The sequence below is a fragment of the Onychomys torridus genome, chromosome X, assembly GCF_903995425.1.
Source record: "Onychomys torridus chromosome X, mOncTor1.1, whole genome shotgun sequence".
Taxonomy (NCBI): Eukaryota; Metazoa; Chordata; class Mammalia; order Rodentia; family Cricetidae; genus Onychomys; species Onychomys torridus.
Window position 1 is genome coordinate 1145858 of NC_050466.1, and position 144179 is coordinate 1290036.

General features: G+C 39.3%; 1 protein-coding gene and 1 pseudogene across 2 annotated transcripts; one reads left to right on the forward strand and one right to left on the reverse strand.

Annotated features, from left to right (window-relative positions):
* Positions 1-11241: 11241 nt before the first annotated feature.
* On the forward strand, positions 11242-109441 carry Shroom4 (shroom family member 4). 2 transcript variants are annotated; one of them, XM_036175442.1, is made up of 8 exons: positions 11242-11390; positions 60608-60742; positions 62723-65201; positions 70214-70275; positions 95315-96079; positions 100707-100887; positions 105741-106010; positions 106963-109441. In XM_036175442.1, the coding sequence occupies exons 1-8, from the start codon at positions 11275-11277 to the stop codon at positions 107230-107232; spliced, it is 4278 nt and encodes a 1425-aa protein (XP_036031335.1). In that variant the 5' UTR covers positions 11242-11274; the 3' UTR covers positions 107233-109441. The 2 variants fall into 2 exon arrangements, with proteins under 2 accessions (XP_036031335.1, XP_036031334.1); XM_036175441.1 differs by lacking the exon at positions 11242-11390 and adding an exon at positions 55393-55666.
* Positions 88342-88991, reverse strand: LOC118573702 (annotated as a pseudogene).
* Positions 109442-144179: the final 34738 nt, after the last annotated feature.

Below are 144179 nucleotides of genomic sequence, written 5' to 3' on the forward strand. Positions count from 1 at the left end.
GACTAGGGTTGGGGGTGGACAGGGAGGGGTGAGAACAATCAGGGCAGGAAATGATGCACCTCACAATTGGAAATTGTGTTTTTTGCGAGTTTATCGGGGTTTTTTTTTGTTGTTGTTGTTTTGTTTTTGTGTACTTGACCTTTTCCTACTGTTCTAATCCAGTCAAAGTGATGACAATAGTCTGTGGCAGCCCTTCAAAGGCCAGTGGGGTTTCAAAAACAGAGGGAAGGCCATTCATTACACACTGGCATTCTTCGTTTGGGCGGCTTACCTGCCCATGGTGAGATGTGTTCCTAGGTTGTAGTGAGGTTCTAGAGGTCTGCTCTGTAGGTAGTCCTGCAGTGTGGAGCCAGGGCTCTTGGCCATCAGAATAATGTTGATCTAGATGATGGCACTACCGGAGAAAGGGCAAGAGCCAACTGCTATTTCTTCTCATCTCTTCTCTGCTGGCTCCTCTGTTTTAATCAAATCTTTAAAACTCTCCTCATTATAACTGCTAGCCAAGCAATTTGTCTCTGCAAAACTGCAGAGGCCATTAATATGTCATGGCATACAAATGGAGGAGGAGCAGGAGGAGGAAGGGGAGAAGAGAGCCAGGGAACTGTTTGGCTTCATCCAGGCACATCCAGACAGGAACAGAAAATATCTTGGTGTGGGGGTAGGGAGAACAGTTTGATTGAAGCATTAGCTACCTTGGCTTTGAGCCAAGGCAAATTGCCAGAGAACCATTAAACTCTGTGTAATTCCATATAATTCACAGCAGCCACAGGTAATTTGGATCAGACCTGACAAAACTTCACTATCACTTATTGTCCATTAGTGCCAAAGGCACACTGCAGATATTAGATAACCTAAGTTATATCACGGTGTCCATATTTTCTAAACCCAAACCAGGAAATATGGCTTGATAAAGGAGCATTTTCTGACCTGTGAATTTGCTTATATGAAAACCTCATAAAGGCATAAACATGAAAATCACTAAGGTATAAAATTCTAAATCTACTGAGCAAATGGCCTTTAAATAAGAACTATTGGCACACAAAGTCAGATTAGGACAAACTCTCCTTCAAACATTGGAGAACTCCCCCCGACCCAACACAACTTTTAGGAGTCTAAAGGAACTGGTTAAGAACTTACTCAACTTAAAACCTGGTTTATACTCATAGTCTGTATTTGCTATTAAAAATTTCAAGGAATACTAGATTGAAGCAGTCAGTTGTAATGGCGGTCTACTGGCAGGTAGAATACATGTTACTTTGAATTTCCAAATGCTGGGAGGGGTTAAATCTCCCAGTATCCATGGTTACTTTGTAAAGGCTTATATATTTGTTTCATTGATATCCTAAAGCTTGGAATGTTAAAAACTAAGGAGAATCTTATTTTGACACACAGTATTATTGCAGTGTACCTAAGTTTCCTTAAAGGCTTCATTTCTCACATTAAATTAGAAACCTAACATTTAATCTTTGGGCAATTCATGACAAACAAGGAATGTTTACCTCAAGGGTAATTATCCTGGAATATTCTGAGCTGATAATATCTCTCTCTCTCTCTTTCTCTCTTCCTCTCTCTCTCTCTCTCTCTCTCTCTCTCTCTCTCTCTCTCTCTGTGTGTGTGTGTGTGGTATGTGTGTGTGTGTGTGGTGTGTGTGTGTGTGTGTGTGTGTGTATGTGTGGGACTGTATAGAAGGAGCTCTATAAAATGTGCAGTCAGATCATGTTAAGCTTCTGATATGCTATTCACATTATAAGAATCATGTTTAGTCTGTCTGGCTTATTTAGTGAACATAAATAGCAGATATTAATGATAAGGTGAAGCTTACCCACAGGAGCCCCAGGAAGAAGGACACTAGAGAGGACAAGGCATACTAGGCCATCAAAGATGTCTAGGGGTGTGTGAGAAAAGTGGAAGGGTGGTTTGAATGAGTTTTCTTCAGGTGAGGGATATAAAAACACCAGAGTAATCTTCCCTGTGAAGAAGACTTCCTGACAAGGGCTGTGGAGTCTGCTGTTGGAGGGGCTCCACCATTATTGGGTAAGGGACACAGCTCTACATGTGAGCTTAAGAAATGCAAATAAGCAGGGACAGGAGCTAAAAAATATGCTTCTCTTTTTGTCTGAATTTAACCCCTAAAGCAGAAAGAATTGCTGGTTCCCCAGATCTGGACATAAAATGCCCATCAGTTTCTCCTTTTTTTCTCTTTTTCCTCAAAGCTAATCCTGGCCTTAGAAAAGAAAATGATGTCTGCTGTAAGAATAATCCATGCCTTACACATCTCACTGAGCAGGAAAGAGATGATGTGTCATTTCACAGTCACTATGTGAACAGGAAGCTCCGAACTGACAGTGTGATGGCTCACTTGCTCCTAGATTTGCAGCTCTCTGTGAAAGCAGCCACAGCAAGTGTGGCAGCTTAATTTAAAGATAGATCTGTCCTGAGGCAAATAAAGAATATTACTGTTATTGCCTTCACACTATACACAGATGCCTGGCTCTGCTGTCTTTCTGTGAGAGCCATTTGCTTTGGTAGCCCAGCAGAGGATGTGAGGAGGTTAAATGATTCTTTTAGTCATCATTGTCCATTGACCAGAAGGATACATGTCGACCAGAGATTCAGATCACTCCTGGGGAAGGAAGCCCAGATAGGAGCAAACAATGCTCTGGGTGTGGAATACAGTCATCTAGCTCTGGAAAGCGGAAAGCAAGCTCCATTTTACTTCTTCCACATCTGGGGGAGCAACTCAGGTAGCTAGTAAAATGATCAAGTGGTTTCTACTTAGCCAAGCAGGCCAGTGGGTTCCACAGACAGCCTGTAATCTCTCCCCTGAAGATTACTTAATGTATTAGTCTTTTTTCAGTTAGAAATGACTAATGCCGTGTTTGTACACTCTTTAGAAACTGTATTTGACTTTTTTTGCATAATAGGTTATGAATAATGGCTTCAGAGAATTAGCATTGAGTTCTTCAGTGAGCTTGGCTTGTGGATAGTTCAGATTCCAAATAGTTAATCATATCCACTTAGATCAGAAGGTCATTTCTATTACATTATATCCAGCAAGCTATTTTAAAATACGTTTTGATCAAATCGGTTAAAAGTTTTCATACTAGCAATAGGTTGGTAGTGTAGAAATAAAGATTATATTAATCTAAGTAGTATTATTGCCATCTCTCTAAATAGTCTGTTAGACTTTAACACATATTCTTGTTTTAATTTAAACAATTCATAAATGCCGATGAATTGATATGCCAGTATAGTTTCTTTTTTTTTTCTTTCTATGATACTGGGGCTGATACTCAGAGCCATGCATATATTACACAATTGCTCTCCCATTGAGCTACATACCTAGTACCCAGTATTTTTATGCTGGATTCTATATAAAATAATGCTGGTCCTTACAGTCTCATAGGCATATCCTCATAGTGCTATCTTCATGTTGGAGGATATTTAGGGTTTCTGGTTTATCCCAGATAGTTTTAGCCTTATATAGAGGCTCTGATCCTGCACATATAGAGTGAATGCTAATGACTTCTTCTAGAAGACAGGAGGCCAAATTTTATTGTCCAGGTATATCTTTTCTTTGGTTTCTTCTACCCCAGTCCTCTCTACCCATTCACTACCACATCGACTTTGTAAATTTCTTTGATCATTTATACTACTTTAGTTACAATCATACCAATAGCCAAGAATTATGGGCAATCCAGTGAGAGGCCAGTAATGATGTCTGAGCAGACTTAGTTACCTGTATGGCTTGGCCTGCTAAGGTTAAGCTTCTAGGGATAGGTGTTAGTAATGCTGATGTATTTGGGATAGACAAGAAGAGCAGCAGACAATGACTGATAATCACTGAGGACTGATCCTGTGTTTAGAATATGCCAAGATAGAAAGGGACAGGAACTGTAAGACAAAACGAAACCTTTAACCTGTACCAGTAGGCGGGTAAAGAAAATAAAGTGTTGATCCTTGTGTCTATTTCCAACTGAAAGTATCAACCCTGGGGGCAGATGTGGATGAAAACTCAATCAAAACAGAGAGAATTATGGAATGTATCAATTCATACCATAAATCCCTATTATGGAAGCTGGCCATTTATAAGAAATGGTTTGACTTGCAGAAATATAAGCTGTTTACTCTAGAAATCTTTAATTTTTTTTCTTAAAAATTAAGGACTGATTTACATACAGTAAAACACAAATCTCAATAAATGTTAAGAAATATATATATATATTCATATGCTTAGCAGTTAGATGATTATATATACCGTTTCTAACACCCCCAGCAGATTATTCATATCTTTACAATCATAGTTAACTAATTTTCAAAGTTATCATCATTTTTTTAGTTGTAATTATGTGTGTGCATGTATGTCTTTGTGTGAGTATGTGTATATGTGTGTAAATACAATTACCTGTGGAGGTCAGACAAAAGGCACTGGATTTCCTGTAGCTGGAGTTAGGCAGTTGTGACCCACCTGAAGTGGGTACTGGGAACCAAACTTTGATCTTCTCTAAGAGCAGTAAGCACTATTAACCACTGACACATCTCTCCAGCCACCGTTGACTAGCTTTTACTGTTCCTGACTGTGTCATATGGAATCATGTAAGAGACTGGACCCTTTCACTTAACACAGTATAAGGTTTCTGAGATTCATGTGTTTTATTGTTATATAGTATGTTATTTTGTGTAAATATATCTACTCATGGACTTCTAGGTTGTTCCTAGTTTTCATTTGTTGTGAATAAGCAAATTTTTATGAACACATGCATTTTTTCTTTGGGTATTCCTGAGTATATATTGGATGTAGGAGTTTCTAGAGTAGTTGTAGAATTGTGGATTCCTGCTAGCAATACTGAGAGTTCAAATTGCTTCTTATTCTTTCCAAGAGCTAGTATTTTCAGTCTTTTAATTTTTTTGCCGTTCTACAGGATATATGGTGATATTTTTCTGTGATTTAAGATTATATTTCTATGATCAAGAGTTACACTGAACACATTTTCCTATGCTTGTTTGACATATGGCTCTCTCGTTTAGTAGAGTCTTGCTCAGATATTGTGCCAGTTGTTAATTGTCTGTTTGTTACAGTTTTTCAGTATTTTAAATATATAATATATTCTAGTCTCCTTTCTTTTATTTAAATGTTTTCATGCAGTATATTTTGGTCGTGTTTTCTCTCCCTCTGCTCCTCCCAGATCTTCCTTACTAGACCTTTGTCAGATTCGTATTACAGATATTTGCCCAGTTTGTGGCTTGTCTCTTTACTTTATCCAGTGTCACCTTGGATGAAATAAAATTTTAGGTTTCTTTTGTGGTTTCTGACTTTTGCATCCTGACCAAGAAGCCTCTTCCCACTTCAAGGGCATAAGACATATTCCTATGTATTCCTCTACCAGCTTCACTTTTTAACTCTCTATGACCTATTTTTTTTTTCTAGTAAACGTTTTTATCTGTAAAATGGTTTTTAGCACACATAGCCAATATAAATAATTTTACTTATGGATAATATAATGTTCAATAACATTCATATCAGCAAATGACTTTAATCATAAACAAAAGGCTTGAGTTAATAAAGTGCAAACAGGTCCCAGTGAGCATGCCTGCTAATAACGGAAGAGACCCTAAATTCATTCTAGTGCAATCACGTTTGTCTTATCTTACCTAGCCCATGGAGGGAATGGGACCATCTGCATTGGCAGGAACAAAAACAATCTCACTTTTGGTTACTGATGCAGGGTCACTGCTTTTAAATGCCTTGCCCCATACTTAGCACCTAATTCCTGGAGCTGAGCTTGGCTCTGGGCTGACTGAGGTTTTGGCAAAGATGCTGAGAATTTGACTTGGGCTAATCCCTGGGGAAATTTAATGATTCAGAGCATTGAAGTTCTTTGTTGTGAGGCTTTGTAAACTAGATGGTGATTAAGCAGTTGGGAAGGATGGTATTGTCCTTAGGGATAGATGATACCATGAGCCACATCGGAATTCCATTGACTCAAGATCAGGGGAGTCCTTGGGCCAGATCCCTAGGGCAACTTCTTGTAGGATTCGGTTACCTGCATCTTAGCTGGTTAAGGGCAAGGATGACTTCTCCATTAGTGTCTGTTTCATCACTTCAGCTATGTATGTGAATTATTGCTTGGAAATAGGACTTCTTATGTATTTTAAATTGGCTGTTGTTTTTTAATTAACATGTATCTAAAAGACAGAGTTTTGTTTTTTGATTTGCCTTTATGAGATAACATAAGGAAGATGAAATTGGGTACAACAGAAATTTTTTTCCCCTAGGCTGTTTTGGTGATTGAGAGAGGAATTTGAGAGACAAGGTAGACAGTGTCTATAAACTAGAATCAAAGTGTTGAAAGCCATGGCAAAGAGATTGCAGAGGTTTCAAAGCCCACATCTGCTCTTTTCAGGGCACCCTGATTAATTTCTTCTGGCATGAAGAGACCTTAACAGATAGCATCAGTGAAGAGGGGGAAGATCAGAAACAGTCCACATTCTGAGGTTTGCTTATGATTTCACACTAAATTTCAGAAGGAGTAAGGACTTTATCTGTCTTTGGTGAGCATATTTCTTAATAGTTGAACTTGCCAAAGCCAGTTTACCCTCATCTCTACATTTCATTCTACTGATCTACCAAAACAGGACAGAGTGCTGAACATGTGTTCGAGTGTTATTAAAAACTTGAATGTCTCTCAAAGATGAGATATTCTGTGAAAAACTTTTTAGCATCTTTGAAATATATATATATATATATATATCTTTATAGGGACTAATCTTTTCTGTTTATTTGCAGAAACAATCAATCAACTAACAGGTATGATTTTTAGCTTCTTAAAAAGGTGGACAAACTGGTAGAGTAAGGATTATGGTCTGACAATTTGGCCAGAATCTTAGAGAATTGACCAAGAAAGTTTCGTCATAGTCACATCATATATTTACAATTGCTACATCTTCCTAATGAAGTGTTGTTCCCTTTATTAATATGTAATGGTCTTTATCTCTTCTAATTTTGGTTTGAAGTCTACTTTATCAAATAGCAGAATAGTCAGACCAGCTTGTTTCAGCTTCTAATCACGTGATAGGTTGACTTCATCTTTTGATTGTCAGTCTATGGGTATCTTTACTCCTGATGTTTATCTTAGAGACAAGAGCTGGTTCCATCTAGTTTTGTTTGGTTTTTGTTTTTAAGTCCAGTGAGCCTGTCTGGGTCTCCTTGTTGGTGAGTAAAGACCATTCATAATTAAGGCTATTACTGATAAATGTTTACTAGTTCCTATTATTTTGATGGTTACATTTCTGGTTGCCTGAATTATTGTTTTTTTAGTTTTTGTTTTTACGTTCTCATGCATTAGTGTTAGGGGTTTGCTGATTTACTGTGTTGGATGTGATGGATTCTTGCCTAGCTCTCCTTTTTTTGTTTCTCCTCATGAAACTAACTCTTTCCCCAGGTTTAGCATTTCTTTTGGTATCTTTTGCAGTACTACTTTGATTGTCATGAAAAGCCTTGCCTTGTGATTGTCTAGAAGTGTCCGTATTTTTCCGTCAATTTTGAATGATAAATTTGCTGGATCTGGCAATCTTAGCTGTTAGTTGCTCTCAGTACTTGGAATATGTCATTTCATGCTTTTCTGGCTTCAAGCATCACTGGTGTTAGTCTGTCATTTCTGTTTTTGTTGGAGAGTTATTCTTTCCCTTCATATAGCTTTTAGTATTGGTTATTTGATTTCTAATGTTTAGATTTTATTTTATTTTCAATTTAAATTTTTATTTAATTTTGAGAATTTCAAACATGAGTACTGTATTTACATCCTTTCCATCCCTCTCTTTCTTACCTCTCCCATGTTCCCCTACTCCCTCTCTAATTATTGACATCTTCTTTAATTATTATTGTTACACACACACACACACACACACATATATAAAACCTATATCCATCCTCTATATTTATCCTATCCTAGTTATCATCTGTCTATATCTATCTAACTGTCTATCAATCAATCATCAGGTAACTACTGAGTTTATTTAGTACTACTGATACATATATGTGTTTCTGGTTGACCACTAAGGATTGGATAACCTATCAGGAAGCTCATCCCTGGAGAACACTGATTCTCCCTTTCTCAGGCATTTTCTACAGCTCTTCATCTAGGGGTGAGTACTTGTGAGCTTTCACACATCTGAGTTGGCATGTCCGCTGGTGGTGTCATAATGCAAGTTTTGTGTATGTGAAATTATTGCTGAGATTTCATGGGTGCAGCTTTCCTATCATGTGTAGAAGACACTATTCCATGCCCTGCTCTTACAATCTTTCCTTCATCTGTGATGTTCTCTGAGCCTTAGATATAGGGGTTGTGTGTTTCAGATGTATCATTTGGGGATGGGCACTACACACTCAGTTATTCTCTAAATTTTGAGCAATTGTGAGTTTCTGTTAACAGTCTCCATCTGCTGCAAAAAGAAAAGCTTCATTAATGTTGGATGAGAGCTACACACACACACACACACACACACACACACACACACACACACATACACACACACACACATTCATAGATAACTGTTTAGAGTACAGTTAGAAATTATACTGGTTTAAGACATTTGCAGTAGTAAGTTCTTCTTTATGGTCCATAACCTCACCAGCCACTGGTACTTAGAAGAGATAGAGTAGAGGGGGAAAATGTTAATGCAAAACAACCCCAAAAGTCCTGATGGGTAAAGAGTTAGTTATATAGCTCAATAAATAGCCTGCCTCTAGAGAATGACTAGGTTGAGGTTTACTTCAATCAAATAGAACCTTATTTCCTCATCTGGATACATTTGGGATCTGGGATTGTGCTAGGTAACAAAAAATCACTTGTTTCTCATCTGAGCATCTTCATACTTGTACTAAAGTGGCCTTACTACACTCAACACATCTATTCTGAGGAATAATATGCTGGTGACTGAAAAGAGATTTGGAATATAGGAAGGGGCAAGCAATTGACCTATAACTCTAGTTCAAAAACAAATAGTCCCTACCTAAATGCAGAAAATGGCAGCTAAAGTAGCAATGTGAAAGCTTTGATTGCAGCATTAATTAAGCATTTTAGTTTAAAAGGTTTTTTTTTTTTTTCTGCTTGTGGCCTGGAATGAGCAAGTATCTTTTAGATATAACTGAATATTTAACTAGAGGTTCTACTTACCATCAATATATGTGTAAGAGTCAGCTTTCTATGGATAGCAATAATATGGATAATTGAGCTGTATGAATACAGAATAGGTAGAGTTAATTAAGACTAATGTACATCAGTGGAGAAACCCTATTAGCATTCATTAGTTAGTCCTGTTTATGATTATTTGTTAACTGTCAGAAAGCTAAAGGCCTCTCATGCAAGCCAGAAAGAGTCATTCAGACTGATTTTCTGAAACTCAACTATAGTACTTTACTTCAATTTTCCTGTTAATGTTGGTGGTAGTGCAGTTTTTGAAACAGGGTCTCACATAGCTCAGACTGACCTTGAACTCCTGATTCTTCTGCCCTCCCTTCGCAGGCAGCAGTGTCTGTGAAGCAGTAATGCTAATGACAATGGAAACAAAAGTATAATCCTAATTAATTTCTTGAGAGTTAGTCCCTATTTGCCATCATTAGGTTACTTTATCTTGAATGGTTGCTAGAAAAAGTGTGTGTGTGTGTATGTGTATGTGTATGTCAGTTGGCTAGCCTGTGATTTTCAAAGGTTATTTTTTTTAAATGGTTAGCAACAATATATTTGATAAATTTGTAATTTACTCAGAATTTCAATTTATTTAATGAGGTTTAAAAATCCTGAATTAGTATTTTTTCTTTGAACTCAAAAGATTCTACCTGACAGTTCACAAAAGCAATATTCTGACTTTCATGATGTGGGCAGAGATTCAGGGAGGGGGTGTGATAAAACATTGAGAGAAAGATTCAAATGAAAAAAGTATAAATATAGCCTCAGTATGAATCAGCCCCCAGTGATAACTCACTCAGAATCTCCCTTCCCCTGAGAATTGTATGATTTGATCATTCTTACTTACCATATTACCCAAAACACTTAATGTGGGTGGGCTGGATTTTTATTTAACATGATCATGTTAGTGGGCATTTAAACTTTAGACAAGATTTCCCATATGGGGCTAGGAGCTAAGAGCTTTGTTTATTTGTGTATCTCTACCTCTCAGTGGGTTTGTTGTTCTGTACATACTAAAATACATTAAGTACTTGGGGAATAGGTTAATGATGGATGAGATGACCCCATTACTGTAGATAGAATTAATACACTAACAGGTAGGAATCACATTTGTGGGAAGTGGAATATTACGTACAAAATTTGCTATAAACTTGGGTCTTTGGGGCCATTCTGCTTGGCTTTTGCCTATCCAAGTGGCTATTGCTTCTACTTTTGTTTGCAAAGTCCCACAGCCTGGAAGCATCTTTGCCAAGATTACCCTGGTGATTGAGAATGCCTAAATTGTGGTGGATTAATAACATATTCACAGCTTTTGCTGACTGCCCATAGGTGAGTACTATGCTAGGAATATGTTGAAGAGACAATGGCTTTGTACGTACTTCATATGTTTAGAGTTGGGGATTCTGACCACAGAATATTGAACTAGAAGTCACCATCAAGGTTTTCAGCATCAACCCTCTTGTATAACAATCAGCTAAGAACTTAGAGCTCCCAAACAAGTGACATAAGCATCCTGTGAGATGAGTGCTTTTGCTAGGCACAGTTTGCATATAAGGTAATTTGATTCTAAAGTGTTAGGTAACCATCTCAGAATCTCACATCTAGAAAGTAGTAGAGCCCTAATCCAAACCCAACTTTGTTAGACTGCAAAGATTGCCCAAAGGTGGAAAAAGATTTTGCAGCTTTTGATGGCACTTTGATGGCTCTAATTTGTGTGCACAGTTTCCAGTGTTGTGGACTACTTCAGATACACAATGGACTTCCTTCTAAGCATCACTTTCTTTGTTAGAAGTGCTATCATCCCAGATGAGCTATTCCTTCTTTCAGGGATGAATTGCCTTATTTCTGTGTTGCCTCATTTCTCAAGAGCTTGTTCAAGCTCCGCCTTCAGTAACCAATGGCCTATGATCAACTCCTCAGCTCCTCTTGAAGCTGAATGGAAGAATTTTCCAATCCTACTTGTGGCTACAAGGTTGGGAGAAGTCAGGAAATAAAATTCTGGGGCAGAAGTCCCCTCACGACTTGATTTCTGTTTTGTTCTCTCCAACAGATTGAAGATGGAGGCAAGGCAGCCTTGTCCCAGAAGATGAGAACTGGCGATGAGCTGGTGAATATCAATGGCACTCCGTTGTATGGATCCCGCCAAGAAGCCCTCATCCTTATCAAAGGCTCCTTCAGGATCCTCAAGCTGATTGTCAGGAGGTAAGGTACAGGTGCAGAGGCCATTGAAAAGTACTTGATTGATAATCCAGCCTCACTAAAGTGGCATCTCTGGCATTATCATCGAGAAGAGAGGTATTTCGTGTGAACAGAATTGCGCAGACAACTAAAGCAGACTGGACAAAGGGCTGTTGGTTCATATTTTGACACTGTCATATACTGAGTATACCCCTTCAGATAAATACTTCTTCCAGACTCAACTGACTCATTATTCTGAGGACTCAGTGACTCGAAACAAGCAAAGCTCTGTATAACCCAGGGGTTTCTCCTCTTTCCCCTGTCATTGTTCAGTCATCACATATCTACAGAGATTTAAAGGAACTCCGCTGCCAGCCATGGTAAGCTCTCTGGAGGTTATGGTGAATGCCAAGACAGAAATGTTACCTTGTATAGTTTCATAGGTGAAAAAAGCATGTATGTTTCAATAAAAATTCATAATCTAAAGAAGCAATAAAATGCTTCACAGAATTGTTTGTGCTTGTTAAATAGATTGTTCAAACAGAAATTGTTAATTAAAGAGAAAAGAGGTCATGTCAGACTTCAGTAGGGTTACATTCAAAAGAGGAGGTAAAATTTGAGCTAAAGGGTAGGTGGAATTAGGAAAATAAACCATCAGAAATAGACAGATTTGGGCTCACTGGCGTTACACAAGCAAAGGAAGGGCAGGGCCACCATTGGGTGGGGTCATTCCAGGGCTGCTGCCAAAGCATCCGCCTGTTCATGTGCCCTTTGAAAACTGTTTCATTGTTTTTTGAGATTATAACATAATTACATCACTGCAGTCTTCTTTTTTTCTCCCTCTAAACCCTCTCCCCTTGTTCTCTTTCAAAGTCATGGGCTCTTTTTCTGTGAATATTGTTACTGAGAGCAGGAGAAGCAGTCTTCCCCAGGGAAAAGCACACTAATCGGTTATCTAATACCAAATGGTCAGTTCTGAAAAGATAGACCTACAAATAACATTATATGGACTTAGCAGGTTGTATTTATGTATCTATGAACACACACGTGCGCGTGTGCGCGCGCGCACACACACACACACACACACACACACACACACACACACACACACACCTTTATATTGTGGTGCTGGGGATGGATATAAGGGCCTGCTGATGCTAAGCAAGTGCTCTCACATTTGAGCTCCACTCCCAGATCATTTCTTTCATTTTTCTGCAGTATCTCTACTTTGGGCTGCTAGAGCTCAGGCTTTTCCTTTTCGTTGGTTGGTTTCCTTGATTTTATTCACATGCCTAAGTTTCTGCATCATTGTTATTATTAAAGAAAGATTATCATAGTACATCATGTCATATGGTTTAAATTATTTATAATATATTATTATTACAGGAAAAATGTGAATTACGTTCCATGATATTTCTCCCTCTGGCTACTGCTGTTTTCTTCCTTTTGTTTCCATTTCATCTCAAAAGCAGAGTCTATCCTTGGTGCATGCACTTTTTCTACCTTCCATTTAGCTTTCGAATATCTGCGGTCTGAACTTGGTCTCTATAATTCAAGTTGACAAAATGTTGCCTTATTGTCAAAGCTAGTAGATTATTTTCAGTCTTCGTCATATATGACTTAAAGAATACATTTGATACAGTCAGTCTAAATTACAAAACTCCTATGTGAAACTCAGACTTTCAACATACTCTGTATACTTCTTTGTGTCCTACCTCTCTGTCCATGCTTTAACCAGTTTTCTTTATGACTTGACCATTACTTTGACCATACCTTAAACATTTTTTTCAGTAGTTCTACCTTTTCTAACTTCATCATAATATGGAAATTATACTATGGAAAATATCACTGGTTTCTCCTGTTTTAGTTTATATCTATATGTGGATGATTCTATCTCTTCTGTCCCAGACCATATAACCAAGTTCCTCTTGGATGCTTATATTTAGATGTACCTATAGTATTTCAAGTATAGTATGCTGTTCCAAGCCTAACACCTTATTCTCCACCAAAGCTCCCTATCTTGGTGACACTCTAGCAACCAACTCAGAAGGAGAGCTATCATAAATTCTTCTATTGATCACATGTAACACTAAAACAATTTATCTAAACAATCTTTCCCTGAAAGAGAAAATGATAACAGTTTGGGGTTACATGGGGCAGATTATATAGAATTCCATTGGTGTATTGCATGATCTTCTAGTACCTAATATTAGCCATGCCTTTCCAGATATAGGCCTCATGGAAAGTAGTGCCTTGTACCATATATAATAGCTATGTTATCACTGATTCAATATTATATGAATGGAATACAAGGCCTTGAGTATGATAGTCAAGTGCTCTGTGCCATTGATATACATCTTCACTTTGTATCAGTTATGATTTATGTTTTAAGTAAGACTTCATGGAGGGGTCACTTGATAAGAGTTCTTGTTTAGTATCTGATAGGTTCCTGAATGTTACTTCTTTGTTCTATTACATGGAAATTGTAATTCCTTGAATAGTGTTATTATTGTGAAGATTAATGATACAACTTATATAAAATTCTTCTTACATAATGGTTTTCCCCTTCCAAGTACTAGCCAGACTTGATCGTGCTTAGCTTCCAAGATCAAGGTGGTTTGGCCATAGATGCATAATGCTGTATCAGGGAATCTCATTCCATTCCCTTCTCTGAGGTATAAACAAAGCATAATTGGAGTAGCCAAACACTGTTAGATGGGAAGTGCATTAGAGCTGTAATGTACATTGTACCCTAGTCTACAGAGTGTGATTTGCTGGGAAACCAATTGGGTACGGCAAACATCTGAACAGAGAGCATGGCTCTTGGTGAGATTCTGGTTGTAGAAAGACAGAGGCACTTTCAATGTGAATACGTTCAAGGAAGTTTCACAGGGATGTGAAGATGTTAGGGTTTTAACCACTCACCCTCTCTTCTTTACTACAACGACACTGCCACTACAAAGCATCACTTAGGAGTGGCTACAATTACAGCCTTGGAGATAGCAGGGACCTTTGGTTTGCATGGGCTGAAAGGCTCTGTGGCTCCCAGTACCTACATTTTCTACCTTTTGCAGCACCCCCACTTCAGCTCTTACTACTTGAGGCATGCCATGCATAATTTATGAGATGCTGCTGCCCTCTTGTGGAAAACTTTACCTTCCCTTATGGACTGCTGTGGACATGGTATAGGAAGTTAGTTCCTTCTGGTTTAGTCCCAATTTCCCCTTCAGTTTATGAAAAAGGTCTCTGTTCTTCATAAATTAGCACATAAAAGAAGTGTGATGTACTTATAGTTTATAAGTGTTCATCCTATTGTCTCAGATGTAAGTAAAAGGACTTTGGTTTAAGTAAATCACTGACAAAGTTCCAGAGACTTTAGAAAATGGCTTATTCTGAAAATTCAGAAACCCAATCCAGCTTGTATATATATGAATAGTGTGTGTGTGTGTGTGTGTGTGTGTGTGTGTGTGTGTGTGTGCGCGCACATGTGCATGCACGCACACACACACTCGTACATGCACACTTCTAGGGATCAAACCCAGAGCCACATCCCCAGCCCTACATTGCCCTTTAATGTTAGTTAACTAAGTCAGAAATCAAGGTATCATTGTCAGTCCAAGTAAATTCAAGCCTTGACATGTCTAACCTGCTCTAAACCGCTGTTGTTTTGTCTTAATTCAATCACTCATGTTTTCTCACCTGTACTATTTTGAGAGCCTTCCCACTGGCTTCTCAGCATTCAGTTTTATCTCTTTCCAATCAATCCATAGTCCAAAAAAAGGCATCTGAGCAGGTCCCTTTTCTACTTGAACAAAAATTAAAAATACGAACCATAGAGCTGTGCTATTCTCAAAACGTTTATTTTATATGGATAGAATATTTAACCACATTAAAGACATGATATTCATGAGTAATTTTGAATAGTTCATTAATTATTTAAAAATTTCATGCTTTGTATTTTGATCATATTCAACCTCCTCCCCATCTATTCCCAGATCCAGCCCCCAATTCCATACTCACCTAACTTTGTACCTTTATGGATTTCTTTTTGAAAAAAACAAAAACAAAAACAAACATTGCTCCAAGTAGTCCTGCCTATATACCCCTGAGTCTGAACCATTTTTGATCTACCAGAGGATATATCCTTAAAGAAAACTAACTTTCCCTTTCCAGGCAGATCTTGATTACCACTAGCTCCTCAGCTCTGGCTAGGACTTTGTGACTAAATACCATTTTTAACTAAAAATTATGACATCTAAATATATAAAGAAAAACCTGTTTGCAGTAGACAAAGAAAATTTATGAAAATGTCTGTATTGAAGACTTTGACATAACTTAGGCATGAAAACAAAGAACACCAAAATGCAAATACTTGGAAGAGTTGAAAGCATAAGTCATTCATTCTAACTAATACAATTTAAAAATATTTAATAGATAGGAATTCATTACTTTCAAATATTCATGTAACATCTAAAAATGATTGCATGTTATGCTGCAGAGAAAATATATGCAAATTCTTAGCAGAAGTGACATTGGCTTTTGTTTCTGATGAGAATGTACAAATTTCCCAAATTTAAATAAAAATCTTTTGCAACTTTAATATAGCAGAACATATTTATATGTAAATATCAGATCAAAGAAAAATAGCAAATAATAAAGATGAGAGCATGACTTGTCAGATTAGTATTCAGAAGTAAATTTATAACATTTGATATTTTATTAAAAATTAATAATACAATTACATATCTATGAATCCAATATAATAGTGATGCCACAGGCTTGATTTGGGAGACTGGGAAGATGGATTAAATAGATAAGCCTCTAGCAAACTTAATCAAGTAAACAAAGATGAATTATAAATAAAACTTAAATGAGAAGTAACAAATAACATCATAGAAATAGTTTCTGGAATTAACTACAGATTATTATAACTATACTTTCAGAAATCTTGAAATCACAGAGAAATTTAACATATCTACTTCAGTGTTAAATGCCAAAATCATTGAGAAGCTATAGAATGAAAGGACCTGAAACAGCAGAAATACTGAAAACAACAATAATAATTCAACAAAATTTCCAGTGAGTGCATTCAGAGTTTTTGAAATAACCTTGACTCTGATCATTTGATAGATCTGAAAATGTTGCAGATTTAAGTTGTTTTTGAAGCCAACATTAGTTTGATGCTACAACCCAATACCCTGCTCCCACACAGGATACTCTAATTATTGAGTTAGATGCAAAGTCCATAAATGTAGTTTTGAATTATAGAATGATAACAGCTCATTTTAAGAGCGAAAGGATGTTTTTTTTTGAAAAAAAGGTAAAATCTTGACTCTTAAACAGACTTAGAAATGGACATATGTTGGTCTTTATTTAACTCTATTGACCAAATTGTAAAGTATTAAAATTAGTTTAAAGAAGTCAAAGAAGAACAAATTCATTTTAAAAATAATATTAGACCACAATAACCAATTAGAAGCTGTACAATGTAAGAGCTCCACTCACTCACTATTTAAACTCATGAAACACTCAGGAGTACCCTTAAGAAGAAATGTGCGTGATATATAAAGGATGTATATGGATGCAATTTAAAAACAAAACTTCCACTGAAAAATGTGCACAAATAATTTTGATTATGTGAATAGCTGAAAGATATTGCATAAAGTGATTTTTAAATAGCTGATGATACAGTTCAGTGGTAGAGCACTTGTGATGCCCCAGGTTCACTTTTTCCATTCCTAGTACCACAAAGCAAAGCAAAGCAGAGCAAAGCGGAACTCAGTGGTAGAGTGTGTACTTAGCACAAGACCCTTGGCTCAGTGCTCGGTAGGAAAAAAAGTCTATTACAATAAAACTTAGAGGGGGAAGGAAGAAAAAATATAATGGATAGAAGGGCATACTATATAAGTTTTTGTTTTTGTTTGTTTTTGTCAGGTGTGGTGACATATACCTACAGGACTAGTACTATTGTTTGTGATATTTGAGAGGTGGAGACAGAAGGATTAGGAGTTCAAGGCCAGCCTTAGGTATATAATGAGGTCAAGACTAGCCTAGACTACATAAGACCCTGTCTCAAAAAACAAAAACAAAACAAAAACTAAGAAGTTATTTAATGAACAGTATTTTCACTTGCTCTAGTTTGGTTATTCCTCTATTCTGTTGTAATATCCGTTGATTTTTGAAGTTCAAAGTAGCGTTTATCATCCTACTTTCCTTATAAATGTTATCAGTTAGCCTACAGATCATTTCTCCATTTGTGTTTTACATGTTTGCACCTGATTCATGCTCATCTATTCTTTTACACTTCAGGGTGTCATTCTGAGAAATTTTCTTGTCTTTTCAGATGGCCACACACTATATTCTTGGGCATTCTCAATCTTAAGGAATAAACACTTCTGAATCAACTGCTTACTCTTCTGATTATGCAAAGGATCTTTGTAGATGGAGTTTTCCAATCCCAACTGCCTGGTTTCAGAGGCATATATATAAAAAGCCTTATTCTGCCTTGCTATAGGCCAATCTTTTTTATTAACTGATGAGAGCATATAGAATGATTATCCCAAAGCAGATCTCACTTTTGAGACAGGGTCTTATCCAGAGTGGTCTTGAACTCATGATTGACCTGCCTCAGCCTCCAAGACCCTGGAATTACAGGCATGCAACACCATGCTTAACCTCTTGCAAGTATTTGAGTCAGCAATTATTTATTGAATGTCAGGCTTTTCCTGGAGTCTGTTAATTTAATCATGAACACCTATAGTCCTTCTTGACCAGAGTTCCTGAGTCACTGAACATAGAATATAATTTGTGACTATTATTTCAGTGTTTCTAAGGAAGATGCATAGATCCTTTAGAGAGAAATTAATTAATTATACAATAGATGTTTTAGAGCTGGTACTCATTAGTGAGCACCACTTGGGAACTTGTTACAAATGCATTTTATTGGATGCCATATTAGGCCTACTAATCAAAAACTCTTGATTAGTGGGAGCTATTCCAGTTATGAATTTTACTAAAGTTTCTAAATGAAAAGCCAGCAGTTTGGGAACCACTACCTGGAGGGCATCAGGGCTCAATCCTCCAGAATCAGTAGAGAAAAACTCAATACAACTCTGTAGTAACAACCTCTTCTCCATCTACCTTTCTCATACACCATTCTCTTCATTCCCATTCTTCTATATTAACAAAGCCTCAGTTTCATTTTCTCCTATTCTGTTTACCTCCTTTTGACCACCATGGCTCATAGTTTGCTTACTCTACTCATTTAATCTGAGCTATTCCATTCACTCATTATTTCAACTACTACCTCAGTGCTAATGAGTATATTTCTAATTGTAATCTCCCCTAAAATTCAGATTCATATATTCAGAGGACCAATAAAAATCACTACTGGAAAATCTAACAGGAAATTCAAATACAGTATGTGTAAATCTGAACTCATTATCTAGCCCTTGCCAGTAGTAGTTGATGCATCTGAGTGGGAAAACCAATAGTCATTCTCGACTGTAACCAAGAGCTGTTTGCCCTTTAGACTGTCCCAGGATCTTTACTCTGGTTTGCATTTTCTGTGACTACCCTAGTTCAGTCCCTCCTTATCTCTTCTCTGAATTGTCTCAAATCTCTCTGCCAAGATGTTGTTAGCACATAGGCAAATCCAGAATATAGATTCAATTATATATCTGTCCACTGCTGAAAACTTCTCAGTGGGCAGTAAGAAGAGTGAGCCAATTATACCCATCTCTGCTTATACCTGCAACTTCATCAAGTATGCCTTGTTGTTTATTCATTCTGGAACAGTGAAGTTTCCAGGAATATCCTGCTGATTATCAACTCTAAGATTCTTCATTTTCTACTTCTTATCAGAGCTGGTTATTTCAGTTCATTCTCTAGATTCCTTAACTGTAGCATTCACAAACTTGAAATTACAGCCCTGGGGAGCCCATTTCTAGGATACATTCTTTGACACCTTGGGTTGATCAAGTAGCCATTCTCTGCTCCTATAGAATTCGAGTCATTATCACAATGCATTGAAAGAATCTGCTCATGTATTTTTCCTACGAGATTATACCAGAGTTTGGCTAGCCAGTCTAGCCTACCACCTGTTTAATATAGTCTGCTGAGTGTTATTTATTTGTATTATTTGTTATTTTTATTCTTTGAATATTTCATACATGTAACCACCCCTCACTTTTCCCTCCAGCTGCCTGCTTAGGACCCCATCATCATATCTCCTTCCAAATTTCATATTTTCCTTCCTTTATTTTAACCCAGGGTCCAATTAGTGCTTTCTATTTGTACATGGGTATGAGATCATACACTAGGGAATAAGGAACCTGCCTACCAGTGATCATGCCTCCAACTCCCCAAAGAAAAGTGACTATCCATCTCCTAGCAGCCATCAGCTGCCAATAGGTCCTTTCAGCTTGGGTCGGGGCCTCTTGGAGCCCCTTCCCCTTCTATATTTCAAGTTTTAGCTGGCTTGATCTTGTGACATAACCATAACTGCTGAGTTCAACAGCCATATCATGTCCAGAGGCCAGCAATTCACAGTATACCTACTCATCTTCTGGCTCTTAGGTTTTTTTCTCCCCCCTCTTCTGTAATATTTTCTGGTCCTTGGGGACAGAGAAATTGTTGATAATACGTAGTCTATCTATGGTTGATCATACACAGGTCTTTTTTTTCTCAGCATTTTCAACAGTAATGAGTCTCTGCATTAACTATGAGCCATGCAATAAGAAGTTTCTCTGACCAAGGTTAAAAGCAGCACCTATCTATGGGGAGCTATTGACAGTTGATGGCTTCTGGGGAAGGTAGAGTCAGTTTTCTTTAAGGGCGTGGATAGGTCAACCCTGATGATACCTCACCCAAAAGAATATAGCAGTAAAAAAGTGGACTCAATGGATTATAAAAAACAGATAAGAATTTAGGAGGGGGTGGTGGGATGAAGGGTGAATCTGGGAGGTCAAACAGTATATGTATGTATGAAATCCTTAATTAATAATATTGTAGTTTAGAAAATGAATAGTGTATTTATTTATACTTGTATAAATATTTAGTATCTGGCCCTTTATAATTAATTTTGCTGGTCTCTGGCATAAATCATTTTCAGAAACGCCATACAATGGTTAAAAAACTAAAAAGATTTTCTGCATGACAGGCAATCAATGCCACCGAGCAACAGACCCCCAACTCTCCTTTGTGTCTGCTGTGCTGCTCCTCAACCTAGAAAGTTTTCTACTCTTCTTTGCTCAACCACAGACTGGCCAGCCATGCAGCAGAATGAAGCGCCTATCAGAGGAGCTGGCTTGTTAGAACTCCCTGCAATCACTACTTTCCACAAGTCTACTGTACTGTCCTCCATAACTCTATTGAGGCTTACGGAGAGGAAGGGCTTTCCTCCAGCCGTGAAACTCAAAATGATGAAGACCTCTTCTGCATATAGATCATTCTCCCAGCTTTTACTTCTTCCTGAGCTCCAGATTTCTATTCCAAGATGAGCTGTTCTGATACCTCATTTATTTTTTTTCGTATGTGTGTATATGGCATCATTCCCATCTCTATAAGTCAGACTCACAACTATAGAGTCTCTTTAATTTCTTTGTTATCCCCAAAGTCCTTTCTGAGCTCCTCTGCAGTGTTTCTAATGTCCGTGCCATCCATCTCCTTCGTCTTCTTCCTACTACTGCCTGGGACTCATTACCTCCTATCTGGGTGCCCTCCAAACCATTCTTTGCACTTCTGCCAAATTAATCTTCCTAAAGTACATCTCAGTATTTATTTCAATCAGCAATAATTGTGCTTCGGGTAAACCTTATGAGTTATGAGATCTCTATTGTGCCAGCCTGGGTCATGTAATTCCCTTTCTCAGATATGCCCCAATTATCTCCAGAAATAATACAAGTACTCTGTCCTAGCATTTATGACCCCCTGTAGCTGGATGTACATGACTTTTTTCTATCTTATCTTCCTGAAACCCGAAAGAGTGTAACTTTCCTTTGCACATTCTTTACCTGGATTATAGCTCTTACTGTCCTCTTCTTGGGAAATACTTCTTTAATTCCTGTTCTCCATTGTTCAGATATTGTCAACCCATTATCTTTTGTTGTCCTGTTGCTTTTTCTCCTAATTCTACAAACCTGCATTGGCTACTCCACTGTTAAATGTATTAAACTGATTAAATTTTGCCTCCAAACTCTGATTTAAAAAAACCCATGTCTTTGTGTGCCTCCTTAAACATAGTTAACAATGAAGCCAGTTTTCTCCACTATGATTTCATGTTTAATTGGTCAAGTTCTGATCATTTTTATCTACTGAAAATTTCTATGTCCTTTCTCTTGTTTGTGTACTGCAACAACATCTTAACATATTACCTATTTCCAGTCTTGTCATTCTCTTTACCTCCTGAATTTAACCTCTGTGCTATAACCAGAGTCAGTTTTTAAAATGTAAATCTAGTTACAGACCCATTACTTGTCAACAACACTCAGAGTTGCCCATTGTGTTCAGAATAAAATCCAAACTCTCTAACATGGTTGAACAGACCTCTTAAGAAACAATTCTCATTCTGTGTATCTCCACCTTCTGTGCAAAAACTTGCATTCAACTGTTTGTGCTTTTCCAACTCCAACATCATTTCTCACATCTCTTTGCCTTTTCACATCTTGCTCCTTTGGCTTAGAATCATGACTGATCCATTCTTTACTTTGCTTTGCTTACTTTTACTTAACACTAAAAACTGATCCAAGCTTTGCCAATTCTGAGCTTTCCTTAGCCAGTGCAGCCTTGAAATGTATTATGTTTTCTCACATAGACAACACCTCTTGTTTCCTCTATCTTGCTTGCTTGTATGTTTCCCCATGTAAATTTTGGGCAAAATCTATAAGATTATCTTTCTTGAATCTTCAACATGCCTTCCTAGTATCTAGCAGAATTGTATGTTGAGTACCCACTGTATAACTGAGTTGAGCATGTGTGCCAAGCAATGACAAGTAGAGTCACTGTTGTGAAAAGTAGAAGCCAAGAATATTGGGGGTGTTGGGTTGCTAGGTATCCAAATACTTGAAAGTTGATGTCATGAATTCAGAAAAGGAAAGATATATGAATCAAAAATGAGTCCAAAATTTCATAACAAGCTAGATGAAGTTATAAGACATTAATTTCAAACATAGTTACACGAAGTTGAATTTATTCAGTAGTGAGCATTCCACTCGATACTTTATGTTTGTTATATTAAAAGAAAGGAAAATAATTTAATTTTGAAGATGTGGGGTTTGAACCATATAAGATTTCCAAGTAGAAATCATGATTGGCACTTGTAACTATGGTTCTAGGATATAGAAAAAATGTTTGTAATTATATGGGAAGTTATTAGAATAGATGGTAATTGAAGCTACTGAGATGGATGGGATTTTCCAGAAACAGAAGTAAAAAAATAAATGGAAGAGGTCTAGGTGCTTAATGTTTGGTGACATATATTTATTAGCTAAGCACAGGAAAAAGATCCTTTCATTAATTAATATGAGAAAAATTACTAGACACATACTCCATCTATGCCAAGTACTCTTGTGGGAACTGAGGACATAGCACTGAAAAACTAATCTTTCTTCACACGGATCTGACCTTCCAGTGGGGATGGATAAACAATTATCACAGAGAGGCAAATATATCCCTAACAGTTAGTGATAGGTGCTGTGAAGGAAAATGAAGAAATGTACGAGCACAGAAATGGTAAGATAGAGATAGTCTAGAAGCAACAGGGATAGATGAGGCTTTAACTAGATCAGGAATGGCCCTTCTGCAGGTGTGTGTGTATGTGTGTGTGTGTGTGTGTGTGTGTGTGTGTGTGTGTGTGTGTGTTTGTGTGTGTGTGTGTGTGTGTGTGTGTGTGTGTACATGTATGTACACATATACATCATAAAGGCTATAGTTTAAAATTGGGTGATTTCCTTTCCCATTCTCCATCTTATTTTTTTGAGATAGGGTCTGACACTGAACCCAGAATTCACCAAAAGTTTAGACAGTCTGGCCAGAGAGCTTTAGACATCCACGTGTTTCCACCTATACACTAGAATTATAGACACATGCCACCACACTGACTTTTACATTGTTCCTAGTGATCTGAACTCAAGTTCTCATGTTTACATGCTTGGTACTTTACCAACTGAGACATCTTCCCAGCCTCCATGTGAAGATTTGTAAATAAAGAATTAAATGATGAAAAAGATGCATCTCTGTGAAAATCCGGGGATGAGAGCATTGTAAGTAGAATGTCAAGTATAAAGACCTTTATATGTAGAAAAACATAATATCACCAAAGTTCAAAAAAAACAAATGAACAAAAAAAACCAACAAAAAATTGAAATTAGACTTTAGTAACCAAGTAAATGAAACATGAAGAAAGTTGAAATTCACTTGCATAAGGACGTATAGGTTCCTATAAGAATTCTAAATATAGGTCTAGAGAGATGGCTGAGCAGTTAAAAGCACTGGCTGCCCTTCCAGAGGTCCTGAGTTCAATTCCCAGCACCCACATAGTGGCTCACAACCATTTATAATGGGGCCTGATGCCCTCTTTTGTCATGTAGACACACATGCAAATATAGTACTCATATACATAAGTAAATAAATCTTAAAAAAGAATTCTAAATGTGCTATAATTGGAGGGGAGAAGTTATTAAAGGATTCCAAACAGGACAGTGATAAGATTGGTTTTCAACTTTGAGATGATCATTATGGCTACTGTATGGAAGGAGACTGTAGTAGGAGATGAGCAATTGCAGTGATTCTGGTAGGAGAAGGTGATGGCTTGACTTAAATTTTACTCAGAGAGATGGCAAAAATTAGTAAAAAAAAAAAAAAAAAAGATTTGTTTCAGAGGACTTGCCAATGGGTGAAGTATGAGTTGGACAGGCTTATGGCAGAGAATGAACAGGCAAGGAATTAAAAAGTTCCTTAGTTTAGGCTTGAATAACTGGATGGTACCAATTACTAAGGCAGAAAAGACTGGAGATATTGGAACCAAGTCTGAAGGGTGTGAGAAAACGTCAAACTAATTGAATTTTATGCATATTAAATTTGATGTGTCTACTGAGATATGCTAATATTAAATGATAGAGGAGTCTAGAGCTCCGCTCATGAAATAGGTCAAAATTGGATATCCAAATTTTGGATTTATCTCCAATCAGTAAAGATTTTAGACTAGATGATATTGCTAATGGGGGTTAAATATAAACAGCAAAGTCGAGGCATTATTGCTCATCCCTGAGATAATGAAGTCCTTTGGTAGGTTGAAAAGGATTAACAAAAGAGGAAGTTGAGAAGTGGCCAGTGAGGTGCAGTATTCAGTAGTTCTAGTGAGGATATTGATTTTAAAAGAGAGAGAGAGAGAGTGCTCAGATGTGTCAAATGTTGGTGAGACACAGATTCTGAGAATTTACTATTGATTTTGGCAACATAGAAGTAATTAGCAACTTTGACAATGGAATCTAAAGTCAGAGCCCTAAATTGATTGTTTGCTAAAATGCTGGGAGGAAAAGAAATGAAGTATTAGCCTAAGTTGGAGCAAATATATAAAAATTTTGTCAGGGTTGGGGATTTAGCAAGCACAAGGCCCTGCGTTTGGTCCTCAGCTCTAGAAAAAAATAATTGTCAATTATTAAAATTACTCATTTCATAAAGAGAAAAGTTACCTTTTAAATCACAAACATATCTGCTAATGAGACTGATTTAGTGGAGGCAGATAAATTGACTTTGTAGAAAGGAAGAAATAATCAGAGCAGTGAGATCTTTAGGCATATTAGAACAGAAGTAGAAAACACTTTGATAAAAACAAACAGAATTCACCTGCTGCATGAGGAGACAAGGAAGGGTAAATTGGTGACATGATAAAAAGAGATTTCTCTATTCCTTGCTTCTAGTTCTTAATCAAATGTAAGGGGTCCCATCAGCCTAGAGTGAGGATAGGAAAGAGCTTTAATGTGATCGAGATGTAGGAAGAGAAGTAGGAAGGAGCAGCCCGTCAGTCACTACTGTCAAGTCAGATATTGCAGTCAAGTTAGATGAATAATGAAAGATAGACTACCAAGTTGCATAATTCAGAGGTTATTAGTTGGCTCTGGCAGAAAAGCTTTCATTAACACGTTAGGAGCAGGTTCAGTTTCAATGAAATGTGAATGGGCTAAATATGTAGCTTAGTGGTATAGCACTTCCCTAATATCCTCAAAACTGTCAGTTCCATCTGTAGCACCCTCTCCAAAAAAAACAAAACAAACAAGCAAACAAAAAAAAATTGTACATGTAGACAGTTTTTGTGGTATAGAGGGTGTTAGGTATTGGGCATGATTGATGAATGCTGTACCACTGAGCTATATCCCAACTCAATAATCCTTTTAGAAGTGAAAAGTGGCAGAGGTAAGTGCTGAGAGGAATCTACTTGTGTCATCTCTTAGTCTGAATTTCCTGAGGAAGAATGACATACCAAAGTCATATAGTCTTTTTATATTACCTTGTCCAAGATATGATGCTGCTGGTTTCCAACAAATGTTGAATATGAGAGTGAATAAAAAAAAAATCACAAATTCTGTGCCCACATAGAATCAACAGAATCTCCTGCTGTGTCCTTTGAGAAAACTGTCTGTTGTGCCTCCTTCCATATGTGTTTTTAGAAAAAGATCTCTAAAGACGTGCTCCTGTACCACTGAAGAGCAGAACAGTGGAGGTACCAAAGGTACTTCCAGTATAATCTGTGGCCTCGAGAAAAGATAGACAACTGGGAAGGCTAACCCAAGAACTGCAGGAAATTAGTTGGCATTTGCTCTGCCTAGAGTGGGAAATGCTGGTGCCCAGAAGTTGTATTAAGTTACAGTTTCCTCTAAGGGTAACTCAGCAGCCATAGTGGAGAGGAGAGGGAAATGTGTATAATAGACTTACAGCTATATTTGAAGGATATAAATTCATCAACCAAATAGGAAATGAATGGAATGAGTTCAGGGAGATCAGATCACAGCTAGATGAAATCAAGACTGAGGTTGTTTAAGCTAACTATCGGAGAAACTGAATTTTGACGGCAAAAGTACTGCATTGTGGGTTAAACTTTGAAAAGAAATACTGGAACTCTGCCACTGAGTCATTTTAATTATTAACAATTAGACAGGACAATGTCATTGAAAATAATGTAGCATAATATAAGGAGTGGTTTTGCTCTGTTCCCAGAGGGGTAGACTGGATGTGACCTAATAGCTTTTTCCTACACTAATTTGGCTGATTGTGTCAGAGAAAAAACAAAACAAAACAAAACAGGTTGATCGTTTTGTTTGTTTCCCTTCTGTTGAATGACTCACACTTGACCACAGGCATACATAGAAAGAATTCCCACTGAAAGGAAGATAACAGAATCTATAATAGGAGTCCAGGAGATTGAAAGAGAGAACTCCCCAAAACTTGAAAAATTAGTTAGAACCTTGAGTTATTCACCACCCATCTCCAAGATATGGCTCCAATGCCTGGATGACAGCATTTGATGATGGAATGAATAGATTAAAAAGTTTATCAATTGATGAATGCTACATTGGGAGAGAACACTTAGGAATACCAGTGTAAAATGACAATGAACTGATAGGTTAGATGTGTTCTCTTTCTGAGTCAACTTCTGATTTCATTTTCAATGATTTCTTCTGAGGATGAAATTAAAGAATTCAGATAATGTACTTGGAATCCAGCATCTTAAGATGCACTGGCTTTTTCACCTCTTATTTTTTCTAACCCATCTCCCCACATATGTCAAAGTTTCTGTTTGCTTTATCACACAAAGAAGAAAGGAAATTATGCTTTTCTTTTAAAAGTCACAGATATTGGTATTAAAATCAGCTTAACATTAACCAATAACTGCAATCAATTTTAGAGTAATTTTATTTTTTGAGATTATAATATAATTACACCATTCCCCTTTCCCTTTCCTCCCCCAAATTCTCCTAATACCCTTCCATGCTCTCTTTCCAATTTGTGGCCTCTTTTTTCATTAACTGTTGTCACATGCATATGTATATGTATAGAAACACTACCAGGAATGGTGGTGGTCTTCCACCTCGTTTTTATCAATCTGCCAGTAGTCTAAAATAGAATAAAATGACAGTGTTCTCCTGGCATCATATTTTTATTCTTGTAATTTGTTCAGTATCCCAAGTCTGCCTCTTTTAGTGATTAACTATCCTTCACACCATGTTGGCCACAGCTAATAAACTAGCAGTTCCCCAGCCATGGCTGTTGGCGCTAACCAGTGGGAAGTCCAAATTTACCTGTTTGACTGCCTTGCTCTCAAATTTCCTCCTGATGTTATTTTTGTCCTCACCCACCAGATAGAATTTCTAGAAGGGAAAAAAACAAACAAACAAACAAACAAACAAAAATAGCCTCATTAAGGAAGTGACAGCCCTAAGTACAAAAACTTAGATTTTCTCTCTTTCCTTAGACAAGAGACACTTTCAGCCCTTTTCTCTTTTGCATGGCTTCTATTCCTTCCACTTGGGAGCCTTTAAAGCTACAGATAGGAGACACCACTTTAATTTAGATACAATAACCAGACTTAATTAGTATCACAGATCAACTCACTTCCTTTAACAACAGTGTCCAACACATTTTTTTCCTCTGAAATGTTTCATTTTCCCAGAGGCTCATATCCCTTGCATAGAACAGAATGTTTTGAAAAACAGTTGAACAGCTTTTTATCAGAGAAGTAAGTGGTCCTATCACAACTATAAAGCTGAGTGCAGAAAATGTGGTGAGCAATCATGAAAGCACTATAAAATTATCAATGGATAGAAAAGCCATTCAAATGAAAGCTTTGTAAATGAATCAAGATTATTCAACCTGAAGAGATAATGTTTTCAGATCCTTAGAAAAGGTAGACACTTGCTCAAATGGTTTAACAAACAGAAAGCAGAAACTTCCAACCTACTACATGTTCTAACCATAGGAAGTTTTGCCTTACAAAATAGATAAGCTAGCTCTATGATGCTTTCTTTTAAGAAACTGTCTCACTGTGTAGTCTAGGCTCATCTTAAACTCACAATTTTCTTTGCTCATCTTAAACTCACAATTTTCTTTCTCTCTCTTTTTATCTGAGAGCTAGGATTCCAGAGTTGCATCACCCTGCTCAATTTGTTCTTTACGTATTTGTTTTGTAAGACAGGAAGAAATGATTTATGAGCTAATTTAAGTACTGCAAATATTCTCTAGGAAAAAAGTTTGCTTCTTTAGAATGCCAGGAATTGATTCCTATGGCTTCCACTATTCACCTATTTTTCCTCGTCAACGGTAAGGCCTCCCACCAGCCTCTTTATTCTAGACAAATCTTTTCTTTGAACTCCATACTAGAAACACAGTGTCATGATACATGCAAGAGACTTTTTGTTTTCCTTTTCTGTTAAAGACAGAAGAAATAGCAACATTTGTAGCAGGAGAGATTTTAGCCAGATCGTCTAGGGGACTTCTAAATCACTTTGTGTAGTCAGTGATTATGCACTAAGGAAAGCTATGGAATTTTCTTTACTGACTTTAGCAAATTATTTCCTCCCCCGGGGAAGTCTCACTGAGACAGAAGAGAAGGGAGTTGGCAGCAATGGTGGAGAAATGAATGAACTACAGCCTTTCTATCTCTTCTTATTTAAGCCAGAGTTCTCTAAATGTTGATGCATTGAAGAAACTACTTTTGTGAAAACTAACTGGCAAGCAGTCCAAAGAGGATTCTAGACTTTATCAGTTTATCACACACACACACACACACACACTCACACACACACGCACACGCACATGCACGCGCACGCACACGCACACGCACACGCGCACACACACACACACACACACTGACAGACAGTCAGAGAGGGTGTATCCTTCATTTTTGTCCTTTGAGTGTAAAACATAATTTACTGCTACAGCTTCAGCTACCTGAATGCTAATGCGTCTTGCATTTACAACTCTAGCCTCAAACTCTTTTCTGAGTACCAACAGTATATTTCTAGTTTTCTTACCATATTTTTGCATAGGAACCTCAAACACGGTATATTTCCCTTTTTTCCTCCTGTCATGATCTTGATCATGGTCAGATCATCCAGTGGTCTGTTCCCTTAAAGTAGGATATCATGAAGCATTTCGAATTCTCCCTTCTCTCAGCTACTTCATCTTTATCATGTCAATAACAAAATCTTATTAATACTACCTTCTAATATGGTTTCTTTAAAAAAATGCTTCTAGTCTCATTCAACATCTTACCCACACACCCAGAGCTGTCTGCTCAGCACTCTGCCTTTGCAGATGCTACTCTCTTTGCTTAGAATGTTCTCCTGCCCTTCCTTTAACTAGTAAAGTCCCTACTCTGTTAAAGACCCACCATTTATCACCAGCCATCATTCCCACAGGACACAAAATGATTCTCCTTTGTGTTCTTACCGCATAGCTGCCAGTCTGGGCATCCTTCTGCCCTGTAAATTGTGAGCTCCTTGGATCCAGGGAATGTACTTTCCTCATCTTTGAAATATCAGCACCTAACACATCATAGTCTGTGGTAAATATTACTAAATAATGAATTACATTATTTTAAAATAATCCAAGTTTATCGATTCCTTTAATGATATTGATATTTGGTTTCAAGTCTAAAGACGATTTGATCTTATTTTTTCTAAAAAGTTTATAGCTTTGCACCTACATAAAATCTTTGGCCCATTTTAAATATGCATGTGTGTCTATGTGATATGTGTGTGCATGTGCATGAGTCTTGAGATTCATTTTTAGGTGTATAGTTGTATAATTGTTACAGTGCCACTTCCTGAAAAGGCTACCTTTCATCCACTGAATTGCTTTGTTTTTAAGATTTATTATTATTTTATCATCATCATCATGGTGTCCGTGTGTGTTCATGCAGATACCTATGGAGGCTAGAAGAGGGTATGGGATACTATGGAGGTGCAGTTTATAGACAGTTGGGAGCTGTCTGATAATGCTACTGGACACTGAGCAAGTCCCTTTTGAATTGATTTTGCAACTTTCTCAGAAATAAGTTTGGTATATCTAAGGAGTCTATTTATGGCGTTCTGTTGGTTCCAGTTGTGGAAGCGTATATACCTCTCCGCCAATATGACTCAGCCTTGACTACTGAAATATAGTTCTTAAAATTTGGTAGATGGACTCTATAAAACTTCTGGTGAAATTTCAATACAAATTTCATTAAATGTGTACAGAAATTTGAGGAAAAATGCCTTTTTAAGAAAAAAACTACTTTGAAACTTCTGAGGAACACAGTGTTTCTATATATTTGGATCTGTGTTGATTTTTTCATCAGTATTTTGTAGTTTTCAGCATACACATCTTATATAATTCTGTTAGATTTATGCCTAAGCATTTTATTTTGGGCAGCAAGAGTAAATAAATTTTAAATTTGTTTCTGCATGTCTGATGTTAGTGCTCAAAATATCATTACTTTTAAAATGTTGTATACTTCAACCTGCTGATTTATTAGTTCTCTCGGTTGTTTTTGTTTTTTTTGTTTTGTTTTGTTTTGTTTTTTGAGATTCCTTGAGATTTTTAACACATCCTCTTTAAATAGGAACAGTTTTTTCCTGTCTAGTTTGAGTGTGTTTCATCATTTTTTTTAACTATCCTATTGTGTTTTTCTACATTTCAGCAGTATTGAGGAAGAGTGGGTTGATCATAAGGCAAAGCAGCCAACCTTTTATTACGTTTGATGTTAATGGCAAAGTTTATACAAATATTCTTCAGCATATAACGAAACTCCATCTTTTATTTTTACATTATTATTGAGATTATTATGTAATTATACCATTTCCCCCTTCCATTTCCTCCCGCTAAACTTTCCTTGCTCTCTTTCAAATTCATGGCCTTTTTTCATTAATTGATCTGCATATATATTCCTAAATACATAAGAACAGCCTGATCAGTCTGTATAATGTTACTTGTAGTCAGCATACAAAGTAATAAGTTTTCTTATGGCATTTTTGAGTAGACTTAGTTTGAATTTAGTCTTCCCCTCCCCATCTCCTTTGGCCCCTGACCCACTTATACCTGTCTACCCCGTCATCCTGTTCCAATATTCATGTCACATGTGTTAGATAAACCTCTCTACTTTTCTTCTCTCTTCACTCTCCTTCCATCAAACCCCTTTTTTTCCTGCTCATGGGCCCTTTAAATTTCTGCTTTATTGCATGTTTGCGGAAGGCTGTCGGAAGTGGATGTTGAATTTATCAAATGCATTTCAGTTCATGACTACAATAGACCCTTTGAGTTTTCTTCAGTCTATTTGATACATACCGACGGTTTTTAAGCATGTAGCTGGTTTTGCATCACAGGAATAAGTTTTTCCTGAGTACGTATAATTCTCTTTGTACATTAAAGAATGCTGTTTGTAATGTTTTCATAAGGATTTTTTGTGTCATTCATTACTCATGAAGTCTAGGGTTTATATTTTGTGTCTAGTCTTTACATACGGGCAATTCTCACTTCATAAAGTGAATTGGGAAGAATTCATTTCTCAGGAGGATTTTATATATAACTAGTGCTAATATTTTTGTAGGTGACTCACATTCTTTCTCTCTGATTTTTATTTTCTTTGTAGATAGTCTTAATATATAATACAGAATGACTTGAAACTTGCTACATAGTCCAGGTTGGCCTCAAATTCCTGTTTTCCTGTGTCTGCCTACTGGAATTTTTAAGTTTGTTTCATTGATTGTTGCTCTTACATTTTTTGTTTTGTTTCCCTAGCACAGTAATTTATGACAATAAATTTCCTCAAAGTATTGATTCAACTGTGCCTTACAAATTTTAATCTGCTGTATTATTATTTTCATTTAGTTAATGTAATATGTGATTGCTTGGGAAAATTCTACTTGGACTCATATATTTCTTATGATATGTTGCTTTAGTTTCCAGTTGTTTTTTATTGCTAATTTATAATTGGATTTCCTTGTAATAGAAAAATGTACTTATGTTTGATTTGAAATCTTTAAAAATTGTTGATTTGTCTTATGGAACAAGATCTAAACTGTTTCAGTATATGTCTCATGAGTACTTGAGAACAGTCTGCATTCTTTTGTTATGTAATGGCTCTTATAAATCTCAATTAGGCTTTGTTGGTAAATGGTATGATCAAATCCTACTGTTTCTTTACTTATTTTATCTTTTCTCTATTCATTCTTCACAGATGGGCATAGAAATCTCTAAATACTATATAACTATAGATAGATCTGTTTCTCCTTTCTGTTTTATTCTCTTACCATGGTTATCCTCACACTGGCATCCTATGAAAATAAAACAGTTCTGTAATATGAACTAATGGAGAACTTGAATTGTGTTAGCAACCAAAAGCATCAAAATATAGAAATAACTCAATTTTTACAAAGATGTTAGCAATCGCCATTCAAGTAAAGAATTATTAGGTAGCTTATTCAACTATCTTAACAATAATTTCTAAAAGTGAAAAATTTTCAATCACATTTTTCTGGTTCTACTTCTTAAAATATATGTAGTTACAATTTTTGTAATTTTTTGTCAACTGATACAAATGCACAATTAGAGATATCTTGCCATGCTGATCATTGTTGTGCTTCAGAGGCATCATAGCTAGGCATCATTAATATTTTTAAGATTATCAACCAGGCTGTGGTGGCACATGCCTTTAATCCCAGCACTTGGGAAGCAGAGCCAGGAGGATCTCTGTGAGGCAGAGGCCAGCCTGGTCTACAAAGCAAGATCCAGGACAGGTACCAAAACTACACACAGAAAACCAAAAAATAAATAAATAAAATAAAATAAAATAAAGAATATCTTTTCATATGGATTTTTAGTGGCTAATATGTGTGCGTGTAATAAAATATATACCATTTATTAGTTTGTTGCTTGTATTTTACAGTGTTGTCTAAGGTATAAAACTTTATATTTCTATATATGCTGTTATGTTTCCTTGTTTATAATAAAATTGTTTATCTATTTCTTGTACATATATATGTATATATTGTCACGCTGTTTCTTCCTGATATCCAAGATTTCTTAGCCATTTCCTTTCTGTTTAGAGAACTTCTTTGAATCATTATTTTAGAATCAACCTTCCAGCAATTAGCTCTTAGCTTTTCTTCATCTGAAAATGTCTTTCGTCAAATACAGAAAGTTTCAGCCGTGTGTGTGTGTGTGTGTGTGTGTGTGTGTGTGTGTGTGTACCAAAGCTCATCAGCCTTATTTTTTCAAGGGTATTTTCAGCCCTCTCCTCCTTTTTTTCTCCCTCTAGTTGACTGATACTCTTTCATGACAGCCCCAAAGAGTCCTGAGGCTGTCCCCATTTTGTAGTCAATTTTCTTTTTGTTGTTCATATTGGGTAATTTCTAATGCTATCTTAAAGTTTAATTGATTTCTTTTTTGTTGCCTTAGAAAGGGCTTCTGAGAATAGTTAGGGATTTTTATTTTCTTTTTAAGTTCTAAAATTTCCATTTGCGGGTTCTTTATATGTCTTTGTCAAGACATGCCATTTCTTGGCAGAGATGTTCTTACTTGTCACTCACTTCATGCATACCTGTAATTACTCACTGAAGTATCTTTATGATGGATGCTTTTGTTATATACTTCTAACATGTCTTACAGTTCAGTGTTGGTACCTCTTATCTTTTTTTTTTGTTGTTGCTCAAAATCTTCCTGGTTCATAGCATGATGAATGATTTTCCATTGAAATGCATATACTTTGGAGGATTCTATTAGAGATTATAATTACATATGAACTTTCTACTTTAAATTGTTTCCTCTGATGTCACCATTTCAGAGGATAGGGCTGATGCCACATGCAGGCAGAAATCCAGGATCTCCACTTGATCTCTCTTAACACCCAAAGAAGGGAGTTCTTTATTCCTGTTAGACTTCTCAAACTTCCCTTGTTGCTTTCTGTGTGCCCTCCTCTAATACCACCTCAGCAGGGAGAAGGACAGGCTCATTGCTCTTTATATGTTGAGGCAGATAACCCCATTTTCTGGAACGGTCATCAATACTGTGGGTAGATGAAGATTTGTTACCACCTAGTATGTACGGAAGTCCTGATTCTGTATGTAGCCTTTATTGCCAATGCCTGGGTAGTGGGTGGGGATTGAATTACTTGTTTAAGAGTATCTAGAGTGGAAATCTAAGCTTCTCATTCAACCTTTGTTAACATGAGAAAAGACAGAGAGAGCCACAGATTTCCTGTGGTGTTTGGCTGGAACAAAGTAGATATTTTCTCAAAGTTCTATGTCTTGCTAGAATTCTCCTCTTTTAAGTAATGGGAATGGACGCCTGTTAGGAGTGATTTTGCCTGTGCCCACTATTGGACTCCACAGAACAAAAAGAAAACTCAGGAAATTTGACAACTGTGCCCTAGCACTCAACCTTTCCTAAGTGCGTTGGTTACCTGCTTCATGTAATGAAAATCATCTTCATTACATTAAGACCCTTCAGATTAGATTTCTTGCTTTGGTTTTTACAGTGGGATTTGAATTTTTACAATGATCTATTAAATTTAAAATACTGGGCAGTGGTGATGCACACCATTTAATCTCAGCACTTGGGAGGTAAAGGCAGGCGAATCTCTGAGTTCAAGGCCAGGCTGGTCTATAGAGAGAGTTCCAGTACAGCCAAGGCTACCCAGAGAAACGCTGTCTCAAAAAACTAAAAAAAAAAAAAAAAAAAGTAATTTCATCAAGTATATGCTTGCAAATATTTTCTCTTAATGAATTGTATCAGAGAAAGTTAGACAAGACTGTTTTAATGATTGTTTTACTTATATATAATATCAAAAATAGGAAAATTCATGTCCATTTTCCCAGAGCAAGAATCTTGATAATATTTTAGTTATTTTAGTACCACCCCTTAAGAATTAGATGCATGATTTCCATATTCACTTTATACATTCAAAAATTAAAAGAAAAATTTCATTAAGAAATCATCTCTCCACTAAAATAGCTAAATGAACCAAACCTTAAACATTGAAAGTTTTGGTTTTTTTAACTAAATGGAAGAAGGAAGAAGCATATAACCCTTAAAGATGTTGAGTATGCTTCCTTATAATTTAACAGCTTCTTTAAGCCCAAACCTTATGAGCCCAAACTTTGATGAGCTTGCCAAGTCTGGATCTTAGAGCAAGTGTCAAGATCCCTTTGGGGAATTTGTCTCTGAGCTACCAGCTTTTTGGACTTCAGGCCAGTTTCTATTTTGAGTGAAAGCACCAATCTAGCAAGAGTGCATTGATTGCTTTCCAGCTAATCAAAGGGAAAGCATTAGTTGGCTGTTCTGGCATCTCCATGCAGCTAAAAATGATTATGTCTCTGGCTCCTAATGCAGCAATATATTCTTAATATATTCTTCCTCCTTTTTCCTGTAATGAGGATGCAGAATATTTTTCAATTTTCCTAAGTATAAAGTTAATGTATATCTTTGAATGGTCTTTGAGAAGTTACACAGGGTAAGTTGATTTTTTTTTCCTCTAGGGAAAGAACATAAAAATCAAGTTCCCTTCTCATTATCTAAGTATCATATACAGCAGTTTCCATATAGCACAGGTTCTTTATATAAAATTGTCCCTCTGTGCTTCAAGAAGAGACTTCCTAAGGTCCCTGAGACTGTTGGAGAGAATGGAACACTTTGGAAAATTTTCAGACTAGTTTTGATGCATACAGGTTATAGGAGATTAAGAAATTTTTGTTTCTAACTTCTATCTCTATCTCTCTGTCTCTGTCTCTGTCTCTGTCTCTCTCTCTTCCCTCCCTCCCTCCCTCCCTCCCTCTCCTCTTCCCCTTGCCTCCCTCTCTCTCTCCATCTCCCTCATCCTGCTTGTTCTGCTTAGGGTTTCTATTGCTATGAGGAAGCACACCATAACCAAAAGCAAGTTGGGGAGAAAAGGGCTTATTTGGCTTACACTTCCACATTGTAGTCCATCACTCAAGGAAATCAGGGAAGGGACTCACACAGGGTAAGAGCCTAGAGGCAGGAGCTGCTGCACAGGCCATGTAGGGGTTCTGCCTACTGGCTTGTTCAACATGGCTTGCTCAGCCTGCTTTCTTACAGACTCAGGACCAACAGTCCAGGGGTGTCACCACCCACCATGGGCTGGGCAATCCTCCATCAATCACTGATGAAGAAAATGACTCACATGCTTGCCTAAAACCCAATCTTAAAAATTTATTTATTTTTGGTGTTTTGCCATAGGTGTCAGATCCCCTGGAACTGGAGTTACAGACAGTTGTGAACTGCCATGTGGATACTAGGAATTGAACCCGGGTACTCTGGAAGAGCAGCCAGTGCTCTTAACCACTGAGTTATCTCTCCAGCCCCTACTTACAACCCAATTTTATGGAGGCATTTTCTCAATTGAGGTTCCCCTTTCTCTAGTGACTAAAGCTTATGTCAAGTTAACATAAAACTAGCCAGCACACTGCCCCCACCCCTCTCATTTTCTGTGTATATGTGATTCTTTGTTACCTTGTCTTTTCTGGAAAGGTTGAAGGTTTAATAAAGGAAAGTTTAAGGAAGAATAGGAGAATATATTCATGAAGCAATGGGGAGAATGATTAATCTTTTATATATGATTCAGAAGAGCCATTATAATGAATCTTCCAGAACAGGAAGAATTATGAGAAGCCTCAGAAAACTTCCATCATAAAAATTTCTGTAGCACTGATACTGGCCATGAGTGTGTCACAGCTGGACTAAGAACTAGCTTTGTATTACCTATGAATTATATCCAAGGACAGGAAATGTTTGCTTTGTCAGAGACCTTGTAACATCATAGAACACAATAATGAAAGCTTAACCAAGGCTCAGAATGAATGTTACTTGTCTGAGGCCATACAGCTAATAACTGTTAGAGCTAAGATTCAAATCTAGTACCTGTGTGTGTACCCATCTCTTCCCCCCTTATATAGACATTGATAAAATTCTAGTTACCAAGCCTATCCTAATTCTGTAACTCATTGAAATTATGCTACATCGCTCCGTAACCAATAATGATTTAAAGGTGTTGAGAATTTTGCCCTTAAACAGTTGAATGTAGAATGAATGGTTTTCCCAAGGAACTTTCCCATGTAATATTAACGAAAATTGGCCAGAACTCAGATCACTTTAAATTTAATAGGCTCTTTGTAAATGTTAGCTCTGTCTCTCTATTCCCCTACTTAATATGGATCAGTTACAATACTAGTAGCTCTCAAGTACATCATGTTACTTGATTGTCATGCCTGTCTTTTGAGTGATAGGGACGAATGCCTCCCTGATTTACAAGTGAGGAGATTAGTTCCAAAGGAATGAATGAGATGACATGTCCACTCCCTTCCAGCCAAATGTGCCTGGCTTCATATCTACTATGTTCTCTGTAGCCACACCTTTTGGTACTTATCTACTTCTGTCTCCGTAATATTTTCAAAAACGTTGAATATCTAGCCGAGTTCTTCAGAAATCCTTGTATCAATTTACAAATCCTTAGGCTATGCATGTATTCTCACTTGCCTCACTCTGTGAAGGTTATCCTCAGCAGCAGCCTTGTATGAGCCCAGAGTGAAAGTGTAAATTAGTCTGAGGTGCTAATTGATTCCTTGTGTGTTACTCAGGCTTTAGCTTTGTCTTGACCCAGAGTGTTCTTCTCCACAGCAGAATGAACCAACCGAGTTAATTGGCATTTGGATGAGTTAGAGTTGAAGTTCTAGGCAAGAAACTACTTAACAACTGAACCAGTATGATTGCTGGTGCTTACCTTTTAAGACATCTGCTGGGTGAAGGCATTTTCTTTTTTCTGACCAGAGGCTAAGTCAGCCTCAGTCAGTAGCAAAATCTTATTACTTATGTTCTGCACTCCTGTTGTATCTTTGGGATGTATTCTGTTTAATAATGTGTGCATTAGGAGATACTGAAAACATGCTTTTTAATATAGTCATTTTCTCCCAATAGATTTAGATTGCCTCCAAAGAATGTGTTTATGTACATGTGTATATTTTAGACCAGGTATCATTGGAAAAATTGACATCTCATCATTTGCGGGTTATTGCGTCGGTAGAACAAAATCTCTCTTAAGTGATATATCTAATATGTATCATAAAAAGTTAATTCACATTCTATGTGCATGTTTTCATTTCAGGTACCTTTAATAGGGAAATGTATTCCAGTAGATTGTTTTTGCAGAGTTTCTAAATAATAAATAATAAGTGCCAATAAAGGAAAACACTTAAATTGTGCTTATTTCGGAGCCAATTAATTACATGGTGATTAACCTTATGTACTTTTATTATTATCATTTTCTATGGATGTCAAACAGCAATTCATTTTGGAGCAGAAGATTCAAGATTCATAATTATGAGTGTTAATACAGCACTCAGTGGCACTTCATTCCCCTTTGTCTATTTCAGGAACACAAATATACTTTTTCTTTATAATCATAGTAGCTGTACTTATATACTAAACTTAAGATAGAAATATGTTCATTGGTTACCTGTTTCTTAATTTGAGTCTTATATCAAATGTATAAAAATGTTTATAATTCAACTAATAACAATGGAGATCTGTTTTTTTCTTACTTGAAACAGTATGTTTTCATTCATTCATTCATTCATCCATTCATTTATTTTACATGCCAACCACAGATCCCCCTCTTATCTCTCCTACAACTCCCCCCACCATTCCCCCCCATCCCTCATCCCCTCCTCCAACAGGGTAAGTTCTCCCACGGGGGGACAGCTAAGCCTGGTACATTCAGTTGAGATAGGATAGATTGAGGGAGACATTATGGGTAAGAGAGAAATCTGGTGCTAGGGAAGTTCCCAGGAATCCACAAGGATGACCCCATCTTAGACTACTAGCAATAGTGGAGAGGGTGCCTGAACAAGGCACCCCCACCTGCTTTATCAGGGGTGAACAAGGTGTCCAACCATAGGTAATGGGATCCAGAAAGCCACCTCATGCACCAGGGATGGATCCCTCTGCCAGGGACCTCTCAAACAGATCCAGCTACACAACTGTCTCCTGTATGCAGAGGGTCTAGTTGGGTCCCATGCAAGTTCCATAGCTGTTGGTTTAAAGTTTGTGAGTTTCTACAGACTTGGTTCAGTTGTCTCTGTAGATTTCCCTATCATGATCTTGATGTCCCTTGCTTATAGAATCTATCTTCTCTCTCTTCAGCTGGACTCCTGGAGCTCGGCCTGGTGCTTGGCTGTGGATGTCTGCATCTGCTTCCATCATTTACTGGATGAAGGCTCTATGATGACAGTTAGGGTATTCACTAATCTGATTACCAGGATAGGCCAGTTTAGGCACCCTCTCCACTATTGCTAGTAGTCTAAGATGGGGTCATCCTTGTGGATTCCTGGGAACTTCCCTAGCACCAGATTTCTCTCTTACCCCATAATGTCTCCCTCTATCAAGATATCTCCTTAATTACTCTCCCACTCTGTCCCTCCCCCAGCTCAACCTTCATGTTCCCTCATGTTCTCATCTTCTATCCCCTACCCTCTATTGCCTCCCCATCCTCTGTTTACTCATCAGGATCTCCTCTATTTCCTCTTCCCAAGATGATCTGTACATCTCTCTTAGGATAGAAATATGTTCATTGGTAACATATTTTCTTAATTTGAGTTTTATATCAAATGTATAAAAATAATATTTATAATTCAACTAATAACAATGGAGATCTGGTTAAAAGTAAAAATGAATGAAAGGATCTATGTTTTGTGAACTGGAGCAATGGGCTTGGGTTTTAAATATAGGCTATGGGTACTAATTAGAAATAGAAATACTGTGGAAGTCTTTAAACATCACATATTCTTGCCAAAAGGCAATTAAAAGCAATGCTTCTCAGGACGGGCAGTGGTAAAGGCACATGCCTTTAATCCCAGCACTTGGGAGGCAGAGATAGAAGCCAGCCTGGTCTACAGAGCGAGGTCCAGGAAAGGCACAAATCTACCCAGAGAAGCCCTGTCTCAAAGAAACAAAGTGAGATCCAGGACAAAAAGCAATGCTTCTCACCTGACAGGTATCTGGTAAGCAATAAATTGGCACTTCATGAAAGAGTGCTAGACCAGTTCCTGATACTGAGCATATATATTATGAATATATATCATATTGCATTTGTGATTAAAAACAAATTAATTTCCAAAAATTAATTCATAAAAGATCTCTACATCAAGTTCTCCTCACATGATTTCTATTTATAAGCCATTTTGACTACTTAGCATGTATTTTAAACAGTGTGGTAGGGAACAGGTAGGAAGAGTATGTCCTAGCCCTATATCCTAGTTAAAAGAGATATAATATATATAGCTGATATGAATGGGAGGGAAGTAAGAGAGGGTGGTGGGAGAGAATAATCTGACTGAATTATATTCATTATCAATATATTATTATATATAATGAATACTCTGAATGAATCTGATAATATATCAAATTATCAAATAACAGGTGCTTGAAAGATAGCTTAGTTTCTAAGTGTACTTACTGCTTCCAGAGGACCTAGGTTCAGGTCCCAGCTTTTATGTTGCGTGGCTCATAGCAACATTTAATTCCAGTTGCAGGGGATCCAATGCCTCTGACCTCATCATACACTAGCCACAAACAAGAAAAAAAGAAAATTTCAAAGCACAAGCAATAGAATATAAAATGACTAAGCAAAGAAGTTGGTGTTTATTGAGATGAATAATACTTGTATCAAGTAATTTCAAAGATTTGAGGAATAAAACTACTATGTTTGAAGAAAAAAAAAACCCAAGGATATTGGTTGAAGGTTTGTGTGAATGTAAAGATAGGCTGGAGAGTAATCTAGATTTGAGGACTATTAAGGAGGTCAAGCCCATGTAAAATTAGAAAGAAGTGACAAGGAAATTTGAACGATCTATAGGAGACTCACAGAAGGAACTTTTCCTTAGTTGGCAGTGGGAAGCCAAGAATGAAATTGGCACTTGTAGAATATTGGAATGAGTTTGATTGGATGTATGGTAGTCATGTATCATGATTCCTTATACAGAGAAAGGAATAGCGAATATTGTAGTGGACAAGATGAATTAGTAAGAGGAGATGGCTTAAAACCACCACCTGGTAATTAATTCAGTGTAAGTGCTGAAGAAAAGAGCAATAAACAGTGACTTTGGAGTTATAGTCAGTTCTTTAAGGGTTTAAGACCAAAACAAACAAACATAAACATAAATTAGGAAGCTGTAATGTTGGAATGTGTGTGTGTGTGTGTGTGTGTGTGTGTGTGTGTGTGTATCTGTGTGTCTGTGTCTGTCTTTGGATGGATGGATGGATGGATGGAAGGATGGATGGATGGGTGGGTGGGTGGATGGATGGATGGGTGGGTGGGTGGGTGGGTGGGTGAAAGGAGAGAGAGATTCAACTGGAAACGGGGGGAAGTATATAGCAGTTGTGTGGTGTTTTGGTGAGAGACTAGAAATAAAGATTGCCCTCCACCCACCAAGATAACTAATCTGAATCTCACTTAAATCTGTGTAGATGGTTCTTTTATTCTTAAAATACAATCTTCTTAAAATTTCATATTCTTCCATATACTAATATCTTTTCCTTCACAATGAAACCTCTTTAACTCTCAAAAAATGTTCTTAGATTTCATATTCTTACAACTAATAATGTCTTTTTCTTCACAATGAAACCTCTTTAAGAACTCTCAAAAAATGTTCTTAGATTCATTATCTCATTTTCTCACTTCCCATTTTCTCATTACCCCAAACTCACTCTTACACTACAACACTCTTCTCTCTGTATCTTCTCTATATAGTTAGTTCCAAGATTGATAAAATCAAGATTATCTTTGTTTTCCAATGAATATTTTTCATCAGTTTATTAAAGTAAGGGAAGGAACTTTGTATATATTTGTATATATTAGAACTGTGATCAAGTCATCTATCAATTGGATGACCTTCAGCAAGTTACTTAATCACAATTTATCTATAAAATGAAGACATTCTACCTTATAGAATTATACAATAAATGACACTATACATAAACCATTTAGAAACGGTACTTGATCATTAATTTCTTCATTGCAACAATGAATACTTTTGAACACTTTCTTGAAAATTCTTCCATTTAATTATTATAAGAATTCTTTCTCGTTGTTTCCCTCCTTTACCTTGAACATTTTTCCCTTTAATTTGTCTCTAAGCCACTGTGTGGCCTAAAGTAATGACCCTAAAGCTTAAGTGCACATTGATTCTACCAGAGGATTATGAAATGCATTTTGCCACCCTCTTCTCTCCAGAATTTCTGATTCATAGAGGCTCAATAAGTTCTCAGGTGATGGTAATGTTGCTGACCTAAGAATAGAACCTTAAAAACTATTAGGGTTCCATCACAGACCCTCAGTCCTAATCTATGAACTCATGCCCGCCCACTCATGACTCCTAGAATTGTATATCCAAATTATGACTTTTAACCTCATGTTGTCTCCAAGGCACATCACAATCAAGCATGCCCTAGCTGATTCTAAAGCATGTATATGAGATTTGTCAGGAACAGTCTAGAGAGAAAAGGAACAATAATGGAGAACAGGACTAGTCTTGTTGAAATTATTATAAAACTATATTAATTAAAATACTTTGATACTGGTATGTGAAGAAACAGATTAATAGGCCATAATTGAGTCTGGGAGTTCATTCAGAAACGTCATTTAGCATAGCCATCTTTCTGTGTCTACAGTTTCCACAATTATAGGTTCAACCAATCACAGATCAAAAATATTCAGGAAAAAGGTTACATCCATACTGAACAGGCTTTTTTTTCTTTGCCATGATTCTCACAATAATATTGTCAAATGACTATTTGCATGCATCTCACACTACATTAGACAGTATATTTAATCCAGAGATGTTTGAAAGTATCTGGTAAGATGTGAAATACTATACCATTTTATGTAGAAGACTTGAACATCTATGGGTTTGGGCATCCTAGAGCCAATCTTTCATGAATACTCAGGGACAAATGTCTATGACTTTTAGTATATGAATTTATTTTGTAATACTAAAGACATTTTAAAGCAAAATACAAAACTTGGGAGTCATAAGGGAGAACAGCTTATATTTGACCATGCAATATTAAAATTTAAAGCACTACAAAAATACATAAGTAAAGATCAAATACTTTAAAAAAGAGGGAAAGATTTTGTATTTTCTCCAAAGTATATGGTAAGTGACTGTTCTGTTTAAACATGAAGAACTCTTGAAAATAAAAGTGTGTACAAAAAAATCTTACAGAGGAAAAAGCAGCAGACGAGGCAGTTCAAATCAAAAGAAATTTGGCTTATAAATATAAACGGACCGATATTCCACCACACTCATAATTTTTTAAGACAAGATCTCACACTGCAGTGTAGGCTTTCCTGGAACTCATTACAATTAAAGAAATACAGATTTAAGGAACAAGATAGAACTTTCATATATCAGACTGGCAAAACTCTGAGAATTTAATATATAGTTTTGGCAGGAATGCCAAGAAATATACACTCTAATACTTTACTATTCAAAATGTGGGCCTTAGACCAGCAACATCTGCATCAAAGGAGAGCTTGTTAGCAAAGCAGCTTTGTTTCAGACCTAGTCAAGCAGAATGTGCATTTTAAAGAGATCCTGAGATGACACACTTGGTGATTTTAAAGGGCAGTGTGGAGCTAACATACTGTTGGTGGAAGTGCAAATTGCAGAAGCTCTTTGGAGTTGTTGGTTTTTTTTTTTTTCTAATTTAACTTTTTATTGATTCTTTGTGGATTTCACATCATGCATCTCGATCCCACTCATCTTCCCATCCCTTCAAATCTGCCCTCTGCCCTTACAACTTTCTCCCACAAGATAAAATTTAAAAGAAAAGAAAAATCTCATTGTGGAAGCTGTAGTGTGACTACTTGTAAGTGTTCGTTGCAATGAGTCACTGGTCTGGTTCGAGGCGTCTGGTTGCTGCTATACCATCAATACTGGGCCTTCACTGGGACTCCTCTTGGATATCGTATTATTGACTTGTGTCATAGAGATCCTGTAGCTTTGGATCTGTAGGACTGACCCTTTCAGATGCTCCAACAGATCATAGATGGGGTGGGTGTTGGGATGGGCCAACTCATAGCCCTGGTTGCTGGGTTGGTCAGTCTGTCAGCTCTCTACCATCCTCAACACCAGGGTTAGCTCTCCAGCACCAACCTGGCTAGCTCACCCTATGCAGTGAGCAACAAGGGACAGAGCCAGTTCTGTTCTCACGGCTCACCTACACCTACACCACCAAGACCAGCTCTACTGTTTTGCCCAGATGAGGAACAAAGACCACTCTCCTAAGTGCTGTAGTTGGTGAGAGGCAGGGCCAGCTCCTTTGCTATGGTGACATCAGGGTCAGCTCTCCCACCTGCCACAGGTAGTGAGGGGTGAAGTGGAAGGCTTTTCTCCCTCACCCTTGCTGCCACATGGCAGACAAGGGGGGCAGGGTTAGCTCTCTCATCTGCCGCAGGTAGCAAGGGGAAAGGGGAGGACTTCTTTGGATTTTAACAGACTTTTGTTTTCTTTTTTTGAGACAGGGTTTCTCTGTGTAGCTTTGCGCTTTTCCTGGATCTTGCGCTGTAGACCAGGCTGGTCTCGAACTCACAGAGATCCACCTGCCTCTTCCTCCCAAGTGCTGGGATTAAAGGCATGCACCACCACCGCCCAGCCTTAACAGACTTTTCTTACCTAAGTCATATAAAATCCAGAGTTCTATGTGCAGAACTTTGTCTAAAATATGTGATCAGATATTCATTTGATTAAATACAAAGATGTTCATTGCAGCATTGTTTCTATTAGCAAAAAGTTAGAAATTACCCCAGTATTCAATATTTGTGTGGTATGAAGATTTCAATGAAATACTACAGTTATTAAAATGTTTGAAAAAGTATTTTAATATATGAAATTATCTCCAAGACATATTGTCAAACACAAACGCAAGATTTCAAGCAGTATTATAATATGCTTTCTGTGTTCCATTATTATAATTCTCATGTTAGAGATAATGCAGGCGATGAGGGGCTGTTAGACAGTGGAGCCAAGGCTCTAGACACTCTGGTTCCAGAGCTTCTGTTTTTGACTGGGAGTGAGGAGGTTACCAAGTGTGGCCATGAATTTACCATCCTCCCTCCTTAGCTTCCCAAGTTGCTGGGACTAGTGTGTGCCACCATATCCACCTGAAATTATGCACTTAATCTTGTATCATATTGCTGCTTTGGTGAATATGTTTTTAAAGGAGTGTGGGAGGCTATTGTTTTATTATATACATCTTCTTACAATTTGGATGATTTGCCTTTTATAAGTATTGCTTTTAAAATCAGGATATTTTACAAAGCAGCTGATCTAGAACCACAGTTTCTTTGCTGATGCTGGTGACAGGTTGAATACTAAGAAGTCTGGTACTCATTCTGGGCTCTCTTCTTCTTTACCCTTACATTTATGGCCAGGTACTATTTTAGTCTAGTTCTTGTGCTATAATAAATATCATATATGGGATTATTGACAAAGAAAATAAATTTATTTTTTATAGTTCTCAAGGTTGGGATTTCTTCTGTTAAAGGGCTGCCTCAGATTAAATGAAAGTCTTGCTGGTAGTGCTCTGTAAGGTATTGATCATTACATTCCAAAATAGAGTAAGCCTTGTAGTTTAAAATCCCTATTTTATAAATAGACTGATGAAATCATTATGGCTCTCCACGCCTGTATCTAATCCTAACTTCCTCTGAAAGATCCTACTTCCGAATACCAACAAAATATTAATTTGAGGATTAAGTGCCAAATTAAAGATTTTTTAAAAAAATATTTTATTTTTATTTGCATATGGGGGAGGGTGGGTGCCCACAGAGTCCAGGGGAGGACACAAAATCCTCTGGAGCTTAAGTACAGATGGTTGTGAACCATTTGATGTGGATGTTAGGAACAGAACTCTGGTCCTCTGCAAGAGCAGCAAGTGCTCATAACAACTTAGTAGCTAGCAGTTGCAAATAGCTTCCTGGTTAGGGGTGGTACTTTATGCCTACTCCCTCTTCTGAAATCTTGTCTAGCTTGAATTTGTAAGGTCTTGTGCATGCTATCATAATAAACCTTTTGTAGAGTTATAAGGTTCTCACTGAAGGTCCTCAGAAGTCTGTAGGAAGATCACGGGTGATCCATACATAGCAGAACCTTGGGTCACAGCAGAAGTGGGTGATACTAGCTGATGGGGGTGCTCAGGAGAGCAGGCAGGGGATACGTCATGATGGGGATAATACACAGGATGATTGGTCCTTAGCTGATGGACAAAGAAGATCTTAAAGGAAATTATAAGAATGTATGGAGATAATATAATAAGACCTATGATTGCTCAAATTCACTCTCCTGTATGTGTTTATGTTTTCTGTTGTATACAATGTATAGATATACCATCAATCTAGGCTCTACATATGAGAGAAACTACATGATGTTTGCCTTTCTTTCACTTTCTAATTTTATTCACATTATTTTCTCCCCTTTTCTGTTAGTCTTTTCCCTCCCCCAAATAGTCTCCCTCCTACTTTAATTGTGTGTGTGTGTGTGTGTGTGTGTGTGTGTGTGTGTGTGTGTGTCTAGATTCCACATTTGACAATCTGATATTTGTCTTTCTGAATATGGCTTACTGTAGTGGTCTCAAGTTATCTCTATTTCCCCACAATACATTTTTATTCTCTTGCTATCTAGTCTTCTCTGCATGATGAGGCTGATTTTCCTCCGTGTTTGCTCTTGGCACCTCTCTCAAATCTCAAGTGGATGCAGCTGCATGGGTTTACTTCTGCAACCTCTGTTTTATTATGTTAGTAGATTTATCTATTTCTGTGCGGTGCTTTTGCTGTTTGTGTTACTAGATCTCTGTAGTGTGACTTGAACCAGGCATTGTAATAGCTTCAGCATTACCCTTTCTGCTCTGGCCTGCTCTGACTGGTTGAGATGAGATCTTATATGCCTCCATAGGAATTTTAGGATATGTTTTTCTAGTTGTGTGAAGAATGTCATTAGAATTTCAGAAGGAATTGCATTAAACTCTAGACAAGTTTGAGTAATATAGCCATTTTCTCAATATTCCTCCTATCTTTCTGAGACTATTGTAAATGGGATTTTTTCCCCTTTGATTTCTTTCTCAGGATGTTTGTTGATGACTTACTGACAATCTACTAGTTTATTAGGATGTCACTTTGCTGAAACCATATCTTAGATTTTTCTTATAGAATCTTTAAGGTCTCATAAATATAGTATAATTTGATCTGCAAACAGGGATAATTTGACTTCTTCCTTTCTTATTTATATCCCATTAATTTCTTTATCTTGCCCATTTTTGTGCTAATATTTCAAGCATCTATACAGAATAAGAGTGGAGAGAGTGGGCATCCACCATCTGTCTGTCTGTCTCTCTCTCTCTCTCTCTTAGAAATGATTTCTGGTTTTCCTCACTTAGTTTATTATATCTAGCCTTAATGTGTTGAGGTATGTTTCTTCTATTTCTAGTTTCTTTAGGACTTTTATCATGAAGGAATATTAGACATTATTAGAGATTTTTTTGTATCTTTGAGATAATAATTTCACTTTTTCCTGTATTTGTTTGTTAAAACATTTACTTATGTATATTATCCTTATATCCCTGGAATACAACCAACCTGAGCCATGATATGTAATGTCTTTAACATGTCATTTATTTAGTTTTCAAGTATTTACTGAGAATTTTTGTGTCTGTGTTCATAATGGCACGTGGTCTATAGCTTTCTTTTTGTTGTTGTTGTGTTCTTATATTGCAGGAAAATGCTGGCTTCATAGAATAACTTTGATGCTATTTCTTTACTTTGTGTTTGGGAAAACATCATTAATATTCCTTAAAGGTTTTGTAGATCTGAAAAAGAGCAAGGACTGTACATGGGAAGGTTTGGCGAGAGAAAAGAAGGAAATGATGTCATTAAAATATCAAAAATAAAAAAAATATTTTAAAAGTTCCAGAAATACAAAGTATCAGCAGTGTACCTATGCAGTCCTGGGGATTTCTGTTGTTATTTGAGATTCCTATAAGAAAGACTTTTTTTTTTCAGACAGGATCTCACTATGTATCCCTGGTTGTTCTGAAGCTTAAGAAATTGCTGCCAAAGTATGTGCCATTATGGAGGCCTAATTTAGATCTTAAATGTTCTCATCTCACACACACACACACACACACACACACACACACACACACACACACTACCTGTGTTATGTAATAAGTGTATTAATGATCATAATTTACACGACTTAATGTTTGCAGATGTAAATCATCATGTATACCATAAATGTTTAAAAGCTGTGTTTGTCTACTGAATTTTATAAAGCTGCAAAAAGAAAGAAAAATCACAGAAATGGTAAGCTTAATGAACTATAAGTTTATAAATACTCCAGACTGCAAAAATTCCCAGGAGTTTCCACGGAATATGGTTCAGCCAGGCGAGGCCTCCTAGGGAAGGCTCATATATGGAAATTGCTCATCAGCCCATATGTCCCTCTGACAAAAACAGTTGTGACCCAGAAATTTCTTTTGTAGTTCTGAAACCTTCTTCGTCATAGGAAAGTCCATTCCTACCCCCAGAGGCCAAGAACTTTTCAAGCAGCTGTTGTCTGTTACGTATTTAGCCCTGACAGCAGAAGGGAGGCTCTCAGCCTACCTTAGAGGGCACCATTCCACATCTGTCTAAGCAGCAGGAGCCAGTGGCCATCAGCAGTACTTTGAACAAGAATTAGAATATTTGTTCCAGAATATATGGTTGAGTAAAGGCTCTCAAGCTTGAACATGCATGCATGTACCAAAATTACATCAAGAGCTTGTAGAAACACAACTTAGTGCCCTCCTCCCAGTTTCTCATTCAGAAGTTCTGAAGTGGGGCCTCGGAAGCTTAAGAAATTCCTTTCTTGATTTATTATAGGTTTATTATTTATTTATAGGAATAAATTAAGAAAGAAATTGTCCTTCTGATACAATTCCAGGAGATGCTAATGCTGGTGTCTTAGAAAAACTTCTGAAAATAGCTTTTATGGCGAAAACACTTTAGAAACTTGGCTGGAAGACTTATGTTCAAGACTTGCTCTAAGTCTCTAAAACCCGAGTTTCTTCTTTTCTAAAGTAGTATTTATGAGGTCGTTGTGAGGGTTTCATGTGGTCATGTTTATGAAAGTTCTTTATTGACTACAAATACCATATACAAGTATTAGCTGCTGGACAGCTTTGCACCTGGTCCTTGATGCAGACTTCCGGTATCTGTTCTTCAACCCACTGAGCATGGCCCTGATAGTGACCTCAGTGTAATACCTCATTTTCCTGTTGCTATGCCTCCCCTAAAATTTTCTCCTTATTCTTCCAGCCATGATCTGATCTTACAGCAGCTACCAGTTCTCAGTGCTAGAACCATTAGTAAAAACTTGTCAGATGATGTACCTGAGTAATAGGACCAGTGCTTTGCATGTATGAGGCCCTCCAAATAAAATGGACCACAGCCTCTCCTCCTTCCTCTCCTCCCACTCCCTTTCCCCACCCCTCATCACTCATATCACCCTTTATCCATATTCATTCAGAAAGGGGCAGGCCTTCCATGGGCATCAGCAAAGCATGGCATCTCAAGCTGCCCTAAGACCAAGCACCAAGCACCTCCCCCTGTATTTAGGCTGAGTAAAGCAACCCAGCATGAGGAATAGGTTCCCAAGAGCAGCCAAAGCACTCCATTGCTAGGAGTCTGACAAATAGACCAAGCTGCACAACTGTCACATATGTGTAGAGGGTCTAGGTCGGTCCCATGCAAGCTCCCTGGTTGTTGGTTCAGACTGTGAATTCCCATGAGCCAGGCTAGCTGTTTCTGTGAGTTTTCTTGTGATCTTCCCTGACCCCCCCCCCGATCCTACAATCCCCCCTCCCTCTCTTTAGCAGGACTCCCCAAGCTCAGCCCAATGTTTGGCCATAGGTCTCTGAATCTGCCTCCAGGAGTCACCAGATAAAGGTTCACCAGTGACAACCAGGGTAGTCACCAATCTGATCACAGAGGATGGGCAGTTCAGGCTACATATCTATAATTGCTAGGAGTCTTAGCTGGGGTACCCTTGTAGTCTCATAGTAGTTTCCCTTGCATCAGGCTTCTACCCAATGCCATAAAGCCCCCCTTTCCAGTCATCTCTCTAAGCACTCTCCCCCTCCACCCACCCCTCAAACCAATTAATCCCTTAAGTTCCCATGCCCATTCACCCCCAGTCCACCCAGGAAATCTCTATTTCCCCTTCCTAGGGAGATCCATGTGTCCCCACTTGGGCTCTCCTTGTTACCTACCTCTCTGGGTCTGTGGTTTATAACCTGGTTGTTCTTTACTTTACAGCTAATATCCACTTATGAGTGAGTACATACCATGTTTGTCTTTCTGAGTCTGGGTTACCTCACTCGGGATGATTTTTTCTAGATCCATCCATTTGCCTGCAAACTTCATGATGTCATTGTTTTTAACAGCTGAGTAGTACTCCATTGTGTAAATGTACCACGTTTTCTTTACCCATTCTTCCATTGAGGGGCATCTAGGTTGTTTCCAGGTTCTGGCTATTACAAATAATGCTGCTATGAAACATAGTTGAGTAAATGTCCTTGTGGTATGATTGAGCATTCTTTGAGCATATGCCCAAGGCTGGGTCTTGTGGTAGATTGATTTCTAATTTTCTGAGAAATCGCCATATTGATTTCCACGTGGGTATACAAAGTTTGCACTCCCACCAGCAATGGAGGAATATTTCCCTTGCTCCACATCCTCTCTAGCATAAGCTGTCATTTGTGGTTTTGATCTTAGCCATTCTGACAGGTGTTAGATAGACTCTTATAATCATTTTGATATATATTTCCCTGATGGCTAAGGATGATGCATATTCCAAGTGTTTGTCGGCCATTTGAGATTCTTCTGTTGAGAATTCTCTGTTTAGCACTGTACCCCATTTTTTTAATTGGATTATTTGATTTTTTTGATATTTAGTTTCTTGAGTTCTTTATGTATTTTAGAGATCAGTCCTCTGCTGGATATGGAGTTGTTGAAGATCTTTTCCCATTCTGTAGGCTGCTGTTTTGTCCTATTGACAGTGTCCTCAGTGTCCTTTGCCTTACAGAAGGTTTTCGGTTTCAGGAGGTCCCATTTATTAATTGTCGATATATGTACTATTGGTATCCTGTTCAGGAAGTTGTCTCCTGTGCCAATGCATTCAATACTATTCTCCAATTTCCTTCTATCAGGTTCAGTGTAACTGGATTTGTGTTAAGGTCTTTGATCCACTTGAACTTGAGTTTTGTGCATGGTGATAGGTAAGGATCTATTTGCATTCTTCTACATGCCAACATCTATTTACGCCAGCACTATTTGTTGAAGATGCTTTATTTTCTCCATTGTATAGTTTTGGCTTCTTTGTCAAAAACCAAATGCCCATAGGTGTATGGATTTATGTCTGAACACAGTAGACTAAGCGTAATTAAAAAACAATAGAAACCACAAAAATATACATCATCATGGAGATTGAACAACATCCTACTGAATAGTGAATGGATAATTGAAGAAATAACAAAGAAATTTAAATTTTACTAGAGTTGAATGAAAATGTAAATACAACACACTCAAATATACAGGATACAATGAAGATAGTCCTAAGCAGAAAGTTTGTGGGAGAAACTGCAGTTAGGGTATATTGTATGAGAGAAGAATTTTTTAAAAAATCTGAGAGAACCCAAGCAAACAACTTCATGACAATAGCTGAACAATGTTGTCTAGACAGGTCAGGGCAGTAATGCACATGATTTCACAGGAGCACAAGACCTGTGCAAAATCAAACGAGCCAAAAGTATAGCATGGATGTGTGAGGAGGTGACCTATTTCCACCTCTAGGTAAAGAGCTATTTGCAATTGTTGGCTACTGGGAGAGAATCAATTTTCTTCAGGGATGTAGCCCCTAAGATGCTATCCCATGCCCCAGTAGGTGGTCCTACCTCCATACCCATATGAGCAGCACCAAGTGGGCTCATTGGGTTTTAAAAAAAAAGAGCACATGAAATTTAGAGGGAATAATGGTGTAGAAAGGGGAAGGAATTGGAGGAGAAGGAATGGGGAATGGGTGATGTATATTATATACATGTAGGATATTTTCAAACAATAAAATGAATTTTAAAAAATTAAATTGCACACACACACGCTTTTGTATTACCCATTTGATTGAGTCTTTAATAATAAAGTGTTTCTGGATCACCAGGCTCCAGTGTCCCCCCCAGCCAGCTATCTAGTAGGGAAAGGTGTTCAGAGCTCTGTGTCCCTCCATCGTGACCGAGCCTTTCCCCTTCTCTGCCAGATAAACAAGCCATGTATTGTTCTGCACTGCCCTGACCTCCCTCTGCCAATCTGAAGGTTTCTCTTCCTGCCTAGTGGGTCAGGATATGCTTGGGCTTCTTCATGTGTAGAAGGTGGAATGTACTATTTGTGGGGTGGCTAAAAGAACCACAGAAAATAAACAGAGCTAATCAAGGTCACTCTTTTGTGCTTCTCCTTATCCAAACACTTTCAGAAGAGGAAAGAGTCCACATTGCATTATGGCCCAGACCACATTATATCCCAAATAATAGGGGTCACATTTTCTTCTTGCCCTGTGTGGGAAAGAGCCATGGTTCCCTTTTTGATTGTCGTCTCCTATCCACTGTCTTTAAAGGGGTTTACCGAACGAAGAACAAAGGCAGGAGGTGCTGTAAAAATCTATTGACTCTGCAGCTGACTAGGGGAGCTGGAGATTAGCTCCCCTCACAACCATCTTTAAAGGACTCTTTCAGGAAACCTCTTATGAGTGATCTGCCACTTCTCCCTGCACTTATCTACTATCCTCCTACCCCAGCTGAGTTCTTGTCTTCTCAGTTCTTAAAAAAAGAAGTGCCTTGCTCCAAGCACAGGAGATAACGTCATATTATCAGCTACTCTACTCACCTAAGCAACCATTATCGCTCACCATATTTTATAACCTCTAGAAAATTCCAAGCTGGCCAACTATTGCTTAAGTCCTTATCTTACCTTCCTTTGCCCAAGGATTCCTCTACCTATGTGCCCACCTGCTAATCATCTCATCTGGGGACTGATTCTTCTATCCTCACTGCCTCCCGCCCTTACCCAATGCCAAGAATATACTTCTACCTTCACTCACGGTTGGTGCACCTTCAGCTGGCCTACCATAGGCTATGACTGTCGTCAAAATCGTTGCTCTTTATTTTGCTCAGACCTGGGGCTCAACAAGCATCATCAGATAAGCACTTGCATAGGCCAATGCTTCTGAATGAAAAGAGGAAGATATTTGGCAACAGAAGACAATGAAAGACTAGGCACCCCAGCCTAAGTATTAAAGTGAGAATAGATTGTTTTTCCCTTGTGATTTTTTCCCCCTTTGGAACAGCGATTATTTGCCAGTATGTTGCTACTTATGTAGTTACCACAGGAGCAGAAACAGGATCACTCTAAAGCTCTGTAGAAAATCATCACCTTGTCACTGTTCTAAATCCACTAAATCAGAGTCTAGTACCCCATGACCCATATGCCCAGTGCAGGTTGACAAGTGCTGATTGAGAGTACTAAGTCTGGCTTTGAACCTTCTCTTAACTGAACCTTTGTCATCCATCCCTGTTTGGATTAAAACCGATTTTCTTGCTACTAATAGCACTGTGTTCATTGTACTCTTTGGTTAAGCTTAATATTAATAACATATATATACATATATATATATACATATATATACCATTTATGAAGTGCTTGCTACATGCCAGTTGTACTTTATACACAAGAAATTTGAAATTCTGTGACATTCACTAGGCCAGGAAAGTCCATTTGTCCTTTGAAGTGAAGTCAAGGTTTCAAGTCAGATCCATATTCCCTATAAACTTAGTCTTACAATAGTACTTTTAGAAATTGATAAACTTATGTGAGGTACAGAGGAATGCAAGAGGAAGGGACTAATTTCCCCTGGGAGGAAAGGCCCTAGCATACTTTTTGTCTTGAGGGAGCTTGCATAAGCCCTCATGGGGACCATAAATTACCGGAATTGAAGCCAGAGGCCAAAGGAAATTGTAGTAGAGATCAAGTTAATTATGACGGGAAAGCCCAACCTTGACATCCCTAAGAAAAATTAAATTCTGATACCTGGGCCTGGGCTTAGGGGTATAACAAATTTGTAGTAGAATACTCTAGGTTCTGGCCAGCATACTGGTCAGTAAGGTTATTATTATGAATATTAGGCTTGGATCTTCCACCTCTACAATATGTTATGCCATAGGTACAAGGATCACTCATGACAACTGAGCTCATGTTTATTTTTCACAGCAGGTATGGTTGCCAGAGTTGAGAGTAAATTAATGGCAGATCCAGGGATGCTCCCAAGGGCCACCATTCTAGCATTGCTCCTTTTCTGGCATTGGAGTGTTTGGTGTGAAATTAAGTTTTCTTTAGAAAGGAACAGATGCTCGGTTGCCTCTTGAAAGTAAAAGACTAGAATATTTGTACTTTTGTATCTCAGAAGGACCTTTACCTTGAAAAATGTCTAAGTCAGTGGTCCCCAGCTCTGGACCTGGAAGCTGCTAAGCCAGGCTGAGCTCTCCTTTCTTGGGGCCCTGAGGACCTGAGGAGATGGCTGGGTGGGGTCAACTCGGTCCAGGAAGTGCAGGAATTCTTTTAAGTGTATGCATCTGGGGTGTTTTTCTCTCTCACTTACGTGTATTTTTAAAAATTCTTTTTAGACACCCGCTTTATCTTTCCCAAACATCATTTCCTTGCTCCTTTCCTGAGTTCTAGCAGTGGCCAGGGGCCCAGCTTCCTTATTGGTCTCTGAGCTGTGGATGGGATGGGCCAGGGCACTGAGGAGGTAGGAGTCAGGAACGGAGTGGGGGTGGGGGTAGGGAGGGTTGCTGCTGGAACTGCCTTTCCTCTTTCTCTTTGCCACTAGGGCGCTGGCTGGTTCCTGGAGTAGCTTCTTAACTCTTATCCAGCCCTTGACACTGGCTGACATTCCCTAAGTCTGTGGCCACAGAAAAACCCAAGCAGGCTGATAGCTGTGGCTTGCCATCCACATGACACTTAGGATCTTGGGCTGCTGGCCTCACACCCAGGGAGGTCTTAAGTGGAGGGCTGATGGTCCCCAGCTAGGAGAAGATACTGGAGTGGTTGATGTTGAGACTGTGAACTAGCTGGATACTCCAATCTCTCATAAGACATCTCTCCTCTCTGAGCAACTGCCATGGTAGGTACAGCCACAGTTTCCAACTTTCTCTTCCTCCTGCTATCTTTCTTTAGTGTCTTGGTTTTGTTCCTAAGACAGGCATTTGATGATAATGAATTATAGAATATGTTCAGTCATAGTGCCTACCCCAGCTTTAGGGAAAAGGATGAGAGTTCCCTGTATTGGGGTGGGGCTGTATAATTGATGCCTGGGCTTGTCTTATACTACTTACCTCTCATCCCCATCCTCCCCCCTTCTCCACTGGAGGGGATAGTTTTAAATCTAGAACCATCAAAACTTCCTTTTTCTTACTGCTTCTTGAGGTATGGTATGGTTATGTCAAGCCTTAGGTATATAAACTTTATGAGACAGAACCCTTTGGGAAGGAGGGATCACATGGCATTCTAGAAAAAGTTTGAGGACCTGTTTCATTTTTTCCTTCAAATTTATTACTCATATGCGAGTGTTTGTGTACCAAGGCATGCCGGTGCCAGTCAGAAGGCAACTTTGTGTCTTTGCCTCTCCCCTTCTACCTTTATATGGGTTCTGAGGATTGAACTTAGGTTATCTGGCTTGTGTGACAAATGCTATACTTACTGAACTACCTTGCTAGTCCCAGATCTGAGTTGTGACCCTAGTTCTATTCATAGATCTGCTTGCTAGCTATGTGTTCCTGGTGAATAATTTCAGCTTTCTGTACCTCTCTTTCTTCATTGATGAAGTGGGGGCAATAATAGTTCTTACGCATGACAATGAAATGAGGATTAAACCAGCCAATACATATGAGGTACTTCATACCTGACATAGCTTCAGTGTTCAGTAGAGGCTCCTGTTGTATTTTTTTGTAAATTTATAAGATTTCTGTATCAAGCACTATGCTAATCAATTCCACACATGGAACTGCATCATTTTTACCAGACCATAGCTCATGAGAAATAGATGGTCACCATCCCATTTTACATATAAAGAATATATAAATATACAACTCAAGTTCTGGTGGTGTAGTAGAGTACTTGCCTAACATACAAGCCCAGCTCCCTTGCCCCAAGTAAAAATCTATACCTCAAAAAATGCCTTTGGCAAGGATACATGACTAGGGTTTGAATACAAGTGTGGGCTGAGTCTAGGAAAGTTCACAAATGATAATGGGCCAGGCACTGGGCTTATAGAGTGTTTCTTCTCTTTCTTAAACTATGGATAATGTGACTCGGTCTGGCTCGAGTTCTCTCTGCTGAGATTTCCTTCCTCTCAGTCTTTCTTTTTTTTTTTTTCTAGTGTCTCCAGAGCCCTCCCTCCCTTCCTCTATCTCCTCTGGGATTATTTTCTACTCCTGGAGAAACTCTTGAGACCAAGGGGTCTTTATCAGCTACTGTTTGAAGTGTGGCAAGGGAGCAGTGCAGCAGAAACTTGACAGAAGTTTCTCAGGCACACTTGGTTGGAAGTGCCCTGAGCCATCTAAAAGGACAAGTTGAGCTAATAGCCAATATTGTACTCCATGGTATTTACTGACCACTTGGTAAAACACTGGACTATTTACAGAATGCTGTGAGAATACTTCTTCTCATACCCACAATAGCATAGGCAGGTTAGAATGCTGCTTCTAATTCCCGTATTAACCTAGCTCAGATGGCTTGAGTTTTTCTTCTCATAGCTTACTGGCTTAATATAGTTAATAGGACAAAGCTAATATACACAAAACACTGAGAAGCAATTTAAATAGAATATTATGATGGGCTACATTACTTAAGATAGGCTCCCTGGAGGAGATGACTCTAGCAGTACGTATTTATTTACTTTAATTTGTACAATATTTAGAGCCTCATGTCCACAAAGATGCGCAAGTTAATGACCATTGAGAATATCTCCTTTTTACTGCTATGGAAATGATAATTCTGAGAAGTTGTCACTTGTTGACAGCAACAAAAGCTAGTAAGTGATAGAGTTGGGATTCAAATCAAAGCAGTCCAATCACTGGGATAAATTATACTAGAAAATGAACAACAGTAAAGCAGAGTTGGAAAAGAACAGAGCTAGCTACAGAGTGTGGTTAGAGCAGGGAGATCAAGCTTTGGTGTGATACAGCTTATATAGACTCTGAAAGTCTCATCCAGTTCATATTGAAGTAGGATAGGGTAAGAAATTGAGATTTACTGGTAGAGAATGCCCCTCCTATTCTGTTCTTATTTAACCTGGTAGGATCTAAAAGCCATGGATGGAAATAGAACAAGAATATACTCTTTGGCAAGTGGACATAATACTTTAGACACGCTGTTGAGGGCATGGACTAGAATTAAAAGGTAGTAGCAGTGGATTCTAGAAGGAGAATTGCAACTCTATAAGGGTAACAAAATGGAGGAGAGAGGGAAGAAAATAGGGGGAGGGGGTAGATAGATAGAGGGGGCAAATAAGCCAATGATACCTCATAAAAGAAGACTTAAGAGAACAAATAGTGGGTTACAGAATTGGGAAGATCAGTGCTTACTAGTTCACGTTTTGGACTCAGAAGAAGCTCAGAAATCCTGGATATGGAAAGAAGGACCCCAAATAGCATAGGTTTCCTCTTTCATACTACAGTCTCAGTGCTTAGAAGCATCAGACATAATAGATGTATGCAGACCTAATAGTACACATTCCTCCAACTGGGAAATGCTTGGTAAGTACTTGTTAACCACATGACTGCTGGGTGAGAGTAGCAGCAGAGGTCTCCCAAAACCACAGCTTTGGGAGTGATATTACAGCCAAGCACAGGGCAAGTGCTTTCTGGATCCTTCAGCCTTCTTGCTGTGTACTCAGTGTTCCATCACAAAACAATGTGATGATGAGGATGGGGCCTCACCACAAATTTTAGCCACTACTGCTGATCTATAGCCCTGGTGTTTGACAAGTAACTTTCTCTGCCCTTCTTCCTATATCTTTCCTTGTCTGTGTATGACCTATTACCACTCAGTTTTATGCCTCCAGCAAGGCCTGCTCCTCAGGACTACCTTTTTAGGCTTTGGCCTTGTACTGTCTGAATCTTCAGAATTTTTGCATTTCCAGAGAGGCTGCAATCCTCCCTCTTCACTCTGCCTGACATTGCTCATGGGAGGAAGAGAATTTATTTATCCACTGGATATCAAGCTTTCTGACAACAGGAGTTGTCTGTACCATCAGTGCCCAATATGGGCATATGAATAAATGAGTAAATAACCTATCATCTAAATATCTCTCCACTATCTACTTAATTAGTATTTGTTTGTCCCACGGTGTCATTCATCTGTCTAGCATCCACTGTATATTTCTATAAGCTTTCTCACAGTGTCTTCCCTTCTGACATTTGTTTGTCTGTCTGTCATCGCTCCTTGTCTGTTGCATCTGCCTGGCTCTTCTGCACTCTCTCCCTATATTCTTCCCCCTGCTCTCTCATCTATATGTCTTCCTTCTTCTGATTATATTCCCCCCAATCAGTCATCTCTTTATCTCCTAGTTCTACCACGTCCTTGGGTTATCTTTCTGATTTGTAGGGGTGGCATCTGATCATGTGAAGTGTGCCAGTTGACATGGATGGTCTTGTATAAGAAAACCAATGTAAGAGTTGCAGTTGTAGGCTTTAGCCCCAGACATAACCTCTGGTTCTATTGGGGGCCTTCACCTCGGACCTATTTCCAGTCATTTGCCCCTGGTATGCTAAACAGCCAATCTCTTCTGTCACTTTAGCCTATCACCACTTTGTCCTTTTTCTCCTCATAAGAGTTTGGAATCTTTGCCATGATACTTTATTTCAATTAATTCTGTCTCTTTCATGAATCAGCAGGCTCTCAGGAGTATACATTATATTTGACTCATGGCTATACCCCCATAACTACATGTATTTTAGAAGACATATAGTAAACATACAATAAATACTTACAGAATTAATGAAAAATTGACTGGCTCAAGCATCTCAACCACTTACCTCCTTTTGCAGAGAAAAATGGGAAGATTAGTCATATTAATTTTTTTTTTTCCCTCAAAGACAAGTGAAGGTAGGCTTGCTATTCATTGGTCGGCAGCTCTTGTGTAGTTCACAAATATTGAGCATCTACTATGTGTTTACCTATAACTGGAGAGTTTCTCTCCAGTTCCCACCAAGCCCCTGCAGTCCCATAGCCACTTATAAAATAATCACTCAGGGGATGGGGATTTAGCTCAGTGGTAGAGCGCTTGCCTAGCAAGCACAAGGCCCTGGGTTCGGTCCTCAGCTCTGGCAATAAATAAATAAATAAATAAATAAATAAATAAATAAATAAATAGATAGATAAATAGATAAATAAATAAATTAATCACTCAGATGCTTATATTACTCATAAACTGTATGGCCTAATGGCTCAGGCTTCTTGCTATCTATTTTTATATCTTAAATTAACCCATTTCTATTAATCTATAAGTTGCCATGTGGCTTGTGGTACATTATATCTTGTTTCTCATGGTGGCAGCTGGCAGCATCTCCTGACTCAACCTTCCACTTTCCAGCATTCTCCTCTCTCTTTGTCCCACCTATACTTTCTGTCTGGCTACTGGCCAATCAGTGTTTTATTTATCAATCAATCATAGCAACATTTACCATTAATGTACGTACTTGAATATGTTTTTGTTTGTTCGCTTTGGTTTTTCAAAACAGAGTTTCTCTTTGTAACAGTCCTGGCTGTCTTTGAACTCATTCTCTAGACCAGGCTGGCCTCAAACTCACAGAGATCTGCCTGGCTCTGCCTCCCAAGTACTGGGATTAAAGGCGTGTGCCACCACTGAAGCTGGCATTTTATGTCTCCAGGAATCATCCATTGGATGAAGGAAAATTGAGTAGGGGAGCTAAGGAGAACACTTAGATGTCTACATTAACTCCTTCGAAGATAATTTAACTCATTGAATGGAAGGAGGGGGTAGGGACGGAAGTCACTTGGGAAGTGATTTCAGCACTGACTTCCTGGCTCTTTCTTGCTGTAGGAGAAACATCCCTGTCAGTAGACCGCACTCATGGCATGTGGCCAAGCTATTGGAGGGGTGCCCTGAAGCGGCCACCACCATGCATTTCCCTTCTGAAGCTTTCAGCTTGTCTTGGCATTCCGGTTGCAACACAAGGTAAGTCTGGAGGATGGACAGCCTCAAGGTAGGCTGGAGGTTGGACAGCCTGATCACTCTCCTCCTCTGATCATCTGCTGGATGTTTTAGAGCTGAAATGGTATAACAGAAAAATACCATGGCTATCTAGAGTCCCTGGGCTCTTATCTAATTATGTGACTAACAGGCTAGCACCATGGCTTTGAGTCTGCATCTTTATTTCTTGATAGTGTTTCCTTGAGGTGCCATCCTATTTCACCAGTATTCTTTCTCAGATTCTTTTTCTTGATGATTGTGGGAGGCAGTCTTCCCTATCTATAGTCACTCACTAGGAATCCCCTCTAGAATTCATTGCTTCTATCACAGAGCAGAAATCTCCAAAGCAGGGACCTCCCCAAGTCACTTGCTCAATGCAAGGAGCTTGGTATTGTCCATTTTTATTGAAATAACTATTCAAGACAAACCATTTGTTGTTTGGGTTTTTTTTTTCTCCACAGTCACAAAGCCAGCCAAAGTATAGTCCTCGGCTACAGGATTTTTGTTGTGAGGCTCTCATGGTAGAGGCAGTTTTGTTCTAGAAGAATACACAGAAATATATTCTAGATGTGGCTCCTGTCTGAGTGTGTGTGTGTGTATGTGTGTGTGTGTGTATGTGTGTGTGTGTGTGTGTGTGTGTGTGTGTATGTGTGTTCTAGCAGAAAGTGAGTAGATTCCCTTGTCAACAAGAAATGAATGTATTACTAGTTTAGAAACAAGTGGGCATGCAATGAGCAAGAATAAGGGGAGACTGCTCTGGAGGTCTCATGAGCTATTGTTACAGCTCAGCTGTGGCTTGGTTTCTGAGCTGTGGCCTTTCTGAGAGCAACCTTCAGCCTCTGAGATTCTAGTCGAAGAGAGTTAATGGCATGCATTTCTTGGCTCAGTCTGGCTATGTGTTTGGGAAATGGTACTTAACATTCAAAATTATGTCTCAGCCTTGGTCTTCCTGGAGTGCTTTTGCTGTTGGTAGATAAGGGAAGTATGGGTGAGCAGAGCCCACTCATAGACCATTCCTAGCAGTAGAAAGGACACTGATAACAATGACAACTGAGAGCAGGTACTGCTGTGTAGTGAGCCCTTGGTAGATGCCTGGGCAACATTAGCAGAGGTTTACTATTTTTTTTTCTCATTTGAAAGTGTTATCAGAGAGGAGCTAAGACTTTAGACTGAGAAAGTCCCAGGTTCCAATTGCAGTTCAACTTCTTCAGCAGCTTGCTGAAATAGTCCGGAGTTATAAAATGAAGCAATCATCTAATTTGGTCTTCAAATGGAAGACTGTAAAAGGCCTCAGTAAATAATTAAAAGTTTTATTATCAAGAAATATAGTAGGTTCTGAGGATGTAGCCCAATTAACAGAGCCCTTCCCTAGCATGTTCCAGGCCCTCAGTCCTACTACCAGCACAACAAATAAAGTAATATGGAATTTCCAGAATAAAAGGACATTTGAACTCCATCCCTGACTGTGCCACTAGTTAGAGTTTGTAAAAATTATCTTCTCAAAGTCACTTCCCTCTGTGGAACTTGTTTCATTGACCCTAGGAGCTTTCAAAAGTGTGATGAGGCCCAGTGGCCTGTTATAACAAGCCCTCCATGTGACTGGGATACACACTCAGGGTTGAGAATCCCTGGTCTGGCTGAAGTCAAATCAGTCCCATAGGTCTCCTCTCTAATGCTAATGTTTTCCACTGTCAACTGGTAGAGAATCATACACTAACCCAACACTGACTACTCAGAAGCAACTTCAGAATCGCTGTTAGCAGTGATGTAGGGCATAGTCCCTATGGCATTCCCCATTCTTTGGGGTGTTTGCTCATCGTTCCTCTGTGTGAAATCCTGTCCCTCTTTTGTCATGTTTCTGTGGCATCCCTGTGTCAGTCTTCTTTCCCTTTTTTCCTCCTTTCGTTTGTAACATGGCGGCTCTGATTGCTTAGCTAACTAGGGCATGTACCTTGTGTCTTACAGTGACGTGTGTGTGCAGTGGTGTCCTCTCTCCCGGCACTGTAGCACTGACAAAAGCAGCTCGATTGGCAGCATGGAGAGCCTGGAACAGCCAGGCCAAGCTACCTATGAGGGTAACCTCTTACCTATTGACCAGAATATGTACCCCAGCCAGCGTGACTCCGCCTACAGCTCCTTCTCAGCTAGCTCAAATGCCTCGGACTGTGCCCTTTCTCTTAGACCAGAGGAACCACCCTCCACAGACTGTGTCATGCCAGGCCCAGGGCCAACTAAAGCCACTGATGGCCGACCTAATGTATCTGAGACCTCAGGAAGTAGCTACAGTACCAGTGGGAGCCATGTGACCTCCACTGCCCAGGAATCGTCCTGCCCAGAGGAGAGCCAGCACTCAGGACCTGCTAAGATGGTTCAAGGTCCACCAGAGCCTCCAGTGAGGCGGGACAGCCTTCAGGCCTCCAGAGCCCAGATCCTCAATGGAGAGCAGCGCTGTGCATCTGAACCTGTGGACTCCTTACAACAGAAGGAGAAACAAGGCTTAGAGACTGTGCTGCCTGCAAGGAACCCTAACCAGTTCTGCTGTATTAGTGGGCAAGAACAAGTGACAGGTGAGGACCACCAGAACTGTGAGCTCAGCCAGCCTTCTGAATCGAGTCAGGAGGACTCTGAGCATCTACTGAGAGAAAGCTCCTCCAAAGCTCTTGATTCCCCAGAAACCTATGACAAGGGTTCCAGCAGAGAGTTCAGCCTGCTCAAGGAGGCTCCAGCAGATTTGGTTAACACTGTGCCCTTTGGTGCCATTCCACACCTCCGAGGAACCACAGAGCATCGCCATAGTGCTCCTGAACAGCTCTTGGCATCCCACTTGCAGCAGGTACGCCTTGATTCCAGAGGCAGCAAGGGGATGGAGTTGCCAGCTGGGCAGGATGGGCACCAGTGGACTGTGTCCCCTTTGCATAACAACCCTAAGGGAAAGGAAAGTCCAAGTCTCACCATGGGAGACACTCAGGACCAGACTAGCAAAGAAAGGAAGACCAAGCCCATAGATGATAAGCTGGTGGGTTCAGTACACCAGAGCCAAAGTGGTTCCTCACTTGGAGAAGTTGATGGACACCCACCAGAACGAACTTACTCAGACCCAAACAGAGCAAACAGAACAGGCAGTGACTTGGCTAGCCAGCAGCCCTCTGCTACTTGCTCCTCTATTCAACAAGCCAGAGAGTTCTTTTCAACCTCTAAAGTTACTGGTCACACAGAAGCAACTGAAGAAGGTGACAGTGAGCCCAAGGAATGTGGCCAATTGGGTGGCAGAAGAAGTGGAGGGCCCCGGGGTCGCTCCATCCAAAACCGGCGGAAGAGTGAGAGGTTTGCTACCAATCTTCGCAATGAAATTCAGAGGAGGAAAGCCCAGCTCCAGAAAAGTAAGGGACCATTGTCACAATTGTGTGACACTAAGGAGCCAGTGCAAGAGACACAAGAGCCTCCAGAAAGCCCTCCACCTTCTGCTTCTAACTCGGCTCTTCCATCTTCATATAAAAAAGTCCCTAGCCCGGGAGACAAGCCCTTCAACAAAAGCATGATTCTCAGGGCTAGGTCTTCAGAATGCCTCAGCCAAGCCTCTGAAAGCTCCAAAGCTAGGGTAGGCTTAGAGGGAAGGATAAGCACTGGCCAGAGGTCTGGCCAGTCTTCTCTGGGCCTGAACACCTGGTGGAAGGCATCTGATTCATCCTCCTTAGACACTGACAAAGCAAATGCTCCCCAGGGGGTCAGTGGAGGTCAATGGAGATGGTCGCCTGAATATAGGCCACAGCCACTATCCACAGAAGGTCCTTCCAGCCCAGATGACAACAAGGAATTGAAGACATCTACTACTCAAGCTGGGGAGGAAGCCATCCTCTTGCCATTTGAAGACAGAAGAAAGTTCTTTGAAGAGAGCAGTAAATCTTTGTCTACATCTCATTTGCCAGGCTTAACCACTCATAGCAATAAGACTTTTACCCAAAGACCTAAACCTATAGACCAGAACTTCCAGTCAGTGAGCTATAGAGAATTGAGATGCCATCCTCTGGACCAATCATATCATTCCACAGACCAACCATACCATGCTGCAGACCAATCCTATCATTCCATGTCACCACTTCAGTCAGAAACTCCCACTTACCCAGAATGCTTTGCTGCCAAAGGCCTAGAAAATTCCCTGTGCTGTAAGCCACTGCACTGTGGGGATTTTGATTACCACAGGACCTGTTCCTATTCCTGCAATGTTCAGGGAACTGTAATGCATGATCCTTGCATTTATTGTTCTGGAGAAATCTGTCCTGCATTGCTAAAGAGAAATTTGTTGCCAAACTGCCTCAACTGCAGGTGCCACCATCACCAATGCATTCGGTGTACGGCTTGCTATCATACTCCTCAGCATAGTGCCCTGGAGGACAGCGGCCTGGCACCTAGCAATGCTTGGAAATCCAGGAAGGCAGCAATACAGGTAAGGACTTGGTTTGTGGGTGAGTGAAATTCATCATTTGAATGGATAATTACAATTCATTACAATGATGTAGCCCCTTCTCTACACTCAGCCACCAAGATTGCAATATACCTGTGCAGCTTTAGAGGTTGGGGAAAGTAATTTTTGCTCCTTAAAATGAACAGAATTGGAATTTGTTCTAACTTTAAAATTAGTATCTGAGTGACCTTAAGCAAACCATGAACCAATTATAATTTGAATTTACATAATTTTTAAAGGGAAAAATATATTCACTTATAAAACAGCTAGCACTAATACAAATTCAAAGATAGAATAAAAGATAGATATCCATATAAAAGATAGAACATGTACCATTTGTCTTCTTGAGTCTGGCTTATTTTGCTTGATGTAATATTTTTTTAGTTCTACCCATTTTCCTGCAAATGTCATGATTTATTCTTGTCTTTATGACTAAATAAAATTATATTATGTATAGTTTCCAAAGGGCTCTAAGTCCTACCACAGATATACTTGCACACCCATGGTTATCACTATAGTACTTACATCAGTTAAGGAATAGAACCAGCCTAGATGTCCATCAACAGATAAATGGATAACATGGCTCTTCTGTTGGAAAAAAGGTGAACAGTGTTTGCCAGTATGTATTCGCACAGAAAGTTAATGGAAGTACGTTAAGTAGCTTGCTATGGATTAGATTTACATGAGTATATTCATCAACAATCAACAAATGTACATTAATATTTATACATGTCATAGGAAACACATTTTGCCTAAAATAGTATAAGCAACTGATAAACTTTAACATGCATACTGAAGTATTCTTGAAGTATATTCATGTATACAGATTATTTTACAGTTCCCATGTATGCATCTTACACATATCTAGGTTTACATATGCCTAAGATTCCAATAGGCTTTGAAGCTACTGAAAACAATATTGTTTTCTGAATATTAAGTTAAAATACTTTGTTACTTGTATATATAAATACAGTTGAATTTTGTATATTGGCTTCATATCCTATAGTGTTGCTGAACTCACTGATGAATTCTAGTACCTATTAGGTAGGTTATAGAAAATATTGCATAGAAGGAATTTTGTATGTGTTTTCTTGTTCTGCATGCTCTTTCCTGGGGAAGCAAGCCTAACTGCTTTTCCTGGGCTCTGTGGTACAGTGTTGAGAAGGAATGCTGAGACCAGCCCTGTTGCTCTGTTTTCACCATTTCCCTGTGAAGTCTGGTGACTCCAGTCTTGGAGTAATTGTTGTTGAGAAATGCCCTTTTAGTCTTCACTTCACAGGAGCTCTTAAAAAAAAATAAGAATGGATTTCGGGTTCTTTCAAATGTTTTATATTTCTATTAAGATGCCTACACTTTTAATTTTTGTTTAAATTTATAGTGGGTTATATTGATTGGATTTTAAAATAAATATCCACCTAGCATTTCCATGATAAACCCCACTTGGTCATAATGTAGTAACATTTTTTTATGCTGCTAGATCTGATTTATTAGCATTTTGTTAAGGCCCTTTGTACCTACATTTATTGCAGATTTTAGCCTGTATTGTAAAATCTTTGTTGTTGTTGTTCTTGTTTTAACTTGGTAATGCTAGCTAAATGAGGTGGGAAGAAGAAGTCCCCACTCTTCTATCTCATGAAGAATTTGTACAACAGTGCTGCTATTTCTTCTTTAAACATGTGATGAAATTTATCACTGAAGTAATTTAGGCCTAAATTTTCTTTGTGAGAATGTTTGAACCTGCACATTAATTTCCCTAATAGAAACAGTTATTGAGATTATCTGTTTCTTCTTGAGTGAGCTTTGGTAGCTTGTGGCTTTTAAGGAATTACTCTGCGTTATTTAAGTGTTTACATTTATGTAGATAAAATTGTTGGGACCTACTTTGAAGGGCATCTGAGAATTTAAGATGTACTGGTTGACGAATAGAGGAGTAAACAGGTACATGATAAGGTGAATACAGCAAAACTGTTAATTGTAACATGTAGGTAGGATACATGGATGTTCACTGTAAACTGCTTTCCTCTTTTTGCTATGTTTGAAAATATTCACAATGTTGAAAAAAGGAAAAGGAAATATAGATAATGCCTGAAAGGCATTGAAGCTGAAACTAGACAAACTGGGTTTAAATTCCTTCCCCAGAATTTAGAGTGCCTAATCTTCCCCATCTAAAAAATGAAGGTAAAAAAAGCACTACTTCATAAGTTGGATTAGATGGCGAGCATGTGCAAGGCCTGTATAACAGTGACTGCCAGACAGTAATCATCTTATAAGTAAGCTATTTTAAGATGAAGGGAAATTTGGCTTCGCTTGAGAATCTTGGCTGAAAGAAGTACTCATAAATAATAGGGAAAGGGGGTTGAAGGTGAGTGAAAAGAGGGAAGAGGATGACAACAGGGGTGTCGTCTCAGAACCAGCACCTCTGCAAGAAAAGGAAGTTCAAGTGACAGATAGCAGCAGCTGCCTTTAGCAGTATAGGCAAGCTGTGCCTATGTCATACCTCTCCTTTTATACTTGAAAGAGGGACACATTGGGTTCCTAATGTCTGTTAGACTAGCCAAGCATATCTACTTAGACACTCGATTTTCAGTTATGTGGATGGCTATGTATATAGAAACGTGCCGTTTCTACCCTTCTCATGGGAATCCTGTATTCTTGACCCCGTGAGACATACAGCATGGGTTTAGACACTCTAGCTCTGGCGACTTAGGTGGTTGCTGTGGTTACTATCTGAAGAAAGGCTGAGAGCCTGCTCTTTCTGCCATGAAGAAGGTTGGAGAGCTAACTAGCTCTGATTCAGTGATCTCTAGAGAAGTGAAATCAGCATATACTTATACCACACATATTTTAGGCCAATTTGTTTTACATACTCGCTAGATGATTTCACTTAGCACTTACATGAGACAACTGAGGAACTTGAGTCTCAGAAAGATCACCCAGCTCATACAGTGCAGAGCCAGGATTTGAACAACATGAAAACAACTTGTATGTGGCTGTCCACTAGATTCTGGGTGCTTTAGATGTATCAATGCATTGAATCTTCTAGCAATAAAGAAATAGGTACCCTTGTCATGAATATGCTACCACATAGCATGTGCCATATATTTATGGTATAATGTATATAAACAAATATATATATATATATATATATACACACATACATCTATAGCATGTAGTATCAATGTAAACATAAGCACCTATGTTTAACACACGTATGTTTATCATCTATAACATATGTGTGTGTATGTATGTATAATCGAGTTAAAGGAGAGTGTGGGCCATCCACTTGGTGAACGGCAGATGTGGAACCTGAAGCTCTGCTTTTAGCTGCAGAGGCTGTGTTCTGGAGTATGTGCTACCTGCCTCTCCATAAGTAGATTGTAAAGCCTAGGCCTTCTCCATGTAGCAAACAGGATGGCTTCTAGCCAAAACAGCAACTCCTACTATAATCCTGAACTGCTCTACCTATTGTGAGTATTGATTCTTTGGTTCAAAGAACAGAGACCAGCTTTAGGATACTAAGTGGCTCAGGCAAAAATTAAAGGAATACTGAGAATCTCGAAAGGTCAGTAGGTAGAGGGCTTTGTCTGGTTTACCCACTGCAGTTCTCTAAGCACCTCCACAGGACTAGACAGAACATGGACAGGAAATCCTGGCTCATGCTCTGGCTGAACACATTATGGTGCCTTGGTGGGCAGTGACATCTCACAAACATGTCAAGGCAGAGTCTGAAGTACAAATTGTTAGAATTGCTCAGATGTGCCCCAAACAAAGACTGCTCTCTGGTTTTGTGAAAGCTGGAATCAGAAACTACTCCCCACCTTTTTCATACTAACATCCAGAATGAAGTGTTCTTTGAGGCAGAGTTTGTGTCGTTCAGGCTGCTCTTGTACACTCAAGTGATCTTCCTGCAACAGGCTCATAAGTGCTATGACCGCAGAGCCTTCTATATACTGTGCATTGTCTGGGCATTCTCTACACATCTCCTTTGACCCTCACTGACTGTCTGTATTTGCCAAATAGCAAACTGAGGTTCAAAGTGGTGACAGCATGTCCCTCACATAGGACAGATAATAAATGTCTTAGCCAGTATAACTGACACCAAAAAAACCTATATCATTCTGCTTCGACAGGTGTTTGTCCCCAGAAGAGAGGCCTGCTGGGGCTAAGGCAATAAACCTTGGAAAAGGCTAATAATAGCAGTATTGGAGCAAAATGAATTTAGAAGATCAGTGTGGCTTAGGAAAAAAAAAATGCCTTCTCTTGGGCTAAGCTCCGAGTCTCCAGGTGGAGGGTGCTAAATGCAAAACCAGAAGGAATCTGAAAAGCAAACATGCATTCAGGTTCGGGCTGTAGTAAGAAGAAAGGGAAATGTTTACAAATGGCATGCATGGCTGAGCAATTTGGGAAAATACATCCAAGGGAGACAATCTACTCCTATAATGTGTGAATGACGGCACCCAATACTCGATCTCCCTGAGATGAGCTCATGTCAACCCTTGTCTGAAGAAGTGGGCAGAGGATGGGGGTAGCTGACCTTTTCCAGCCCTACGGGAGGGATTCTGCTGCAAGACCTCTTGCTCTCAAAACCCCGAGAAGATTCTTTCAAAATTGGAGGAAGCAGGAGAAATGAACAGGTTCATCCAGTGGGACAAACAAAAAGCCCTCCAACCCTTGGTGCAACCAGGAGCTAGAGCAGACAGCAAACATGCCAACTGGTTAGGGGTGTGGTTTGGGAGGGAAGTGGAGCAAGAGGGAAAGTCAACATTCTTAGCCCACATTGTCCAGGTCCCTGAGTGCTTTCTGGATATCTTCATGACTGCAGGAGCTCAGCAGGCTTCCCAAAAGAAAGGCAGCCCTCCAAGTGTACATTTCTGTAGCCTATCTGGGAGAGTCCATGTTACCAGCCAAGGAACCTGGCCAGGCTGCTGTTTTTGAAACTACCTGGATACTTGGCTGTTCAAAGTTCCCTAACTTACCAGAATTTTCCTTTGCAGGAATTTCCTGGGGACAAGTGGAAGGCTATAACAGGCAACAGGAAAACTAGCCATTCGGGGAGGTAAGTGACTGCTCAGGTAGTTGGGGTGCTTTTGTGCCTCTGAGACTTCTTTAGGAAGTGTTATGGCTTTTGTTTTGCTTGTCTTTGACAAAACTTATCTGCTTTTCACACAAGGACTTGTTGCCATACATAGAATCCAATGTGCTGCCTACACCACCATCTGAACCCGGTGGATCGTGAGGACATTTTAGAATAGTCAACAGTGTTGTGAAGGCATGTCTGTCTGAGGCAGCCCTGTCTAGGTGTACCCAAGGACATAGAGAATGAGACTGTGCTGAAATGACGGAGAAGGGCATACACTGTGCCTGCCTTCCCAGTGGCCACAGCAGTTGGAGTCAACAGAGAGGAGGGATGTTCTCTTTGTTGAAGATTGTTGGAAGTACTTCTTGGGTTCTGCCACCACACTTTTAGTAGAACTGGTTGAGAACTTACAGGTCATGAGAACACATTATGCTGGTCATAGGTTACAACTCCTGGAGAAAGACACATACGGCTTGGAATTAAAAAAAAAAAGAACTGCTTTGCTCAGGGTGGAACATCTCACTCCTATAATTGTGGATCACAGTCAAGTTCCCTAGAGATGGTAGGGTTCTAGGTGAATCAGAGGTGTGTGTGGATAGTCACTTTCTTCTGGAATGCTCTTGCCTAGTCAGATCTTTTTTTTTTTTTAACAACATTTTGATATGCTCTGTCAGCCAGGTTTTTCTCAGGCCAAGTAGTAAAAGAGGGTTCTCAATAATTTTGAGTCCTATGACCATCTCCAGAATAAAGCAGAAGATAGAAAAGAAGGCTCCAAGCTGTGTGTCTGTTCTCCAAGGGAAGGCACTAACATGGTCTGCTGTCCCTTAAGTAGTCCAGAATTCTTTTAGCTGGTCTGTATTATGTTCCATCATTTGTCATTCAAATACAATTAGGTCATTTCACCTTTCCCTTTCTTCCTTCCAGCTCCCCCATGCCCTCCACTTATTCTTTCTCAAATTTATGGCCTAATTTCTCTTTGATTATTTATTGACACACACACATATGTACACATAAATATATAAATGCAACCGGTTGAGTCCATTTAGTGTTGCTTGCATGTATATGATTTTAGGCATGACTGTTGGTATTAGATAACCAATTAGGAGTTCCTCCCTTGGAAACACTGATTAGAAGCTTCTTTGATGAGAGAAAGAGCTACAGTTACCTGTGATGGTAACCAACAGCTGTCTCATTGGACTTAAGGCCAACTCAACAAGAGGAAAATCATACCAGAAACCTAGTCAATTACCCAGTTGTGGGTCTTAGAGGAAAACCTAGTAGTTAGAGAAAAAGCCAGTCTGTTTGACTGACATAATTCCTAACTGCATTCTAAATACTAGTCCCATGATTTGATAGCATAATTGGGAATTATCTTGGCTCTCATTTTTTTAAATTCCAAAGTCTGGTAAAATTACTCATTTTCCCCTGCCATGGGATGATGCCCAATATTTATGAGTCAGCTATAATTCAGTCACTGAGATGGATCATTTGCCCTCCATAGTAGTTCTCAAACTGCCCAGTTTATAGATGAGGTCCAGAGAAGTTATATAGTTTCACTCAGGTCACAGATAGTAAATGCTCATGTCAGCTTTCAGACAGTCTGATCCCAGAGTTCCTTCCCCTGCCCCCATTTCACCTGCTTCAGTTGGGCTCCATAAAGGACAGCTTGCAAATAGATCCCTTAACATAGTGTTTCAGAGGTGTAAGTCTCAGGCAGAGATTTTACAGGATTCCATGACTGGACTCCTTAAGTGGTATTTATTATCATCTGCTTGCCAAAAGAGGAAATAGAATCTGTTCACCACAACATGGTTGAAAGGACACAAAAACAATAATACTAACATTTTCCTGGGTTTTTTTCCTTTCTTTTGATTTTCTTCACACTGGGGAAGGAATCTATGGTCTTGTGCACACTAAGCAAGTATTCCACCATAGAGCAGTAAATAACCCAAGGCAGTAAGTAAATAACTCAGTTACGTGTTGCCAGCACCATGGACGACATTTCTCTTAAGTCTTTATTTCTCACTGTGAGGTTGTAGAGTGGGTATAATCAGTGTAGGCGTAGTTCCTTCTACATTTAATACAGAGAAGCAATGGAGGTACACCCAAACACATTCATTTGCCTAAAGCCCCTCAGCTGGTAATTAGCCCCATGTAGTCTTGCTTCAGAAACAGTATTTTACAACTCACCAGTCTCCAAAATGCTTCTCCTACTCACTCATCAGTGAGTCTCAGGAAAAGCTTAGCATGTGCACTGCCGTTTGCCTATCACGGTGGGAGATACAAGCAAGAGAGCAGCGAGAAACAGTGTCTGCCCACAGCTTGAGCAGAAAATAGTAGCCCACACAGAGTTCAGCAGCAGTAATACTACATTACTACTTGCAAAACAACCTGTGTGCTATGAGTTTAGTTGCACTACTTAGGGCAGAACTTCCTAACAATTCCAGCAGGTAGGCATTAGACCAGGGTGTTGAATCTCAGAGTTGAATGTGCAACAGAAACATCTAGAGAACTTGTTCAAACATTAGAACCCATTGGAATCTGCCCCTAAAAATTGAATTTTATGGGTGTGAAGTAGGGCTTCAAATCAACGTTTCCAACTGGCTCCTTGGATGATGCTGGCACAGCTGGTCCTGGGACCACACATTGAGAACTGCTAACTCAGATAAAGGATATGAGATTGAGAGGGTGAGTTCTCCTCTCAAAGTATCATATCTGGTAAGGGGACCAGCTCAGCTTTTAAGCCAGCTTTTCCTTACAAAAGTGTCCAAAAGAACATGGAGCTTAAACAAGAACCCCCTTAAACATGACCCCAGTACATGATAAGTGTTTATTGTGTTTTGGATCACTTCATGGAAGGATAAGAAAACTGGAGGCTGAAAGTGGGAGGAGAGGAGATTAAGTGAGGTGTCTGTCCTATCACTAAAGAAAGCCTTGGAGTTAATACTGCCTGAGTTGAAATCCATGTTCATGTGCTTCCTCCTTCTTCTTCTCTCCCCCTTCACTGACTCTTCCTTCTTATCTCTTCTTATCTCTGTCACTATCTTTATCTCTTCCTATTTGTAAGCTAGGATAAAACCAACAACATCAAATGTTTGTGAGAGACCGTTCCAAACACAGCTTAACACTAGAAATGTGAGTTGTGATACTGAAGAGGAGAAGCCATGGCTCATGCTCAGCAGTAAGACCAGAGAAGTTTAACTAATGAAGCTTTAAACCAGGATGGGTAGGTCTGGAGAACTAGAAGGGATGTCGAACAGGAGAGTGACTCCTGTTCACCTGTCATCAGTGAGTACCAAGTTCCAGTTAGACAGCAGCGTGATGTGATGACTGCAGATAGCAGTGATGAACTGTACATATTAAAAAAGCCATAAGGAGATTTTGAACATTTTGCCATAAAGAAATGATAAATATTTGAAAGAGAGGTGTTTACCCTGATTTAATCATTATTCATTGTATACATGTATCAATCAATACCTGATACCCCACTAATAAGTACCACTTTAGAAATATATATAATAAATTCAGATGGGGTATAAACGAGGAGAATGGGCCTTGAAAAAATTCATTAAAAAATGTATGAAGTTTTCAAAAAAATTTCAAAAAAAATTGACAGGTAAGCAACTTGATAAATGTGGCATTTTAGGCAACTTGGCAGTATTTGAAATCTAGATGAGTTGGAGGGTAATCAAGTGTGGCAGTCATCCAGAAGTTACTGTTTGGACTAGGCTGTGGAGGTGCAATTGAAATACACTATAAAAGATAAATATGTGTGATCTTTTGGGAGAAAAAATAATTGTTTATTATAAAAACAATATTACAGAAAATTAAGCACAAGAAAAAATAGCTTTGTCTCTACCACCTTATTGCTCCAATTTCCTGTTTGCTTTCTCTATAGGTATGGAGATTATTTCTGGCATGGTTATAATAACTATGCAAATGAGCTTTTGTATCCTGATACACTAAGCATTATTTGATAAATAATTTTTATTCAAGCTTCCTCAGTAATTATAATCTTAATGGCTATATAATATTTCATCTGTTTATTGTATACTAATTTGTTTAATCAATCCTAAATTGTTGAATAATCAGGCTGTTTTCAATGTCTTACTATTATAAAAAATTATCTGCAACAGTTTGCATCTATAGATTTTTTTTCTCATTTTAAATTATCTCATTAAAGCAATTACCTGAAACAATTATTAAAGAAACTACTATCTGGAGTTTGGATTACTAGTTCGCAGTATATGAACATTTTTATAATCCTTCACAGATTTAAAAAATGACTTTCCTTAGGGGCATTTTACATTACCACTTGCAATATACTAGAACAGTTCTTTGCACCAAATTTTGCCATCATTGAAATTTTTCTTTTTTTAACATAACAGTTATACCTGCTATCGTCTTAATTTGCTCACCTTGATCATCCTAGTTTGAACATTTTTCATGTGTTTATTCAGTGTCATTATTGCTTCTCATGTAAATGTCTGTTCAGATTATTTGCTCAAAACTATAAAGTATCTTTTGAAGGACAAGTAGAGAAAACTGTTTCTAGAGCTTTGGAACACAGGAAATAATTAAAACTAGCTGAGCCCTGGTGACCTGGGAAGTTACTGACATAGATGGGACAGTCTATGTCAGTAGGAAGGAGCCAGTTTAGAGAAGATGGTACCCTAGAACTGGTATATATTACAGATGAAGATAATGAGGCAGATTCTTCATAGGATGCTTGCCAAACACCCAGACAGGGGAAAATGAGGAGAAGAAAGTGGTAAAGTAGGATCAAGTGGCCAAAGTGCTAGAAGAAAAATCTCTCAATGTATTGCCATCATGGAAGACAGCATTAATGGCTTTGACAGTTTGCAATCATGTGTCCTTCAGGAAAGCAAATTTAGCAAAATATTGGATATAGGAAATAGATGGCATGATTGCTTGAGTTCTACAAGGAAGAAATGAAAACATCTTTATTCATTATGAATTTTCATATTCCAAGTGTACAGTTTGGGTGTGTTTAGTAGGTAATGTATAATCTTTACCACAATCTAATTTTAGAATGTTTCTGCCATCCTGCAATAATCTCTCATGTCATTTGCAGTAGTCACTTACCATTCCCATTTTCAACCTCAAGCAATTGCTAATTTGTTTCCTGCATTCATAGATTTGCTTTTTTCTGTTTACCTCATTCAGGAGGAATCACATAAAACATGTGATTAGATCACATTTTCTTTACCCTGTCATCTACTGTAGTTGGTTGTTTTTAGTCTTTTCTGTTTGGGAGCCTACCACTCAGCTCCCAAATAAATACATGGAGGCTTATTCTTACATATGAATGCTCAGCCTTAGCTTGGCTTGTTTCTAGCCAGCTTTCCTTAACTTAAATTATCCCCCTCTACTTTTTGCCTCTGGACTTTTATCTTTCTCAACTCTATATACCTTCCTCTACTTCTACTCTGTGGCTTGCTGTGTAGCTGGGTGTCTGACCCCTGACGTCCTCTTCTCCTTTTCTCACTCCTTATCTTTTCTTCCCAGATTTCTCCTCCTATTTATTCTCTCTGCCTGCCAGCCCCACCTACCCCTTTCTGCTGCCTTGCTATTGGCCATTCAGTTCTTTATTAGACCATCAGGTGTTTTAGGCAGGCAAACTAACACAGCTTCACAGAGTTAAACAAATGCAACATAAAAGAATGCAACACATCTTTGCATCATTAAACAAATGTTCCATAGCTAAACAAATGTCACACATCTTCAACTAATACTCCATAACACTCTACTAATACATATTTGAATTACTTCTACTTTTTGTTACAAATATTATTGCTATAAACTTTCATATATAATTTTCTAGGTAGGTATATTTTCAATTCTCCCTAGCATATACTTAGGAGTAGAATTGCTGGTCTATATGGTAACTTTATATTGAACTCTTTGAAGAATTGCCTGTTTCTCAAAATGGCTGTACTGTTTTACATTTCTACCAGCAATATGAGAGAGGGCCACTACTTTTCACTAGTTTTTAATTATTATTATTTTACTATGGGATTAAAATGTTTAGAAAGATTTTAACACTGAAATGTTTTAGAAGAAAATGGCTAGGGAGAAGAGAAATTAAAGACACTTTAATTTAGTGGTCTCCAAACATGGTCACAGGCCCAGCAACCTCAATGTCATCCGAGAATTTCTTAAAAATAAAAATCAAAGGCCCTACCCAGACCTAATGAATTAGAAAAATGGCCAGCAGTATGTGTTTTATTGAGCCCTCCATGCAATTGTGATACCTGCTACGTTTTGAAAGCCAGTTGTTTTAAGTGATGGTTTGGTAGAGATCTCAGAAACTAAATTAGGTTTAAAATAGAAAGGAGAGATGAACAGAAAGGAAAAGAATGTCCATGTCAATGCTGAAAATGGAAGAAGCAAATCACAGTTAAGGCTCTCAGGCAACTATGTAAACCAGTCTGGGTATTCATCAAAAGCTTACAAACATGACTATCATATGGCCCAGTTATACCATGGCTTCAGTTATGTATGCTGAAGGACTCAGCATGCCACAGAGATGTTTACACACCTGTGTTACTGTACTAGTCACAATAGTCAAGACAGGGAATCAACCTAGATGCTCATCAGCAGGTAAATAGAAAAAGAAAATGTGCATACATGCACATGCACACACATGAGAAAAAGAGACAGACAGACAGATGGACGGACAGAGACAGAAAAAGGAGTTTGGGAGTTTTATTCAGCTGTAAAGGAGGAAAAGGTTATACCATTTGTAGAAAAGTGAACAGAATTGTAGATCATAGTTTTAAAATGAAGCAAATCAGATTCAGAAAGACAATTACGTTTTATCTCATGTTGAACATACATATGTGTTCATGTGTGTATCTATATATGACATGAAACTAGGATGCTGTGCAGAGAGAAGAAGGCATTGAATGGAGGGGTAAGGGGGGATGAGACACTGCATTTCCTCTCATGAGGAGTCTACAATTATCAGTATATAAATAGATATGAAAATAGCTGGAGTAGGGTATGAGAGAGACCAGTGGTGAAGGACTAGAAAGGATGTGATAATAAAGGGTGGTTATGAGGAAACTTCAATTACACATATACATGAAATGCCATAATGAAACATATTATTTTATATGCTAACTTTAAAAATTAGAAAATACAGTAAAGGGATTTTTTCTAGGTAAGATAAGAAGGACTAGAAAAGATCCAGTGAGGAAATGACATTTATAAGGAAAAATCCTGGTGTAGTTCCTCCCCCCCACCTTAGTACCACACACATACACTTTCATATTTATTATGTCATTTCTGTCACAACTGCAGTGATGGGTGTAGGTGGGAAAATCAAAAGTATAATCTTCAGCTACTCTCTCCACCTAGAAGCAAAGCAGATAATTCTAGGTAGTTACATTCTTAGTTGTCTCTCTCAGTTGTTATTTGGTTTGCATGCAGAGAGAATGCAAACTCATTTTGATATTAGTGGGAGGGGAAAATTATGAGTAGATCTAGTGGAAGAAAAAGTTACATAATTGTAGGTATTTAAAAGCCAGCAGACATTCTTGTCTGAATTACCTCCCTTGGATTTCTGTACTTGTGATTGCCTTACTTTGATCCTTCTATTTTTTCCCCTTTGTGTGTAACTTCAGAATATGTATTTATTATATACACAGCCATAGTTAATTTAAAATTAATCATAGTTGATTTTAAACATTAAAGTTTAAAATGGATTCTATGAACAAACAAGCTAACTTGAAAATATGAAACACACTGGAAGCTTGTTTTAAAAATCAATTTAAAAATTTGAGGAATTTTAGGTATTTGCGTGAAGGATGATTAACTTACAGATATACCTTAATTAGATCCATAGCACATCCTAGCCTTCTGGTAAACCAATGGAACAGCTTATTTTTTTCTGGCTGAGGATGCAAGATAAATCTGTGTCTATTAAGTTGAAGATGTCACTGGAGACAAGATGGATGGGTTGAAATATAAAAAAGTTAGGAAAAAAAACTTTGTACACAAAATGTAATAAAAAGCTAAGCCTCAGAATGAGGGGAGTGCCTGGGAACAACTTTATTGATAACAGTTGCTTGTCTAAAATATATGAAGAAAGAATACAGATAGAGAGGGTTAGTTTGAAGATTTAGCTTCTCAAATGTGCAAAGAAAATAAGTAGGCATTTTACTTTACATATAAGGAATAATCCAAAAGATAAAATTAATTTCTTGAAAAATATTCATACTATTATAGGCTACTTGTCATTGAAAATGCTTATCAATGTATTATATCATCAATGATGGAACTAGAATAGAAGAGCCACTAACAATGACAGATAATATTAATGCTGAATATTTCAAGGAAATGAGAATATGTAATTATGTTAGCCCCAGAAAGCTTAACACCAAACCACGAATTGAATTTGAAAGAAAATTCAGGAAAGAATGTGATCAAATATAACTAGCTTGACTTGAAAGCACAAAGTGTTCTTTGGGTATGTGTCAAAATGTTGGAATTTATAATAAAAAAAAAAAAGAAAAGGAAATCTGAAGAAGTAGCAGACCATATCGGTTTTATTTAGTTATGGGAAGTTTGAGATCAAAGGCTTTAGAAAAATCCCTGTATCAATGACAGACTGGTTCTCACCAGCCATGCTTGACCACACTGTTGGCTACAATTTGGTTTGCTAGAATTCTCCATCAGTCAGCACTTCTGCTTATTCAAATCCATGAGAAATTTGACATCTAAAGGGATACCTAATCAGACCTTCCTGAACCTCCACATAATGTCACCACTTCCATGATGCAGTATCCTGCCCCACCCATACATGCCCATAAATATCGTATCTGACTCATCCTCCTCATTTTCTTAAGGACTTTTCATTCCATTAGTATCCTATGGGGAAGTGAAAGAGAAGCACACCTTCTGTCTACCAGTGTGTAACTTCTATATGCGTGGTACCTTGACAAGCTAGAGTTTGGGGGTGGGGCTGGGAAACTAAGCTTTACTGTTGACAACCCCATCAAAGCAAGAGCTTCTCTATCTCCTTGAACAGCAGTGTGTTTTTACCTCTTGGGGACCTAGAGAAGGCCTGGAGCAAGTCCTGGCACTTGGCATTTGCTGTTATCCACTGGAAGTTTCCGTGAGCTCAGGGACAGGGAGAGATGACCACAGCAAGCTCTCTGGGTCTTTTCTCCTTTGTAGCCTGCTTGTGTCTTGTTTCCTGGATCTTGCAAATGTTTCCTCTAGTAAAAACCTGGGAGTGGCTGTTTCTCTTGGAGCAGTCTTATCTCTTGGCTGGGTAGGGAAGGGAAAGGCAAGATGGACTGGCCCCGTGTGCTCTTGCTACGATGATCCTGGAATGCCAAGCTATTGTGGTAAGTTTAAAAATAAAATTTCCAAACAAGGAAACTTCAAAAGACTGAAGGAAGAGGCAGGAGGAGGTTTTTCCGCCTCTGACAGAACTGCTCTTCGTTTTCAGTTCGATCCCCCTACCGTTTTTAACAAAGGAGGAAAATGTATTTTTCAGAAGAAAAGGCAACCTGTCCTAAGAAAAGAGAACAGCCCAGGCTTTGGCAGGCAGTTTGCTTTTGTTTTTGAGATAGAGCCGTATAGCCTCCTCACTGGTGTCTTTTCATCTCCCTTTCCTTCATAGTCTTCATAGATAGCTGGAGGAGCACTTATCTGTTAAGAAAATAGTTTGTCCTTTTTAGCCTAAGGATTCCCAGCTACAACCTGGATAATGTCACCTAATTTATTGGGTATTGAGAAAAATAATTAAAATACATACATGAACATGCCTAAAACAGTGCCTAATATATATTGAGAAGCAAGAAACTATACTATAGTTCTGCCAATTGGTGAAGATTCCCACCTTCTAGGCAGAAAATCCTTCTTTGGACCCAAAGCACAGTTACAGATTTCTATGTAAGTTATAAGACCTGGGCCTTTTTGAAATTAAAACCTCTACAGGTCAGTATCCCTGGCTTGTGCTTAGCATAATTCAGTGGGAACCTGCTAGACCACTGTGCTGCAGCCATGCTGAGGAGAACCCTGATCTGTGATAGTAATCAAATTTACCATTCTATCCCTTTCTCTGGCCATACCCAGGAAAGCAGTAGAGCACCACAGAAAATATTGGGAGGAACACTTGGGTTTGAATTCTAGCAGACTTTCAAATGTCTAGTTACATAAATCAAAGAGTGCATGGCTGTGAACAAGCTATGTAACCCATCTTAGTCTCAGTGAACTACTTACCTTACAGCCTTCCTGAAGGTTAACTATATTAAAAAGCACAGAAATGCTTTGGGATACATAGGGAGGATCCTAGTAGATGCCGATTATCCTTTTGACAGTGAAGTGCAGCATCTAGTTGGGCAAAGTGCACAATCCAAGCCTGTCACAGCTGTAATCTTTAGCTCTGCTCCTGCTTTATATCAAGGAAGTTGGGCAATGTTGCCCACTCTTTAATGTTCAACCTTGATCAACAGTCAAGAAACCAGAACTAGGCCCAGCTTAGCCAAATGGCTACATAGCCTGGAGGTCCTAGTTTACCAAAGACTTCAACTGTAGACTCCCTCCCTCCCTTTTTATTCAGCAAAAAGAAAGAGATGAGCAAGAGCAAGTTAGCCACTAGTAAGCCCACCACACTCCAGTGGAAGACTACACATCTAAGAATATTTGAGCCGCACACGTGGGCTTGAAGTTTTGTTTTGTTTTGTTTTGATTTTTAATGACACAAAGTTGAGTGGGAATAAAATGAGGTGTCAATCTGGAAAAAATTGGGGGGAGAGATGAATATGATCAGCAGTAGACTCCCTGGTATTGTGGCTCTCATAGCCTTTCCTCCCTCTTCAGGAGTTGTGATGGGGTGTATCTGTTGGGGCTGGCTCCCCATGATCTGCTCATTATGTCCAGTTGTAGTTTTCTGTGATGGTCTCCATTTGCTATAAAGAGAGGCTAATTTGATTAGGGGTGGTAACTATGTTTATCTGTAGGTATATGGATAAGCTTTAGACTACAGTAAGGAATTACACTGGTATAGATAGACCATAGAAAAGAGGCTTTTGGGTCAGATCCAGCTTGAACATCCAAGTCCTTTATCCTAAGTGTGTGGTGTCTGCAGCAATAGGGTCCCACCGTTAAGCCCTGATAGAGAACCAAGGGCTACATTGATAATCTATGTTGTTTTGGGAGTCACTTGGACTACTCTGGCCAACCATTCAAAGGAGGTTTCTCATGCTTGATACTATGGTTCTTGTTAGTCTGTGATTCTTATAGGGAACACTGTCAGCCCAAGTGGCTTAACTTCCTTTAACACAGACACAGACACACACACACACACACACACACACACACACACACACACACACAGTATATAATTTTAGGTAGATATAAAATAGTATGATTACTTTAGGCTTTATCAAACAAACTTCATGTTGTATGTTCCACATTCTTTCTTCTCCTTCTGGATTGATCTCCTTCCCTTCTCCCCTCTTGGAGCTTCCCCAGTTATTTCATTTCTGTTTTTATATCACCTTCTTCCTGCTATTCCCTTCCCAAGCCCCTCCCCCCACCTGTGATCCATTTATTATGCTTTCCTGGTTTCTCCTCTTACTCCACCTTGTACACTCACATCTGAGGATCTAGAGCAGTGAACATGGCTAAGCAAGTTCTCCATAGTAGAGTTTCTAATCCTTTGTGTGTCTGCCAAAGAGTGGTATAGCTGGGTCATAGTTGACTTATTTTTAGCTTTTTGGGAATTTTCCACACTGATTTCCATAGTAGCTGAACCAGTTTGCAGTCCCAGGAGCAGTGAATTAGTGTTCCCTTTTCCCCAATTCTCCTCCAGCATTTGTCGTGAGTTGTTTTGGTGATCTTTGCCATTCTGGCTGGGCTAAGATAAAATATCAAAGTTCTTTTTATTTGCATTTCCCTAATTACTGGGGATGCTAAGCATTATTTGAGATATGTCTTAACCATTTTTTCTTCTTTTGAGAACTCTTTATTCAGGTCCTACGTCCATTTTTAGAATGGGTCATTTGTTTGAGGTTTTTTTCTTTGAATATTCTGGTTATTAATCCTCTGTCAGATGTATAGATGGCAAAGATTCTCTCCTATTCTGTTGGCTTCCAGTTAATTGTTTCCTAGCTATACAGAAGCTTTTTAGTTTTATGAAGTCCCACTTGGTCAGTTGTTGACCTTAATTCCTTGGCTAATGGAGTCTTGTTCAGAAAGTCCTTTTCTACACCCATATCTTGTAGGGTTCTGTCTATGTTTTATTCTAGCAGTTTTAGTGTTTCAGGTTTCAAATTGATGTCTTTGATCCACTTGGACCTAATGTTTGTGCTGAATGATAGATGGGGGTCTAATATCATCCTTCTGCACGAGGACATCAGTTTTACCTTCACCGTTTGTTGAAAATGTATTTTCTTCAGTGTATTATTTTGCCTCTTTGTCAGATATCAAATGTCTATAGCTACGAATACTCATGCATGGGCTTTCTGTTTTATCCTGGTAGTCTACATGTTTATTTTTATGTCACTACCATGTTGTTTTTTATTACTATAGTTCTATGATATTGAAGTCTGGAATAGCAATCCCTCCAGTTCTGGTCTTTATACTCAGAATTGCTTTGACTATCTGGGTTCTTTTCTGGTTCCATGTGAATTTTAGGATTTTTTTTTCTTTGAAGATTTCATTGTGAGTATTTTGATTGGGATTGCAGTGAATCTGTAAAATGCTTTTGGTAGAATGGTCATTTTCACAATATTAATTCTAGCAATCCGTGAACATGGACTATCTTTCCATTTTGTAGTGTCTTTCTCAGTCTCTTTCTTTAGAGGTTTAAAGTTTTCATTGTAGACGTCCTTCGCCTTCTTAGTTAACTTTATTCCATGATATTTTATTACATTTAATCTCAAAGGCAATTTTGTTGTCTTTAATTTTAAAAAATATAATAAAAATTTTAAAGTAAGTTTGGGTTAAGAGTAGTATGAAGAGTCAAAAGACTAGGTATATACTCAAAAAACCAAAAAAAGAAAGAAGGAAGGAAGGAAGGAAGGAAGGAAGGAAGGAAGGAAGGAAGGAAGGAAAGAAAGAAAGAAAGAAAGAAAGAAAGAAAGAAAGAAAGAAAGGAAGGAAGAAAGGAAGGAAGAAAGGAAGATAGATAGATAGATGCAGGGACAGGAAGTAGGAATTGACAATTCAGTGTATATGATGAGGGGTAGGGACAGCATGAATAATTTCAAATCCAACCTGATTAGAACAAACAGATGTATCCCCAAACAACAATAACCTGCCTAGGCTTTCCCCTGGCTTCTTGCTTCTATACTGTGATTCTACAAGCACTTGTTTAGACTCCCTTGAGTTAGCTGTTTAAAATTTAGGTTCCTAGGACCTACCACAGGGATTGAAATCCCAATTTCTAGAGGCAAGGCCCTATACATTTGCATGTAAACAATCTCCCCAGATAATCTTGATTAGGATTCACCTTGATTAAGGACTGCTGTCCAAGGCTAGTGGAGTCCAAATTTTGGAAAGAAGTTCTATATGTACCTCTGACATAGGCTGTCATTATAGTTTATTCATAAATCTCTTATATTTATTAATTTCTTAATATTTGTTTTAATACATAAAATCATGGTAAGTGTAAATATAAGCGAAGTACTATGGAGCCTAATACCAGAGGCTTAAAAAAAACAATGAAATGACCTAGACAAAAACAAAACAGTTAGGTTGTTAGGGTCCAGTGTGAAAAAGTAGTACTGAGTGCTTTAAAGTGTAGCTATAGTAGAAAGATGACTTAATTTTTCTGAAAATACAGACCTCTCCATCACAATGAAGGAGAAGGGACCCACAAAAATACCAAGGCATTTATTAATATCTCACCAGTCAGCAGGCATTAGGTGCACAGTATTGGGAAATGGATAGAGTTTGATTTTGGCTCAGTTTTGAAGGTTCCCACAAGTGACCACTGGCTCCATTGCTTTGGACCTGTGGTGGGACAGTACTTGATAGCTAGAGAACATAGTAGAGAAGGCCTTTTCATCTCATGTTTGGGTGTAAAACTAAATAGAAGAGCCCTGCAGTTTTCTCTGAGGGAACATGCCCAAGGACCTAAGCCTTCCCACTGGTCCCCACCTCTAAATATTTTCACCAGCTCCTAATAGCACCAAACTTGTAAACAAGCCTATAACATGTGAGTTTGGGGGGCCCATTCTAGATCCATACCATAGCAACTAGGAAGTAGCATCTTGTGGAAGCACTTTGTTTTTTGAGATGTGTAGCTAAGGAAGGCCTTCACCAGACTTAAAGGTTAATCACAGCAGAGATGCTCCAACTACCTCATTAGAAGTGCCATAGCAGATATCAGCCCAGTAATAAGGTCAGAAAGCATTATGTGGTTGATAAAATTAATAATTTATATTAGCCTTCATCACTCCAAAAATATGGAATTTAGTATGCTTGCTCTTCAAACACAGCCATATACTAAATACTACTCTCTCATATACATGCACACACCTAAATTAGATTATAAAGAAGTTGGAAGCTACTCTCTGATTTACTATTATTTATTGTTCCCTTTGCTTAGTGGCTTTGCCCTTGGGGCTAGAGGACAATAGATGAGCTTTTATTTTACCATAGTCATAAAGAAATTACCAAGTACCTGCTGTGCATAGACACCATACTGGTTACTGATGATATGTGGTAGTGAACATGACATGGCTTTCACCTTCATAATGATCATATTTAAGGTTCAAGCAACTAAGTAGTACTGTGTTAGGAAGTTCCATGGATTCTGAGACTGCCCACTTGCCCCATACTCCCTTTGAGGAGTGGAAAATCAAAAACTACTTCCTTGGGAAACTGAGAATTAAACATGAATTTAACAAGTCACAGGAAGGAAGGAAAGAGAATGAGATGTAAAGGTAACAGAATATATACAGGCAAGGAATATAGAAAGTGTGTGAGAGGCAGGATCTTTAAGGACCCTTATCAAACACAGCAAGGGGTCTGTTTTCTGAATACTTTAAGCTCCAGGCATGGAAATGTATAATATCAATTTTATGCCTTATGTTCAATTTGAATGTTGCTAATTATTTTTGGATTTCTATGCTCACTTTTTATAGATGTATATTGATTATACATAGAAATGGACTTAGTAAAGAAAATTACTTCCAAGTATATCACATACTCACACACATTAGAAGGACCTTACTTTGATCTATCAATACAGCTCCTCATGAAACACTTAGACATTTCTTGTGTACCAAAAAACTAGTGTCTAGTTATTATATACACTTGATTCTATATCTTACCTTTTTACTTTTGTGGTAGTTCTATAGATTTGTGTGTAAATTGAATACAGATCTATTGCATTACTTTGAGCAGCTATATAGTACTCCATATTTAGCTCTTCCTATTTTACTTTAATTCCTATAGAAAGGCATTTAAAATATTTCCATCCTTGTGACTATATACAAAGCTATAATGAATATCCTTATGTAATCCAACTGGGTTCGTGTTAAAATACAAGCATAGAATATATGTAACTACATATATAATACAGAATTATGTAAAATCCTTAGAAATTGAATTGCTGGTTCAAAGGATAATCGATGTTGACTCTTCTTTCTTTACAAATGGCTTCTGAAAAAAAAAATGACACCAATTTATACTTCCACCAACAGTGTGTGAGATCACCTATTTTTCCTATGCCCTTATAAATTCTTTAATTTTCATTTTAAAATGGTTCATTATCATTTGTATATAGTTTAAAAGTTTACATATGGTTGAGCATTTTCTGTTAGGTTAAGAAGACATCCTCCTTTTGCTATGAACTGCATACCTTTTCTCCTCTGTTGTGTTGCTGGTTTCTATTGTGGATTAGTAAGTGTGCTTCTTCACACATACATAAAACAAACAGAGTTTCTCAGTATATCATCACCTTTTCATTTTGTCTCTGATATTTTTCTTATGAATTTTTAATTATGGGGAAATCAAAATTAAGCATCACCTCTGTTTGATTACATCTATATTTAGTGACTTACATTAGAATTTAATCTTAGGATTAAAGTTTTGCTTGTGTTTTCTGTTTTCCTCTAGAATTTATCATAATGTCTTTTTTACATTTGAAATTATATATGAACTTTATTGGAAAGAGGGATATGAAAGTTTAACCTTATCGCTGGTGACTATCTTATTTGTTCCAAAACTATATGCAAATGAGTCATCTTCCCTAGCTTAGGTTATAATGAGCTAACTTCACATGCATTTGAACCAGGTTAGAATTCTATAGGTTTTGTCATTTTTATTGCTTGTTTAAATATTTAGAGAGAGAGTCTTGCTGTGTAACCCAGGTTGGCCTTGGACCCCTGGAAATCCACTTTCCTCAGCCTCCTTTCCAAATGCTGGGATTACAGGTGCTATGCCTCCAACCAGTATTCTATATTTTATACCATGAATCCACCTTTCTATTTGTGAGACTGCCTTATTCACTGTAACTTCAGAGCATATTTCACAGTTGGTAAGACTCCTTCTCCCTCACAACTCTTTGCTACTGTTCATGGTAATCACTACAATTTTATTGTCCCAAATAATATTTAGAAGAATCTTTCAAAAATCCCATTTGCTGGTAATTTTATTGGACTTATATTAAACTTATATATTAATTTGGGTAGACTTGATGTCTTTACAGTGTGTGTCTTTTCATTTATGTATATATTGTTTTATGTCCCTCAATAGAGTTTTTAATGTTTTCTGCATATAAGTCCTAGATATTTCTTGTTTAGGTTTATTCATAGATAGTTTATCTTTTTAATTGCTATGCCAAGTATGATCTTACCCTCCATTATGTTTTCTAATTGTTGCATGCATAATTTTGGTTGCATGCAACCAAAAGTTGTTGGTTTCTATATATTCATTTATACCTTGATACCTAACTGAATTTTCTTACTGTTGGTATTACATTTTCAACTATAATGAATTTTCAGATAAATTATATCATCAATGCATAATACCGCCTTCCACTGATTATATGTTCATCATGTCAAATCTCATATTTAGCATTTTCAGAACAATATTAAGTACTAGTTGAGATAGTGGGCAGTTTCTCTTGTTCCCAATTTTCACAGGAATGTCCCTACTGTTTTGCTGAGCTGGGGGTGTAGCGCAATGATAAAGCACTTGCCTGACATGCATGAAGCCCTGGGTGTAACAGTGATAATTTTATAGTAGTAGTTACATTTTCCTGTGAGTTGCTTTTTAACTCTAGAGAGGTTTGATAATTGCAATCAAATATGTTTTAGGATCAGGGAAACTGTTTTATAACATTTGTCTTTTGATTTATTAGTATTGTCGATTATATGAATAGATTTTCTAACACTAAATGAGATTTTAATTTCTAAGATGAGCATCCATGTTTATGGTATAGTATTTTTTTAACAACCTCCAGATTCTCTTCACTAATACTTTATATATATATTCTTAGATAAGACTTGTCTCTACTGTTTGTTTCTACATTTCTTAGTTGTTGGAATTGGGTCTTTTCTATCTTCTCTAGATTTCAGAGTCTAGAAAGTGTACATAATATTAGTGGTGTATATTCCTTGAAGGTTATCAGAACCACACAAAACTGTGTGATTCTGTACTTTTGGTTAAGTACTTTGATTTTTTTCTATGATAACTAATGAGTATAGTCCCTTTTCCAATCAGTCAGTGTTGGCAGTTAGTGGTTTCTTAAGAAATTGCCCTAAGTTTTCCAAATGGTTATATCAAAAGGTATTCTTACTGTTTTCATTTATTCTGTATCCATACTTATTTCACCATTTGTAACATTGCATTTATATACTTTTACAAATTGAATTCTGAAGTTTTTGTTTTTGTTTTGCTATTTCAAAAAGCTGTATTTTTGCTTGGTCCAAGACTTGGGAGGGGTTCCAGGGTTGTTACAAAGCTGGCTTGTTGGCTCAAGATGTTCAGGTGGAGGTCCTGAGGCTGGCTGGTACAGAGCAGAGGAGGGAGCCCCTTGGCAGGCAAGGCCTTCTAGTCATGCTTGAAAGTGAACCTCTCAAAGAGGTCCTCGCTCAGGGATGGCTGGGCATGACAGTCTGTTAGTTGTGGCCCAGCCACCCTGTGGAGTTTGATCAGGTGGTTGCCCATCTTCTTGATAAGCTTCCCCTCCTCATCCAAGAAGTGGTTTTCCAGGTAGTAACAGAGATGAGGATCTGTGCGAGCAGAAGCCAAAGAATGAAGATCCAAGAGGGCCTGGTTCAGGTTCTTCTCCAGGGCCAAGGCAGCTTCCATGGCCTCCTGGGCTGTACCCCACTCATCTTGAGATGGCTTCTGAATATCCTGGAAGAATGTGCGGCTCCCACAATTCGTTCTGCATCTTCAGGAGCCACTGGGATCCCTCGCGCTTCTCCCCAGCCAATTTGCAGAATTTCCAGAGCCATGTCATTCCAATCAAAATAGTAGCCCAGAGAGAGGTAGGTGTAGGAGGCCCACAGGTGCAAGTTAACCAGGCGGTTCCCTGCAGCCTCCACTTTGGTGGAATAATTCTGATGAACCTGGGGAGGACATGGCTGAATAACAGTGAAGAGATGGTGCTGGCTGGTCCTTGGAGCCAAAGGCAGTGAGAAGATGGTCCCAGAGGCTGCAACTGGAGAGACTGAAAAGCAGCTGGAAGCTAACATAAGGGAGTCCCCTGGGTCTGTTCCATCTAAACACTGTTAAAGCAAGACACAGACACATGGGCTCTCCCAGGCGCTGCTCTGTCTCTGCAATTTATTTCTGATTCATGACTTAAAGCTATAAAGTATGAGAAATTTTTATCTCGTTTGTTAGCAAGATAGAACAATTGGGAGTATTCTATTTGATTAGTAAATGGTTTATCAGTTTTACTATTTCATTTTTTTCTTTTTAAAATTTAATTTCTTGGTTGTGGATTTCTGCATCTGCTTCCATCAGTTACTGGATGAAGGTTCTATGTTGACTCCCATGGGAGGCCATACCCTTTCAGAGGAGGAGGGGATGGGGAGAGTAGAAGGGAGGTGGGGAGAGGGAATGAGAGGAGAAGAAGGAGGGGAAACTGTGTTTGGTATGTAAAATAAATTTAAAATTTAATTTAAAAAAGAATTCTCCCTAAAAAAATAAATAAATAAAATTTAATTTTTTTAAATTTTGAGTTTATAATATAATTCTATAAGTTCCCTTTCCTTTTCCTCCCTCCAAACCCTTCCATATACCTCTCCATTTTTATCTTCCATTGTTAGTTATAGCATTTATTTCCTACTGTATTCATTTCTGCTACTTGTTTTAATATTTTCTGTAGCACAAATTGTTAGACGGTCGTATTAATAAAATCATACCTGAGGCCAGCTATTGTGGTGAGTGCTGGAAGATCAGAGAAGCAGAACAAGCCACAGCTGCCTCACTTTGCCAGTTCCTCAGCTGATCCTGTTTCCTCAGACTGGAAGCCTCTGAGTCCTCATATCTGAATGGATCTCAGCTGAACTGCTGGTCAAAAGCCTAAAAGCTTAACCAGCCAAAAGCTTCTAGTCTCTGGTCTTCACGCCTTATATACTTTTCTACTTTCTACCATCACTCCCTGGGATTAAAGGCTCACTTTCTGGGAGTAAAGGTGTGTGTCACCATACCTGGCTGTTTCCAATGTGGCCTTGAACTCAAAGAGATCCAGGGGGATTTCTGCCTCTGGAATGCTAGGATTAAAGGCGTGAGCTACCACTGCCTAACCTCTATGTTTAATATTGTGGCTGTTCTGTCTCTGACCTTAGATAAGTTTATTAGCATGCACAATATTTTGGAGAACACAATACAACTACAATTTTCTGCTTTGTTTGGATCAGTTTTTAGATTCTCTTTTTAAGAATTTGTCAATTGAGTACTTAATTTGTTTATTTTATTTTGGTATTATCTTCCTTTTATTGAAAATAGAGTCTTCTCTCACACAATATATCCTGATTATAGTTTCCCTTCCCTCTCTACTCCTCCCAGTTCCTCCCCTCTTTCCAACCCCTCTGGATCCACTTCCTTTCTGTCTCTCATTAGAAAAGAACAGGCTGGGGGGCTGGAGAGATGGCTGAGAGGTTAAGAGCACTGGTTGTTCTTCCAGAGGTCCTGAGTTCAATTCCCAGCAACCACATGATGGTTTACAACCATCTGTAATGAAATGTGGCACCCTCTTCTGGCCTGCAGGTATGCAGGCAGACACTGTATAAATAAATAAATATTAAAACAAAGAACAGGCTGTTAAGGGATAATAATAGAGTATAACAAAATAAAATATAGTAAGAAAAAACAAAAACTATCATATAGAAGTTGAACAAGACAAACCAACACAAGGAAAAAGCCCAAGAGAAGGCACAAGAGTCAGGAGAAAGCACACACCTGAATCCCATACAAACACTAAACTGAAAGTGATAATATACACACAGAGGACCTGGTGCAGACCCGTGCAGGCCCTGTGCATGCTGTTTCAGTCTCTGTGAGTTCATATGAGCTTTGCTCAGTTGATCCAGAGGGCCGTTTTCTTGGTGTCCTCCATCCCCTCTGGCTCTTACACTCTTTCTGCCTCATCTTCTGTGGGGGTTCCCTGAGCCCTGAGAGGAGGGATTTGATGGAGGCATCCCATTTAAGGCTGAGTCTTTCAAGGTCATCTTTGAACTACCACTTTAGTGAAGTATATCCTCTGGCTTCTGATGGTTTCTAGATATCCTAAGTTTCATATTTCTTCTTTATCTAAAGGGGAAAAGTTTTCCTGTTTGTTTTCTATATACTATACATTTTTATCTTTCATGTTTGGACTGCATTTCCAGTATTACTGAATTATGATTAGAGAATGTGATCTGTATTGCCTCTGGCTCAATATATAGGCAATTAAAAAATAATTCACTGGGGTCCTGAAAAGAAAGTATAGTCTATGTTAGAGTTTTCTCTTATTTTAATTTTAGTTATAAGTTGAAACAGTCTTAAATTTGTTTCTGACTTTATTTGTTTGCATTTACATTACCTACAGTTTTCTTATGATGTTTGATTCTATGTTTATTTTTTTAACTTTTTTTAATTATATTTGTGTTTTAAGTTTACACATCAGCCATGGGTTCCCCTGTCCTACTCCCCACCCCACCACCCCACCCCGCCCACACCTCACCTTTCCCCCATCCCCTCCCCTCCATTCCTATCTCCTCCAGGACCAAGACACCCCTGGGGATTCATTTAAACCTGGTGGATTCAGTACAGGCAGGTCCAGTCCCCTCCTTCCAGGCTGAGCAAAGTGTCCCTGTGTAAGCCCAAGGTTCCAAACAGCCAGCTCATGCACTAAGGACAGATCCTGGTCCCAAAGACTGGATGCCTCCCAAACAGCTCAAGCTATTCAATTGTCTCACTTATCCAGAGGGCCTGATCCAGCTGGGGGCTCCACAGCCTTTGGTTCATAATTCATGTGCTTCCATTCGTTTGGGTTACATAAAGATTCAGGGCTTCTGGATATAACAAGATATGCGTGTAATGCTAGTTCTTATGTAGCTGACAAAGGAAGATTTCAAGTTCAAAGCCAGCCTGGACATGGCTCTGTCTCTCATACACATACACACACATACACATACACTCACACACACACACACACACACACACACACACACACACACACACACACACAGTGTGGGGCAGATATATATTTATGTGTATATATGCATGTGCTCTCACCTAAAGAGTGAGGGGGGGAGAAAGAGAAAGATTTAGTGTAATTAGAACTTTATCATATATCCGAGTTGTTAGCATTATGGTATTTTGGGAGAGGAATGAATGCAAAATAGAATCAGTAATTAAGACTAATAAATAGGATCATCAGGAAGGCCCCCTCTACTTGATATATATCTGCCATCCTTTTGCTGTTCACTCACTACTTTTTATTTTTATTTTATTCCTTGAGAGGATATGCTAAGTTGGATAATTTGTGCATTAGGAGTCTACAGGTAGGCTAAGACCCAAATGAGAAGAGTGAAGATATGTGCGTATGAATTTCTGATCCATGTAGGAACTAGTGATGAAGGGAATGATGTTTTGTTTCCATTTTCTCTAAGCTTAGTTAGCATTATATGTACTGTTACTTTTAAAGAAATAGTCTCAGCCATTGCCATGACTGTTGAATGCATAGTCTCTCTCCTGATCTAATTGAACCCTGGGAATTTCCTGGTGGTAGACAGGACTCAGCATGATGTTGATTGCTCACAGGCTACCATAGGAAACAAGATCATAAGTTTAAAGAGTTTACCTCTTTATAATCAGCTGAAGAGATGTCATTTCATTTTGATAAATATTACCATGTGGAAGTTTGATATTTTATAAATAGTCAAAGTACCTGGACTTTGTCTTTGGAGATTATCTATTATAACTTAAAAGAATATTATTTTTCCTAGGAGAGATCATATTTTAAATTTTAAATTTTTCTTATTTATACAAATATATAACATATAGAATATAAGTATATATTTACATATATAGCACCGATCAAAAGTAGTCTCAATTTACTGAATAATTTTTATCTCCTTGTTTTATAATGTTTTTATATAGATGATGTTTTTATAGTCTACTTTATTCCTTATCTTTATTTGAGACAGGATATCTCTAATATATATAGTCCAGGGTTTCCTGGAATTCACTATGTAAACCAGGCTGGCCTCAAACTCACAAAGATCCACCTGTTTCTACCTCCTGCATGCTGGGATTAAAGGTGTGTGCCACCATGCCTAGCTAGTCTGCCTTATTTCTTAATTTACTGATTGGTTCTTTTAATGTATAAGATACTTTCTCTTACAATTGTTTCATAAGATGCTTTGTAGTTAGAGTTTTCCTTCCTGGCCCAGTCAGGACAAATCTCTCTTACCCGCCAGTCCCACAGTCGCTCAGACCCAACCAAGAAAGCACACAGAAACTTACATTGTTTAGAAACTGTATGGCTGTGGCAGGCTTCTTGTTATCTACTTCTTCTATCTTAAATTAACCCATTTCTGTTAGTCTATACTTTGCCACATGGCTTTGTGGCTTACCAGTGTCTTTACATGTTGCTTTTCATGGTGGCGGCTGGCGGTGTCTCTTTCCAGCCTTCTACTTCCCAGAATTCTCTTCTCTCTTGTCCCGCCTATACTTCCTGCCTGGCCACTGGCCAATCAGAACTTTATTTACACAGAGCAATATCCACAGCAATGCTTAACCTTTATATATATTTATTTTTAATTTAAATATATTTTGATTATATTCTTCCCCTCCCCCAACTCCTTCCATGTCCTCTCCCACTCAACTTTATGTTCTTTCTCAAAAAAACAAGTAAAAACTCAATACAACCACAAAACCCCTCAAAACAAAGAAAACAAAATAAAACCAAGCTTTCCCCCAAACAAAAATACAAACTGTAGCCAAATGAAGTCACACAACAAAACTGTGGAGTCTATTACATGTTGGTCAACTGCCCCGACCATGAGGCCTCCCCTAAGAGTGGTTGATATACCCAGTGCCACTCTATGGAAAAAACTGATTTTCTCTCTCCCAGTGGGTATATGTGACAGTTCAGTTGTTAGCCTTTACACTAGTGCCTAGATTTACATTCATTCATTCATTCATTCATTCATTCATTTTAATATAACAAAATAGAATATTATAAGATAAAACAAAAACCATCATATCAAAGTTGGACAAGACAAACGAACAGAAGGAAAAGAGCCCAAGAGAAGGCACAAGAGTCATACCCACTCATTCTCACACTCAGGAGTCTCATAAAAACACTAAACTGGAAGCCATATTTATATACACAGAGGACCTGGTGCAGGGTACCCGTCTAGGCCCTGTGCTTGCTGCTTCTATCACTGTGAGTTCATATTTGCTCATGTTATTAATCCTTCTTTACCCTATCCTCAATTTTTTGGTAACAGAATAGTCTATCCACTTTTGGAAGTTTTCAAAAAAGCCTATAATTTAATGGTTCTTTTTGAAATTTCAGGTTGTAATGTATCAGAAGGAAATATTTTTAACCAAAAGTGGCAGATACTTGTGAATAGCTTATTTAGTGTTTCTATTACACATGTAAGAACAGGGAAGTTATATGTAATTCACTTATAATCTATCTTGCATCAAATAAGCAGTAGGAAAATGGAAGTGAGGAGTGAGACAAGAAGAATTCATGAACTTTTGATAGTAAAGTATTAAATTGTGTTGATTCTGGGTAGTAAATGGGAATGTGAATGTTCACTATGGAAATCACTGCGTATTTGTAAACACTAGAAACTTTTCATAGTAAAAAAAAGAGCTAGAAATCATCAACTAAAGCAGGAAAACCAGGATTGTGAGCCCTAGACTGTTGCATATCCAGTCTGAGTGCCATAAACAGACTGGAGTGCTATGAGTATATTTAGACTTTGGCTAAACAGTTCAAGTTCAAATCCTAGCTCTACCACATAACCTTTATAACCCTGGACAAGTTACTTATCCTGACTATGTCTCAGTTTCCAAAACCATAAAATCCAAACTATAAGAACTACCTCATGGTTTTATTGTAAGGAGCAAATAACTTTGAACATGGAAAAAATAAAAATAAAAACTTTAAAATGCTATGGTTCTCAACCTGTGGGTCATGACCCCTTTGGGGGGGTCTACATATCAGATATTTGCATTATGATTTATAAGCAGTGGCAAATTTACATTTATGAAACAGCAACAAAATAATTTTATGGTTGGGTATCACCACAATATGTATTAAAGGGTCCGTCTTAAAGGGTTGCAGCATTTGGAAGGGTGAGAAGCACTGCTCTAATGTTTAGTACTTAGCTTATGTACAAAAAGTGTCACTGTCTTCATTATTATATTGTTATCACCATGGCCATTACATTTACTGCATATATTAGAATTTTGTAGCCATTTTAACTTTGCAGAAATTATGTCATCCAAAATATGGGCCCATCCACCTCATGCTTGTCTTGGTCAACACTTATCTGCTGTTTTGCAGGGAAATGGCTCATTCTAAGGCCAGCTTTTCATGGTCTGCTCCCTTCCATCCTTGCCTTGAGAACCCAGCACTGGACTTGTCTAACTACCGAGCAATCTCTTCTCTTGACCTTCTTGGAGACTTCAAACTTGCCTTGAACAAAGCAGAGGAGTCTTCAGTTTATGAGGATGGGACTTCTCTTGCTTCCATGCCCCGCCCACTGCGAAGCCGAGCCTTCTCAGAGAGTCACATCAGCTTAGAGCCTCAAAACACCCAGGCCTGGGGGAAGCCTCAGAGGGAATCATTTACTAAAGGCAATGAGACTCAGCCAGAGCTCCTTGGGGCCAGAAAGAAGGCTTTTCCTCCCCCACGTCCTCCTCCTCCCAACTGGGAAAAATATAGGCTCTTCCGTGCAGCCCAGCAGCAGCAGCTGCTGCTGCAGCAGAAGCAGAAGCAACAGAGGTGTGATGAAGAAGAAGAGGAAGTGGAGGAGGAGAAAGAGCAAGAGCGGGAAGAGGAGGGAGAAAAAGAGGAAGACCTACCACCCCAGTATTTTAGTTCAGAAACCACTGGTTCTCGCGCCCCTAATCCAGATGAGGGCCTGGAGAAGCCACAGCCCCTGAAGATGGGCCACCTGGAGGCCTCAAGGCCTCTGCATCCCAGTGGTTTTGTGCCTCCGGTAAGGGGCCACATTGGAGCCCAGCCTGAGAAAGCTCAACCTCCTTGCTATTATGGAGCTCATGGACTATGGAGGACAACCGAGCAGGAAGCTACTGTGACTCCAAAGTAAGTGTTTTCGAAAGTCATTGGGTCCCAGAAAAGGCAGCCAGCAGCATGAATTGGATTTCACCCTTACTACTTAGCAACTGTCTAACAATGATCCTCACTTTTCTTAGCTGAAAAACAGGCATGATAATGTATCTGCTCTACCTGGTTCTGACTGTTAAGATATTGCATGTAAAGGACATAAATAGACACTTGGTACAAGTGGGTACTCAGGAAATGGAGTTCAAAGTTTTATCCTTATCATTAAGAAAATATGCTATTGCTTCTCAGTGTATCTTTAAGGTATACATCAATATCTGGCCCCCGATCATGAAAGCATAAACCGTTCTTGGCCTGTCCTGGGCCTTTTCTGAAACCTTGCTCCTGTCTGCTCTAACAAAGTAGCCTGGGCATCTGAATTCTTCCCCCAATCCCAGAAGAAAGGTGTTGCTGGAGCTAGGTCCTTATGCCCTGATAATTCCTTACACCAGCTAAGGGCATTCTTTGTCTCTTCCACTTTCTCCACCCTCTTGTTTTCCTGCTTCTTCACATTTGCTTTGCCAGGCAGTTGGCAGTCGTTGACAGGGTGAGCTGGCTGGGCTCAGAGATCAAAACAGGATTGCGGACTGCCATTGATTTCTATGTCAGTGCTCATTTATGCATCCCAGTGTGTGTCTGTCCTTTTCGCTCCTGAACAGAAACTCCATGATCTCCATTGCTCAGTGCCTGGATTTTTAGCTCTGCCTCCCCTCCTTCAGAGCTCCACTGGGGATGAGCAGACAGGTGTCCCCTAATTGCTTTCTTTAAATCTTTTTATAGCGGGATCTTGCCTGGGAGGAGCTGCGATTAGAAGTACCTTGTTTATGTGACTGTTATGGACAGGCTAATCGTGTTAGTTGGTTATCTGGAGCTGATTGAGCAGTTCTCTGAGGTGCCATAAGGAAAGCATTTATAGAGCCCAGCTCCTGGGCTCTGTGAGAAGCCCTTAGCAGAGACCACATGTAGCTGCTTCTCAAGTTGCCTTATTACAACTGGAAAATGTGTTGCAGAAACTAGCTGTGTTGTGCTTGTTGTGTATTACAGCTGGGAGATTGAAAGGTTACCTGGCAGATAGTAGGCACTGAACTAATATTTCAAAAGGCTAAATAGATAATCAAATAAGTTTTCAATTAAGCACTTTCTATGTGCCAGACACTGCCTGGCATTTAATATACATTATTTAAGTTATTCTTCCCAACATCCCTGTTGGTCATTATCGTCCCCATTTGACAAATGAGGTAGCTGAAGTTGAGCAAAATAAGGGACTAATTAATTCAGTATTGTGCAGCAAAGACCCAAATCCAGATCTATCTGCCTCTAAATCTAGGCAGCTGCAGCTGCTGCAGCAACCTTGTCCTTGTCGTCCACGTCGTCCACGTCGTCCTCGTCGTCCACGTCCTCATCCTTGTCCTCCTCCCTCTCCCCCTCCTCGTCTTCTTCCTCCTCCTCTTCTCCTCATTCTGCAACCTCTCTCACAAAGGCTTGTTCTTCCAGTTGGCTGGGGCTTTACAGCATTATCCTCTCTCTTAGAGGGTCATATGTGCCACAAGTAGCAGTTCTAGGCTATGGACTTCGCTCCTTTAGGAACCTCTATTGTCCTGACACCTGGGCCACTGAGAAAGAAATCCCTATTGCTAAACAACAGATGACCTGCTCCAGCCATTGGTTTGTAATGAATTATAGGCTGCAAGGGGATGCATTCATTTGCACACAGCCTTGGCTTCTAGTTACAAAAAAATCAATTCTAAATGTTTCTCCAGATGATAAAGATTTAAGGAAGAGCATCATTTCCATAGTAGCTGAAGTCTCTCCACCTGTTTATGATGTGCTGAGCATGATTTTAAATATTTTCATGGACAGATAATTCCTGGCATGTGATGTACTCTTTCTTAGGGTTTACAATGATGCAAAAGCACTCAGCAGAGATGGCATTTTAAGGTGAGGGAGTGTTGACCTTTTCCTAAGCTAGCAAGAATCTGTACAATAACCTTCAGTGGTGCTAGGGAGCAACAGAGGCAGTCAGCCCTGCAGAGATGAGAGAAGCCACTGACACTCTGCAGTGTGCTGGGCTACTAAGTTGTGGAGTTTGGGAGGTTGGGTGTAGTATAAGTATTTTAAATTTAGGAAGGTCTTATTAGGGCCTTGATTTAGTCTCCCCTAACAAACCTAAGAAAGAGTTGTAATTCCTCCCCTCCACCTTTCAGAAGAGAAAAGTGAAGCTAAAGAAGGAAATGTAACTGTCTCACAAGATCACAGACAGTCTAACACATTGTCCACAGTGTCATTTCAGTACCTTGGGTCCTGAAGTCAATTCTCTTCAGACCCTAGGACAGTATAAGATAGATAGTGTTGAGGCCAGCAGACATGTAAGGTCTTCAATGTGAAAGCAAATAAAGACATCCAAAGTTCAGCCATGCTAAGCCACAGTATATCTTTACCACAAATTTACTTTTAAGTTATACATTCTGTAACACATATGGAGGGAAGTCATGGAAATGATCAAACATTGCTTCTGGCTAATAACCGATGCTAGTGTAGATCTAGTTTGCTTTGCAAATTCTAAGCACGTTCTCTCAGTGCTCAGTGGAAGGTCTGATCTTACATTTAATGTTTACTTTCCAATTCAGATTAGCTTCCTATAGATTTCTTATAATCACTTCCCTGTTCATGAGGGTAATGAGGAAAAGAACCCTAGAGCACAGTGCTTAATATGATGTACTGTAAAGTGGTGTAGGGCTGTATCTGCTGAGGAACTGACTTTCCATGTAGCACATGAGTTTTGATCATTACAGTTTCTGACTCAGCATTAATGTGTACCATAAATTCTTAAAAATAGGAGTTCTCAAAGTTCATGCCTTTGCATTCCCTCCAGAATATTCTCTCTTCTCTGATATCAAAGACATAGTCCAGCTCAAAAGTCCTTTACAAATAGGGGGTTTGTAGAGTATCAAGTTGTTCATTTGTCACTATCACATAATAAAGGCACAAATGTGGAGTCAGGTTGTCAAAGGAGAAATCATTAGTGTGTAGCTTACTGGCTGATGACCTGGGGAATATAATTTTACCTCCTGGTTCTTCATGTTTCCTGTCTGTAAAGTGGTTATGATGAGCATTCAGTTGTGAGTGTCCTTATGTGCACATGTGTGTGCTATGCACATGTGTGTTACCTGTCTTGGGACAGATTCTGGGGGTATAGCAAGCACTGCATATATAGATTGGTATTATAGTTCTAAGCTTGAAACCCTCTGGGTAAAATAAATGTCTCTAGAATGAGGATTATTGGCATGCCCAGGTTGCCTTTGTGTGATGAATTAAGAGACAGCATAGCATGAATCAGTAAATAGCTGTGGAGCCTTTTTAGCTATTATATTTGACCTTTATCTAAGAGCTACAAATAGCAGCAAAAATGACTAATGAGTTTCTCCTATTTTCCTTTTCAAACAGCTAGAGGTTAGGAAGGGCTAGTGACACAGACAGGTGGATGGTAGGAGTAGCTGCTAGGCAAAGGGAATATGTGTGCATATACATATATGTATATGCACACATATACATATGGGGGGGGGGGCTTTGTCCTTGCATAAACCCTGGGCAGAATTGTTCACTCCTCCATTACTGAAACCTGACATTATAGCCTTCACTTCCCCCTTTTCCCACTAGACAAGAAGCTTTATTGTCAGAAGAGTCCAAATCCAAGCCAGGGTGGAGCCAGAACAACTTCTTTCCTGGGGAGAAATCCTCTTTCACTGGCTGGGGCTCTGAGAAGCCTTTAGTGAACCCAAGGCAACAGGGTCTGCTGCTATACATGTCAAGCCCTGGATATCACTGGTTTCATCCCCCTCATTTCATTCTGCAACCATGCAGGAGGCTGGGGCCAGTGAGAGTAGTTTGGAAGTGGAGGGATGCTGTCCATTCTCAGGCCAAAGAGCTGCCCTACAAGAGGCAGTATCAGAGAGCTCATGAGAGATATGATAGGCCGTGACAAATTTTTGGCAGGGGTGCAAATCCCAGCCTTCAAAATGGTGACCATGGCTGAGGTCACACTTTGCTATGGGACATCTAGAGTGGAATGACCATTCCAAGCAGGACTGGCATAAGGGTAAAAGAAAAGAGTATGAGGAAAGCAACAGGGTACCTTTGTAAGCAAGCAGGTCAGGCAGAGCTGGGCTGAGTAGGCTCTATGCTTAGGTAGAGGAGAGGGCCCCAGGCCTAGAGGAACACATTTCTCTGCTGTGCAGTCCTTCCCCTGAGGTCATTAACTAAGGAGAATCATTTATCATCAGAAGCCCACAACTCTGAGGTCTTGAAAGTTCTTCTATATTTTAATAGGGTGTTAATGACAGAGCCAAATGATAAAAACATCCTATGAGCTACTAAGGGCGGGGACATAGAGGGACATGGAAATAGGCTTCTACATTCTTAAAGTTTGCCTTTATTTGCCTTTTAGACAGCCTCCATGTGACCTGTTCATGTTTGAACACTGCCTTCTGGTCCATTTTATAATAGCTAGGGAAAGTGGTGCCATATATAATAGGTAGAGAAAACCAAGGAAGGAGAAACATCAGTGGTCTCTCAACACAAGTGCTCAAATGGTCACCTTTTGTTTCCACAGACAAGAGTTTCAGCACTTCTCACCTCCTCCGGGGGCTCCAGGAGTCCCTACCTCTTACTCAGCATATTATAATATCTCTGTGGCCAAGGCAGAACTGCTGAATAAGTTAAAAGAGCAGCCTGAGATGGCAGAGGCGGGCCTAGGAGAGGAGGGAGTTGACTACGAACTGGCTCAAAAAAAGGTAAGGATGTGGTATATCCCAGAAATTTTCAGCATTTAACTATGTCTGAAGGACAACTAGCCCTTCCACTCCCCTAGCATGCTTTTCAGTCCTGTGTTTCAGTATGGAAATCAAACAGCCTCTTCTCCATCTAGTCTCTCATCAACAGCAGCAGCACTCATCATTATCTCTCTAACCCTTAGAACCATCTTGTTTGGAGGGTGTGTGTGTGTGTGTGTGTGTGTGTGTGTGTGTGTGTGTGTGTGTATGTGTGTGTGCGCGCGCGCGCAAGCATGCATGTGTATATCCCCGCCTACCTGCCCATCTATCTGTCACTGGGGATTGAACCAGTGTGCTACACTGATGCTCAACCTGAGTCTCAGTGGAAAATTTGCCGCATTTGGGATCAAAACTAGGGCCTAGCATGTGTTAGAAAAGCACTTTGAACTGAGCTGTATCCCCAACCATCCTCCCTCCCTTCTACCCTTCCTCCCTGTCTCCCCCACCCCACTTTCTTTCTTTTGTAATGCTAGGGCTGAACCCAGAGCCTTGCCCTTGCCAGGCCAGCATTTTAGCCCTGCAAGGTAAGTGTTATTCTTGCCTCCACTCTTTTAACCAGTTAGAGGAACTACTTTTTCCAAGGCTACATACTAAATAACAGGTCCTGGACTCAAGGCAGGACTGGGTTTCTGCTTTCCCATATTGTCCTTTTGAATTAAGCAATCTAACTCACTGCCTAAGGCACATCAGAGCTCTGGCCAATGGCAGTGCCATTAATTTGTATTCTCTGTAAGTTTCTGGGAGAGAGAACAGACTGACTAAGGAGAAATTATAGGCTGGCAGACTATTATTTATTTGCAATGATGGTCAATTATCTCTTGAAAATACAAAATAGGTAAATGGGGATGTTGTTGTTGTTGTTGCAAGCCTCCCTTTCTTCCTCTAAGTACCAGTAGCCTAGTTTTTTAATCAAGTTCCTGGAATCATTTTACCCGCCCCTTGCACTTACCTATTTTATTTCATAAGCAAATAGAGTTGTCATAGCAACCTCAAAGGCCCAATTTACCATTTTGTGGACATGTGAACTCAATGTAAATTGCACTTCTGCCCATATTTCTCTTTCAGGACATGACCTGTAGGAAAACATAAGGCCATTTTCAGAAGTCCTCCTTCCAATTTTCCATCTGAAGCAAAATGTCAGGGAAATAATTGGACCATGGAAGTGTCAAATGTTATTGATCCAGATGCTCTTCCTTGGAGTCTATGTTTCTTGAACATGGCAGAGTGGCTCCTTACTTATTCAAGGCCTGGCCTTTCCAGGGACAAACATAATGAAAGTCTAGCCAAGGGAAGAGAGATGACTGGAAATGGCAAAGAACAGAGTAACAGAGAGTGATTTGCAATGACCACGGGTGGGGCAGGGCAGTGTTGGTGTGTTAGGAAGAAAGGAGAGGAAGGTCATCAATTTTCAGTGTTCCAGAAAAACAGCTCAGCTCTGGCTGAGCCTATGATGACTCGCCAGTTTCATACAGTGCATACAGTATGCCTTCCCCAGGCTAAAGATTCAGGTTATATAGCCCAGGTCCTGCAAAGTAAAGCATTTCCTCCATTTCCATTCTTCCCTCAGTCCCCAGAGGTTGGCACCCCGGGTGAGTAAGTGAGAATCCAAGTGGGTCATCCTTTGACACTGACATCGGCTTTTGTATGAGAGAGTGGAAGGTGACAAAATAATTGAGAAAGTTTTGAAATGTAGTGTAGTTTATGTTTCATCTTTCCTGTCACTGGGCTCCCAGTTCTCAGTGGATTTGGTGATTGTCCCCACACTTCCAAGCACAAACATGATGATTTCCTGACTTCTCCTGACAACAGGCTTTGGTCACCTTCAACATTTCCAAATGAGCTATCAGAAAGGAACACTCCAAATCCACACATACCAGAAGCCTAAACTTGAATAATAATAAATCAAACACTGATTGGAGCTTACTTCCTGTGTACAAGCACTATCCTAAGTCTGTATTAGTTCACTTAATTCTCATAACCACTCTGTGATGTGGGTGCTATTGTTATCCTACTTTTTTCCTGTAGAGCAATTGAAGTACATGGAGGTTGAGTAATGTGTTAACAGGTCAGACAACTACTTTGTGGCAGGTCTGATATTCAAAACAGTCTGTTGCTAGAGTCCATGATCTTAAGCACAATGCAATACTGGCTACAAAAGCTGTAGCCAACCCAGGATAGCATCATGGCACTTAGCTAAACAAGATGTGTGTTCTCGTCCTTTCTCTCTCTCTCTCTCTCTCTCTCTCTCTCTCCCTGGGTCACTCTCCCTCACTCTGGTATGTGTCTGTACCAGGATGTGTATGTGTGCACACATATGTGTGTGCATGTGTATATGGAAGCTGGAGGTCAACTCTGGGTTTCTTCTTCAATTGCTTCTTACCTTATTCTTTATAAGAAAGTTGTTGTCACTAAACTTGGAGCTTAGTGATTGGCTAGATTGGCTCATCAATGAACTCTGGGGATCCTTCTGTCTCTTATCATCCCCCAATGCTGGGGTTACAGATACATTCTGCTGTGCCTGGCTTCTTATGATCCTCATGCATGCATACAAGTACTTCAACCACTGACACATCTCAACAGCCCCTAGACATGTATTCCTGAATTCCTTATAATAATATTAATAATAATGTTTATGATAATGAAAGCACAAATAAATGTGCACTGGGCATTTACTGTCTCAGACACAGCAGTCAATAGTTTGCTTCTGCGATCATATTTACTATAAATTGTCACAGCACCCTGGACAAAGGTAGAATAGATGAAGAAGTAAACTTCCTTGTAACCGAAGTTTTGGAGTTTGTAGAAGACATGATTCGTATCCAGGGGTTTATATGACTGCAAAATTCCACTCTACTCATTGCCTTCCTGTAAGTGTAGTCACACAACTGATTACTCCTATAAATGGGAGGAATAGGCTATGGTGCTTAATCTTGTCAAGTTCAATTGATTGATAGATGCCTAGAGGCTGCAAAGCATGCCTTTGAGAGTTCTGTGAGGCATTTCCACAGAGGATAAACTGAGACATGCCCAGAATGTATAGACTGAGGGCCCAGATGCAGTAACAGGGTGATGGTGGGAAAACCTATAGTACAGGCTCTCACTCTCTGCTCCTGGCTGTCACCATGAACTGAAGCGTCTGAGACTGTGAGCCAAAGTACATCATTCTTCTCTTATTCCTTTAAGTTGTTTTGCATGGACACTTCATCACACAGAAAACAAAACCTAGCACATAAGCAGTACTTCCCTTGAGAAATTTATAATGAACAGTGAAGGATTGAACTCACATACATGAAATAGAATTAATAAATTAAAATTACACTGTGTCTTAGTCACTGTTCTGTTGCTGTGAAGAGACACTAGGACCACAGCCACTCTTATAAAGGAAAACATTTAATTGGGGCTGGCTTCCAGTTTCAGAGGTTTAGTCCATTGTCATCATGGCAGGGAGCATGGCTGCATACAGGCAGACATTACAGCTAACAGTTCTAATCTGGATTCAGAGGCAGCAGGAAGACAGAGACATTGGGCCTGGCTTGGCTTTTGAAACCTCAAAGCCCACCCCCAGTGACTCACTTCCTCCAACAAGGCCACACCTCCAAATCTCTCTCAAGTAGTGTCACTCGCTAATGACCAAACATTCAAATATATGAACCTTTGGAGGCCACTCCTATTCAAACCACCACACACTATAATGTTCTGATTCTAGAAGTTTTGTTTTGTTTGTGTTTTTCTGTTTGCTTGTTTGCAGTTCTAGGCATGGAAATAAGTACCTTATATATGCTAATAAAGCACTATACTACTGAGCTATACCCCTAGGGTAAAATACCTCAAAGCTCAAAAAGGAAGATACCAATAAGGAAAGACTTCTAGAGGAGGTTTTCCTTTAGGAAGGGTGGGAGCAAAGCTGAGCCTTAGAGAAAGAACTGGAATAGCCCCAGTACAGAGAAACTGAGCAAGTGGAACTACAGAATCAATTCAGGCAGTCAAGAATGAGGGCTGTGAATACAGTGGAGCAGAGAGCCAAACCTGAGTGGTTCTGAAGAGTGGAGGTAATGGGTCATATTGAACAACAGTAACAACAGTGGCCTACTTTTTATTGACACCTTCTGTGCTGTCTTTTTAATTATTATTTAATCATTATCACTCAGTATAATGGACACAACACTTACCTACAATCATTCTACAAAGAGAGAAAGTGAAGCTCAATTAAGTCAAATCATTCAAGATTCTGCAGCTAGAAATTGGACGAGCTAGAAGTCAAACACAGTCATTGTGACTGCAGAATTTTCATTCTCATCCAAAGGCCTCAAAAGTGATCCGAGGGGACAAGGGCCTAGCACACTGTCATGAGCATCAAAGGAGAGCATATAAAGTGATTAGCAAATATCTGATGATAATTCTTTCCAATCTAGGGCCTCAGAAGCTCTCTAGTTCTCATTTATTATAGTCTCAGTTACATTTTGCAAATGTGGCTGGGTCAATGAGTACCACTTTCCTAATACCAGGAACTCTGGTGGTGACATAGAAATTCCTACCAAACAGGGAAGGAAGGTACCTATTCAGAAAACTGGAATAGCTTATCACTTGCTCAGGTTGCACTCTATCTCTTCCCTCTCTCCTTCCCCTATCCCTCCTTCCCTCCCCCTTCCATTTTTAGTCTGGTCCTTTAGACAAGTTCTCAGTATGTAGACCAGGTTGTAATCTTCTTGCCTTCACCTCCCAAGTGCCAGGATGCAGGCATGTATTCTGTTAAGCCCAAATCTGTTTCTGTTGAAGGCCATGTTCATCCTTTGTCTTCTGTTTAACTCTCTTAGATTCAGCTCATTGAAAGCATTGGTCGGAAACTTTCTGTCCTGAGGGAGGCCCAGCGAGGGCTTCAGGATGACATCAATGCCAATGCTGCCCTTGGAGAGGAAGTAGAGGCCAACTTAAAAGCGGTCTGCAAATCCAATGAGTTGGAAAAGTATCATTTGTTTATTGGGGACCTGGACAAAGTGGTCAACCTGTTGCTGTCACTCTCTGGACGACTGGCCCGGGTAGAGAATGCTCTCAACAGCATTGATCCAGAGACCAACCAGGAGAAGGTACAGATGTTGTCTCTGAGGGTGTGGATGGAAGAAATGCCACTTTAGCTTTTAAGTGAGACAGAAAACAGCATTAAGAGTGTGAGCCCTGGCTTTTTAGTGCCCGGACATTTTGGCTCTGCATATTAGCTGTGTGACTCTAAAGCAGCTTACTTAGCTTTACTCCGTCTTAGTTGCTTCATTTACAAAATGAAATAAGCGTGCAACCTGTTTCATGGGTTTTCTGTGATGGTTGAGATAATCCAAGTTAATTGCATAAAATAGTGTGTGAAACAGAGTAAATATGGAATCGGTGCTAGCTGCTAGTGCTGGTGATTGATGGTGATGGTAGTGGTCGAGGTGGGGTGGTAGTAGAAGCAGAAACAGCAGCAGGACTAGGAACAGCAGCAGCAACAGCAGCCAGTTGGCCTCTGATGCCTCTTGGAATTGCAAAGAGACCCTCAGTTTTACAGGTTATTTCATTATTTTGTAATCATATTTGAGTTCAACTCCATTACCTTCCCCTGTACAAGTAGCTTTGATCCATGGTAAGAGGTCCATACACGTGCACACACAACCCCCTTCCCCCCAGGCATGACTTAGTCACACAGAGACACTGTACAGAAAGCATCACCACAATGATATTTGTTCAGCAGAGGGAAGGGACTTAGATCAGCTTTGTGAGAGGCTTCCTCAATGCCAAACCAAGTGGTGGTCCATGGTTTAAAGACAGCCTTAGGGATAGAGAGATGTGATTGCACACCCCTTATCCAAAAGTGCTGTCATGCTGGCCTTTCTGCAGCTACAGGCAAGGGAGGTTTGTGTGTGAACGAGTACTTTGGAGCAGGAAATCAAGGGCTGGTTAATTAGCAGAATGTATAGCTGCTCTGTAGTAGCTGCTTCCTTGGTGGAAGACTGCTGTGCAGATGCCTGGGGACTGGGGTAGCCTTTAATTGGTCCTCTGCTTCCCCAGGTGGTGCTGATGGAGAAGAAGAAGCAGCTGACAAACCAGCTGGCAGATGCCAAGGAGCTGAAGGAGCACGTGGACCACAGGGAGAAGCTGGTGTTCGGCCTGGTCTCCCGATACCTGCCTCAGGACCAGCTCCAAGATTACCAGCACTTTGTGAAGATGAAATCTGCTCTCATCATTGAACAAAGAGAGCTGGAGGAGAAGATTAAACTTGGGGAAGAGCAGCTCAAATGCCTCAAAGAGAGCCTGCACTTGGGGCCCAACCATTTCTAATTCCACTGGTGCCACTGCACCCGTGCCTATCCATAGTGAAAAGTGCTTTCAATCTTCAGTAGCAGTTTGCTAGCTGACTATATAGAAATTACTTAACAGATGGTTCCAGCCATCTACCTTGGCCAGCCATCGAGGAGAGCCTGGGAAGGCCCTAAGCTGCCTTGCAGAGCTGAAGCAAGGTGTGGTTGTACTGCCATGTGCTCGTTCCCAGTGAGTGGGAACCCATAGAACCAATGAAGTGCCTTCATCGCTGTACTAGGACACCAAAGACATCACAAACTCAATATTCCCCCTTGCCGCGCTACCCTCTTAATGTTCAGAGCGAAACTGCCTGTGCAGTTGTTTCCCCTCTTCCCTCGGGCTAGTGGCCCAGCTTAGCCATTGTCCAAGCAGATTTGCTTGACTTGAATGCATTCACCTAACACCAGCGTCAGGCCCTCCCCCAAACTTTGCAGCAGGAGACAGAAGAAGAGATTGCATAGAAGGAGAGCAAATGTTGGGTATACCCTCATACTCATCCTCCCCCTCCAGTAAAACCCAGACTTAAACAAAGTGGTTCCATGTCTACCGTCCCCGACAGCTAGCTGACAGTGTTTTACCATGGCCTTCCTGCCATAACATGATGGACCTACTACTTTAATTGTATCTTGCCCATCTGTCCCTAGGAGTCACATGCCAGGGCTTCACTCTTGGAGTCTCTAATATTTCTATTGCGGCTGACTTCAGGATATAGCTTCATTACTGGGGGAGAGGATTCTTATTATATTTCAAGTGGTCTTTGATGTTATATAATTTTATGTTTTGGGTTTTTTTTTTTTCTTTTTTAACTAATGAAGCAAGAAGAAATAAGTTAGAGAGGGGGATGTTAGCCAGAAGGAAAAAATTTTGTGTAGACAGCCTGAGTCCACCATGGCTAAGTAAGCAAGTGCCAAGGAATTGAAAGCTTTCCCTGTTGAACCAAGAACCCCTCTACCATAGCTCCCCTATGTGCTTCCTTGAGGTCTAGATGGCAATAACATTCCTGAGTACAATTCACTGTTTTCTAACTGTGTTTTGAAACTAGAGTGCTCTCCTGAAACTGAACACTTTAGGATGCAGGGATGAATGAAGGAGAGTGTGGAAGGCACTCTTCTAACAACTGCTTTCTCAGTGGCTAGCCTGAAGGAAACAAAACTACAAGAGTACTTTCAGCCAGGGCCATGCTCCAGAGGAAATTAGGATCCATCCAGGATCTAGACAGACAGTATCCCTCCTTATCCTCTTGGCCTATGTACTAAAGCATCCCCTCTGGTGGATGCCTGAGATCTCAGATAGTTCCAAACTCTTATATTCCACCATTGTTAATCTCATCACTGAGGGGACTAGTAAGTGACTAAAGAGAGGTAGCCTATATAGCATGGATACACTGGATAGATAAATGATTCATGATCCATGTGGAATGGAGCAAAGTTTTATCACACTACTCAGAATGGCACATAATTTACAACTTATCAGTTGTTTAATTCTATATTATTACATTTAATATTTTTAAACCATGGTTGATCATGAGATCTGAAACTATGAAAAATGAAACCACAGATTAATGTACAAAGAACTAAAGCTGTTGCTTTTGCCAAGACTTTACATTGGTAGCCAGCTTCTGTCCTGGAAAGGCATTCAGGAGGACAAGAGCAAGAGGGGGATTACCACCAAACTGCCCTTTTATCTAGCTCAGTCTTATTTTCCTTATGAACTGCGTGCAGTCCTTGATGTTATCCCCCATCAGTGCAGCAGAAGTCCAAGACAACCAAGCCCTGGCATCACTACATGTTACTGCTGAGTTCCTCAGGGTCCTTGGAGGTTCATTGTAACTACAGTGTTTCCTCATCCAACCAAAGAATTTGCCAAGGAACTGCACTGCTGCTACAAATACTGGTCACTGTCTTCTATTTCGCCACATTGTGTCTGACAGCGTTGGGAGAATCTTGGCCAGCAGGGTATTCTAAAGGGGTGGCAACCTTGTCTGTGAGTCTCTGGGTATGCTTTAATAGTACTGCTGCCTCCACAAGAACCACTGTTACCACATCAGTACTGCCATTCTCCCCTCAAGTGGGAAATGACAAATGATTTTAAACATAACCCCAAAGTCTATACTGAGCAGCAGAGCTCTGTAGCCCCTATTCTGTGCTGTGCAGTGCTATGCTGTGCAGTGCTGTGTTGTGCTGTGCTGTGCAGTGCTGTGTTGTGAAGTGCTATGGTGTGAAGTGCTATGGGTGTGCAGTGCTATGCTGTGCAGTGCTGTGTTGTGAAGTGCTATGGTGTGAAGTGCTATGGGTGTGCAGTGCTGTGCAGTGCTGTGTTGTGCAGTGTTGTGTTGTGAAGTGCTATGGTGTGAAGTGCTATGGATGTGCAGTGCTGTGTTGTGAAGTGCTATGGTGTGAAGTGCTATGGGTGTGCACTGCTATGTTGTGCTGTGCAGTGCTGTGTTGTGCAATGCTGTGTTGTGAAGTGCTATGGGTGTGCAGTGTTGTGTTATGCAGTGTTGTGAAGTGCTATGGTGTGAAGTGCTATGGATGTGCAGTGCTGTGTTGTGCAGTGTTGTGTTGTGAAGTGCTATGGTGTGAAGTGCTATGGGTGTGCAGTGCTGTGTTGTGCTGTGCAGTGCTGTGTTGTGCAATTCTGTGTTGTGAAGTGCTATGGGTGTGCAGTGCTGTGTTGTGCTGGGCAGTGCTGTGCTGTGCTGTGAAGTGCTATTCTATTCAGGATGGCTAAGAGCTTACCCAAAGGAAAATTGGGAGAGGTGAGGAAATACTTTGAATAAAGGCCACACTTGCCTTACCTTCTTTTAATAATGGGCCCTAGGACAATCAATAAACAAGTTCAAATGTCTTGTACTAGGATAATGAGAGTTACGTGTTCTGTCCCTCAAAGATGTATGAGAGTTATGTGTTTTATCATTCGCAGATGTGTTTGGCTATAGTAGAGCCAGGAGCAGTCATTGTGCTGGATATGATGGCCATAGGCTGGACATTTGTAGCCTTTGTTATGTTTATTATACCTGAAGTATATGATACCAAAAATACTATTAACTGTGGTTTGTGTTCGTTTGTTTGTTGTTTAGCATCGTTGGAGGAGGAACCCAAGGTGTTATGTTTATGTATCCTGGGCAAGTGCTGTATCACTGGGCTACAGCCATAGCCTAAATTCTCATTTGTATCACTCATCATAACACCTCAAAATAGTTGGTAGAGTTGGATTCCGAACTCAGGTGGCTGAGTTTCCAAAGGATTTGAAAGATAACCTCAAAAATATACCAAGTAGCAAAGCTCAATAGACTGAACCCACACTGGCATGCCCTACTCCTGCTGTGGCATTTCCACAGTGAGGAACACCACTGCAAAGTGCCAGTACTACTTGGCATGGGATAGCTCTCTCTGGTCTTGGTTTCTGGGATCAGCCACCTTCCAAGATCCCTGAGAAGATAGCAGCGTGAAAGTGGGTCAAAAGATTGGCACCCACCACCCAAAGGTTACCAGTCGTCCACTCTTTCCCTTCAAATACAGAAACCTCACTGGATAATAAGGAAAGCAGGGTGGTGGATCGAAGGGAGTCAATGCAGGATTACTATCATACAACTATCAGCCCCCCATCCCCAGGGCTCTAGATAATTGACTCTCCTCAAGTCCCATGATTGAAGACTCAGCCAAGATGTAGAAGGAAATACCAAGTAGAATCTAAGAGAATGAGATAGATATACTGGAATCAAAGCCCTAAAATGGGAGAAATTGGATGCATAGGAAAGGAAAGAAAAGAAAATCATGAAAATCCTCTTTCAAGATTGGGTTCATATTTCTGTTGCCACTTAACCTCATGTGCCAAAAAAGCTGCCTAAGGAGTACCAGGACTGCATCCTAAACTCCAGCCTCCCTGAAGGTGCTGCTTTTCAAGTAGCAAACCTCAGATGGAAGAAGTTGGGTAGACTTCTAGCTATTTCTACCCATGTGGAACTTGGCAGCTCCCAGAGGGGCTGTGTATGTATACCCATAATCATTCTGTGGCAGAATATTGTATTATTTGAAGATTAAATCCTTAGAAGGGGGTGGGACATGGGGCAGTGTATATAAATAATGAATCAGTGTTTGCTGTACAATTTTGGGGAGTTGTCTATCCCATGTACTGCTATTATTTTTCTGAATCTTACTGTTTCTGCATTTGTGTCCTCCACCACTCCCCTCTTGGCTGACATTGATATGCCTGCCATATTGTCACCAAGGGCCATTCTCCAATAAAAGGTGCTAAGGACAACAGGAATTGTCTCTTATGTTTTGTTTATGGAATGTAAATCCTCTAATATTCTGATGAAAAATAGTAGAAGGGAATGTGGTTACTTATCTATAGTCTTCCCTGTAGAGCTCTATAGCCAGAGCCTTATCCATATTCTTTAACTTACAGCCTGACACCCTAGGGATGATATTAATACTGCAGAATTCATTATCACCAGTAAAACAACAGGGTCTGCCATAGCTTTCTTAGGGGAATATCTTTAGACATCTAGTCATACTACTACTACTGAAGATTAAAAACAATCACCAGTCTTACCCAGCTATGAATTCTGCCACCTACAGTAACAACTGGCCTGACAAAACAATCCAACTGGTGCAATAGTGGCACAAACAACATACCCTGCCCTTGCTCCGCTACCCACCCTGTGCTCCGCTACCCTGCGCTCTGATCTTATTTATAAAATAGAAGCTGGGCGGTAGAGGTGCACGCCTTTAATCCCAGCACTCGGGAGGCAGAGGCAGGCGGATCTCTGTGAGTTCAAGGCCAGCCTGGGCTGCAGAGTGAGTTCCAGGAAAGGCACAAAGCTACACAGAGAAACCCTGTCTCAAAAACCCAAATAAACAAACAAAAACAAACAAATAAATAATAAAATGGAAACAATCTACTGGAAGTATTATAATTTGGAATAAATTTTAACTTGAAAATAATAAATAAAAGCTCCTAGGTCTATACTGAGGCATCCTTAGAAAGGCAGAATTCCAGGTCCCATCCCAAAGCCTGCGACAATAGCCTGACTTTTAATTCAATTTCTGAGAGATTCATGTGTTTAATATTAAAGTTTGGAAGCAGAAGCACTAATATGTCTGTACCTCATGACAGAAGGAGAAGGTGCGTGAAAACAAGAGATCAGACTAAGCTTAAGTCCTTTTAGAATCAGTAGCAATACAATCTTGAGGGTGGAGGCCTTATAGTCTAAGTGCCTCCCATTCGGCTCATACCACTATTACAGTAAGGATTAAGATTTCAAAACATACTTTTTGGAAACACATTCAAATTATAGCAATATACAGAATCAAAGGAGCTATCTGAAAAGGAAATTAAATAATTCCTGACTTTCTGTTACAAAGATATGATAAATGTTTGAGGTGATGGTTTTACCAGTTAACTCATCTGTTTTATACACTGTTAATATATAGAAATGTCATACTGTATTCCCAGAAATATATACAACTATTGTGAGTAGATTCTAAATAGAAAATAAATGCGTTAAAGGGGGAAATAATTTGATTAACTGTAGCATAGAAAAGAACAAAATACTTAAAAATATGTGCACAAAAATGCGAGACTTTTCCATTAAAAACAATAAAATATTGATAAAAGAAATTGGGGAAGCTCTAAACAGGAAAATACCCATATTCATGGTTTCTAAGACATACTATTGTGGTAATATTTTATTTGTGCTCTAACAAAGCTTGCCTGGGGATCAAAGGAAAAAGCCACTATATTAAGCATGGAGGTCAGGCAGTGGTAGCACACACACCTTTAATCCTATCATTCAGGAGGCAGAGATTCATCCAGATCTCTGTGACTTCAATGCCCACACTGGAAACAAGCAGGCGTGGCGACACACACCTTTAATCCCAGCACTAGTTAACCATAGAGGTCTGTACAGACAGACAGGAAGTGACGGAGCTGGGCTGAAAGAGAAAGTGATGTAGCTGGGCAGAGAGAGGAACAGGGCACAGAAAGGTATATAAGGCATGAGTATACAGGAAGTAGCTCTTTTGGACTGAGGATTTCCTAGTGGTAAGAACTTGTGGCTGGCTTGTTCTATTCCTCTGATCTTTCAGCTTTCACCCCAATATCTGGCTCTAGGTTTTTTATTAATAAGACCGTTTAACAATTTGTGTTACATACTATACTAAGATGATTATATACCTCAAACTGATTTACAAATTCAGCATAATTCTTATGAAAATTCATACTTATTTATTTGCCTAAATTACAGTAACATCCTAAAATTCATACAGAATTGCACAGCTCAGAATAGCCAAAACTAGCTTTAAAGGAAACAAAGTATAGGACTTAGACTTTCAAATTTCAAAATTTATTGCAAATCAACAGTAAAGGAGATAATTACTTAGAAGCACAGGAACATGCATTCAACTAAATGGAAATAAAGAGAATTAAAAAATAAACCTTCAAAATTATGGTAATTTTCAGCAAGGGCACTGAGTCAGAAAAGGAGGGAAAGAGGATGTGGCTCTGTAGGTAATGTGCTTACAAGCATGAAGACCTTAGTTCAGATCCCACCTTCAGTGTAAAACCAGGGTGATATGGGACATGTCTGTATCCACAGTGCTGAAAGTTGAAGACATGCTCTTTGGAGGTCACTGGTCAGCCTGCCTCTAACCAAATCAGTGAGCTTCAGGTCTACTGAAGAGACTCTGTCTCAAAAAGCAAAGTGCAGAGCAATAGAGGAAATATCGTGAGTTGACCTCTGGCCTCCACAGGCTCCCACACACATGCACATATGCTTTCATAAACCACATACATAAAATTTATACAGAACCATTTTTCTATAAATGGTGTTGATATAGCTGGGCATCTACATAGACCTTGGACAAAAGACATTGCTCCAAAGAATATGTATGTCTTAATCTGCTTGGATTTCTGTAACTTAATACCATTACACTGAGTATGTTGAACAACAAACATTGGTTTCTTCTATTCTGGAGCACAGGAAGTCCATGGCCAGTACTAAATGGACTTAATGGGTTATCAAGAAACAGGGGAGGAGAAGGGGGAGGAGGAACGAAGTTGGGAAGATGCAGATACAAGAAGAGTTGGAAGGGGGAATGAGAAATATGATCATGTACTGATAAACAGTCCAACAGGGCTGAACCTTCAACACTTTTTATACTAATGAAAAGGAACCAAAAGCAAAGGACCACATTCTATGATTTAATTTATTCAAAATATCTCAAATAGGTAAATCTATATAAGCAAAGGACACATTAGTGGTTGTCATGGCCTAAAAGACCAAGGGGGGTGAGAAATGATTGATAAGGAGCATGCCATGCTTTGGAAGGACAACAGAAATATCTTCAAATTAGAATATCATCATGGCTGTATGACTCCTCCAATGTACTAACAAGCTATTGACTTGTAAGTTTTAACTTTCTTAGTCACGAGGTCCATGGATCATTTCTAATAATTTTTATATTCCTTATTTCCATCAGTCTCATTAACAAACTAATTAGCATGGTGCCAAGCATAGACATATTGTAGGATTTCTTCAGACCATGATTCCCTGCTCTGCACACCAGATAAATATTTCCTTGGAGTTGCAGTTAAAATATTTCCAGGCTCAGGGGTTTCTCATAGAAAGAAGTTCTGATAAGCAATGCTGCCATTATCAACATTCCCTATCCTGGAGTAAGGTATAGGCTACTTGTAAGATGAGTGCATTTGGCTGAAGAAAATGCCCCAATTTAAGGAGAGTTGTGTGAAAGCCTATACTCTTCAAGCCCATCTTCTGATGTGGAGTCCCTTATCCCATCTTAGATATTTTCACACACCTTTTATCTATCTAAATATTCATTTAAAAAAATCTTCAATCTTTAAAATTGCCCTATGATTTTTCAAAATTTTAATTTTGAAATAGAAGTTTAGAGTTGTATCAGCATGTTTTGTTATTTGTAAATTACAGGAAAGGAACTGTTTGATATGATTTATTCATCCATTTAAAAGTGGAAAAGCTAGACGTCTCCATTCTTGTGAAGCTTCTGTCCTAATGAAATTGATCAATCAATCAATCTATGATTGCATAGTACTTTATATATACACACAAGACGGTTTGTGCTGCAGCTGGCTCGAGACTGTGAGGCTAGGGAGCCCAGTGTACCTCTGTTTCTGTGCATTCAGAATCTTTAAGCTTCCTTAGGTCTATATGGCTCAGTGACCTACATTGGGCACCATTTGTAGTCAGAAGGTTTCTCTGGTCCCATCTGTCCCACAGTCCCATAGCTGCTTATAAAATAATTACTTAGAGGCTTATATTAATTACTAATTGCATGGCATATGGCAGGCTTCTCGCTAGCTAGCTCTTATAACTTAAATTAACCCATTTCTATAAGTTGCCATGTGGCTTTGTGGCTTACCAGTACTTTCACATCTTGCTTATCCTAGTGGTAGCTGGCGTCTCTTCTCTACCTGTCCTCTCTTTTTCCTGTCTCTGTCCTGGATTGCCTGCCTGCCTATAAGCTACCTTGCCATAGGCCAAAGCAGTCCATTTATTAACCAATGGGAACAACACATATTCATGCACAGAAAGACATCCCCCAGCACTCCCCCTTTTCTATCTAATCAAAAGGAAGGTTTTAGCTTTAATATAGTAAAATTATATATAACAAATAGTTATCACTAGAATAGAAAATCATTTTTTACCTTGTTTCAGTGACACAAAACCAATTATTTATTTTCACAGCTGTAAACAATTCACTAAGCTCATGGATCTCTGTTATTAAATTAAGTAGAATATTTTACATTAATTGTCAGCAGAGAATAATGGTACATGAACATGAGAATATAAATTCTCTTTAGAATACTGATTTAATTTCCTTAGGTTATCTAGTTATTAAATCACTGGATCACATCATGTTCATACTTTTAATTTTCAGAAAACTTTCTTAACTGTTTTCTAATTTACTGCTGATCTCATGTACCTTCTCAGTACCCATGTGTAAGGCTTCTCTTTTCTGTACACACTGAGAAACATTTTTTTCTTATCATTTTTAAAAACATAATTTATTAATTGACTCTTTGGGAATTTCACATCATGCATCCCAATTCTCCTCACCTCCCAGGCCCTCCGTACCCTTCCCTCTCCCTGGAGTGCCCCCAACAAAGATTAAAAACAAACAAAACAAGCAAACAAATAAACACAATGAGAAAAAGAATAAAAACAACAACAATTTTTTAAAAACCCTTCTTCACTCCTCAATCTTTCCTGCCTCTCCAATACCTCTTCATTGCGAGCATGGTGCATCACACCTATCAGCTTTACTTACAAATGTTCATTATAATGGGTCACTAGTCTGGTTCAAGGCCTCTGGTTTCTGGTACACCAACATCACTCACCAGAACTCCATTCAGGCATACTGCAGCCTCCCAAGTCATGGATATCTTGAAGCCATCATTCCACAGGACCAGTCCCTTCATGAGCTCCAACAGGTCCTAGATGGGGTAGATGTTATGATGGGCCACCCCCAGGCCCGGCTGTGGGCCTGGGTGGTAGTTGAGCTGGTCAGTCTAGGCCACAGGGACCACCCACAAACCCATGCCATCAGCACAGTTCTTCCTCCCCCATGGTGAGCAGCAGGCCATCTCTCCCAAGGTGGGGGCAGCTCTCCCATAAGAGTCAGGGCCAGCTCTCTTGCTACAGTGTCCAGTGAGGAACAGGGCCAGCTTTCCCAGGGCCAGCAAAAGTCGTTTCAGCATGGCCCTCTGATTCCAGGGGCTCCCATGGCCCCCTGAGGTGACCCAGGCCACAGACATCAACACAGACCATGCCATGGCCCTCAGCAGCAGCTTGGGCCTGAATGACATCCTGGCTCTGGGTGGAAGGAAGCACAGGCCACTCAGATCAGGGTGGCTGTGGTGGCACAGCTCCAAGACACCATCAGCGCCACAGGTTTCAGCCCCAACCACAGGCTTCCCTGTAATTTTTGGTGGCAACACAGACCACAGGCATGGTCCTCAGCAGCAGCCATATGTGCATGCCACCATTGCCTCGGGGGGTAGTGTAGGCCACTCAAATCAGCACAGCCCCAGTGGCAGCATGGCCCTCGGACACTAATTTGGCACTGGACCTTGGGTATCCATGTGGCCTTTGATGGTAACAGGAACCTTGGGCATCAACATTGACCCTGGCTGCAGTAGAGTCATGGACCCAGACACAGTCCTCAGCTGGAGCTCTGGCCCAGATGTCGCCACAGCTTTGGGTAGCAGCCAGGCCACTCAAATCTTCATGGCCTGGCTGCAGCATGTCCCTTAGCCACCAATATGGACTCAGATGGCTGACCTGACCCCAGCATCCACATGGCCCTCAGTGGAAACATGAGCCAAGGACTTCAACTCTTCACTATATAGACATATATCAAAATATCATGTTGTTCTTAAGTATATACAAGGTTTTGTAGAGATATTCACTTTTCACCAAATAAAAATCATGATGAGAATTTGAAATGCCTGTTGAAAGGAATGACACATTATTGCTGAAGAACACAATTTGAGCAAAGTTGAGTTCCACTACTTTAAAAAGAAACCTAACTTACATCACATGGGAACGTTGCCTTTCTGTGGGTTGTTCAATGGTGGCCAAAGGCTAACTGCAAGCTCTGATCAAAACACCCCTCCTTCCGGGTAGTGTGAGATGCCATGCTCTGTCTGTCACCTTTAGGTCTCAGTCCCTCCTGGAGCAGCTCACTCTCCTTAACTGAGTACAGACGTAGCATGTCTTTGAATGCTCATCCCCCCCACAAGCTATTCATTTCCGATCTTAAAGGGATAATTAATGGAATTCACCTCCTTCAGCACTGAGTTGATTGTATTTTTGCTTAGGAAATAAATTTGGGGAAAGGCCACCAATGAAGAATCTTCTTAACTTTAAAATGCCTTGGGTTAAATGTGAATAAAACAAAATGCTTAAGAACTATACAGTCTGCCCTGATATCTTTCATTTATCAGTTTGGTAAATGTGAAAGAGCAGACTAAACTCGTTAGTACATAGAACAAATGACTTCTAATTGAGAAAAATCCTCATTTGAGCTAAGCTTAAAAGGATATTGTTACAAAGACTTACAAATGACTATATATTTAAAGACTTATCTTCTAGAAAAGTAGGTAAGAGTAAAAAGAGGCAGAGAAAACTAATGAGATTGTGAATAAATCCAATAATGCTTTCTATTTTGGACAGGATTTGGTCATGTTCCCACATGCTGGTAGCTATTTTCTTTATCAAATAAGCTTGTCATAAGACTCAAACAATTAATAAAAATATTTTATGAACAATTCTATATTTCATGAAGTAAACCTGGTATGGAAGCAATCTCAGAGTCTTCTGGACCTTGCTGGAATGATACTCAAGAACTCATATCTGCCACATTCTACAACTAATGTTCCTCTCTGTTCAGTGAAAGGGGTACAGTGTGTACAGTAAATAGGTTACCCTCTGCCTTCATCCAAATTCTGAGAACAAGGTGTGCACAACACTCTTCACATCTGGTACTCAAACAGCCCACCAACCCAACCTCTTCCAATTGGGTCTTGATGCTCACAGAACGAAGTTCTAAGTCATTATATATGATTTGTCTTCTTTGGATGTCTCTGGCTCAGACTCTTGACAGCTTCCACACTCATCCCAGGCTCAAGCTCACTCCACAAATGAAAATCCTACAGCCTTGTTGCTCTGTGATTTCTCTATCTGAAAAGGTCTCCTTCACTTAGGTTTCCCCCACTTAGCTAAATCCACTTTATACTATGGTTTTAACTCCTTCACAAATAGTCCTTCATAATGCTAATAATACTGTATGCAATTCTGATGTGCTGTTTATACTTCCTGTCTCTTCCCTTAGACTGTAGGCTTTTAGAGGGCAGAAACTAATTTGTACCACTAGTACTTAGGACAGTGGTCCTAGCTCCTCTGAAAGACCAATAATAAATATTTCAGAACTACAGGCTTCCTAAAGCCTTTCTTATGGGTTTTAAGTTTTGGAGGCAAATTCACACGGCTTTATTCTTGTCAATAAATTTTATCAAATGTTACAGTTTATGTTTGATTCCAAGTTTCTCCTCTTTCTCTCTCTCTCCCTCCCTCCCTTCCTCCTCTCTCAACCTCTTCCTCTTTCTCTAGCTTGTCCATACCTCTGTACCCATGGTACAGCTTATCTTCCATAGCAAAATAACTTCCAAATGTGTATCTTCAGTTTCTGGAAATTATGAATAGAGGAGCAATGAACATGGATGAGCAAGTGTCTATGTAGTAACATGTAGACTCTTAGTATATGTTCAAGAGAAGTATAGCTGAATCTTATGTTAAATCGATTTGCAGCTTCCTAAGAACCTCCACAGTGATTTCCATAGTGGCCGTACAATTTTGCACTCCCACCAGCATTAAGTAAGTGGTACCGTTTTCCTGCATCCTCAAGAGCATGTGCTGTCTTTGTTTCATTGATTCTAGCCATTCTGACTGGGGTAAGATGAAATCTCAAAGTAGTTTTCATTTGCAATTCCTCAATGGCTATGGGTATTGAACATTTTAAAAGTGTTCCTCAAACATTTGTGTTCCATCTTCTGAGAATTCAGTTTAATTATACCCTGTTTTTAAATGGGATATATGTTTTCTTGATGTCCAGTTTTTTAGTTCTTTGCATATTCTAGATTCTATCATGCAGATGTTTTCTCATTCTGTAGTCTGCCACTTTGTTTGAATGATGGTGTCCTATGCCTCACAGAATCCTTTTAGCTTCATAAAGGCTCATTTATTGATTGTTGATCTTAGTGCCTATTCAATTGGTGTTCAGTTCACAAAGTCCTTTCCTTAGACAATGAGTTTAAGACACTCTTTTGTTAGGTTCAAGATATCCGGTCTTACATTGTGGGACTCGATCCATTTGGAGTTGAGTTTTGTACAGGGTGATAGATAGGGATCTATTTTCATTCTTCTACAGGCAGCCATCTAGTTTGACAAGCACCATTTGGTGTAGATGCTGTCTTCTTTTCAGTGTTTGCTTTTGGCTTCTTTGTAAAAAATCAGGTGTCCATAGGTTTGTGGAGTTATGTTCAGATTTTCAAGTCTATCCCATTGATCCACATGTGTGTTTGTATGCCAATAGCTCTGTAGTACATCTTGAAATTGGGGTGGTGATACCTCTAGCAGCTCTTCTATTATTCAGGATTGTTTTAGCTATTATGGACTTTTTGTGTTTCCATATGAAGTTTTAAGAATATTTTTCACTCTCTGTGAAGAACTATGTTGGAATTTTGATGGGAATTTCATTAAATCTATAGATTTCTCTTGGTAGGATGGTCATTTTCATATTAATCCTACCAACCCACAAGCACAGGAAATCTTTCCATCTTCTGATGTCTTCTTCAATTTCTTCCATCAATGTCTTAAAGTGTTGATTATATAAGTATTTCATTTGCGTGGTTAGAGTTAGTCCAAAATACTATTATTTTTATTTTGTCCTTTTAATTTTTTAAATTATAATTTAATTACAGTAGCTCTCCCTTCTCTTTCTTCCCTCCAAGATCCCCCATATAACCTTCACTGCTCTCCTTGAAATTCAGTCTCTTTTTTAATAACTGTTATTGCATGTATATATGCACATATATTTCTAATTATAACCTGTTCAGTCATATATATATATATATATATATATATATATATATATATGCATATATATAATTTCCCTAATTTATTTCTTAGTGTATATATAAGAAGGCTAGTAATTTTTGTGTATAAGTTTTATATCTTCTTACTTTGCTGAAAGTGTTTAGCAGGTGCAGAAGTTTCCTGGTTTAGTGAGGGAGTCACTAATGTATAAAATCATACCAAGCAAGCATACTTTGACTTCTTCCTTTTCTATTTATATTCCTCTGGTCTCCTCCGGTTGTCTAATTGCTCTAGCCAAGACTTCAAGAACTATATGGAGAGAGTGAACAATCTTGTCTTGTTCCTAATTTAGTGGAATTGCTTTGAGTTTCTCTCCGTTTAGGTTTATGATGACTACAGGCTTGCTGTAGACTAACTTCATTATGTTGAGGTATGTCCCTTGTATCCCTAGTCTCGCTAGGACTTTTATCATGAAGGGGTGTTGGATGATGTGAGATGATCACACATTTTTCTTTTTAGTCTATTGGCATCACCATGTTTAGCTATAATTTTCTTTTTCTAAATAATTGAGTCTTTTTTGAGTGGTTTCTGTATCAGGGTAATAGTAGCTTCACAAAAAAAGAACTTAGAAATGTCTCTTCCATTTATTTTTGTGGAGTAATTTGAGGAGGATTGGCATTAGTGTCTCTTTGTAGGTCTGGTAGAATTCTATATCAAACCATCTGGTATTTGTAGGGGTCCCTGCAAATGCCAGGGTCAGTCTGTGGGAGGCAAGAAGGAAATCCAATTCAACACTATGCCCTTGCTAGTGCTGGATCAAACTTCTAGAGTCTGACACCAGGCAGTTTATATTTTAGGCATTTAAATACTGTACAGTTTCAGAAAAAAAAAAAAACTTTCTGGTAACAATTATCTCAGTCTCATGGGAACAATAAAGCTTAAGGCAAAATGCATGTGACCTCTTCCATAAAGAGCCTAGGGTCTGGTGTGGTTTCTGTCATACAGATAATGTAGTGGTCACCAAGCTATAAAGTACATGTGACATCATGTGTGAGGATGTGTTCTAATGACTCAGAAGCAATGCTCAAGATAAAGGTCTAGGGAGTAGGAGTCTGGGATAAATGTAACAGTCTAGGGCAGCAGTTCTCTCTCAACCTGTGGTTCAAGACCCCTTTGGGGTCGAACAGTGCTTTCACATGGGGTTACCTAAGATGATCAGAAAACACAGAGATTTACATTACGGTTCATAGGAGTAGCAAAATTATAGTTATGAAGTAGCAACAAAAATAATTTTATGGCCAGGCAGTAGTGGCACACACCTTTAATCCCAGCACTCAGAAGGCAGAGCCAGGCAGATCTCTGTGAGTTCAAGGCCAGCCTGGTCTACAGAGCGAGATCCAGGACAGGCATCAAAACTACACAGAGAAACCCTGTCTCGAAAAACCAACAAAATAATAGTATAATAATAATAATAATAATAATAATAATAATTTTATGGTTGAGGGTCACCACAACATGAGGAACTGTAATAAAGGGTCCCAGCAATAGGAAAATTGAGAACCACTAGCCTAGGTGATTGGGTACATGTAATGTTTTGATTATTATGTATCATTGGGAGTTTCTTTTTTGGTTCCATCTATTTGGTGTTTTGTATGCCTCCTGTACCTTGATACGCATCTCTTTCTTTAGATAGAATAAATTTTCTTCTATTATTTTCTTTAAAATATTTTCTGTGCCTTTGATCTGGGTTTCTTTTTTTTCCTTGTATACCTCTTATTTTTAGGTTTGATCTCTTCATAGTGTCCCAGATTTCCTGGATGTTTTGTGCCAGGAGTTTTTTCAGATTTGATGTTTTCTTGGACTGAGCTATCCATTTCTTCTACCTTGTCTTTGATGCCTGAGATTCTCTCTTCCATTTCGTTCAGTCTGTTGGCAAGACTTGCCTCTGAGCTTTTGGTTCCACTTTCTGAGTTTTTCATTATGAATTTTATTTCAGTTTGGCTTTTCTTGAGTGATTTTATTATTTTTTTAAATTCGACTCTCATTTCTTGAATTGTTTTCATTATTCATCCAGTTGCTTGTATTTTTATGATTTTCATGAAGCTATTTGTTTATATCCTTTAAGGTCCTTGAACATATTCATAATTATAACTTTGAAATTCTTGTCTTATGCTTCAGCTAACCTGCCTTTCACAGGACATGTTACAATAGGCTTCAGGGGGGGCACACTGCCTTGGTTACTCATGGGGTGTTTTTGTACCGGCATCTAGGCCTCTGGAATTATGAGGTTTGAGGTGTTTCTTAGAGTAGCTACTTGGCCATGGCCTTTGTTGAGTGGGTATGTCATTCTTTGTTTGCTGTTACTTCAGTGTGGGTTCTAGCCCAATGTGGCAGCTGTGGGGGTCCCTGGTAGAACATGGTTCTGTAGGTAGATGGAGAGTCACAAAAGAATAGAGATGGGCTAGGGGGAATGGCTGAATCCTAGACAAGTGTAATGGGTGTGGGGTCCCTGGTAGAGAGCAGTTTTGAGTCCTAGACAAGTGTGGCAGCTATGAGGTCTCTGGTAAAGAACTTATCTGGTGTGTTTTTGTGCCAGCATCTAGGCATTTGACATTATAAGGCCAAGTCCCAAGGGAACGGAGGTGACCTGGGAGGAGGGGCTGAGGTTGGTGGGCAGTTGCAGGTCTAAGAGTAGTCTGGGGAGACCAGGATGGAAAAGGGGGAAGAAGGCACAGTTAGCCTACCTGAGTTCCAGCCAAGCGTGATGGCTATAGGAGGTCCCTACAGAGAGCAGGTCTCACAGCAAACATTTTTGGTTTTGTTTTTTGGTTGTTTGTTTTTTTTTTTTTTTTTTTTTTTTTTTTGTGTGTGTGTGTGTGTGTGTGTGGTGTGTGTGTGTGTGTGTGTGTGTGTGTGTGTGTGTGTGTGTGTGTGTCTTAATTTTACACAACAGCCATGGGTTCCCCTGTCCTACCCCCTCCCGTCCCTGCTCCCACCTTCCCTCCAGCCCCTCCTCTCCAGTCCCATCATACTCTAGGGCCAAGAATCCCCTGGGGTTTCATTTAAACCTGTTGGATTTAGTACAGGCAGGTCCAGTTCCCTCCTTCCAGGCTGAGCAGAGTGCTGTGGATATCACTCTGTATAAATAAAATGCTGATTGGCCAGTAGCCAGGCAGGAAGGATAGGGTAGGCGGGACAAGGAAGAAGAGGAGGCTGGGAACAGGAAGGCTGGGGACAGACACTGCCAGCTGCTGCCATGAGAAGCAACATGTAAAGACACTGGTAAGCCACAAGCCATGTGGCAAAGTATAGACTAACAGAAATGGGTTAATTTAAGAGAGAAGAAGTAGATAATAAGAAGCCTGCCACAGCCATACAGTTTGTAAGCAATATAAGTTTCTGTGTGTTTACTTGTTTGGGTCTGAGTGACTGTGGGACTGGCGGGTAAGAGAGATTTGTCCTGACTGGGCCAGGCAGGAAAACACTAACTATACAGCACAGTGTCCCTGTGTAAGCCCAAGGTTCCAAACAGCCAGCTCATGCACTAAGGACACGTCCTGGTCCCACAGCCTGGGTGCCTCCCAAACAGTTCAAGCTATTAAATTGTCTCACTTATCCAGAGGTCCTGATCTAGCTGGGGGCTCCACATCCTTTGGTTAATAATTCATGTGCTTCCATTCATTTGGCTATTTGTCCCTGTGCTTTTCCAATCTTGGTCTCAACAATTCATGCTCTTACAGTCCCTCCTCTTTCTCGACAATTGGACTCCTGGAGCTCTACCTGGAGCCTGGCTGAGGATCTCTGCATCCACTTCCATCAGGTATTGGATGAGAGTTCCAGCACGACCGTTAGGGTGTTTGGCCATCTGATCACCAGACTAGGTCAGATCAGGCTTTCTCTTGACCATTGCCAGCAGTCTATAGAGGATGTATCATTGTGGATTTCTGGGGACCTCTCCAGCACTCTGCCTATTCCTGTTCTCATGTGGTCATCATTTATCATGGTCTGTTATTCCTTGTTCTCCCTTGTTATCCCTTGTTCTTGATCCAGCTGGGATCTCCCCACACTTAAGTCCAAGTGGATCAAAGACCTCAACATTAATCCAGTTACTCTGAACCTGATAGAAGAGAAAGTAGGAAGTAGTCTTGAACGCATTGGCACAGGAGATCACTTTCTAAATATAACACAGTAGCACAGACACTGAGAGAAACAATCAATCAGTGGGACCTGTTGAAACTGAGAAGCTTTTGTAGAGCAAAGGACATGGTCAAAAAGACAAAGCAACAGCCTACAAAATGGGAAAAGGTCTTCACCAACCCCACATCTGACAGAGGGCTGATATCCAGAATATATAAAGAACTCAAGAAATTAGACATCAGAATGCCCAACAGTCCAATGAAGAAATGGGCTATAGAACTAAACAGAGAATTCTCCACAGAGGAAGTTCAAATGTCTGAAAGACATTTAAGGAATTGCTCAACATCCCTAATTATCCAGGAAATGCAAATCAAAACGACTCTGAGATACCACCTTACACCTGTCAGAATGGCTAAGATCAAAAACACTGAAGACAGTTTATGCTGGAGAGGATGTGGAGCAAGGGGAACTCTCCTCCACTGCTGGTGGGAATGCAAGCTTGTACAGCCACTTTGGAAATCAAGATGGCACTTCCTTAGAAAATTGAGAATCCATCTCCCCCAAGACCCAGCTGTATCACTCTTGGGCATATACCCAGGGAATGCTCAATCATACCACAAGGGCATTTGCTCAGCTATGTTCATATCAGCATTATTTGTAATAGCCAGAACCTGGAAACAACCTAGATGCCCTTCAACTGAAGAATGGATAAAGAAAATATGGTACATATACACAATGGAGTACTACTCAGCAGAGAAAAACAATGACATCATGAGGTTTGCAGGCAAATGGATGGATCTAGAAAAAATCTTCTTGAGTGAGGTAACCCAGACTCAGAAGGACAAACATGGTATGTACTCACTCATAGTAGGATACTAGATGTAAAACAAAGATGACTAGACTGCTACACAACTCCAGAGAGACTACCTAGAAAACGGAACCCTAGGAAAGACACAGGGATAGCCCAATGACAGAGAAATGGATGAGATTTACATGAACAACCTGGATGACAGTGGGAGTAATGAAGAGCAAGGTTTGAGGGAAAGAAAGCTTATGGGAGCAGGAGATCCCAGCTGGAACATTTTTGTTTTTTTAAAGAAAGTCGACATCTTTTTTTTTTTTTTTTTTTTTTCAGACAGGCTTTCTTTGTGTAGCTTTGCACCTTTCCTGGAACTTATTTGGTAGCCCAGGCTGGCCTCGAACTTACAGAGATCCGCATGCCTCTGCCTCCTGAGTGCTGGGATTACAGGTATGCGCCACCACTGCCCGGCCCAACATCATCTTAAAACCTCTGTTTTCTTTTTTTAGTGTTTTTTTCAAACTTTGAGGAAAACTTGGACATTGGTGTGCTCTATTATATACTTGTAGATTTTCCTCTTTCTGAGCCTATTAAAAATTAAATTATTTTTTTTAAAACCGGACACTTTAAATGTCAGTAAATGTAAGATTCCAGGCACAGGTTGGATGAGTCTCAGTAATACTGTCATCATGATCTTGTGTTGGGAGCATAGCACGAAGGTCCTTGTGCCCACAAATCTACAGAGAAATCAGGAATGCTAAGCATATAGGATTGCCTTTCCAATGGGAAAGATGTAAAACCTGTTCTTCCAGTTGGAGGTAATTAACAGCCTGGTGATATGCGTTATCTGTTGGGTCAGGTCATATATAGCTCCTACAACCAAGACTGCAGGTAGCTAGTAATCTAAATAACCCTTACGGCCAGGGGCTCCCCAAGCCTCCACAACCAGGACTGGAGATAACTAATCATCTAAATTACCCTCACATTATCTGCATAGCCAGAGGCTCCCCCAAGTCCCCACAACCAGAACCAGAGGTAGATAATAGCCCACATGACCTCTACACTATCTGTATGACTAAGACCAGGCCAGACCCTTCCCCAGGCCCTTAAGCTAATACGGGTAGCCTATCTCTAGAGCCCATCTTCTGGGATGAAATGACAGACCCTGAGTTGAGTTTCTATGTAATCATGCCACCTTGTGCACTGGGGATTGCGCTACACCAGGAAACGTTTTTCAAAATTATACTGGATTTATTAAATATGCTGCCAATAAACCACCTGGCAGGCATCAGACTTCCCAAAGTCTTGATATAGGTTGACAAAATCCATCTGAACTGAGTTTTCCTTCTCACCTCCTTGTACTTTGTTCCCCTGCCACGACTACCTGCAGGGTCCTCCTTAGTCTTGGTCATGGCTGGACTCTCATCTACAAGATTTAAGATTCCACTCCAGGCTGGGTCTAGTGGTAGGCTAAGATGAATTCCAACAGTGCAAAACCCACAATTACTTCTGTACCAATCTAATATTGCTGCCGTGTGCTTTCAGAATTCTGATGGCAAGTTGCTTTTTCCAAGCCAGCAATAAGGTAGGAGGGGAGAGGCAGAGATAGAGGGACAACATCTGTATCCAGCTAACAAGAAGCGGCCTTCTATAGTATAATCAAGAACATGAAACCCATCACCTTTGCCACATTCTGTTGGTTAGAAACACCCATAGGTCCCACTCCCACTCAAGAGGAAAGGGATTACACAGACATGTGGATACCAGGATATGAAAATCATAAGAGCATATCAGAAGTAGATAAACATTTGAAATCACAGCAAGATACTAATAATAACAATAACCAATTTATTCGTAAAATGTCCGTAGCCAGTTTTTAAAGTTTAGCATGACCATCTAAGAACAATATTCTGAAAATTGTCACACTGCTTACCATTTCCCACTCATAGCATGTGAGTTTTATGTTGTTGCTGTGTTTTGGAGACCGAGTCTGACTCTGTAGTCTTGGCTGGCCTGAAATCCATAAAATTTACCTTCCCTTGTCTCTGGAGCACTGGGATTAAAGGTGTGTGCCACTATGCCCAGCTCATTCCTATCATGTTATAGTCACACATTTATATTTCTTTGTAAGGCTCATTCCTATCATGTTATAGTCACACATTTATATTTCTTTGTATGGCTGCTTTGTTAATAATAGGTTGGTACAGAAGTAATTGTGGTTTTTGCATTGTAAAAATTCATTTGATTTGATGTTGCTTCATAGATGGACATGGTTCTGTTATACATCATTTTAATGCACATTTTTCACTTCAGGGTTTTTGCTAGTGACTTATTATTTGCTATGTATTTTAAATTTATTTTATACTGTGGAAATGATGTTAGTCAAAAGCTAATCCAAGCAATGTCTTATTTTATTACAAAATGTGTAATGGCACAGGCAAGTCAGTAGCATCGAGACTTCATTTGTCCCAGGGACTGCTAGAGAGAATACAGTGCAGTACTAGGCCAGGAAGTCCGAAACTGAAATGAGACCTTGGAAGACGAGGAGCCCAGCGGCCACCATCACAGGTTGACAGCCCATCCACTTAAAATTACAGGAGAATCTGCCAAAGAATCCAATGCCAGAATTCAACTTCAATAACTTAAGGGTCAAAGTGGAAAGGTGAAAAAGCTTGATGAGGAGGTGACTCATAAGCTGCTTGAAAATACACTCAAAAAATCATTTGAACTCTTGTCCTGAACTGCCATCTTCTCATAGTCATTGCAACAATGAGTCACACACTTCTTGATCAGATTGTGATCGAGCATGTGACAAAAAGTGGCTTGTATGCACCAACTGCCCAAATTGCACTAAAAGGAAAAAAAAATGTCATGGTCATTGTTTGGTGGTTCACTATTCATCTGACCCACTACAGCTTTCTGAATCCTGGAGTACTCATGACCTGTGAGAAATGTGCTGGGAAGATCTGTGAGACCCACAACTCTTGCACTTGGTGTTGGACAGTAGAATGCATCCACCTCTCCATGATGACACTGGCTAAATTTCACACAACCAACACTTCAAAGGGTGAGTCAACTGGGCTAAGAAACTTTGCCTTATCCGTTGTTATACCTGCCAAGTAACTACGTGTTATTTAAACACCTCAAAAACCTTTGCAGTCAAAACACTTCCATGACCATCAGGATGTAGAAAGATGCATTCCAAGAGTTGGTCAAATCCCCCTAAGCATAGATCTTTTATACTGCAGGGGTAAGCAAGCTGATTTCCAATTATTCTGTTTTGATTAATAAGTACATATTTAGTCTAATTATAATGATTTTAAAATCATAGTCTGATTGCAAATCCTTTTGCACAAACCTCATATTTGAGTCTTTTGTTGAACTGTAATCTCCCGGGGAACAGGAGTCTATGCCTAATTTTGTTCATTGTACTGTCTTTTGTATGTCAGGGTTCATGGCGTCCATGTCTCATTTGGTACTGTTCATAACAGGACACATGGGAAGGGAAATTTTTAATGTAAGTACCTCCCACCAAAATCTGCATCCGGAGTTAATAGCACTAAAATACTCTTGCAGAGTACCCGTTTGCTTCCCAGCAAACAGGTTCAGTGGCTCTCAATGTTTCAATGACTTATAACTCCAGCCCCAGGAGATCTGATACCTCTGGCTTTTGCTGGTCCCTACACTCATGTGCATATACCCCCCACACACAAACAGACACATGATGTAAAAATATTAAAAATAAAATATTTAAAAAAAAACTGTCAAACTAATTTTGTCAGCAGATGGTAAGAGACAGATTTATGAAGAGAGGATTTAATTTTAAAATTGTTTATTATTATGGAAACATGTGAAACAACAATAGAGGACATATGAAGTGTAACACAGTACATCCAACCCATTCAAAGAAAATGGACGCCACTCTTTTCTCTGTTAAGTGTTTAATCTGTCTAGGGACATAGAAAAGAAATGAGACTGTTGCCAAAGCAATACCACATGCATTTCAAAGTAATGCAGTAAATGTAAAACCAGTTGTGCAGAGCCAAGTAAAGTCCTGCATATCTTCAAAGTAGAATGTCTGAAGTGATGGTTTGAAATTTTTGAGAAGCCTGGTCCTTGAAGCAATAACATCAGTGTCAAGTGCTAGTTTTTGATTCTCAACCCAGAATCAAACTACAGGAGCAAAGTCCAGCATTCTATTTTTAAAAAAAACCTTCAATACAATTGTAAGGCACACTCAAATCAAACTTCAAGACACACTTATTATTATTATTATTATTATTATTATTATTATTATTATTATTTACATTTTTATGGAAGCCTCCTCTTGGTTGTTTTGGTGTCCAACCACTAGGTGGCAACCTTTGTCTTACATCCCTGAGGTTGACCAATGTTTCCAGTGGGTGTGTCTAGTGGTCTAGCCATCTAAATAATTGATGTGATGTTAGGATGTGAAAGGAGGAAGTGGGGGAGGAAGAAAAGCAATGGCATAAGGGTAGGTACAGTAGGGTGCTCATTGTAGCTGTACTTGAACACAACAAACTGTCTAGGGAGACTTCATAGCATCACTTCATTCTGGGTACAAAACAATGTGAAGCAATGTTTAGCGAGTGGTGTGCAGCCAGCCACATCTGTGCTCTTCTTGCTTGTACTCTCTAGCCATCACCCAAAGACAGCTACCTTCCTCTCCATTATCTTCCTTCTTTCCACCCTCCTAAGATCAGGATTTCCTTCTCCAGTTCTCATCCATCAGTAGTTGCCCGTTCTTCCAGCCCTTCCACAGCTGTCATTGAAATTCTTGCACAGTACAAGTTCAAGCTATGAAAATAGCAGAAAATCTTTGTCACGCCACTTACTTGAATATTTCCTTCCAATCTTTCCTTAATTGAGATCTCATTTTCCCCCTGAAGATTCTGCTTTCCATATAGCCTTTTCTGAGGAAATCTGCCCACTTTCTCCTTTCTTATAAATTACTGGGTTTGGATAGGAAACCCAGAGATGGATGTCTAAAGAGAGGATAATTTTTCTCTCATCTCTGGCAATGGATTCATGGAGAACTGCCCCCAGCTTAGCTTCTCCATTCCTTTGTATACCTCAGTTCTTCATGGCAGCAGGTGACATCCCTGACCACACAGGAGATAGTTTCAATGCTTAGAGGGAAACAAGGAGATCATTTTGGACTCGTTTAATCTCTTTCTTCTTCCCAGCTCTCGAAAGAATTTCTTATCCTGGCTTTTAGGCTATATCTTTTAGTGTTTGTTTTATTGTGGTTGTTATAAACATCCATATTTAACTAACCATATTATTTATTACATTTATTAATATCAATGTTTTCAACTTATCAATATACATAATTGAATTTTTTCATGTCCCTTGGGATCTGCCACAATGCCCCTATTGTTTTCTATCTTGTTCATGTTTAAAATGTTTAATTATGGATTAATATGGGTACACACCTTTTGCTCTGTTATTCTTGGTGTCCCTTTAATTTTTCAGTTTGGCAAGAAGATATCCACAACCTACTCATGCGCATACACATATATATGTATATATAATGCTTACCCTTACTCTCCGTGTCTCATGTATCATCTGTTTATGTTTTATCATTTAATGATCTCTTCCATAATTATATTCAGTGAGGGACTGGTGTGGCAAACCTTCTGAGACATTCTATATCCCAGCATTTTTTTTTCTGGAGCTGAGGACCGAACCCAGGGCCTTGGGCTTGCTAGGCAAGCACTCTACCACTGAGTTAAATCCCCAACCCCCATATTTTTATTACTCTGATACATTAAATGAAAAAAAAAACAAATAAATGCCTTTGAAATTGTAGGCTCAAACTCATTAAGCACAACAGGTCCCGATCTCCACAAATATTATTCCATTATACTATTGTATTCACTAATGTACATAAGACATCTGTTATCAATTTAATTCTTTCCTTTGTAGAGATTGATTTTTCTATATGGGAGATCTGTGAAAATTGTCTTTAGGCTGATTTTGTTAAATTCTATGATGTTGTTCTTTCCTCTTTCTGTGTCTGTCTCTCTCTGCCTTTGCCTCTCTGCCTCTCTTCGTGTGTGTGTGTGTGTGTGTGTGTGTGTGTGTGTGTGTGTACCTGAGTTTTCAATATATTACTTTTTTACTATATAGTCATCATTTTCCTGTAACTAACTGTATAGCTCAGACTGGCCTCCATCTGGTGATCCTCCTAACTCTGCCTCCTACACTCAGAGACTACAGGTGTATGCCACCAGGATGAAATACTATATCTCTCTTCATCTATATCAGCTTCAATATATTTGAGGAGCAAAGAAAGGATAGGGTCAGGTACCACAGGACATGCTAGTCATTCCCACTTGCTTCTGCTATGATCAAGACTTTCTACTGATACTCTCTGAACAAAGCAGCACTGAGAGATATCATTGTCTCCAGGATGGAATAACCAGCTTTGACATTGGGAAGAAGCAAATACCTAATGATCAGGGTTGGTCTCATCTAGATTTGTTTTTGTTTGTTTGCAATCTTTTGTTTTGTTTTGAGATAGGGCCTCATTGTGTGGCCTATGGTGGCCCTGAACTTGCCTCTATATCAAAAGTGTTATAGGCATATGTCATCATACTCCCTTATTTTTTAACAACTTCTCCCTCAAACAAGCATGGATATCTTGTGGTCCTGATATACTCTGACAAACGCACAAACACACTGGAGTGGAGGATGTTTCTGCTGACTGCTGCCTTAAGACGGTAGGTAACATAGGTAGGTACTCAAAGAAGAGACAAGAACAAAATGCAAAACGTTTCCTAAAACTTATCCCCATCTGTGATGCCTCAGCACTTACATTCATTATAAAACCTGCTTACCTACCCAGAGTAGGGCTATCACAAAGGATAGCCTCTTGTCTCAGCAATGCTGAGCCATCTTTTCACATGTCAGCTTCCTGGTAATGCCTGTTCAAGTCTCCACTGTAATAGCCAAGGCCCTCCAATTCCTCTCAGTGGGCTGAGAAAGAGCACGGTCTCCAAGGAGACTGACAGTCCTCCAATACAACACAGTGAGAACCAGACCCCCAGTGTTGCGCTACACTGCAGCCCTGCAAGGTGTTTGAGTCTTGCATAAAAGGAAAACGAAGACAAATAAAACAAAACCAAAAGAGAAAATGAAATACCAATCTCTGTATTGAGTGAAATTATCCCATAGAGATTAAGTAGAAATCAAGATATTCCAAGAAAACCTGTTGTCAGAACATCTTTGCTACTGCTAAAGTCTCTGAAACGTAAAAGACAAGAGAGAGGATCTAGGACTACTGGGAAGGAAGAATGAATAAGGAAATACAAAATCTTGGAAAAACTGATAGACTTCATCTTTCATTCCTAAGTTATAGTTGATATCTGAAATAAAAGTAATAATACTTCATAATATAGCTCTTACTGTGTACAGAGGAAAAAATTATGTTATAAATGGGGGCAAGTACTTTAAAGGGAGATAAACACCTCACTCAAACTGGCAAAGTGGTATAATTATTGTAGACTTTGATTATATGTGTGTATAATATAATGCTTACAGCAATGACTACATTTTTATGAAGACACAGACTCAAGAATTCAAAATAATTTCTGTAAATAAACTACTTCTAAAGAGATGGAGCATGACTCTCTCCTCTTTAACCATGACTTCGTCACAGACAGTATTATATAGAAAGTAATAGAAAGAGAGGGTCATTACAGCGAAGAAACCAGAAAAATACTACTAAAGTCAAGTAATCAAGATTACTATAAACTGAAAAATCATCTTGATAGTACCCATGAGAATCTTTGATTACCTCCAGAGTCGTCTCCAAAAACCAGTAGCTCACATAATCATCAGGAAGACATCAAATAAATCCCAGTTGAGAGGCCTTCTATAAAAACACCTGACCAGCACTCCACAAAACTGTCAACATACTAAAAACAAGGCAAATGGAAGAAACATTTGAACCAACAGTATCATACAGTATCATATCATAAAAGGCCAGATGCTTGGTCTACCTAATAGCAGAAACTGTCTCTTCTCCCAGAAGCTATCGATAGCCAATAGCCCCTAAACTTTATGCTGACCTCCACTCTCCATGCTGGGACTTTGCCTGGCTTGAGCTTGTACAGGTCTTATGTCACATCTGCTGGGAGTTTGTATGTACAGCTTCCCTACTGTATCCAGAAGGCCACAAGTACAACAGTATATGAGCATCACAAATTGGACTTAATGGGTTTCTCAAAAAAGACACAAAGTTGAGTGGGGAGGAAGGGAGAGTGCATCTGGGAGGAACTTGGGAAAAGGGAGAATATGACTCAAACTACAGTGTACAAAATTTTGAAAGAACTTGTAGTTGGAGTTTTCCTGCCTGACCCACAGGACAAATCTCTCTCACCCGCCAGGCCCATAGACACTCAGAACCAACCAAGAAAGCACACAGAAACTTACATTGTTTACAAACTGTATGGCTGTGGCAGGCTTCTTGTTATCTACTTCTTCTCTCTTAAATTAGCCCATTTCTGTAAATCTATACTTGCCACGTGACTCGTGGCTTACCATTACCTTACATCCTTCTTGCCATGGCGGTGGCTGGCGGTGTCTTTCCCTTCCTGTTCCCAGCCTCCTACTCTTCTTTATCCTGCCTACCCTATCCTTCCTGCCTGGCTACTGGCCAATCAGCACTTTATTTATTTTAACCAATCAGAGCAACACATTTGACATACAGAACATCCCACAGCTCTTCCCCTTTTCTTTTTTTTTTTAAGCAAGGTTTTAACTTTTATATAGTAAAATTTCAGACAATAAAACAATTATCAAGCAAAAATTACAGTTACAATATTAAAGAAGATATCCTATTTTATATTTGTGAGTCTAAGGTTTTATATCTAACTTATCTTTTATCATAACTGAGGAAATTATAACTATCTAGTCTTCAACCATATCAAAGGCCTCAGAAAGATATAATATTACCTGAGAACTGGGAGAAGGATGCAAGCATTTTTTGGGAGTCTTGCAAGAGTAGACAGAGACAGCTGGCAGCCTGGACAGTCACCTAATGTTCCTTGTAAAGTCGGGCATTTGTCTTCAGCCCACAGGGCTAGAGTCTCTCGGTCACTTTTTTCAGTGTCCTGTAGAATGTCTGGCAGTTTCCTCTGCAAAGCAGGAACGTGAAGGACTATTTTGTCAAGCAAAGTTTAGTGGTCACCTTTCTATGGGTCCTGCATGTCCAGTCGATCAAGCAGTCCAGGCAAGAACAGTTTCTTGCCCAAATGGCTATTTTTGCCAAGGTGAAGATAAACTCCATATGAAGTGTCTTCAATGCCCATCCTCCTCTCTGAAGTAAATTGGTGCTGCCAGGAGCAGAAATGTCTCACTATCCAGAAAGTCTAAATTTTGAAAATAGTTTAAATGCCATATTCTGTAGACCTTTGAAGTGTTTGAAGATTACCTGTCTATCTGCAATATCTCTGTGTATACCTAGAAGACTTAACTAACATGGCTATGAGTATGATTATCATAGATGACCAGTTATTAATCTATTTTTAATTATTCATTACAATTTTAAATGAGCTGTACAAACATAATACCTTAAACAAGAGTAGAAATATACAAACAGTATAACAAAATTAACTTTAAGTTTGTATCAATAGACTAAAATCTATACCAATGTAAAACATTTTGAACAAGTTGTTACTCTTTAGAAGTAAGTTCCTTAATCTACCCTTTCAGACTATTATATCTATATCATATCCCCTTTTCTTCTTTAGAAAAAGATCGCATTTATAATCAACCTGCTTTAAATAAAAATATTGGTTTTTTTTTTTCTGTCCCACACCAAAGGGCTCTTCTGATTTGGGATACAAAAATCTCTTAACCTTTTTTTTTTTAACAATGTGCTTGGGTTTAGAGAAGGAGTGAGCCAATTCCATCTCTAAAGCCAGCTGGGAATTTGGGTGTAGTTTTTCTTACTACTTCCTGCTGGAGGGGGGAGCTGTATCTTATGGGGACATAAAGAAAATTTTAGGATTATGGAGTAGTCCATGAGGGTAACCCTCAGAGCCAGTTGCCTTGAAACCATTCTGGATGTTGGATCATCTCCTCCATGGTGTCATTGGAGACCTTTCAGGTGGTCTTGGTTGATCAAACCTGATGTATCTTAATCTGGAACAAATCCACAGCCTCTGGCTTTCTGTGGAAACAAAAGCAGAGACTCTTTTCCAAAGCAACATATCCTTATATCCAAATTTTGAAGTCAAGGTACCTTTAAAATTTACATATTTGTTTAACTCAACAGCTTTTACGATCAAATCTTTTTTGTAGTTAAAAATTCCAAAGACAACATAAACCAGATTCTCTGTGTAATATCCATCTTTGTAAGACTGAAGCGCCGCTGTGGCTGCTGGCTCCGCCCACCTCAGCTTCCCAATATGGCGGTGGTACAGTTTACCACCAGCTCTGGGTCTGGAGCCATGTGTACCATCAACTATCAGAAGCAGTTCTATCAAAACAGCGCATAGCCCAGAAACCTTTGTTGTTTTTTGTTTTTGTTTTTGTTTTTGTTTTTTTAACTAGAAAAGGCTAAATCCACCACGCAGCAGAGAAAAGTGCCGCTTGTAGATTCCTCATTCCCGCCACACTGCAGGTCAGACGCATACTCCAGGAACCCGCCATAGTTGCTCAAACTGGCAGGCTGCCGCTAACTTGTGAGAGACAACTAGGAAGCTGTTTTTAGCTCCGTCTTAGAATCTTTTTTCTCAGGTTTTAGGTGGAAACTCTTGCCAACACTTTGGGCGCCATTTGTAGTTGGAGTTTTCCTGCCTGGCCCACAGTCAGGACAAATCTCTCTCACCCGCCAGGCCCATAGACACTCAGAACCAACCAAGAAAGCACACAGAAACTTACATTGTTTACAAACTGTATGGCCGTGGCAGGCTTCTTGTTATCTACTTCTTCTCTCTTAAATTAGCCCATTTCTGTAAATCTGTACTTGCCACGTGACTCGTGGCTTACCATTACCTTACATCCTTCTTGCCATGGCGGTGGCTGGCGGTGTCTTTGCCAGCCTTCCTGTTCCCAGCCTCCTCCTCTTCCTTGTCCTGCCTACCCTATCCTTCCTGCCTGGCTACTGGCCAATCAGCACTTTATTTATTTTAACCAATCAGAGCAACACATTTGACATACAGAACATTCCACAGCAAGAACTAATAAAAACGAAGAGAAAAAAAGCCGGATGTTGGGGCATGCGTCTGAAATCCAAATATACCTATGGTGAATGGGAGACAGAGCCAGAACAATTGCCTTAAAGCTCTAGGGCCAGCTAGCCTGGGGTTCATACCAGTACAAAAGGAAAAAGAGACCCGCCTCAAGAAGGTGAAAGAAAAGAACTTAACTCTTCAAAGTTGCCCCTTGACCTCCATGTGTGTACAGTGGTACACAGTGGCGCAGAATCACACACACACACACACACACACACACATACACACACACACACACACACACACACACACACACACAAATAAATAAGATTTCTCTATTGAAAAAATTAGCAGCTTACAGAGAAGTGGTGACAAAATGGGATCCTTGAACAGGAAATGACTCTAATTAACAAGCCAAGAAAATGTGAGTAATTAAGAATTTTAGTAATGTGCTAATATTAGGTTGTTCATGATAATGTATTTATCTCACTAATATAAAGTATGAGCAATGAGGTAATTGACTATGATGTGTGAACTCTTTATCATATATTTATTTTTTAGCAAATTGAAAATCATTCTAAAGGTAAAGATTATTTAAAAAGTACAGGTCATTGATACAGTACAAAAATGGTCAATAACATTAGGAATTGAGGAAATGAAAATTAAAACCACAATACAATACTACTGTCCTCAATTTTAAATGAACAATACCCCATGCTTGCAAGGATTCACGGCAGGTAGGACCAAAAACTGGTGCAGTAGCTCAGAAAACAGTTTGGCAATTTCTTTGAAAGATAAAGATATATACTTACCATATGATCTTATAATGCCTCTTCTGATAATTACTAAGGTAAAATAAAACTTAAGTTCAAAGAAAAATGTAAGCACAAATATTTACTGTAGATTTATTCACGATTTCTCAAAACTGTAAACAATGACAGTGTCCCTCACAGAATGGATGGATAAACAGGTGAGTATACCCATATATTGAGATACCACTTACTCATCATTAAAAAAGAAAGAACTATTGATGCATGCAAATGAAATGGATCTCAAATGAATTATGTTAAGTAAAAAGAGCTTTAGACTATGGCCCTAATTGTGTGACATTCTGAAAAAAACAAGCTCTAAAGATAGAGGCCAAGTCAGTCAGTGACACTGCTTACAGGTTGGGGAGGAAAGTCCGACTACAAAGATGATATTGGTGGGCATTTGGGAAAGTGATGTAATTATTATATATCTTGATTACAGTGGTGGTTGGACAATGTTATTCATTTGCCAATAAAGAACTATATACCAAAGAACATAAAATGTAAAAATCAGCTCTGCTTATGTGTTCTGTCAATATCGAAAATAAGATTTTTTGTTCGTTTGTTTTTTGTTTGTTGAAGACAGGGTTTCTCTGTGTAACAGCCCTGGCTGTCCTGCAACTCACTTTGTAGACCAGGCTGGCCTTGAACTCACAGAGAACTGCCTGCCTCTGCCTCCCAAATGCTGGGATTAAAGGGGTGTGCCACCACTGTGAAAATAAGGTTCTTAAGAGGCATTGCAAGGCATCTGAATTGGTTACTTTTCTCGGTGCTGTGATGATGACAATAGCAACTTGAAGGCACAAAATGTTTATCTGGGATCACAGTTTGCAGTTCTAATCCATTGTATTGGGGAAGGCATGGCAGCAAGCGGCTGGTCACATGACTTCCCCAGTAAGGAAACAGAGATAATTGCTGGTTCTTATCTAATTTTCTCCTCCCTTTTAAGCCCAGAATTCCCCACATAGAATGGTTCTGCCCACATTTATGGTGAGTTTTCTCACTTCATTTAACCTTATCAAGAATCTCCCTTATATATGCATCTAGAAGTTTGTTTCTGTGGTAATGGTATAGCTCATTAATTTGACAATTGAGTTTAACCATCATAACACCACTCCTTGCCACCTTGATACTCAAATATATCACTTTAAATTCATAACTGTTTTAGGAATAGAAATGATAGAATGAATGTATATAAATATATTTAATATGTATATATACATATCTGTCTGGGATTTATTAGACTTGTGGTCTGGATAGTCCAATAATGGCTGTCTCCTGACAGAAAGATAAAGAATACAGTAGTTGTTCAGTACACAAGATTGAATGTCTCAGAAGTCCTAGTCTGGTACTGGAGTACTAGGGAATTCCTAGGGAGCTGTTGGTCTTCAGTTTAACTCAGAATCCCAAAGGAATAGGTTCTAGTACTAGCAGATGAACGCATCAGTAGCAGGGTAGATGAATGTATCAGCAAGATTTTGGACAAGAAATCAAAAATCAAATCGTCCATCTTCCAAGCCCTTTCATGTATGATGCCACCAGAAGGTGAGGCCTTATGATGGGTCTTCCCACTTCACATGATCCATCTGTTTGGGGTGGAGTTAATTAAAGATGTAGTCAAGTGGACAGCAAGCTTAACCATCACTGTCACCTTCTGCCTCTTTTCCTCCTTGGTTTATGGTCATCTCATAACACCAACTCTTTTCAGTCCAACCTCAGAAGTCTCTGGAGTCTTTAAAAGAGTTTCCGCACTATTTCAAACCCTAAGTTCAGAGTCTTTTTGGAGACACAAGCTGTCCCTTAACTGTGGACTCCCATATCATCTAAACACAAGTGACATACTCGCAACACTTAATGGTACCGGTTAAATACTCTATTTCCAGAAGGGAGAAGGGGGAATAACAAGGAAAGGTCAGACAAGAATGAAGCCTATCAAATCAAACACTCAATTCTATAAATGCCTGGCCCCTTCCTATCTCAATGGAAACAACTGGGATTCTAAGGGACTAGGGAACAGCACTTCTCCACCTCTGCTGCTTGAAGCATGAACCGCTCTCTTGAGTAAACTCTGCTGCAGTATGCAGCTTGACTTGGCAAATATCCCATGGATTCTCAATTGCAAACTAGGCTTTGCCTTCATATCTTTGTGAAACGGTCTCTCAGGGGCTCCTTGCAGTCTCCAATCCTGCCACGCATTGCCTAGCCTGTGTTGCTCCCTGAAACTGTGGTACAAGATTCCACAACTTCCTCAGTTTTATATCATTCATGCCTTCAAAACAAGCATCGTATGAAAAATTGTTTTCCTGAGCCCCATTTTAATGTTTTCTGTAAATGACTGTAACTGTTAAAAGCATGCTGTTTAATTGGGCCCTTCTGTTATGCCTTACTGCATTGATGAGAAGAGTATCTCCCTAGAAGCCTATCTTTGGAAGCCACTAAGTATGTCTTCTTAGCCTGCATGAATTAAACATTTCATGGACAGTTTGATGAAGCTACATAGCAACTGTAGCTCCATGCTTTGAAAGTAGAATTCTGGTTCCAAATAACACCAATACAGCCATGTTGTTTCAAACAGCTCGCTCTGGTCCTTTTCCAAATGCAGATTTCAGTGAATTATAGAGGAATAAGCATGTGGTTATTTTCACCTAGAATAGAGGGACACACATTCCCTGGTGTCTCAGAAAAGTCTTGTGAATGGTGCAAGAACAAATTGTATTTAAATAAAGGACTGTACAGCAATTGGTGGAATCACAGTCATTCATAGAGAACTGTGACAAGAGTGGTCAAGAACAGTCCTACACTAGCATGCAGAGCTGTGCTATGATTGGCAGAAGCACACCCATCTTTTGCATGAAGGGCTGTGCTCTGATTGATGCAGGACATCCCTTAAACTGTATCTAGTTTTGCCATGATTGGTACACAGTATTTCATTTGCATGAAGGGCTACACTTTGATTGGTGGGATCTCAATCCATCATTTGCATGAAGGGTTGTGATCTGACTGGTACAGTGACAGTTCTTAGTTTACAGTAAGCTCTTCATAGTTGGTGAAGTTACAATCCTTAATTTGCATATAGGACTGTGCCTTGATTGGTAGGATCACATTCCATCATTTGTATTAAGGATTGTGCTCTGATAGGTGCAGGGACACTCCCTAATTTGAATCAAACTCTACCATGATTGGTAGGGTAAAAATCCTTTATATGTATGAAGGATTGTGCCTTGATTGGTGGGATCAAGTCCCACAATTTACATAAAAGGCTTACTCTGATTGGTGCAGGAATCTCCCTTAAAATACATGAAGCTCTGTCATAATTGGTGCAGTCACAATCCTTCATTTTCATGAAGGGCTGTGACTTGATTGTTGGGATCACTATCTTTCATATGCATGTTGGGTTGTGCCATGATTGGTTTAGGCACATACATCATTTAAATGGTGGGCTGTTCTGTGATTAGTGTAGGCATAATATGTCATTTGCATGAAAGGGTATGCTGTGGTTAATAAGAACATAATCCTACATACGCATGATACGAGGAACATGCCTGACTCCATTTTAAGGCAGGAGCCATTATGCTGTATTTTAAAAAATAAGTTTCTATTTACTGTGAAAGCTGGGTTGCTTTGTTTCCTGGAACCTGACCTTTCCCAACCCATGATCTCGATTTGTTTTTCAGAATACCCTGACACTGACCCTCCCTAATCCCAGTTTTTTATTTTGTATTTCCTTATTGCTCATTGTCTCCCTTCTATAAAACTACTCGTGATTTTACTCTTTAAAGGGGGCACAAGAGGTGGATTCCGGACTGCTCTCTTTAACCTGGTCTGCACCCTAATAAAAATCAAGCTTGCTTCAAATTCAGCTCAAACTGTGGTAGTGGTCTTACTCTTGCCATTGGGATGATTCTTATCCCAATGGGCCATAGCTCTGATTCTGATAGGCGTAGTCCTTCATTTATTATTATTACTGAAGTGTTATCATATGATTGGTAAAACAATCCTTCATTTATATCAAGATATGGATATTGTTGTAGGCACAATCCTGCATTTGCCTGAAGTGCTATGCCATGACTGGTAGAAAAACACAATTTTACTCATGTGAAAGGTTTGATGTGATAGGCACGAGCATAATCCTTTATTTGCATGAAGGCTAGGCCGTAATTGTAGCAGCACAATCCTTCACTTTCATGGAAAGCTATTCTGTGGCTGGTGAAAGCACAATCTTTCATTTGCGTGAAGGGATGAGAAATGATTGGAGAACACTATCACTCATTTGCAGAAAGGGCTGTTTCATGATTCATCCACACACAGCTCTTCATTCACATGAAAGGCAGTACCTTGATTGCTGCAAACACCCTTGCCACACATTAACCTCTGTATGTGTAAGTAGTCTGTTGAGCTCACTTTTTGAGTCAGCCAAGAGATACCCACACACGCTGTTTTCAGGCATTGTTCCATTAATCTTATTTAAAGGCTTCCTACCCGTTTTCTAATCTTTATCATTAGTATTGTGGTGCACTCACTGGAAGATTTTCCAGAAGTTGTCAGACCTTAAGCTCTGAGGATCCTGTCACCCTAGGCCTGAGATCTATAACACTGTCTGCACTAGGAACTGAGGATCATAATAACTGAGGTCTATTCAGGAGACGTGATACTATCAGGTGTTGCCTGGTGCTGCTGATCATGGCTGCTTGAAGCCAATGATCGCAATAGTTTCTAAGCGCCAGGGCTTCTGGTAATTAAATCTCATAGCAATAAGCCTTTAACCTGGATGTCAGTACCTAATGTCATAAATCTCTGACTTCCATTAGACGGGGACAATAAGGCACCAACTTTTGGGGCTTGAAACTTTAAGTATCTTGGGATACTTGATGTGTATCTGCGAGGTCTTGGGTACTCAGAGGCTGGAGATTGAGAACACTAGATTGTCTCCTCATCAACTCATGATTTCTTTACAGGTGGAGCAAAACGATCCCAGCCAGTTGATGGATAGCAAAGGGATTCTTGAGGAATTGATGTTGGGCTTCTGTTCAGCATTGCCAAATGGAAACTAACATAAAATTTGTATTTTTTCTAATATAATCCATGTAGATATTTATTGTACTTTCAAAATGAATGTAGATGAGAAAAGCGTATAAAGTAATTTCTAATCATTGAAAGGCCTAATATATGGAGTTGTTTTAGCTGTTAAGTGTACTGGCACTGTTTTAAATATTACAGTGAAACTACAGATTCCATATGTCAAAATTATTCCGCAAGGTAACTTTCAAAGTTATTTAGATAATAACAAAATTTATGTTACAAGTTTATGCCATTACTTGCATTTATACAAAGAAAAACATAATCATGACAGACTATAAAATGTTATTTTCTCAATCTCACAAGCCAAATAATCAATTTTATTGTAGTTAAGCATTTAGAACACAGGTTGCCTTTTGGTTAATGAACTTATTTGGGATTCTGAGGGTTAAACAGTAAGCATATGGTCTAACATTGAACTACAATCTAGCCCCTTAATTTATACTTGAACTTTTAATTTGTACGGAATGAGCAGAGAAAGCACATAGTACTATATTCAATTTACAGAGTCTCACGCAAAAATTAAATACAGCATAATGTAGAGAGATCCTCGAGTGCTTCATGCAGTCCTTCTCCATCTGGGAAATTGTGCAGTATCACAATGAAAAAAACCAAACTGTTTTCTAGTTTGTCATTTCAAATATTTTAGATAAATGGAATCACATACTGCATATAACCTTTTCAGTCAGCCTGATTATCTGAAGTCTTCTTTTTCTTCTTCCATTACTTGATTTTTCAGTTTATATTTGGCTCTTTTCTTAAAACTTCCATTTCTCTTCTTAGCTCTTCTCCCCCCCATAGTACTTTTTTTAACCTTTTTTAAAGGTGGAATTAAGGCACTTTATTGATGGCTGCTTTGAACTATTTATCTGATAATTCTAAGATATGATTCATTTGAGTGCATGTCAGCTAGCTGTTTCTCTCATTCAAATTATTTTCCTAGTTCTTATACGATGGGTTATTTTTAATACATTTTGAAAAATATTCTCACTTCTGCTATTGCATCAGGCACTCCCTAGTCCTCATTAAATTTTCTATTTTCAGCAGTCTCCTTGTTTAGATTTATCATGCAGGTCCCCTGTCCTACTCTTATGTGTCATAGTTCCAGTGACAGCAGGATAACATAATAGCCATGCCCTTTTCAATGGGCTTTCCACCACACAGTCATCCTGTCATCAGGACTCTTGTGCAAATTGAGATAAAATAGGTAAAAGGTCTTGCTCCATAGCAGATGTTCCTTAATAGTTTGTTGAATA

Bases quoted from the DNA above. Each gene is read 5' to 3' on its own strand.
- Shroom4 (XM_036175442.1), top strand. From the start codon at position 11,275: ATGAGAACTGGCGATGAGCTGGTGAATATCAATGGCACTCCGTTGTAT. The intron at 70,276-95,314 runs GTAAGTGACTGC...GCTGTTTTGCAG, and splicing joins AAAACTAGCCATTCGGGGAG to GGAAATGGCTCATTCTAAGG. The intron at 100,888-105,740 runs GTAAGGATGTGG...TAACTCTCTTAG, and splicing joins ACGAACTGGCTCAAAAAAAG to ATTCAGCTCATTGAAAGCAT.